The sequence below is a fragment of the Elgaria multicarinata genome, chromosome 6 (assembly GCF_023053635.1).
Source record: "Elgaria multicarinata webbii isolate HBS135686 ecotype San Diego chromosome 6, rElgMul1.1.pri, whole genome shotgun sequence".
Taxonomy (NCBI): domain Eukaryota; kingdom Metazoa; phylum Chordata; class Lepidosauria; order Squamata; family Anguidae; genus Elgaria; species Elgaria multicarinata.
Genome location: NC_086176.1, coordinates 52,061,930 through 52,203,773, shown reverse-complemented (window position 1 = coordinate 52,203,773; position 141,844 = coordinate 52,061,930). Strand labels below are relative to the sequence as shown.

At 39.9% G+C, this 141,844-nt stretch overlaps 1 protein-coding gene across 1 annotated transcript; it reads right to left on the bottom strand.

Moving 5' to 3' along the window:
* Window positions 1-28,836: 28,836 nt before the first annotated feature.
* On the bottom strand, window positions 28,837-122,050 carry DAPK1 (death associated protein kinase 1). The gene is made up of 25 exons (XM_063129412.1): window positions 121,860-122,050; window positions 89,190-89,411; window positions 79,965-80,103; window positions 79,345-79,474; window positions 75,070-75,118; window positions 74,940-74,966; window positions 73,885-74,037; window positions 71,817-71,862; window positions 71,228-71,317; window positions 69,439-69,531; window positions 66,911-67,030; window positions 64,522-64,620; window positions 64,066-64,164; window positions 60,529-60,627; window positions 59,400-59,597; window positions 58,620-58,817; window positions 53,407-53,505; window positions 48,034-48,111; window positions 45,873-46,095; window positions 42,894-43,082; window positions 40,507-40,704; window positions 38,143-38,281; window positions 34,070-34,190; window positions 32,134-32,322; window positions 28,837-30,987 (listed from the first exon to the last, which is right to left on the bottom strand). The coding sequence occupies exons 1-25, from the start codon at window positions 121,919-121,921 to the stop codon at window positions 29,755-29,757; spliced, it is 4,293 nt and encodes a 1,430-aa protein (XP_062985482.1). The 5' UTR covers window positions 121,922-122,050; the 3' UTR covers window positions 28,837-29,754.
* Between the last annotated feature and the right edge of the window lie 19,794 nt (window positions 122,051-141,844).

Genomic DNA, 141,844 nt, shown 5'->3' with positions numbered 1-141,844 from the left:
TAACTTTCATCTTCTCCATCCAACATGGTTCTTTAGACTATGGAAGAGGTTTCTTTTTGACTGGATGATTGACTTTTTTCTTTTCTTTTCTCATAGCTTGGGCACTCTATGGTTCTTTCTTCCAAGGATGGGGGAGCATGTGACTGCAACTCCCATGACCCCTCATTCATTATCCACCTACCTTAAGTTGTGCCAGTGCTAGACTAATGTTTAGCAAAAAACCAACATAAGTTTTGAGAAGTGATGTGAAGATTTTAGCTTATCTTTTAGATTATTGAATGTTCAGTTTGCCAACTAGGCTGGAGTGATTACTTGATAGGTAATCTGAATGCTTTAGGGGCTGATAATATTCAAACCTTAAAAGACTATAATGCATTCTGGGCTGATAACCAAAGATCTTCTACAAAGGATTTTTTTGGTGTAAGTTTCCACAGGAGTGTTTACATATATCACCTGGTAAGAAGCATTATTTTTTTGTTAGCTTGGCAAAATGACTGTCAGCTAGCCAAGCATATGGGCATAGTCTTGGACTCCACCAGCTAAAACTGAGTCCACTTTTTGGGTAGGAAATGGAAACTGCCTTGTTCGCCCTGTGGGAGTGCGACCCAGTTGGTTCTCCTGGACCTCTCAGCGGCCTTCGATACCATCGACCATGGTATCCTTCTGGATAGGTTGTCTGAGCTGGGAGTTGGAGTTACTGCGTTGCAGTGGTTCCGCTCCTACTTGGATGGCCGATTCCAGAAGGTGGTGCTGGGGGATTATTGCTGTGGCTCCTAAGCCATGGGGTTCCACAGGGCTCTATCTTATCCCCTATGCTGTTTAACATATACATGAAGCCGCTGAGGGAGGTTATCCGGAGATGTGGACTGAGGTGTCATCAATATGCGGATGATACCCAGCTCTACCTTTCCTTTTCATCCAACCCAGGTGAGGCAGTGGCTGTTCTGAACCAGTGCCTGGGCACGGTAATGGACTGGATGAGGGCTAACAAACTGAGACTCAATCCAGACAAGACGGAAGTACTGTTAGCGGGTGGTTCATCTGTCCAGCGAGGTGATGTTTGCCCTGTCCTGGACGAGATTGCACTCTCCCTAAATGACCGGGTCTGTAGTTTGGGGGTGTTCTTGGATCCAGAACTGTCACTTGAGGCACAGGTGAACTCAGTGGCAAAGTGCACCTTTTATCAGTTTAGGTTGATATACCAACTACGCCCTTATCTGGACAGAGATAGCCTAGCTACAGTTACCCATGCTCTGATAACCTCTCGTTTGGATTACTGCAATGCATTATACGTGGGGCTGCCTTTGAAAACAGTCCGGAGGCTTCAGCTGGTACAAAACAGGGCAGCCCATTTACTAACAGGGGCTGGCCGGCGAGATCACGTTATGCCAGTCCTTTTACAACTTCATTGGCTGCCAGTCCAGGTCTGGGCCCGATTCAAAGTGCTGGTATTGACATTTAAAGCCCTAAACGGTTTGGGGCCATGTTATTTGAAGGAACGCCTCCCCCCATATGTACCTGCCCGGACCTTATGTTCATCTACAGGGCCCTTCTCCGTGAGCCCCTGCCAAAGGAAGTGAGGCAGGCGGCTACTAGAAGGAGGGCTTTCTCCACTGTGGCACCCCGGTTGTGGAATGAGCTCCCCAGAGAGGTCCGCCTGGCGCCTACATTGTACTCCTTTCATTGCCAGCTGAAGACCTTTTTATTCTGTCAGTATTTTAACATTTAATTTTAACTTAAATTTAAATTTTACTGTTCTAACTCTGTATTTTAATCTTATATCAATTTTGCTGCGTGGTTTTATCCTGGTTGTGCTTTTTATAGTGTATTTTGTAATTGTGCTTTTAACATGTTGGTTGTTTTATTATGGTTTTAATCTTTGTGAACCGTCCAGAGAGCTTCGGCTATTGGGCGTTATAAAAATGTAATAAATAAATAAATAAATAGTTAGCAGCACAGAATGAAATTAGAATTTGCTTCCAAATAAGCATGCATAGAATTGGGCTACGTGGCTGTAAGTTCTATCAAACTAAGTAGGACGTACTTACAAATAAATTTGCACAGGATCCAACTGTGACTTATTTCTGGGTAAACTTGCATCAAGCAGTTAAAGTGATGGTGACTGTTCTACAGAACCATATGCATCTTGACACATGTTAAGGGAGCATTAACATGGCAGAAAAGCAGGTCCAAAGCTCACTGTTTTGCAACTACCAGAGCATGATGGATTCATGTGAGCAAGCTCCCGTGCCACCAACATAAGGCCACACACATAAGGCTAAGCTGGATATGATGCTGCAGTATCTCCCTCTTTTTTAAAAACCAATGTCTGAATCCACAACCTTGAGCTTAACCTTACAGGTCTCCCCTCCACCAGAACTGTCGCTCCAATCCAAATTCTACCCCGGGTTATTCTTTTTAATTTAAAAGCAACCAAATCCACAGGAGATTTGCTCCTGATCTCCCACGTTATGTCTAGTTTGGCTCTCTCTTGTCCACGACAGGCCCGCTAAAGAGGAATGGCACGTAGACCAACATATGAGGGAAAGGAAGAGACACCTATTATTGGCTGGAACCTGCTGTGTCCCCTCCCATTCATCTAGTTTTGCACTAAATAGCCTAAACGAAGGAGCTGCCAAGCAGCCATTTGCTAAGAAAAAGACAATGCCTTTGGAGGATCTATAACAGTGCCATAGAGGACTTGGATGAACAAGACTCCTGACCAGATAAATTTGTGTTCAGATTTTGGCTAACCCACTCTAGTGACAAGTCACCATATTTTAGCCTCATTTCCATAGATGTCAGAGGGCAACTCTGTAAATGAGAAAAAAGATGGTTATGTACTCTGAACATTAAAACAGATGATGGTTATGCAGACACACACAAAATAAATAAAGTGGCAGCCAGGACTGGCAGTGCAACTTTTAACAAAAGAACAGTATGCAGATACAAATCTGCCCTTTTAACGTCCTTGTCAATTAAAGTGTTTTGCCTTCTAATGTTGCAGAATTTAGCAGAATAAACTGCGGAAGATCACAGAGCCTGCTGTTTTCTCACTTCCCCGGTGCTAGAGCTGTGGTTTGGGGGAATAGGTTTGAAACCTATCGTACAACCTCCAACTGCATGTTCCACCTACAACCTCCAATTGTATGGCTGTTTCAAACGGATAACTTTACTATGCACTTTCCCCTCTTACAGGTTCTCTCTAGATCTGTAGAGAAGCAGAAAGGGAGGGCAAGGAACCTAATTGAGGAGGGTCTTTGAGGGGTTTATGTGTTTTAAGTAAAACTTCCCCAAGATATTGTTCTTCATGTGATTTTCCCCTCGGGTACAAGAGCAAAGAGGACATATCTTCATTGCACTAAAAACAATAGCCTGGTTCAGACAACACGCTATACCATGCGGCTTAACCACAAAATGGTTAAGGAACCATTAACCATTTTGTGGTTAAGCAGCATGGTTTAGAGTGTTGCCTGAACCAGGCCACTGTGGGTTAGCTTCCCCCCCCAATGTGGTATTGGGGGGGGGGAAATATGTAAAATTTCATTTTTCTGTCTCAAAGGAATTTATAGGGTGACTGCTTCATTCTGCCTAATGGTAGAATTGGCACTATGAAACTCTCTGTGTTCTGGAACCCTCCATCTGGAAGCAGTCCATTTAGACTAGTATTGTCTACTCTCCAGGGTCTCAGACAGAGATTCCTTTTAACTGGAGATGCCATGGACTGGACCAGGGACTTTAAACAGAATGAAGAATGTTGTGGAGCCATAACACTCTCCCCACCCACCCCACAAACAGCATGACAACCAACTCCATTCTGACGTTCTCCAGATATATTGGACTACAACTTTGATCATTTATACAGTGCTTCGTCATAGTGCATAGTTTCATAAACTGGATGACTACAGTAGACCTCAACATAAAATTTACTTCATATAAGAATTTACAAGAAATATCTTAATGGTAGAATTGGCCCTATGAAACTCTGTGTTCTGGAACCAGTCCTTGGAAAATAATTATCCCCAGTTTTGCCTCTTGGAAATCCCTTGTTTGGTTAATAAAGTCCCAAGATTCTAGCACGATGGCCAGAGGCGAAAGAAGACTCCTGAACTTTTAATAGCTGTGTAGATAGAAGAGGGAATTTCAACAGATATAATTATGTCATGCTAGTTACATGGGCTGAAATCACCTGTTTTAAACAACTGTTAAAAGTGCAGGAGCCCTGTCCTTTTTTGCATCTGATCTATTTTGGTTGTCATTCTTCACTGCACTAGACTGAGGGATTTAATCTCCATTAAATTGTCATGTTTACTAAATGCAACAAAAGGATTAGGGAAGTTTTAGAGGACAGTGATGCCGGGTGTATTTATATAAACTATTTTGTACTTGTATACCTTTCTGCCTCGCTTTATATTGTAATGCTGGTTCTCTATGTTAACTGTGATTTTTGGCTAAAACCTACTTTAGGTTGCCTTAACAATAAACAAACAAAAGGTTGCAATCCTGTACCCACTTTTCTGGTTAGTAAGCCCCACGGTAATCAATGGGGTTTATTTCTGAGTAGGCATGTATAGGATTGCTCTATAAGTTCCTTTGTGTGAAACATTTTCCGGACCTGCCAAACTGCTGAAACTATGATACTCTTTGCACAGGATTAATTATTTTAGTTTCATTTTGATGAAGTTTTGGAGGTAAAGGTAGGCCTCAAAAAATAGGTGAATTTTAAGTGACACCAGAAGTGCTTTCTAGTTTGGAATTTATCACTTGTGAATGGGATTAATGGGATAGAAAGTAGAAAACAAAATCACATGTGAATGTAGCTTTTACAATTGAATGATCAAGGAACAGAAAAACTGGTTTCTGTTCAGGTGCCCTAGAGAAAAGCTATTTAGCAATTCAATTATTTGTAAAAGATACCTTATCTTGGAAAAGCTGTCCTTGGAATGAGAGGAAACATTCCTTCTTTTGCATATCAATAACACTTCTGGTCACAAGTTTGGACAACCAAGCAAAACAGCAGAATGATGTAATGAAGCGCTTATTTAGGGTGGCCACTTATGGATCCCCCAAAAAGGAGGACAAAAGAGGGCAGCGATTTGCACTATGTTTGCATATTCTAATGTTTGCATATTCTACAGATGAAAATTTAGAAATTGTTATTAGAATTTAAATAAAAATGCAGTACATCTCATGGGTGAACTCCCCTGAATCTGTTCAAGCTCTGCTCGCTAGACTCCTGCCAGTTTCAAGGTGAGCCGCCAGATGGTCCGTGAGCACCCGTTGAGAGCTTGTGTTTTTTTTGTTTTGTCCTCAAGTTGCGATTTGTGCAAATTCGCAGCTGGGAATATTTCCAGAAATCATGATTTGTGCAAAATCACAGCCACAATTAGTGCAATTTGCATAAAAATGCAGCCGTAAAGGAAACTGCAAACTGGCCAAAACCTGCTGAGCTCTACCCCCAAAATGGATTCACCCAGCATTCCTAACTGTGGCAGCCTGTGACCAGGTGACCGGTGTGCCTGCCTGCTCAGTCTGCTGGGGACGGGCAACAGTTCTTATGGTTCTTTATCTTTAAATTGGACTTGGACTAGGCAGCCCTTTCAATAGACGATGGTTTCAAAATAGTTTCAAAATGTCCTCTTTATAAAAGAGGACATATGGCCAGAAAGAGAGGTCACAGGGCTAGTCTATTGGGCTCTGGTGTGTAATAGATTTTAACCTCAGCTTGTTTGAATCTGTGAGGTTGTTTATTCCAGAGGGCAGCCCAGTGTACACACTTCTGTTCACAATGGGTATTTATTTATTTTATTTATTTAATTACATTTATATACCACCCCACAGCCGAAGCTCTCTGGGCGGTTCACAAAAGCTAAAAACAGTAAACATTAAAAATATACAAAATTTTAAAAACCTGCATTCATATAAACAACCTCTTCCCCTCTGACCCCCCCCGCCAAACAATTGCATCAATCCTCTCCCCCAAATTTGATCATAGAATCATAGAATCATAGAATAGCAGAGTTGGAAGGGGCCTACAAGGCCATCGAGTCCAACCCCCTGCTCAATGCAGGAATCCACCCTAAAGCATCCCTGACAGATGGTTGTCCAGCTGCCTATTGAAGGCCTCTAGTGTGGGAGAGCCCACAACCTCCCTAGGTAACTGATTCCACCATCGCACTGCTCTAACAGTTAGGAAGTTTTTCCTGATGTCCAGCCGGAATCTGGCTTCCTTTAACTTGAGCCCGTTATTCCGTGTCCTGCAATCTGGGAGGATAGAGAAGAGATCCTGGCCCTCCTCTGTGTGACAACCTTTTAAGTATTTGAAGAGTGCTATCATGTCTCCGCTCAATCTTCTCTTCTCCAGGCTAAACATGCCCAGTTCTTTCAGTCTCTCTTCATAGGGCTTTGTTTCTAGACCTCTGATCATCCTGGTTGCCCTCTTCTGAACACGCTCCAGCTTGTCTGCGTCCTTCTTGAATTGTGGAGCCCAGAACTGGACACAATACTCTAGATACTCTCTGACCATGTCACCTTTTGCTTGCTTGCTTTCTCTGGATCCAACCCAGTCTATGGAAACTGCTGCTAACTATTAATGAATATAATGCAGAAACATTTAGCATTTCATAAAATTCTGTTTAAGGGGCCAGTCCTGTAGGCAAAGCCTTTATTTATTATGTTTATATCCAGCCTTTGATCCAAGGCATTCACGTTGGCATTCAAGGTATTCTTTTTAACTGGAGATAGCCAGGGACTGGCCAAGGGTTAATTAAACATATGAAGAATGCTCTCTGTTATGGAGATATGACCTTTCTTGCCCCTCACAAACAGCATATCTCCAATCCAATGCCCTCCAGATATGTTAGACTACATAACTTTCATCTTCTCCATCCATCATGGTTCTTTAGACTATGCAAGAGGTTTGTTTTTGACTTGATGATTGACTTCTTTCTTTTCTTTTCTCATAGCTTGGGCACTCTATGGTTCTTTCTCGACCAAGGATGGGGGAACATGTGATTGCAACTCCCATGACCCCTCATTCATTATCCACCTACCTTAAGTTGTGCCAGTGCAGGACCAATGTTTTGCAAAAGATCACAAGTTTTGAGAAGTGATGTGAAGATTTTAGCTTATCTTTTAGATTATTGAATGTTCAGTTTGCCAACTACGCTGGAGTGATTAAAAGCACATTTTTCTAAAATACAAGTTAAAGAATACCATGATTACTTGATAGGTAATCCGAATGCTTTAGGGATTGATAATATTCAAACCTTGAAAGACTATAATGCATTCTGGGCTGATAACCAAAGATCTTTTGGAAAGGATTTTATTTGGTGTAAGTTTCCACAGGAGTGTTTACATATATCACCTGGTAAGAAGGATATACATGGCTGTAAGTTCTATCAAACTAAGCAGCACATACTTCCAAATAAATATGCACAGGATCCAACTGTGACTTATTTCTGAGTAAACTTGCATCAAGCAGTTAAAGTGATGGTGACTGTTCTACAGAACCATGTTGCTAGGTATGCATCTTGCCACATGTTAAGGGAGCATTAACATGGCAGAAAAGCAGGTCCAAAGCTCACTGTTTTGCAACTACCAGAGCACGGTGGATTCATGTGAGCAGGTCAATGTAAGGCCACGTCGTTAGGCTAAGCTAGATATGATGCTGGAGATTTATAAATAGTATCTCCCTCTTTTTTAAAAAAAAACAATGCCTGAATCCACAACTTCGAGCTTAACCTTACAGGTCCCCCTTCCACCAGAACTTTCGCTCCAATTCAAGTTCTACTAATCTCCCATGTTATGTAAATATGATTATGTACTCTGCACATTAAAACAGATGATGGTTACACAGATGCTAAAAAAATAAATAGAGGTGGCAACCAGGCCTGGCAGTGCAACTTTTAACAAAAGAATGATATGTAGATAAAAATCTGATCTCTTTCCTCCCCTGCTGCTGCTATTAGTCAATATAATTGATATCATGTAGGAAAATTAAGCATTTCATGTAATTCTGTTTAAGGGGCCAGTCCTGTAGGAAAAGCCTTTATTTATTATGTTTATATCCAGGCTTTGCACCAAGGCAGTCACGTTGGCATTCAAGGATCTCCCCTACTCTTTTTATTATCACAATAATCCTGTGAGGTAGGCTAGGCTAAGAGACAGGTACTGGTCCAAGGCCACCCCATGCGCTTCATGGATGAGTGGCAATTTGAACCATGGACTCCTGATCCTAATCTTACATTTAATCCGGCTTCCCCATCCTGGTGCCCTCCAGATGTGGGGGAAGGTTTAACTCTGCCCATTTAGAGTGCTGTGTTCATGATCCAAATTGGATCCAGGTGTGCTTACACAGAGGTAAATAAAACTTTTAGGGTGACCATATGAAAAGGAGGACAGGGCTCTTGTATCTTTAACAGTTGCATAGAAAAGGGAATTTCAGCATATATACAAATGACATATATATGTCATTTGTATATATGGAGAACCTGGTGAAATTCTCTCTTCATCACAACAGTTAAAGCTGCAGGAGCTATGCTAGAGTGACCAGATTTAAAAGAGGGCAGGGCAGAGCACCTGCAGCTTTAGGTGTTGTGATGAATAGGAAATTTCACCAAGTTCCCCATATACAAATGACACCTGCTGAAATTTCCTTTTTAATGCAACTGTTAAAGATACAGGAGCCCTGTCCTCCTTTTCATATGGTCACCCTAAATAAAACTATCACACATTGCTCCGCTATGCATGACAGATCATAGAATCATAGAATAGCAGAGTTGGAAGGGGCCTACAAGGCCATCGAGTCCAACCCCCGGCTCAGTGCAGGAATCCACCCTAAAGCATCCCTGACAGATACTTGTCCAGCTGCCTCTTGAAGGCCTCTAGTGTGGGAGAGCCCACAACCTCACCAGGCAACTGATTCCATTGTCGTACTGCTCTAACAGTCAGGAAGTTTTTCCTGATGTCCAGCTGGAATCTGGTTTCCTTTAACTTGAGCCCGTTATTCCGTGTCCTGCACTCTGGGAGGATCAAGAAGAGATCCTGGCCCTCTTGAGACATGAGTGCTATCATGTCTCCCCTCCATCTTCTCTTCTCCAGGCTAAACATGCCCAGTTCTTTCAGTCTCTCTTCATAGAGCTTTGTTTCCAGACCCCTGATCATCCTGGTTGCCCTCCTCTAAACACGCTCCAGCTTGTCTGCGTCCTTCTTGAATTGTGGAGCCCAGAACTGGACGCAATACTCTAGATGAGGCCGAACCAGTGCCGAATAGAGAGGAACCAGTACCTCACGTGATTTGGAAGCTATACTTCTATTAATGCAGCCCAAAATAGCATTTGCCTTTCTTGCAGCCATATCGCACTATTGGCTCATATTCAGCTTGCGATCTGCAACAATTCCAAGATCCTTCTTGTTTGTAGTATTGCTGAGCCAAATATCCCCCATCTTGTAACTGTGCCTTTGGTTTCTATTTCCTAAATGTAGGACTTGGCATTTATCCCTATTAAATTTCATTCTGTTGTTTTCAGCCCAGCACTCCAGCCTATCAAGATCACTTTGAAGTTTGTTTCTGTCTTCCAGGGTATTAGCTATCCCACCCAATTTTGTGTCATCTGCAAATTTGATAAGCGTTCCCTGCACCTCCTCATCGAAATCATTAATAAAAATGTTGAAGAGCACTGGGCCCAGGACTGAGCCCTGCGGTACCCCACTCGTTGCCTCTCCCCAGTTTGAGAAGGTTCCATTGATAAGTACTCTTTGAGTCCGATTCTGTAGCCAACTGTGAATCCACCTAATAGTTGTTCCATCTAGCCCACTTTTAGCTAGTTTGTTAATCAGAATGTCATGTGGTACTTTGTCAAAAGCTTTGCTGAAGTCAAGAAGATATATGACGTCCACAGCATTCCCACGGTCCACAAGGGAGGTTACCTTATCAAAAAATGAGATCAAATTTGTCTGACAGGACTTGTTCTTGTCAAATCCATGTTGGCTTCTAGTGATCACCGCATTGATTTCAAGGTGTTTACAGATTGACTTCTTTATAATCTGCTCCAGAATTTTCCCAGGGATGGATGTCAGACTGACTGGTCTGTAGTTCCCAGGTTCCTCCTTTTTGCCCTTTTTGAAGATAGGGACAACATTAGCCCTCCTCCAGTCGTCCGGCACCTCACCCGTCTTCCATGATTTTGCAAAGATAATAGACAAAGGTTCTGAGAGTTCTTCCACTTGCTCCTTCATTACTCTAGGATGCAGTTCATCAGGCCATGGAGATTTGAACTCATTCAAGGAAATTAGGTGTTCTTTGACCATTTGTTTATCAATCTCAAACTGCAATCCTGCACCCTCAACTTCTGCTTCACTTTTTCCAGGGGGGTCATAGACCCGTTTTTGGGAGAAGACCGAGGCAAAGTAGGAATTGAGCACTTCAGCCTTTTCTTTGTCATCTGTTCTCAATTTTCCATCCTCAATTAAGCAGTTGAACCACCATTTCTTTCCTCTGTCTTTTACTACTCACATATCTGATGAAAGCCTTTTTATTGCTTTTAGCATCCCTCGCTAATCTCAGCTCATTCTGAGCTTTAGCCTTCCTGACGCCATTTCAGCACTTCTGCGGCACTTGTCTGTACTCTTCTTTTGTAGCCTGGCCTTCCTTCCACTTCCTATATGTATCCCTTTTTGTTTTCAGGTCATCTCTAAGCTTTTTGTGGAGCCACATTGGTTTCCTCTGTTGTCTTCTATCTTTTCTCCTTGTTGGAATTATTTGTAACTGTGCCTTTAAAATTTCCTTTTACTATTTAGTAAAAGGAAATTTAAATTTTAAGATAACTATTTAGTTTGGCCCTAACATAGAGTACTAACAAGATGCTTGCGTGTTAAATAATAAAACTGTCATTGACTGCGTGGTCATTTTCTCAACTGTATGCATCTCTTAACTGCAGTGAAAGTACATTCTGTGTTTCCATGGCTTTTTATTCTCTGAAGCTGCAACTATGACTAATAAGCGCTTGATTATGGTAGGCAGCTGTTTGTTAGGCTGGTAATTGTGACCATGAGCGGGAAAGTATTATGTCCTTTGTGTTAAACCAAGCTACGTGTAGAGATTTCTTTCTTTATTTTAACATGAAGAGCGTTTGAGGAGAGGCAATGTAGACAGATCTTCTGGGGAGGAAATTATTAAAGGTAAAATAACATTGCAAGCTTCTTCTTTTTTAAAAAAAGCATTGTTTTGAAAGATTTTAAGGGGGCTCTTTTAAAAGAGTACCTTTAGATATGAAAAATGTCTTATCTTGGGCCTCCTGCACTTACTCTATAATAAAAATGAGTTGGGGATAAACGTAGCTGCCATGTCTTTCAAGTCATGTCTGATCTGGCTTTAATTATGTTTTGCTCAGTTGTTAGGGTTCCGAGCATGGTGTTTCTTAGCACTCACTATATTTGGGCCTTGTTTCATCTGTAAGAGAAATAATAAGTTATTTATAGGTCAATTTGTACAATACAATGCTCACTATGTCCAGGTTCTCCTTTGGAACCAAGTATTCCAATTCTCCCATTTGGGCTTGGAGTCTACTAGTATTTGCATAGAAACACCTATACATGGTGTCCCTCCCCAGATGTCTCTGCTGGATCCCAAGGATGGAATGGCTTCTGTCATCAGAGTAGATGGGGGGAGAGTTCCCTTCCCGCTGAAGCCTCCCATGAACCATTGAAATATCCTCTGGAAGATTGGGGAGACCGTCAGGGGCAGATCGGGGGGGGGGAGGTCATGGGGAGGCTGCAGGGGGGAGGAGAGGAAGGGGCATCCACTTGGACAACATTGGATTTCACTCACCCTCTCCAGCTCCACCCTTCAGAAGGCTATGGGAGAAATACCCTCTTCTCATGGTGTCTCTCTCTGAACACAGGCACACATGTTTTTTGAGGGCCTGTGGGCAAGACACCCTCAATACCGCCACCTCCTCCGGCAGTGTGCCTGGCCATTGTCACCAGCTGCTAGTGCTCCTCCTCCACTTTCTTACCATTTCAATGACGTGCTTGTTTGACAGGTGAGCAAGCAGGCAGTGGCGTCATCTGCTCCTCTGCCCCGCCCCCTCCACTGTTGCCTGGGCCAGAGCAAAAAGCAGGTGAACAAGGCAGGAAAAGAGAAGAAACAACCCTGGGGGTCTCTTGTCAGTGGGCCCCTGCTGAGGCGTGGTCTTTTAGCTGCTGGACTCTGCCTACCCGTGATGCTGGTCGGCCCTGCATACAATATTAAACCCAGCTCCGGTCTTTTCCCTTTCCCCCCACCACAGATCATAGCCTTGCCTTTCCCTCCTGCCATCCTTTCTCCCCGCAAGGCCTACATTATTGATGTCAAGGCTTCACCATCACAAGTGCAATGCAGTCTAAGATTTGGTCAGAAAGAAATCCTTGAAGGGGAAAAAAAAAAGCTTGCCATATCATCTCTTGGCTTGGCTTTGTAGAACATCACCATCATTCTGCCAAATAAAACATTGAGCCTCCTCAGCAGACTTGCCCATTGTTTAAAAACCCTTTAGTGCTGAAATTAAGTGGATAGCAACTTCGGCATATATGTTTTTAAGAAAACATACAGTCCTGCCAAGAATGTCATGAAGGTAGCGTACATGAGTATATCCGCACAAGACAACCCATTTTTGTTCTGTGATGGAAGAGTAAACTTCCCACTGCCTTATTGATCTACACCAGATAGCAACTACCAACACATATGGCAGGTTGCAATCTTTCTCAGTCAAGTGATTAGGTTAGTCAAGTGATTGGTCAGGATGGTCAGCAAGTCCACATTCCAGTGTGTTTGCCAGACCATCGGCATTCAGATCTTTGCTCTTCCTAAGCCTTTCCTTTTAGTCCTTCCCCAACCCCCACCACCGTGCCCCAGTTAAGTATGTCACATGCTGTCCTCTGTCCCCTGTAGCATCTGCCCTTTGTTTCACTTACTATGCCAGCCAGCATGAGATAGATCTGTGATTTTCCTGCTAATAAAGAATATATCATAATTGTTTTTAAGTTAATTCCTCTCCCTTCCACTAAAAATACCCACCCCACTAAAATATATATATTTTTAAAAAAATCCCCCTACTTCTCTTTGACAATTTTCTCACTCTCCTCTATTTTAGAATAGTTAAGATATTTTTTTGAGTGGGGCACAAAGTGTCAAAGCATTGGTAACATACATAGTAGCCATTCCTTAGTTTTAGAGCCTAAAAAAAATTGGTCAGACCAACAACTTCTGGGGGAAAAAGAAACAGAAAAGCTATTTTCCTTTTTCCAGGAGGCCTTAAGGACATTTCTTATGGATTGTTTAGCCCATGATTAAACCACAATGGCCAGGTTTGCATGACATGCGACAACCCCTAATTGCCCTGATTGGAGGTCACATCTTCAAAATGGTGTCCACACGAGCTCTGCATGTGCTGGGACTAATCATGGGCTAATTAACCCATGATCAGTTGCTGTGTCATGCAAAGTGGCCTACTGTCTTCTAGGGATTGTAGTTTTACCTGCACAACTAGCTTGGTGCTAAAGGGGCAAACTCATTTCTGATAAATATTATACATTGCCACTTCCTCAGCGATTTAACTTTACATAGCAAGCTCAAATAAAATGCCGGGTAACTATTATGCAATTTTTTGCTGCAGAATTTGAACAATTCAGAAATAACACTAGAAAAATGCTGTTTATTTTGTCCTATGATCTGTTACTTCTTCAAAATTAACCAGATGGAACAGTTGTCAAGCCCTGAATGCATAAACACAAAATACCTATTATGAAAACAAATAAAATGAGATACAAGAGAACATTCCAGATATGCTTGGAAGTAGCTTAGCAAACAGAAGGGCTAGGTAGGGTGGTGCAGCCTGCTAGAATCTTAGCAGATCAAGCCAGAAATAGTCGTCTAAAGGTCATCTTCACAGAAACGCATTGAGAATCACTTCCAGCTTTTCTCCGCTTTTTCCTGACATTGGCATTGGTCTGTCATCAGCACAGTAAGTTGCAGAAAGTGGACCATACCTCTCTGAAACCAACAGCTTTCACAGGTCACACTGCACTCTAATCTGCCTTACTTTGGATTGGGTGGAGCCTTGCCAGTCGAAATGAATGCCATCAACTTAAAATGCAATCCCATGCATGTTGAAATGGGGGTGGGGTGGGGAGGGGAGGCCTACAACACTCAACATGCCTCAGCCAGGATTGTGTCCTTAATCTGCAGCTAGGTAATTTTAGATCATAGAATCATAGAATAGTAGAGTTGGAAGGGGCCTATAAGGCCATCGAGTCCAACCCCCCTGCTCAGTGCAGGAATCCACCCAATCCAGATGCTGGACTTAATGATCTTCTAGGCCCCCCTCCCTTTAGATGGCCATGTGTATTATTTCAGTTGTGAAGCACACAACTCCCATTTCTCTTCCCCCTGCCCCAGCCTCCATTCCATGTTTGACAACTGCTTCTACATTCCTGATAAGTTATAATAACCTCAACAAAACTGATTGCCTTTCTCCAGTGCTATATACTTCACCAGTTCGACCATTATCACGTAGTTCCATTTTTAAACAATCAGTTCTTTTAAATTAGGGTCTTTTTTGGCTTCCGATACTTTGCATATAACCATTGAGCAGCAGTCACCATAGAGCTCACCAGTTCTGAATGTTCTTTATCGTGGCATGTTTTGTACACACCAATACAAGTAATAGTGGTCTAAATTTACAGCCGAAGCTCTCTGGGCGGTTCACAAAAATTAAAACCATAATAAAACAACCAACAGGTTAAAAACACAAATACAAAATACAGTATAAAAAGCATACTATGTATGACAGTATAGCCAACACAGACTTCTACTGTTACTTTCTACTGTTAGTTTTACCCTACCCTGTGCCTGCTTACCCTACCCTGTACCTGTTTGCATTCTCTTCCCCTCCTTATTGTTTTACTATGATTTTATTAGATTGTAAGCCTATGCGGCAGGGTCTTGCTATTTACTGTTTTACTCTGTACAGCACCATGTACATTGATGGTGCTATATAAATAAATAATAATAATAATAATAATAATAATAATAATAATAATAATAATACATTGTTTATTTATTTAGATTGAATTACCAGGGCATAAATTACTGAAAGTCATTCTTGTAAAAGACTTCTTTATTGCAACTGGATGCAAATACCCAAAATAAGGCTTGGCACATAAACATTTCAAACTTCACCAGCTAATCCCAATGACAACCAAGTGCCTTTGGTAAATGATGAAATGTCATCTTCATTTCTATTTATTCCACTGGTGGGAGCATTCTCTAAATGGAGTCCTGCTAAGAACCCTCCTACCAGAGAAAAGAGGGAGAGGAAACCATTGCAGATTCCTCTTTCCCTCTGCAGCCTCCCAATGTCACCTGTCCTACAGGGCCCCGAATCCTCCAGATGGGGTGGGGGACTGTGGGGTGAGGGGAGAATTAAGATTGCTGCCTCTTCCTTTGCAGCAGTGGGACTCCTCTGGATTCCTTCTACCGATAGAAGGAATTCTTCATCTGCAGGAGGCTTATGCTGAATCCAACACATTAAATACAAAATGCCTTCAGTAAAGTACCCAGTGTCATCTTCCGGCAGGCCTACCCAGATGAATTTTAAACCTAAGAATTTTAAGATGCTGTGATTGTTATTTTAATATTGTATTGGTTTTATATGCTCTTTTAACTAATTTTATGTATTATATTGTGTTTGGTGTTGTTCCCCGCCTTGATCCAGAGGGAGAGGCAGGTAATAAATACATTTATTATTATTATATCTTTAATATATTATTATTATTATTATTATTATTATTATTATTATTATTATTATTTTGTCTGCATTGATATGTAACGAAAGGGAAAGTGATATGATGACCTATAATTAACAACTTTTGTGCTGAGGAGCATTCAATCATGCGAACTCTTACCTACAGTATAAAGTGGTACCTTCTTAGAAGCTGCTGATACCACCATAGCGAGAACAGAGCCATGCTGGATTAGACCAAGGATCTATCTAGTCCAGCATTCTGTTCACACAGTGGCCAACCAGCTGCCCATGGGAAACCCACAAGCAGGACATGAGTGCAACAGCATCCTCCTACCCATGTTCCGCAGCAACTGGTGTACATAGGCATACTGTCTCTGATACTGGAGGTAGCATATAGCCATCAGGACTAGTAGCCATTGATAGCCTTATCCGCCATGGAACTCGGCCATAGTAGTCTCTAAGGTGTCATTGCATTCTTGTTTATTTATTTTTTCATTTATTTATTTACAAAATTCCATACCACTCCGTTTCTGAAACAGTTTCTGGAGCGGTGAACATAAGGATTAAAACAGAAAAAGATACAAAAAATTAAACACCATTACTATACTAAAAAAATCACAGAATGCCAACAAAAGTCTTGGCTATCAGTCAAGGAATGCTTCTTGGAATAACACTGTTTTCAGGAGGCAATGAAAACAACAGCATTGGAAGGAGCCTGCCTGACCTCCAGGGGCAGGTAGTTCCACAGAAGGGACAGCCTGAGCTGCTGCATTCTGCACTTGTTGCAGGTTCCAAAGCAGCCTTAAGGGCAGCCCCACATAGAGTGCATTGCAGTAATCCAATACAACAAGTTCTAGTACAACTTTCTTCAATTGTGGCTTTCAAAAGTCCCCCCCCTCTCTCAATTATGGATAGCTTGTATTTCTATAACTATTAATTGCCACTCCATGACAAAGCACCATAGGCCCTTTAAGGAAGATTGTGTTCATATCATGGGACAGCAAAACAGAGAGATTGCAATTCAACAGGAGGCAACTGTTCATGACAGCACAGTTTCCAGGAGGGAATGGATAAAAGTGTGCTGCCTCAGGGAAAGTGTTTTTGTATACAGGAAGGCCGGTTCATCATTTGCATCAGACTGCTGTAAGAAACACAGGCTTGCGCAGCTGACTGGGGGTGTGGTACCTACTGAGTCACTGAAGAGCTTGAGTAATAATATGCTGTAGTCCAACCAGTATTCATGACAGCATTACTCACTAAACTGTCTGCTACCCAAGAAGCTCAAACAACTTGGCAAACAATCTGATCTCATGCATTCTTTTGAGACAGTAGGTAAAGCAGTTGTTCAATCCATCAGCAAGAAAACAACCAAGGATGGTTTAATGGCTACTAGCCACCGTGGCTATATACTATCCTCAGAGATCAGAGGCCTTTGAATACCAGCTGCTGGTGAACTTGTGTTTGTGTGTACTATTGTTTCCATGTCCTGTTGGCAGTCTTCCCATTGGTGAATCTGGTTGGCTACTGTTGAGAACAGAATCCTGGACTCTGTAAGCTTTTGGCCTAATCCAGCAGGGCTCTTCTTACGTTCTTAAGAACTTATACCGTGCACTTCTTTTCAAAAATAAATTCAAATGTGGCTTTGGGTAAGCTCCTGCAAATCCATGGCATGTATCATATGGATCAGGTAATCTTTTCCACTTTGCCACAAGGAGTCAATAAAAAAGGGTTTGCAGTGGAATGGTGGGGATAGGGGCGGAAGTCACCTGATCTGAATTATGTGGTTCAAGCGAAGACAGGGAGTGATTTGTTGTGTTACATGGTAGATGGAGTATGAAAATCAACTCCAAGTCGCTTGAGATGGTGAACAAACTTATTCAACGAGATTATTCAATGAGATTTTGAAGGTCCAAATGGAAAATGAAGAAACTCGATCTGGGCCACAACATATCCCATATATCCTGCAAACAAAAATCGGTGATATCAGTGCCTGCTCCAGGTTTTTGAGGGCCCTTGGAAAGACACCCTCAATGGGCCCTTTCCCATGGCAAGGCTGCTTCACAACAGCATTGTCACCAGCACTTCTTGGTCTTCATCCTCTCTCTCATCATTGCTACTCTTTGCTTGCTTGACAGGCAGAGAACCAAGCGAATGAGGAGTTGGTGGCATCTACTCTTCCTCACGAGCAGTGCTGTTGGGGCCAGAGAAAGAGGCCGGTGAACATGTAGCTTGCAGTGGTAAAGTGGAGGAACAAGTCCAGTGGGCTCTTGTCAGTTGGGTCCTACAGGGGTGTGGGGCCTTAGCAGGTGCCTGATCTGCCTATACACGACACGGTCCTGGGTGGGTTTATAGCTCAGTGGTAGGACAGATATTTTTGAATGTATGAAACTTTGAGGATGCAATCTTATGCATTGCTGATGGCACACTCGGAGTTATAGGCCTTTTTTTTTTTGGTCCTAAACATGCATAGGATGCGCCTAAAGCCTCAATACTTGCCATTTTAATTTTAGGAGGGGTTGGTGATAGGAGTGGGAATTGTCCCGAAGAGAAAAGTTCATTGCCACTGAGAGGCAAATAACTTCAATCCAGTTTCACTTTGGAAGATAACTAGAGGAAATGCTTCCTCAAACATGAATCAAAGAAATCTAATCAGATGCAACAGCTTGCTAATAATTAACAACCACACCTAAATAATAGGCTATCAGAGTTTATTGATTAACAACATTTCTATACCATTTCTCATTTGCACAAGCCCAGAAGTGATTTAAACAAAAGAATACAGTAAATGCGCACTAGAGTTATTGTTGTGGAATTCAAATACACAATTGAATTATTAGAGATTAACGCAAAGACAGCTCATGGCAGGGGGAAAGCCGAAGTGAAGGTACATAAATGACTAAAAGACAATGGCATTGAGGCCTGATGTACCTCAGAGAGAACATTCCACAAGGCAGCTGCACTGCAGAGAAAACCCGCATCCGTGTCACTGGCGCTGCCAAACAGAGACCCGTAGGCTGTGGCACTAACAACAGGGCCTCTCCTGGAGACCTGGGAGGTTAGTATCAGAGGAGAAGTTCCTTGACCTGGTCCTGAGTTGTATAGGGCTTTGCATAGAAATACCGACACTGTAAACCTAGCTGGCAGCTGATGCAGATCCTTTAGCACATAGAATCATAGAACAGTAGAGTTGGAAGGGGTGCGCCAATCAGTGACCCAGCCGCTGCACTCCGTACTACTTGCAGATTCATAACCAGCCTTTAGAGCAGCCCCACACAGAGTACATTACAATAATACAATCTCAAGGTTACCAGTGTGTGGATCACAGCGGCCAAGCTATCTATCCAGGAACCATTCGCATACCAATTTCAGTGCTTCTAGCCATGGCGGACACTTGAGTGTCCAATGATGGATCCATAAGCATCCCCAAATGGTGACCCTGTTCCTTCAGGAGGAAGTTAAACCTTATATAAAATGGGCAGTTCTCTGTATTCTTGGTTGTGGGATGCATTCATGATCATGGACTATTAACTGCAGAGTGTATAGAAACTGCAGCTCAGTGGAAAAATGCTAATAAACCTTTCTGTACAAAGATGGATGTTAAGAGTGTGGGAAATTGCCTTGTCAGAGAAATTAATGTAGCATAGTAAAGTTGTGCAGAGTTAGTCTAGTATAGAAAAATTTAATGGGATATGGTTCCCTTTCATCAAACATATTAACCAATCCTTACCTCTTTTCTCCTCCAATCCAATGTTTCGTTGTGGCTGGGCTCAATAAAACTATTAGATATGGCTGGTTGAAAGATTGTATTTGTATTACTAATTCAATGGACTGGACCTATTCAGCATTTTAGACAACATATTTTATGGGGGGATTTGTGCGTGTGTGTGTTGTTGCCACACTGAGACTGTTTAATGTTGTACTTCAATTTTGGTTGTAATTTTGGTTATAATTTTTTTCCTGACTGTTAATAAAAAAAAAATCAACTAAAAGAGAAAAAAACATTCATCCACAGTGCCTCTGTCCTATTGGGTTTTGGCTTATTGGCCTTTATTCAGCCCACCACTGCATTTAAGCACCAATCTAAATTGTGTACTGCCTCTCCTGTTTCAGATGTAATGGAGCAATAGAGCTGGGTGTCAACTAGGGATGTCCGGATTTTCTGAAATCCGTCCCATGTGTGTTTTGTGGATTGTGTGGTATTGTTTGTTCTGGCATCTGTTCACAGATGGATTCGATTCCCCCTCCCACATTATGTGGAAAAGTAAATTCGTAAGAAAGTTCATAACAATATACATAATTTATGTGAGAAAGTAACATTTAGCATAGTGTCGCCCATTCCATTCAACTTTTCTCTGCGTATATTTTCCAGCATGGCATATGTCCCAGCAGAAAAGTGCATATCTTCCTGTGAATGAATATGTGTAAATTTCAGGAATATATATATATATATATATATATATATATATATATATATATATATATGTCTGTGGACTCCACACAGCCTGGCGAGATTCCTACGGTCAGATTCTTAGAAATCCGAACTAATTTTAGTCTGTCTCGGTTTTCTCCAGCATTCCTAGTGTCAACAAACAGGACATTAAGAGCCAAGTAAAACCTGTTACTCTTATTAATAACCATATCAGCATGAAACATGTTGCTATATTGATGCAGTCATTATATTGATGCAAACCTGTAATACAGATATGCATTACCTGATAAACAACATGTTGCACTTCAGCCATGTGTAATGAAATTCCTGTTTAATTGCAGAATGCCTGTTTAATGCCTTTGGATGGGTCCTTCGATATAGAAGACAGCCATAATAAACAGAGAAACATTTTAAAGATTCAATCAAAAGAAGATGTTTTAGAACAAATATCTGTATTTGTTGCATAAAAAAGAATGCTATCCCATGGTACTGTGGCCTAATTTTGAAAAGGTTTAACCACCATTTCCACGTACCACAGATGTGTTTGTCCCATTGCTATTTTTTTTTAAAAAAAAAGAAAACACAATGCACATGGAATGGTAAATTCTCCCAATGGAGGGAAGTAAATTGTGGGGTCCCACAGGGATCTGTATTGGGACCAATTCTTTTCAACTTATTCATAAATGATCTGGAATTAGGCGTAAGCAGTGAAGTGTCCAAGTTTGCTGATGAAACCAAATTATTTAAGGTAGTTAAAACAAAAAGGGATTGTGAGGAACTCCCAAAGGATCTCTCTCAGCTGGGAGAGTGGGCATCCTAATGGCAGATAGGGTTCAACGTAAGCAAGTGTAAAGTGATGCACACTGGAACAAAAAAAACAAAAAAACAAAAAACAAAAAATCCCTACTTCAAGTATCACCTGTTGGGATTTGAGCTGGTGGTGACTGAACAAGAAAGAGATCTTGGGATTGTGGTGGACAGCTCAATAAAAATGTCCGCCCAGTGTGTGACTGCTGTAAAGAAGGCAAACTCCATTTAGACATTATTAGAAAAGGAATTGAGAATAAAACTGCTGGTATCATACTGCCTTTATACAATCTATGGTGCGACCACACCTAGAATACCGTGGACAGTTTTGGTTACCAGACTTTAAAAAAAGATATTGTAGGGGGACGCAAGTTGAGGTAATATCCGCCAGATGTATTGGTGTGCAAAACCATCTGTGCAATACTTTCAAAGACGCTTCTTGGATAGAGGCTGATATTGATCTAAATTGTCTATTGCCCCGTAGTTTGTTCCAACTGGCATCTTCTATTTTCCTTCCAAAATCACCTTCCCACACTTTCTTCAAGCCCACCATCGAACCTATCTTGGCAACTATTAAGGTAGCATAAAGTAAAGATACAATTCCCTCCCTACCATGAGCATAGCTTGTTCTAATCCTGTTACCGTTCGAAGTGCATGTGTCTTTATGTTGGGATCTTTAAGGTGGTGGGATAATTGTAATTCTTGTAGCCAGCCTAGGTCTCCTAGGTCAGTTCTGAGTTGTTCTATTGTTTTTGGTTTGTCCTGAGCGTTGTTCCTATACAGGATTTTTGTAAAGACTGGAAAACATTGCTATTGGCTTTTATCTGTGTTGGGGCAAGATGACACACCCTGTCTGAAAGATGTTGATTTGGCAACAACGTGCCACATTGTACAATTAGTAATGTTCAGAGAACAGACAAACTGGTGGAGGGAGAGGGTAAACGCTACAATGGTTCAGAAACATGCAAGTGTTGAATTGCAAACACTCCGTAGTTTGTATGCTGAATTCACGTTCTTCTAATTTTGCCATCCAAGGCTTTGTTTGCTTGGCTGGGCAAAATTGGTATATTGAGAGATATCTTTAAAACTCACTTATCTCAAAGACTTCATGGGTATATTCACAATAGGGCGAAAATTCCCAATATCCAACAAGTCTTACATTTTATTAATGGACTCTGCCCTTCTTCATCCATCTCCACCCATTTCTGATCTTTACTTTGCTTCAGTCTGATGGTAGCTTGTCCATGGAATAGGTGTGAATTTATTAATACATTTGTATCTTACCTTTCTTCCATGGGGGAATTCCAGGGCACACAGATTCCTATCAGGCTCTCAGCCTTAGACCTGCTCAGCTTCAGCTGATCACTGTGTGCCTTCAGACCAGGCTTTGGAATTATACAGTGCCATCTCTAACCACTACCCATTGCGTTCATACATTGTGAAAATGAAGGAGTTTCTCCTTTTGTGGAACAATCCAGCCGGGTGGATTTGATGCTTCAGATGGTGCAGATAGCAACTGGGATTGAGACTGAACTGACAAATAATGTTTAAGAAGGTATGTAACATTTGTAATAACTGTGCAATGTTGAAAGAAAAAAAATACTGAGACCAGAGACTAGAACTGGTCACATACTTTAAAATTCAAAGTCCGGTTTTCTTGCACCTTCATAACAAAATTACGTTGCCTTAAACTAGGGTGCATCCTGTTAAATTCAGTGTTTGGCTAAGCAGATGAGTGCATGCAGACTAAAGGCTCAGATCAGCTCTACTAACTCTGTATGATGTAAACAAGAATTAAGCCAGGTAAAAGCACACCCATTCTGCCAAGAGCCCCGCATGAGACAAATCAAACACCAAATGCATGAAGCAATCAAGAACAAAATACAACTGCATAATGTGCAGTTTCAGTTAATTTCTCAGTTACTTTCTAGCCACAGATTTTCAAATCTGAATTTGCTAGAAACTTGAAGCCTGGACATGATTGACATGGTGAATTGATGGAGAATATGGAACTTTCAATTATGTATGTTGCTATGCTGGCAGTTGTATGGTCAATGCTTAGCTGGGTGTGGGTGGCGGAGGGAAGAGAGCAATTTAGACACAGAGACGTAGCTGGGATAATAAATTGGCCACAACATTGACTTTCACTAGAATAGGCTTGATGGCAGTATAGGGTGTGGATTCTGACATCCGCTAGCTCACCTGTTGTCAAATTCCCTCTTCCTGGCCCGCGTGCCAGGAGCACTAATAGTGGACAGCAGGGACAGGAGCATGCCATGGCGTAAACTGCTAATGTGAACCTCTTTCCACTACCCCAGATGTAGCCAGCTTGCAGCCCCCCTGGTGCCACATCCCCAAAACCCTTCATGGAAATATCCACCATGGTGGAGCCCTACCTGTTGACCTCACCAATGGAGCCAGTCCAATGCTTATCACACCTACATCATTGTGACACATGTTATAAATTGAAGCATCCACAAAGAATTTACTGATAGTCAGATCAACTTATTTAAAATGGAATTAATCTTGCAATGGGAAGGCCAAAACCTGTTACAGTCTTTGCCAATTGATATGCAGGTAAAAATACTTCCCAGCCCCATTAACTGGCGATTTCTTCTGCTACTGCAAGACATCTTATGACTACACTGCTGCAGCTGCATTGGAGACCTGCTTTAAGGGGCCACAGGCTAACCTGGAGTGAGAATGAAGGTGCTCTCACTCCGGTGGGCCTGCCCCTTTGGCCCCAGCCCAGCCCAGAGGAGCACTGATTGGCTCAGCAGGCCTCTCCCTGAGAAGGCACCAGTCCTCGCCAGCCTTTCCTCCCTTCACTGCCAGCCTCCTTAGTACTTGCATAAATCACAGCTCCCCTGTAAGCGGGGAACCTGACTTGCCAATATAGCATTGTGGTAAATTGTGGTATTGCAGAACTCTGTATGGAGATGATAGGGACATGACAGTTCAAGTTGTCAAGTTTTATTTAAAACAGACCTAATTGACTTAGAACCTTATGGACCAGCTTCTTCCCTATTATGTTGCACTAGCTGATATACCCGGCACTGCTTGGGACCCCTAAAATATACGTCTGCAAGGTAATCATCTTAAAGTAGTAGGCCGGTGCTAGGCCTGTGAGTTAACGTTTAAACAAATTAAATTTTTATTTTTACCTCTCTCACCCTCACAACAACCCTGCAAGGTAGGCCGGTGCTAGATCTGTTATGTAACTTTAAAACAAATTAAATTCATTTTTTTCTTTCCCCGACACATGAAGGTGCCGCCATGATTTTACTTGCCCCCACAGAAAACAAAAATGACAACTCCCAGCATGCCGTTTGCTGTGGTGCCGATTTGCCCAATGGGAGTCTTGCCACTGAGGATCACGGGAAGTACAGTCTGCCTGAGCCAGTCCATGCTGCACTGTGCAATTGGTGTCCATAGGTAGGCCTTGAAGGAGCCTGCCGGCTGACTGACTGTTGACTTGGTTGTTGCCATTGGCGACAGCCCCAAAGTGTGCCCTCTTCTCCTAGTGCTCCCGATGGTGCCTAGCAACATGTGACCAAGGATGGAGAGCCACCTCCAGATGATGCCCGTGTCCTCTGAGACATTCTCTTGTTGCCAATGCTCCTTCTCGATAAGAGCATCGAGGAATAGCATCGCCAAGGAGGGGGAGATAAGCGGCTGTCAGTGGACATGCCCACTCTGGCCAATCCTGCTGGGACTGCCTTGACCTGCGCTTCTCACCCACCAAGTGCTCCATCAGGAGCCTGTACTGAAGGGCCAGGGCTGGGCACTTCCCCCTTTGTCAGGTCTGTTTCTGGGCATGTGCAGAGTCCCTACCCTCCCTCCCTCTTAAGGGCGAAGACTGCAGACTTGCTTCCCTCCAGATTCTGAGAAAACAGTGATATCGGGACGGAACATGTTCGGCCCATCAAAGTCAAACTGTTGTATCGTTATGATTTTAAAACTATGCAGAGGATGGGAGGAGGCACCGCAAATGGACACAGCCCATTTATGTGGGTTGTTTCCTTTTATGTGGAATTGGGTTGACTGCTCTAGACCAATCTTAGAAGTCCGGATTGTGAAAGACATGCAGCAGCAACCCGCCCATGTACTCACAATGGCCACCAAATGCCAGTAAGTCTGGCCTCTTGCCCAAGGAATGCTGGGAGTTGTAGGCGTAAGCCTTGGTTTTTATTAAATTCTTTAAAAATACTTAAACCCCAAAATTCTCTCATTTTTAGATTTTTCTGGTACATTGTACAGCCAGGCCTATCAGCGTGCCAAATTTCAAGATTCTAACTCATCTGGAAGTGGATGAACATTTCCGGACATACATCGCACACACATATTTTCTGCTTTATTGGTATTCAACCTTCCTCTAAAGAGTTCAGGACAGCCTTTTAGATTCAAATACACTGTGAGATGGCTTATGATAAGAAATGGTGACATTACCCAACTCAATCCAGTGAATTTAACATGGGAACCTGTTTCATTGTTAAGAAACTGCAATGGCCATAGTGGTGAAATGAATACAATGTTGGGCCATCTCACCCCACCACCCCCTGCGAAACTGGATATTCCAACAATGACATATTACATTTCATCTAGACAATATGTCTGTGTTTCACTGGGCTTTTCTTAAGGATTAAACAGTAAATTTGGATTTAACATGTAGTCCATTGTGGAACTTATCCACACTTCTACTTCTTGGTGGTTACATGCAGTGGATCTTAGAAATTATTATTACGGAGTATTCAATATTATAATAATGGGTTTGTGTTTTAATTCTGTAAATTGGTTTCACAAAATTAATTATTTTAATTAATGCTCTATGTAACTGCACTACTCTGGACATTACAATTCCTGTGATTCATCAAGAGTCCTGTCTTTAAGAAAATATTCTAGCATTTGGGTCCAATGGTCACACCCACCCACCCCTAACCATGAGTTAAAATTATAACTGCAAATCAGAAATTGGTTAGTGTGTTTTTTACAATAACATTGATTCAAATGCATATAAGCAATAGTGTTTGCTGTGAACTGAGTATGAACAGTAAAGGCACACAAGTGCATATTGGTGTATGAATCCCAGCTTCCTTTGCACATCCCACCATTTCCATAGTCTGACAATTTGGGAGGTGGGGAGCAATGGACACCATTTATATAAACAGGTCAGAGTGGGGGAGATGAAGTTTGCAAAGCACATCTATATAATTTTCAAAAATGTAAGCCACTCAGGGCCTAGGGAATAAAGGTAGTAAGAAAACACACACCATACAATAAGGGATGTAGTAATTCCTTCCTGTCATGTGATCACTTACTTAGGAAATTTTGAAATGCAGCAAGCAGCAGAAACAAGACATTAGACCGTGATAAGCCTCTGGTTTGAGTCAGAAAGTACTATGCAAACTGCAAACTCAACAAGATCAGCTTGATCTATGTCACTTGCTTGCTCTTTTTTGCCATTACTCAATGGAACAAAGACAAAACCTTAAACACCTCGTGCATTCCAGTCACATGCTTGTCTCATGAGTCTTATTTGCTCTTCTTCTTAACATTCCTGAAAAAGTAGTTCTCACTAATGAATATGAAGCTATGAGAATGGTTGATACCACATAATAATGTTGTCAGGCATGAAGAGACAATCATGATGAGATCTGTGGTATCTTCATTGGCACAGTCCTTTGTTGTGGAGTTTGGTTTGCTTGAAAAATATATAGATATAACTTTATGCATCGAGAGATAAAGAAGGCACATACTTTTTTGAATGGAAAGGCTAGAAGACAATAGCTAGTATTTTCAAAAAACTTTGCTAACAGAAATACCTCCATTGTAGAGTTACTGCTAGAGTACGTATAGCCTCAGACTAATTGGAATATTGGCCTGACTCAATATAAAGGTAGCTTCTTATATACTTAGGCTATAGTAGATAACTTAACCTAGAGACAGGAGAAGGAAGAATCAGTATTTCCTCCTGCGTATATAAACTGGTCCTAAAAAAGAGAAGACTGAAGACCTTCTAAAATCTACCTTCCTGGCTTGTCAAACTCCCTTAACTCAGATCTGTAAAGGAACCAGATGACTTGCCTGTGAAGCCTTTCAGACTTCTGAAGCACTGTTATTGGAATGAAGCCCCTTTTTATTGTTTTAAATCTGTGAGTGCAGCTTTTGATTTTTATACTGCTGCTGGTTTTTACTCTGGTTTTATACTGCAAATTAAAACTTTTAAAAGTTTTATATTATGTTTATCATGTTGATATATTTTATGGTTTAGCTTCTCTGAACTGCCTAGAGAATTTTAGCTATCGGGTGGTGTAGAAATGTATTTAATAAGCAAACTGATATATAAGCCCAATAGAAGCACATACAGTTGAAAGTCTATTACACAGAATCCCACTTGTTTCATGTATCAGTATAAAATTCTTTATAAACAAAATTTTGATTATATATACCAAATATATCTTGTTCCTGAGCCAACTGTTCAGTAACTCTGAAGTCTTAGCTTGTTAATTTCTAGCAGTGGTTTCTGTAGTAATCAACTGAGTTGGAATGGTCTTTAGCAGCAAGATATATGTCCCTCTGCGCTTGATATCATAGATCATTTTGTCAAAGGAAGCTTATTCTGGCAGAGGGAGATTTGTTTCAACCTTATAATTAGAGATGCAATTAAATCCATACTTTCATTATATACAGTATAAGAAATGATTTTAAAAATCAGAGTTATAAACACCCTACTTCTGGGAAAAAAGTAATAGATTAACATTTTAAATAAAAGCAGCCACAACTTGAAAAAACAAAGAAAGCTACCTGCAATGAAAATGAAGTGAAAATTGAAACTTTGAGAACCTATCCAAAGTAATCCTATTAATAGGGAACTACTCTTTTTTAAAAAAGGAAGCTACAGCACAACTACGTTTTAAATTCAAATCATTTACAGAAAGTAACCTTGAATACTGTTGTCTGATGACAGTGATTCATATCTTCCTGCATTTTAACATCACTTGTTTAGAAACAGGCAAGAAATAATAAATTGTAATGTAAGCATGCGACACCCTTCACTGTCACTGCTGTTTTAAATTCTGCAGCAGCAGCATTGTCAGAAAGGAAATTAACACAGACTTTTGCCAGAAATTATGTTTACACTAAAAGTCATTTCCTCTTCACACTCTAAAAGAGATTATTCAGCAAGGCAAACTCTTCAAAAACATGTTTGCACACATTTTCACCTTTGTACTTCTCTGAGCCCATGCCTCCTACATTCCAGCACATCTAAGCTATTTTTGTTCCATTTCCTGCAATATCCAATTTCCATGAAGTATAGTACAGCTTTAATTCTCAGTGTTTCAGGGCCAGTTAATACATTACAGGACTGGCAGCTGCATAGTTAGTTATGTTTCTGGTGTAAAAGACATGCTCTGCTTCATATATCGATTCTATCCAGTGACAACCAATCCTTGTACAGAAAAACTGCAATGTGTGAAATGTTCCCTCAGGGTGAGAGTTCTTAGCTGCTGCCCAAATATTTTTTGGTTTAGTTTGTGGATTAATGATATGAATGCAGTAGGGAAATGAGGAATGATGAAAAAGTTGCAACAGGCAACGATTTATTTGTAAAAAATCCTTTAAAATTTTACTACAACAAAGATTAAGGGAAAACAGTATTAATATATATACATACATACATTATATATGTATATACATATATCTTGTACCATTAAAATTACATGCTTTTCAGAACAGAAGAAATACTCTTGTTCCCTCATACCATTTTTAAATTCTCTCACTATAAGAAATTTTTGCTTTCCTTTAAAAAAACACAAAAAAGGTCAAACCTTCAAGTATAAGAAATAAGCACACTAGTATCTGAAAGTGAAAAACCATTTGCTTCACACAAATGATCACTGTTAAATACAGAATAAGTCCATTTAGCTAACACTTGTGTATGTGCCTTGATGAATTTTACAAATGTGTAAAATCTTTACCTGAGATATGTGGAAATAATGGAAGGTGCAAGTTCATGGGGTTTTAACATTTCCATTCCACTTCAACGGAAATAAAAACAGATGTCTTATATGTTCCTACCCTCATGGTATCCAACATGAGAGCTCTTCAGTAGAACAAATTTCATGTTACTGAATATCTTAAACTTTAGGAAAACACAAAGGCAAGCACCACTTGGAACAACCAGCATGCAGACAGTGAAATAGAGGTAGCATTGTCTTACAGCTTCAACAGGATCACTTGATTTTAACCATATTATTCTTCTGCAAAAGGCACTCGCTTTTTCATTTCCAAGCATGGTGTTAAAATCCAAATAGACTAGCATTGTTTTGCTATACGTATTTTAAAAAACGAAACAAGCATGATGAAAAAAAAAACAGGACATAAGAAATGAGTGGTAATAATCATTATGGAGTCTTCTTCTATTAGGAAAGATTATTTTTTAAAACTGTTGGTTACTGAAAAGCTGGAGACCTCCCAGTTAAATTGACCATATTTAGAGTAGCATAATGTATAATCAAGAACAGACTGTAAACTACCAGAAATATACTAGCCTTTTATAACTAAAATAAGAGCAACAGGACACAGTTAAAAAGTAGGAAGATTGGTCACTTAAAAAGTAATGCTGGGGAACTGTTGCAACCCATTAATGTAGAAACTTATAAATACATACAAAACTGCCAGACTGAATCCTTCGTTATTTGCGATTAGAAAAGTGTGCGCTGACATTTGCTTTCACCGAGAAACGACTGAGCTAATTGAATTATAAGATGTCCCACTGTTACAGCTTGAAGCATAAGCTTCTTGGCCATTTGCATCTAAACTGACTCTGAACACAGAAGATGCTTTCAGTAAAAAGTCAGCTGCATCTCTGCGGCCCAGTTCTCTCAGTTTAGACATTAGGATACCCACAGTACTTTCAGGGGCATTTCCCCATTCCTGCAGGAGGGCATAGGATGGGCTTGGGACAAAGTCATTTTGACTACCATTGTTTGTATTATATTTTGCAACAAGATCAGGGAGGCCCAAGTTCATAGCAAGAAGGCACCAATCCTTGCCCATGGGATCAGGTGGATCTAGAAGTCGACCCAGTTTCCTCCTCGTAAGCAGATTCAGGTCTGATACATGGATATCCATCCCCAAGCTTCCCTGTGAGTAGACATCAAGACACCCAAAGCACAATATACTGCTAAAGCTTTCTTTATAGCCACCCATGGTATTAGTCAATGAGGTCTCCTTTTGACTTTGTGCCCGAAAAAAGTCTCTCGGCTGGTAGATCATTACTGGTTCATGGTGTTCCCTCAGCTGCTGTGGACTGAGATAATGTTTGACTGTTAAGAGTCCTGGCAATGTTGTGGCCATTAAATTATCAATGGTACTGCACACAGAATCCAGGAATAAGCAGCATTTGATCTTCTCTGTTTCCAGGCCTCTCACTTGAACTTCAATACCCTGACCATTGTTGACAAGAAGCACAAGAAGCTCAGCTCCACGGTTCACAATCTTTGATCCATTAACCCACAGACGAATATCAGCATCTCCTTCTGTGCTCTGTTGATGAATCCATCTACACAGATTCACCTGAACTTTATGGAAGATTCCACAGGGAAGAGGGGTTAGGTGTTCCACAGGAACAATTCTAACACCACCGTAAATCATAACTTCATCCTCTTCATCAGCCCAAGATCTATGGAGGCTATCAGTCTTGATCAAGGCAGGAACATCAATCATTGTTCCACTGCTGAGATCCCTGGCACAGATGTCCATGGCATCCAGGATTTGTATAAGTTCTTCTATATCGCTGTCTGGTATCAGGCGTTGGATGTCCTCTATTGTATATCGACCTCTGTAGTGGTGGAGAGCTTTGGGGTTCTCTACAGACAGAAGTTTTCCAAGGACATTTGAACATAGCCAGCGGGGATCCAGAAGAACAACATCTTGGACGGTCTCACTCTGCATGATATTGATCTGTTTAATAAAAAGAAAGCTACAAGTCAAATCCAAATACAAGAGAAAAGAACAGATCTGCCAGTCATCGTGGTTTGTTGACTAGCCACTCATAAGCAAGCAATTGATTGTAAAAGAATACATAGTCTTGGATCCAGAGATCCAATAGTGGAAGGGAAATAGTATGCTATTTCAGCTTGGCAACTGCTTGAACAAGAACTTGCAGAAAAGTCCATGCATTGTGAATAAGAGTTTATAAGAGTTCTAAATCAGTGCTCATGTTTACACAAAACATTCATGCACAAGTGGAAGACTATTGTTGGATTCAGTCTGCAATCTTATACACCAGGGGTGTTGAACCTTTTTCAGTTTGAGGGCCAAATTCTATTTCAGAGTTGCTCTCAGATTCTACATTCCAGTGGTGGGTGTGGCCAAAAGCAAAAGGGGGCAGGGCCAAGACAAAGGGAGCAGAGCCAAAGGCAAAGAGAGTTGGGTCAAAATACTACAACACCACCACCACCATATTTTAGCTTAAAGCTCTTACTGCAATAAATGCAGGTTGGCTACCTATAACTGTAGTTCTTTGTGTGGTCATCTGTGCATTCACACAACCCACCCACGTTCGTCTCCCACTGACGGAAGGAGCCCTTCCATCTGTGGGAGGCTTAAACCCAATGCAAACAAGAACAGAAAACAAGAATGACGATGCCCTTAAAAACTGCTGAAACTGAAAGATTTGGGGATGGTTTCCCAGTTTCAAGGAAAGACTGAGGGCTCAAAGGTAGTAACCTCTCTCAGTGCAACATGAACTTCACCAGTTGATTTAAAGACAAAGGTAACGTTTCTCATGTTGCACTGAGCTTTCGAGAAGGTAGAAGTAGCTGGTGTTGCTTTTACTGCTCCAAAAAGTCAGCGTGACATGAAATTCCTATTCCCAGAGAGGGTGCTTCCTCCTTGTCCTGAGTTTTGGAACAGCTTGTGTTCTGTTTCTCCTACTGTGTTCTTTGGCATGCACATAGGGCTTTGGGTGAAGAACAGTAAATCAGAACTGCAAGTTATGGTCAGCTACCAAGATAAGACAAAATGTGTTGACCTTTTTAATGGTCAAACTTCAAAATACATCGAGTTGTCTAAATAATTCATATTGTATTAATGCAGATTACTTACTTCTCCTATACTGTGCAGCTGGAGGGCAATATGCCTTAGGTCATTTTCACTTGCCAATGGATTAAGCTGATCTTGCACATCATATACAAACTGCTGCAATGACATGAGCTGGTTGGGCCCATTAATTTTTCTCCATGATGGTAGGGTCGAAATGATTTTTTCACACAAGTGAGTCATAGGTGGACATGTCTATAAGAAACACCGTACTGGACATTAGTTCTAATTCTAGAATGGAAATTATTAACTTTATTAAATATTAAGAGTTTTATCAACAAAACACTTCCTAGATGGAATAGAGCATTAATTGTATTTGGTTATATATACATAATTTTACCACTATTGATACTAATACTGAAATGTTCTGAAGATACTGCCACAAATCATGCAGAACTCGTGGTATCAACCTATGCCCTAAGGTACACACTCTGTTATCCTGTCATTCCCAGTTCAAGGTGATTATTATGGAAAGGAATATTGAAACTGAATGAACGAATTACACATAGTACTGTAGTAATTACTGCCCCAGGCATCATGCATAAAGAAAAGCCCAAACTGTGATAGCCCAACAGTGACACCCACTCTTTCAGCAAGTTCAATTATAGCATGGTATGTTATTGTCAGTTTTGACTAGACAACAAGTTTTTCCCTTCATATTAAAAGTATTTCATAGACAGAAAGACATGTTTGTATAGCTTGTGTTAAATCTATACAGGCTCTTACACTTTTTTTTAAAATGAAAAAGTGTATAGCACCATGAACAAAATAGTAATAGTTTCTCGGCACTATTTCAGCAAGTTAACTGCATAAACTTAAAATGCATGCTTATGCTGCAGAACGTGTCACTGAACATGTCAGAAAATTATCACTTGATTTAGCTGAATCGCTCCCAACACTGACAGGATTCCTAGTGGATTATAACTTTGGCAAGATGGATCATAATATTACAATCTAATAAACAAGCTGAAAGTAGAAATCAACAACACATCAGTTAAAAAGATCTCTATTCTTCAGAGTTTCTTTATTTTATTATTGGTTTAAAATATTTTTAGGGCACCCGTCAGCGCAGGAGCCCTTTCAAGTTCTGACAAAAGCTCCTGCTGGAATGGAGAAAGGTACAAGAAATATGCAGTACATAAGACATAGTTGGTTATCACAAAAAGGTATGCTTCTGTATACATACATTTCCCTCCTACATTTAAAAATAAATAAAAGTATGGACACCAAACTAAATCCTCCTTTGCATTTGTTGCAAGTGAGAATGACAGTCATCCCAGTAAATATAAATGCCATGAGAAAACCATTATGGTATGCTGCATAGCTTGTTGGATCAGGGAGACTTGTGTTTCAAAGCATACTCAATCACGAAGCTCATTGGGTGGCTTTGGGCAACTCACATACTCTCAGACTAACTTTATCCCAGGGTTATTATGAGGACAAAGTAGAATAGCTCACTTTATGCCACCTTGTGTTTCCTGGAGGTAGGGCAGGATACACAAAAAAGTTAAAAGGATACTGAGTCTTAGGTGCAGAATGCTCTGGCCTCATGCTGTATAAGAGGGTCAGAGCATTTCAGAAGAATTAATCAACATTCACCATTGCAGAGGTATGCAGAGTCAAACGAGTAGAGACATATTATATTAGAATAAAGTAACTATTTATTAGGCTCAGGTTTGGTAAAATCAGAAAAATAATCTGTAAAATTAGAAAACTACATTTTCAGCCTAATTTTACTTATCCCTTTTTTTAAAACCTCAAATATTTTGGCTCATGATCAATTAAAGTGCCAGGGAGCACTCAGACAGAGATGAAAGGAATTTATTGTATCCCATAACAGACACTCAGCTCATATTTTTAATTCGCTCCCTGCCTCCAAGACCAGTAATTTATAAACCAATTCATAAGTTGGAAGAGGCTTGGCGACGGAGGCATGACTTACAGAGATAATTTGACTGCGTAATTCTTGAAGATGGTTTCGGAGAATCTTCATATCTTTTGAGCCAGATGCCCCAGCATCCAAAATAAATAATCTATCTAAAATGTGAAGGTCATTCCCAAACCTAAAAGGAAAACAATTAAAATCTGTTTGTCATTTATAGCTCTAGAGCCCACATTTACCCTCTTCATTCTTACTCAGTTTTTTAACTAAAGAAATTCAGCAAATCAAGTTATCTCTTCGTATCACATATTAATAGACTTGCAGTTTGAACCTATGCTTGGTTATTTGGAAGTAAGTCTCTCCACATTCAAGGGGACTTTCCCTAATGTAAATATACATGCAATTTCAGCCAGAAGCACACTGTTGCTTGTTTCAGTTTACCGGCATTGGTCGCCCTCCCTTCTCCATGCATGATGAGAGGAGATGGAAGATTTTACTCACAGTTTTGAATGAACTGCTTTTTTCTTGGGAAGCTGTGGTTTATTCTAACTGTGCTGAGTTCAAGCAAGCCAAGATCTGAAAACCACGTACTGATTTTGCTTTGTTTGAACTAATATTAGAATAAACCACCTCTTTCCATGTTCAGACATAATGGGCAACTAAGGTTCATTCAAAACTAAAAGTGGAAGCTTTCGGGTTCCTCTGCTTGTGCATGAAGGAAGGAGAGTATGTGAACCCCAGGATGGCTGCAACATCTTCTCCTGCTCTATCTTAATGAGGTCAGTGAAAGTATACAGCAGTGCACATAAGTGTGGGTTTTCTTTACTTGTGCATAAATAAGTACAACCTTTAAAAATAAATAATTAAATTTAGCACAAGGTCTTGGCATACACACAAATATTTTAAATTACGTTACATGGATGGCCATAGACTCCCAAACTCAGAGACTTATGGTCACCCAATGTAAAACAGGAATGGTGGCGCAATCTTCACTTCTGCTCTCCTCCCGCTCTGTATTTTAGCTAGATGGGCTTTTTCACCCATCAAGCCGGGACTCTGCGGAGTGGGAGGGAAGGAGCCTAGGGAGGCATGGGGACCTTTCGTCAAGCTGGCCTCCCCAGTTCCCTCCCACAGAACTTCTCTCTTTCTCTCCTCTCTGCTTGTGTGAGCTTGGAGAGGCAGCTGGACAGTTCTCTCTGTACAAAAAAGAACCCTAAAGGCAACCACCATAGAAACAAATTCAGCACATTGAATTAAATCGTCATTCAAACAATTATTCTACTCCAAGTAATTTTTTACTAAAGTAACCACTTTACAATACAATGCTACTACCACATGTGTAATATTTCATTGCATATCCATGATATTCAACACCTGTGTAGCATTTCCTCATATAACATTTGCATTTAGTATTCAATCATAAACAATTATACAAAAAATCAGACCCATCAACATTCAAACACATTTAACACTTGAATCTAAATCATTCATTATAACAAGACCAAAATTATTTGTTAACAAGGTTCATGCTATTCCTTGTTTTGAAATATCTTCTTCCAAAACGCTGGTCTTTGTACTCTGTAAGACATAATAATACCAAATAACCATATTTGTTTAAAGTTACTCCACGGTAACAGTTCTTATTTACAGTCCTTTTTCTTCTTACCGGTTCACAAGATAAGGACATCACAAATTACTTTTTATTCAAATAAACTTACCGCCAACAGGCAGTGGAAAGCTGACGAAATTTTTCTTTATAAAGTTTTTCAACATGAGAACATCTTCCGGAATTTTATCTATACAGTATACAAAAGGCTAAATTAGCTATACTTCAACTAAATCCACATCGGACAATGCCACATTATTTAACAATACAAGAAGATAACACAAAAATAAGACCTTGCATACATACCAACAACAGTCAACCGTCTTTCGCTTAATCACACTGACTATCTGTTCCTCAGCTGGCATAGAACAGCGTTTGCTCAGTTAATTAAATAATGAATCACAGACTACATCTCACAACAGAGGCTTCAGATCTTAAAGTGAAATCCACCACTCAAACCTAAGTTACCAAGAAAGAAGAAAAATCCAAACTGGAATTTAGACCCTGTGGGGCCACTGTATTCAACCTAAATATCCATTGAGCCTCTTTTCTAAGTAAGATATCATCATAACATTGCCAATTACACTTGTGTGCATAAACTCTATTACCAGAAACCTAAAATCATTACATCCGTGTCCTTTGTCCATAAAATGTTGCACAAGGGGTGCCTCCACAATTTGATGTTTAATCTTGGATCTATGTTCCAATATGCTTGTCCTCACTGCACGTGTTGTTTTACCAATGCAAATAAGGCCACATGGACACATGATCAAATAAATTACCCTTTTTGTGGCACAGTTCGAAAAATGATCCAAATCAAAACGGCAATTATCCATAGGATGTATGAAAGTTTTCGTTTCCAAAGCCAATGCACACTCAGAACATCCTCCACATTTAAAATGTCCAAAAATAGAATCCACTCTCCTTGTGGGCTGGTCAACATCAGTATGTATCAATAAATCCTTTAGATTCCTGGAACGTTTTAAACCAAAATACGGAAAATCACTGCAACCTGGAAGATCCTTGACAATATGCCAATGTTTCTTAATTATGTTAATAATGGGATACACCAAATGTGAATAAGTAAATGAACATGTTAATCTATTTGCAGATGGAATAATCCTATGTGATATTAAAGATGATCGTGGTACCAATGCTGCAGTGAGGACAAGAATATTGGAACATAGATCCAAGATTAAACATCAAATTGTGGAGGCACCCCTTGTGCAACATTTTATGGAGAAAGGACATGGATGTAATGATTTTAGGTTTCTGGTAATAGAGAGAGTTTATGCACACAAGTGTAATTGGCAATGTTATGATGATATCTTACTTAGAAAAGAGGCTCAATGGATATTTAGGTTGAATACAGTGGCCCCACAGGGTCTAAATTCCAGTTCGGATTTTTCTTCTTTCTTGGTAACTTAGGTTCGAGTGGTGGATTTCACTTTAAGATTTGAAGCCTCTGCTGAGAGATCTAGTCTGTGATTCATTATTTAATTAACTGAGCAAACGCTGTTCTATGCCAGCTGAGGAACAGATAGTCAGTGTGATTAAGTGAAAGACGGTTGACTGTTGTTGGTATGTATGCAAGGTCTTATTTTTGTGTTATCTTCCTGTATTGTTAAATAATGTGGCATTGTCCAATGTGGATTTAGTTGAAGTATAGCTAATTTAGCCTTTTGTATACTGTATAGATAAAATTCCAGAAGATGTTCTCATGTTGAAAAACTTTATAAAGAAAAATTTCGTCAGCTTTCCACTGCCTGTTGGCGGTAAGTTTATTTGAATAAAAAGTAATTTGTGATGTCCTTATCTTGTGAACCGGTAAGAAGAAAAAGGACTGTAAATAAGAACTGTTACCGTGGAGTAACTTTAAACAAATATGGTTATTTGGTATTATTATATCTTACAGAGTACAAAGACCAGTGTTTTGGAAGAAGATATTTCGAAACAAGGAATAGCTTGAACCTTGTTAACAAATAATTTTGGTCTTGTTATAATGAATGATTTAGATTCAAGTGTTAAATGTGTTTGAATGTTGATGGGTCTGATTTTTTGTATAATTGTTTATGATTGAATACTAAATGCAAATGTTATATGAGGAAATGCTACACAGGTGTTGAATATCATGGATATGCAATGAAATATTACACATGTGGTAGTAGCATTGTATTGTAAAGTGGTTACTTTAGTAAAAAATTACTTGGAGTAGAATAATTGTTTGAATGACGATTTAATTCAATGTGCTGAATTTGTTTCTATGGTGGTTGCCTTTAGGGTTCTTTTTTGTACATATTTTCACCACCATTGCCTTTTCTATTATACAGTTCTCTCTGTGCCAGCTTCAAGGGGAATTGAAACCCGGGTTCCTGGCTCCAAGATCAGAGTGCTGGTTCCTATCATGGATCCAGGAAACTGAACTATCCTATGGTCCCCCAGACTCTGCCCAGGGGCACGGGATTGCTCTCTTAATTTCTTAACATGGCACTCATTCCTACGCTTTATACTGTGTTTCTCCACTTACCTATTCCTAGATTCTTTCAGAAGTGATGTATCTTTGTCGTATTGGAACTCTCCTCCAGCAGAGCGTGGAAGGTTGACAATGTCAGCATGAGTAGCCACCAATGCGACATGCAGTGGGGTTTTCAACCTTCCTCCAAATGCTTCAGGAAAAAAAAAAGATTTCTCATTCTGTTATTGAGCCAGGGATTGATTATATCCTTCTGCAGAGACTGACTCTGTCTAGCATGATAATTTTTCATTTTTTCAAACAATATTGCTGCTTCATTTCATAAGACAGGGAAACGATATTAGAAATTGCAATAACTCTTTACAAGCCATCTATTTCACTATGAACTAAATATATATTTGGGAGAGGGCAATGCTTTTTTCAGCCTCTTTTTAAAAAGATTCTCCATTGACCCCACTGGTCTACAGTACTACAGATAAGAGTTATGGTTGACAATAGTATAGGCAGCAAATGAATAATCTGGAAAAAAAAACATTCATACAGTGGTATGAATGCAACTTTACAGTACTTACACAAACAAAGAATTCTCACTTAAGTGAGAGTTAAGTAGGAAAGCCTGGGAGATACCATGAAAAAGAATGAGAGAAAGAGAGAGAGAGAGAGATACAAATGGACATGAATGAGGTAACAGCACTGAACACATGTTTGTATAGTTGTTTGCTTATACATGATCCGGGAAAGGAAAAAAAACCCTCCAAGTTTTTCAAGTTTTAGAAAATACTGACTTTAACTTGGTAGCATTTACCTGTACTGTGGCAAATGCTCAACAATAATGCAAATATAAATCCTTCAAATGCAATAAAGCACACAGATATAAGAACATAAGAAGGGCCATGCTGGATCAGACCGAGGGTCCATCTAGACAGCACTCTGTTCACACAGTGGCCAACCACCTGTCGACCAGGGACTCACAGGCAGGACAGAGATGCAGCAGCACCCTCCCACCCATTTTCCCCAGGAATTGGTGTATACAGGCTTACTGCCTCTGATATTGGACAACCCTACTTGATTTCTCAGGAACATAAGAATGCTCATTATAGCTCTGGAATTTTGTTTTATGCCCTTTCTATGTCTTAAATGTATCAAATGAATATATTGGTTCCAATACATACCTGATCTGTGTGAATCATACAGCACACACTACACACACACACTTTCTGCCAGAGCAAACACTATTAACTTTTAACACTGGGATGGTGTTGCATGCAATAAGATGCCCCCCAGTGCTGTGTCTGATTTTGGAGGCAAGGGGGAAACCCAAGAGCTCCACACTCATAAGGAGGCTGGATCAGATTGTCTTGCTGGCAATGCATAAAAATCCTTTGGCTGTCAAAGAGATATATCTAAAAATGTTATCAGTAATTGTTAAAGAGGGATGTTTGCAGAGTGACCAGCAGGATGACTAGCAGGATGACAATTGTTAGTTGTTCTAATAAAAATGAATTCAAAATTTTGATATTTTTTTCAAAAGACATGAAAACTGAAGTTGTACATCAGTGATTGCAGAAAGTATGAAAATAGCTTTCTATTTTAGTATTTATTTTCTGAAAGTTGTTGATGCATTTAATCTTCTCATATAAAATAGATTTAACATGAATGCATTAAGCAGCTTTGAATTCCTTATGCAATGTTGCAATGAAAAGGAATGTATTTGACTGATCTGGAGAAAGGCCAATTAAATTGTGGATTTAAGTCAGATAACCATTTGATAAATAGCTTTACCATTAGTTAGAATATTAATAGGACATATCTGACACTGACCGTGTGCAATAGAAAATGTTATAGTCCCAGGATAATTTCATCATTTAATTAATGCCTTTGTTGCTTTAGCAACACTGCTGCTTTGGACAGAATTTTAGTTTATGGAGCCAAACCAGACTTCTTGACTTTATTCTTCTAATGAACTGTCACAGTAGGTGAAGAGTGCTTCATTGCAATAAAGCTAAAAGAGATGAATTAAATCCTTTCCAAAACAAGTTCATTGGTATGGTTTATAAGCAACTTAAAAGTAACATGGCCAACTAAAGTATTTGACCAGTGATCTCATTTAAGAAGTAAATTTAAAAGGCAAAAAAACTCAACTCAGTGTAAAGGGCCTCCAGATGTTTTGACCTACAATTTCCATCAGACCTAGCCAGCATAGTCAGGGTGGAAGATGATGGGAATTGTAGGCCAAAACATCTGGAGGGCCACAAATTGTTTACCCAGGTATAAAGCATGGTACCAGAGTACTAGGATGCATGGCATGGCTCAGAACCTGGCATGGCTCAGAACAGATGACCTGCAAAACTTTGAAGAAACTATGCTTTCTCTCTCATGTGTTGTAAGGATGGTGGAGATGAAGTACTTATAGCATACCTATAGATTCTTCAACTGGAACAAGTGATTTTAAGAAACTAAGCCAAAATGTCACTTGGTTCAACTGTATTTCATAAGGCTCTTCAAGACTGAAAAGCACAATGTGAACGGAGGTGGGATCATTTGCAGCAAAATAATCGTAGCAGCAGAAATACACAGGATTCCCAGAGAATTCCCACACACTGAAATCACCAATTCCTGCAATAAACAAATATATGTCATCAAGCCAATAAATGAAACATGTTCTACAAGCAATAATAAAACGCACACGTGTTAAAAAACAGAAGCCATACTCCCATTCCCAGCTATATTTGATAAGTTCCATCGATGTGCAATTGGGTTTAAAGACTGACACAGGCTCATCCATAGGAGTAGCTCAAAGCCACAATACATGTTATACAAGTCAAGAAGTTTCCGCCCTGCTCAGAGCATTCTGTTGAAAACTGTAGAAAGCATGCCACAATAACCCCATCCAAAACAAACAAAACAGTAGCTTTTGCAGAAACATCGCATGTTAGGACTTTAATAGAACAAGGAATAGTACTAAAATTAATATTAGATTAGTAGCTTGGGGCACAATCCTATGCATATTTAGAAAGAAAAAAGTCAGACAACTCACAGAATTCCACAGTGTATGCTGGGCGTTGTAGGACTTCCCCCCCCCCCCTGTCTAAACATGCATAGGATTGCACCCTTAACTCATTTTCTCTTGCTTGACAGATCAAATATATTATTACACGAATGTCTCCTTATGGCGGTATATCAGGTGTCAAAACAGAATGAAGGTGGTTTTGTTGTTGTTTTAAATCAGACCATAGTGCTTCACAGGACTGAAAATGACTAATAGGTTTAATTTAAGAAATCATAGGGAGAGTGTAATAGTCACAGCTGATATTGTGACTTTATATACGACGAGGGCAACATTAGTTTATTCCTTCTCCCTCAAAGAGCAATAGGCATTTGTACCATTCTTCACTTAAGTAATTAGTCTTCAGCTATTAACAGAAATAAGATCTTCACAGATCTGGGGGATTTTAGCTACTATCTATCTATCTTTCATTATATATTTTTATCTGTTTGTATGCCATTTTAGTCTTTTAACTGTTTGGAATCCACCCAGAGAACTACACAAAATAAAAATAAAAAATCTATGGAAGATGTCAGGCTACAGCTGGCAGCAATAGCGCACTCATTCTCAAGGTGGAATTGTAAGGCCCAGTATGAATTTTCAAGATATACCCTCTCAAAAATTGTGAAATTTCCCTAAGCTCATAGTTTCAATGTCAATCCAATCCCACTAAAGTGATAGCATCTAGAACAAATTTTATGTCCTGAGAAGGGTTTCTTAAGCAGCAGGCTAGAGTCCTCAGTCCACAGGTCTACTCTGACTTCAGGGTACTTGTTCATTACTAGATCCATTGGCAGAGACTGGACAACAGATCTAATGCTTCTATGATGTCTGTTCAGAAGTTGTATGGAGTATCTTGGGGTAGAGAGTACCTAAGCTATGGGATCCTTTGCATGCTTTAAAGGGGCTTACATCTCATCAGGCAGGGAAGGCCATTTTTAACCTTTATTCTACTTAGAGTTCCATATACAAAGCCAATAGGAATTTAAATCACACCACTGGCATTACATTAATAAAGCTCCTGTTGAAAATTTAGCACCACGATGGGATGTGCTCAACCAGGAGACCACTTGGCATGGTGAAATCCTGGCTCCTGACATTAGTGCTACATTGGAATACTGTGTTAGCATTGCAGGAACCTGAGCAGAGTGGAAAGAGAAAGGGGGAGAGGGGACAGCTCGACGGTAAATAAATATGCTTCTTCCAGGGCTTTCCTACCCATGTTCCAGGGGCATGTCTGGGGGAATGGAGGACTTTGGATGTGGTGGATTCATTTCAAAGACTGTCCTGAAATGCCCCCTTTTTGTCAGTACCGCCATCAGAGTTTGAATGGCGAAGTGGCAAAGGCAGTAGAAGTTTCCATGCCCACATTGGGGGGTGGGGGTGGGGAGAGGCTGTGAGGGCAGACTTCTTTCAATGCCCATGGATTCCCTCCCCTCTGTGGGAATCGAAAGAGATTCACTAAATCATATGGCCCCTTAGACACTCTCCCATGGCCCATAGGATTGCAATCTATAGTAGCAATACCTTTTTTAGATATTGTGTTGAAGTAGTAAATGCTACATCTTCCCCTTAGGATTTATTGTGCTGCTATTGTGAGTCTAAAACTGAATATAAAGCACTTTGGATTGTGCATACTCCTGGCTATAAATAAATAAAGTTATACTGAGGTACTGAAAACATTCTGTGTAAATCTTGCACTAAGGATCCTGCCAGATAGTTAAAAGAATAAAAATATGTTTCAAAGTTCATGCTTTACCATTTAAATAAGCATTCTGGACGTCAATGGCCTTGGTAGACTGGTCATCTGTCGAGCAATGGGAATGGTGAGAGGGTGAGACAAATACTTCCAACATCCCTTTGGTCAGGCCTGGCTCAAACATCATGCTCCGGCTTCTCACGCTAACATTCTCACAGCCGGGATACAGATTTGTAATACTTAGTGAAACTGAATCACAAAAAGAATAAAATAAAAGATTAGGAAACCTTGGAAAAAAATTACAACTAGATTATTCCAAAATAATGTGGAATTAAAGGCTAAGACAGACCCGATTCAAAAAGGAGGAAAATGCCAAGGGGGTGGGGGGAAGCCACAAGTACTATTCACAACTGCCAGGAATATTCTCTTTTAGGATTTGAAAGTGTACAGTAATCAGTCACAATAAAAGACCTCCTTCTTCCTTTGAGATGAAGCAGTTGTTTGGAACAGCCCCTTGGTGACAAAGGAGGTCTTTTCTATCTTAATTAATTAGGCAGAAAAGAACAGAACCCCAAAAGGCAGAGTTCCCATCTCTCTCTCTCTCTCTCTCTCTTCAGTACATCAGCCTTTCCCAACTTGATGCCCTCAACATGTTTTGGACTAGAACTCCTATTAGCTACACTCTGCATTTTCAATGGTAAGGGAAGATGGTAGTACAGATATCTGGAGGGAACCAGGTTGAGGAAGGCTTATGGTAACGTTTTAAATGTCCTTGGGGTTTTTCCAATAGTTACATGAGCAGAAATGAGCTTGAACCCCCTCCCCTCAGAAAGTCGTTCCAGGGATGGGAGGGCTCCTGAACAATCTGGGCTGCATATTGTATGGGGCTGCAGTGGGAAGGCAAAATCATCTGAAATTAGACGGACTGACTTTGTACCAGTATGCTAATAGACAGTGCTTTGTACCAGTATGCTATTATCTAACATTAAGGAGACTGCCTATAGTACAATGAATTTGTAAAAATACATAGCTCAGTTATATATTTTCCAAGCGGAAGAACATTAAGACTTTTTAGACACTCAAAGAAAGCACACAAATATAATGATATATATAACCATCTTTGTATTTACCTAGCCTCCTCTAGTGGTGAAACTAATAAATGCACCACTGACTGTTTTGAAGGCATAAACAAACACATATTTTAATACTTTTTATGTTATTATTGTCAGGATACTCATTCATCTGAACTGGGGTAAAGTCACATTTTCAGAATACATGAACAATTTAACCTCTTGTTCTTTAAGGAACGTGAAGGCCAAGGGAGGATAGGTACTTACCAAGGAGTCCATTTTCTTCTTCCTTAGGAGGCAAACAGTCTTCTCCAATGGAATGTGCTCCCTTCCTTGGAATTAAGGGAGATGAAATCTGATTTGAGATACTTTATGGCCAAGAGCCAGAAAGGACTTCCTAGAAATTCGTGTTTGTTCACATGTCTTGAAAAAGATGGCAGGTGAATAAACTGGAATGTTTGGGATGTCCCTTGCCTCCTGGACATAAGGGGTCCCCAATCAGATTTAATCTAACTTGATTTTCTTCATTTTAAGTGAAGGAATATATCCATTAGTTAAGACTGCCCATCAAGGAAGAAAGGCAAAAAAAATCCTCCGGCATAATGTCAGTCATTAAGCTATTCACCCAACGATTATTGAAGAACTCAAATGTGAAATTTAATTTTAATATTTTCTATGTGTGTGTTATGTAATTTCTTTTTTTCTCACTGAAATGTTTTTTCTATCCTAAATATATGTATTACAATGTATGTATATCTTATATTCATTATATGTATGTATATATTAAATTATTAATTATGCAGCAAATACACTTATTCCTAACAACAATCTCAATTAATAATTAATATAATAATAAAATATAAATAATATAAATAAAAAATACTCTTTTAAGGCATGTCCTGCCTTCCCCAAACTGGTGCCCTCCAGCTGTTTTAGACTATAACTTCCAGCATTCCTGAACATTGGCCATGCTATGTGGGGTTTGAACTGGGTTTTTGATAGGAGTTTGAATTCCAAAATAGGCGTCTGAAGTCCAAAATATCAGGAGAACACGAAGCCAGGGGAGGTTGTTAAGAGTCATAAAACTATTATTTCCAGTCTTTCACTTTCCCCATGAGAATGGTGTGCTATCTGGATCTTTACAAGGGCATAGTGCTCAGGACAGCTGCCAAAGTGAACAATGGTCCTGGTCACAAATAGGATTTTTTGTTTTGTTTAAAAAATAAAAATGCAAAGAATCCAGTAAATTACATGCCTTACAGGACCACACTTTGAGGACTACTGCTATGAAAGGCCTGTCCAGGCCATCATTTTAAATACACTGTTTTTCTTAATTTGCTGCAGGCATCCAGATGTGTTTACTGAAGGTTGGAGATCTTTTCTAGGGATATTGCATTTTCCTAGCACCTAGTAAGCTGGCACTAGGAAAATGCACCTCCTCCTATAGTCAACTGTAGTGAAGAGCAGTGACACCTTTAGTGATGAGTGACATAACCATACCTTTCCATACCTGCCACATTTTGGAAGCCTTAAAAAATTTCTAGAGGCTGAGTGCTACTTCACTGTACCACTGAAATATAAGAAAACCTGAACAGCAAAAATGAATGAGGAACACCACTGCCCCTGCCCCTCTCTCTAATACTTTGCCATTTTGTAGATCTTTCCTTTTTAAAGTGTTGTACTCTTGCCATACATAATGCTGGTGCAAATTTCTCCCATAGCTTCTTTTTTTAATGCGGCAAACACTATCTTCCTGTACAAAAACACACACCCCCAACACACACACCCCCTCAGTTTATGGAATATTGCATTATTGAAACTGAATCAGGCCTTTCATGAATTGAACAAAGTAAAAAGGTTCTTCTATCAGCACTGGAAAGGCACTATGATAAACTTGTTCATCTTGGATACAAAGATTAAAAGCAGTAACTATTTTCGTTAAGGAATATAAAAATCCTTAAAATGTTACCTGATGGCTTATTAGATAAAGGTGAAGGAGGAAACCTGACTGAATTTGTTGAGGAAAGCCTTGGTCTGCGCCTTCTGAAAAAGCTTCTCAAGAGCCCACACTTCAGAGACTCCACAAGAGTAGTTTTCCCAGATGCAGAGTGGCCAAAGAGCTTAAGTTTTATTCTTGGTTGTAAATTATGAGTAGGTCTAAGATGCTGGATAAACAGTGCTCTGTGTGTATCCTAAAGGTAAAAGCAAAGAACAAAACACACATAATTACAAAAAGTCAGCTTAAATATGCTTCTGCCTCTTAGGACATCCCATAACATATTTTCCAGAATGAAACATCTATGCAAGTCTTAGCATTCTGCTTAAAGTAGCAGAGATATGATATATTATGTTGTACACGTATGTGGATATTTTTCTTACATTGGTATTTGTGAATGGAAAGGTCAGCAGGACAAACGTCCCATTTGCTTTCTTCAATACACTGGCTAATTCAGTGACACTGTCTACGTGTTCAACATTCTTAACATGGATTCAGAACCTCTGGGAGGGTAGGTTCCTCTCTCCAGACACTTTATTATTTATAGTATATGAATTGGACATCTTTCAGAAGACACATAAAATAATTCCACAATAAAAATATATATTAGGAGATATCCTAGAAGAGCCTCCTTACTGCCACCTCCCACTGAGCACAGGTTCCCTTCTTAGAATCTGTAAGGTTTTTAGGGGCTTTAGTGGATTCTCCCTTTGAATGCCTACATACTGCATCTCTGAAACTTCTTTCCTAGAATGTCTTATTTTCAGTTGCCACCACATCAGCATGTTGGGTGTCAGAGCTTGGCGTATTCTTGACTAGAAAATAACTTTGCATTGTTCCTTAAGACTATGTAGTTCTACCCACAGATCCTACCTTTGTACCCAAAGCGTACAGCTGGGCATGTTTAGCCTGGAGAAGAGAAGACTGAGGGAAGACATGATAGCACTCGTCGAGTACTTGAAAGGCTGTCACACAGAGGAGGGCCAGGATCTCTTCTTGATCATCCCAGAGTGCAGGACACAGAATAACGGGCTCAAGTTACGGGAAGCCAGATTCCAGCTGGACATCAGGAAAAACTTCCTGACTGTTAGAGCAGTGCGATGGTGGAATCAGTTACCTAGGGAGGTTGTGGGCTCTCACACACTAGAGGCCTTCAAGAGGCAGCTGGACAACCATCTGTCAGCTATGCTTTAGGGTGGATTCCTGCATTGAGCATGGGGTTGGACTCAATGGCCTTATAGGCCCCTTCCAACTCTACTATTCTATGATTCTATGATCAATCTCAAGAACTAATCTGACTTTTTGTCCCAACCATCAAGTACCAAAAGAAAAGGAATGCCAAAAATTGGATCTACGTAGGGCGACCAAACTATATTTGGCCCGTTCAAAAGTCTTTAGATTGTCTGATTTTTTGTTCATTTCTTCCCACTCAGCCACTATGGTAAGAAAGATTTCAGTGGCAACACTTTCAATATGGATCAAAGCCTGCATCTCCTTGTGCTTTGGGGATGCCTCTAATGCTGTCCTTGAGAGTTTTACAGTTCACTCCATGAGGAGCACAGTCACCATGGCTGCATTCAGCACTAATGCTCCCTTGATCAACATTTGTCAAATGACAACTTGGTCTTCAATTTCCTAATTTGTGCACCGTTATAAGCTGAATATTATAAGCTTCTGCCACAGTGTCTTTGCAAGGTGGGTTCTGCTTTGGGTGGTCCCTACTTTAACTGAATAGCAGCAAGAGGCCCATCCTAAGAAAGTACCATTCAGGAATGTCTCAGACTAGGATACCCTCCTGTACCACAGGAAAATGGAACATTGGGAAATGGAACATCCCACACAGGGAACAAGATTTCAACTTTATGAAAATTTGACCCTGCCTTCTGGAGCGAGTGGGAGGAGCAACTCAGACCAGAATCCACCGTAGAAAAGGAACCTTCACTGTAGAAAAGGAACCATTTATACTCAGGATATTTTTTTAATATAAATTCAAGTAAGTACTACCAATAAATTAGTAGAGAATTATTTTTAGCTTAGTTTTTGAAGTGTTAATTTTTATAATATAATTTAATGTAGTGTTTTGTGCTCAAGTGCTAAAGTGAAAGAAAGCTTGATTCTTCATTCATTTCCTCACCTTTTTTAGCCTTGTAAGCAGACTGGCTACATGTTCATGCTGCTCTGCTCTAGCCAGATCTTCTGCTGTTTTTCCATCCTGTTAGAAAACAAGCTGTTAGTTACAATGACTTCTTGACCACAATAGAAAATAAAAAGTACATTTCATAATTCCATTTTTCTCAGGGTGAAAATAAAATAAATGCTGTCTGATGCAAATTATTTAGGAAAATAGCAGCAACATCTTAGATGAATTTTTAATCTGTTTAGCATTAAAAGAAAAAGAAAAACCCTAGAAGAGCTCCTTTCACAGTAATTCACATCTTGATCTTACAGAACGGCAAGCTTTAAAATTTTAAACCTTAAAGCAATACTATATTACTTTCAGCATGGTTATCTCTATATTTGCAAGAAAATACACAAAATACTTTTTTGAAGCGATGCATATCTGATACGGTATATGAACTATATGAATCTTTATAAGCCCATGAAGATGGTATATTTATGCATTTTTAAAATCAAGCAAGTAGTAGTGAATTGTATTTACATTAGATAGGAGAAAGAGACAGGGAAAATGAATGCCCTAGTTAATGTATCTATCATTTTCAGATGGGGGCGGAAATGACAGCACAGCTTTAAACAGATTAAGCAAATTCAGGAGAAGAGCAAATCTGTTTTCAGCATTCTGCTCTTGACTTATAATTACCTGCATTTCATAGGTCAGCAGTTTGCGATGAAATGAACTATAAGAAAAAATGCTTACTGCAACAGTCTCTTAGGACTGTATTAACACAACTGTTTTGTGCAGTGTTATACCTTGATGACCTATCAGTCATTTATTCAGGCAAAGAGTCAGTCTAATTAGGTTTTATAATATACCCCACTACACACACACACACACACACACACACACACACACTTCTGTTTACAGTTCTTTGTGAAACATCACTACGTTTTGGATTTAGCAAGGCAGTCTAGTATGGTCCAGCTGATAGTATAGAAGAGGACTTAAATTAAAGAGATGAAGAGAAATAAATAAATAAACACCAGGACACAAATCTCCCTTTCCTTAGGATTTGGAAGGACTATTCCATCTGTCTGGAACGATGCTTCCATAATGCCACTTACACATCCCTTAAGCTACTTATATTAATGCACTTTCTACCCTTCTCTTACTGTAAACACAAAAGAGAGCTTAAATGGTAAAAAGCAGACCTTTGCCACCTTTTCAAATGTAGGTTTATGAAGCTAACTGGTAACATGTTAATCCATGTTACCATGCATGAGTAAGTGTGAATAGATGGTAGTTATTCTGGATTATTAAAATCAAGTAAAAGGTTATGATCTTGAACACAGTTCTTTTCTTACCCATGTATGTTACAATAACGTTTCAAAATCATACACATTTCCTCCATAATCATGGAATATAGTGCTATACTGCAATACTTACCTACCTTAATCAAGCTACAATAGTAATTACATCAGCTTTCATTTTTTAAAAAACTTGGCAGCAAGCATGTGTGTATTTCTGCTGTTTTACCAGTCAGAGAGTGGCCAGCTCACAGCAAATTTGATGCATACCCAGTTCTGGCTTGGCCAAGCCCTGCTTTATACAAACACTCTAGTTCCCTCTTCCCAACTCTACCACTATGTGCACTCCCCAAGTAAGCCTTTAAGAGACTGAGCCTACAGGTGCATCTTTGTTGCAGTGGCAACAAAATCACTGTCAGGATAAAGTCCCACACTGTTCCACTGCAGACAACCGACGGTGAAAGAGGGCACAAAGAGAGAGAGAGAATGAGAATGAGAGAGTTTTTTATGTCAAAGAATTCAAACATGCAATTCTGCACTTGTCCAGTTCCTGGACGCTGTATCATATTATTCTCTAAATTACTTTGAAAAGGACCACACAAACAAATTAAGTGGGTACATACAGGCAATATTATCTATACAGGCAATATTATCTATAGTTAATAGTAAATTAAAGTTGTATTTCTCTTTAGAGTAATATCGTAGCCTCCAAACATAGCTATATGGCTTTTAAGTTTTAGAATCCAGACAGTATTAGATGGGCCAGATAAAAGCACACATAGTTTTGGTACACAAGAGTGTAAGTTTTATGCAGGAAAACCATATATATTACTTAAAGTGCAGGCAACGATGTGTGAGACAGGTAGATGTTTTTCATCCATTCTTCAAGAAGGCCAATTTTAGGAACATCACTTAACCTTTGTGAGAGGGAAAAGACAGCAGGTGGTGCTGATTGGAAGCAGTGAAGCAGATCGGTCTGACAAGTAGTAATTGCTTTAAAAGCTTACCTGCAAGCTTTCTTATCCATTCACTCTTCCTCCCACACATACATTGTACACTGTGAATTATTTTACTTTTAGCTTTACTTTATTTTACTTTTAGCTTTTAAAAAATTTAGCTCTGAATGCCAGGTCAGTCCAGAATAAAATCTCTCTCATCCATGATCTGATTGTAGATGAGGGGGCTGACCTGGTATGCATCATTGAGACCTGGGTGGGTGAACTGGGAGGGGTTACTCTCACCCAGCTCTGCCCTCCTGGGTACTCGGTGCAGCACCAGCACAGACTCGAGGGCCGGGGAGGGGGGGTTGCCGTGGTCTATAGGAATACAATCTCCCTCTCTAGGCTTCCTGTTCAGTCGAGTGCTGGTCTGGAGTGTTTGTACTGTGTGTTGGGTACTCGAGACAGATTAGGGATTCTGCTGGTGTACCGTCCACCCCGCTGCCCCACAGTCTCCCTGCCTGAGCTGACGGAGGTTGTCTCGGACCTGGTGTTGAGGACCCCCAGGATGGTGGTTCTGGGGGATCTCAACTTCCATGCCGAGGCTGCTGTATCCGGAGCGGCTCAGGACTTCATGGCTGCCATGACAACCATGGGGCTGTCTCAACATGTCATCGGCCCAACACATGCAAAGGGACACACGCTTGATCTGGTTTTCTCGACTGGGCAGGAGGATGGTGATCTGGAAGTGGGGGAACTAACATCTACCCCCTTGTCATGGTCGGATCAGTTCCTACTGAGGTTTAGACTCTCGGCGGCCTTTCCCCTCTGCAAGGGTGGGGGGCCTATTAAAATGGTCCGCCCCCGGAGGCTAATGGACTCCGATGGATTCCAGAGGGCTCTGGGGGATTTTCCTGCTGATATGGTCGGTGCTCCTGTCGAAACCCAGGTCGCTCTGTGGAATGCAGAGATGACTCGGGCGGTTGACACGATCGCGCCCAAGCGTCCTCTCCCTCTGAGCAGAGCCCGGTCAGCTCCTTGGTATACACCTGAGCTGAGGGCGATGAAGCAAGAGGGGAGATGGCTAGAACGCAGGTGGAGGAAAACTCGTGCTGGGTCTGATCGAACACGGGTTAGAGCTCACTATCGAGCCTACTCTGTGGCGGTGAGGGTGGCAAAGAGGCAGTTCTTTTCCACCAGCATTGCGTCTTCTCAGTGTCGTCCGGCGGAGCTTTTCCGAGTGGTTCGTGGCCTGTTACACTCTGGGCCAGGGCGTGAGATAGTTGAACCCTCGGTAGCACGCTGTGACGAGTTTGCACGGCACTTTGAAGATAAAGTCGCTCAGATTCGTCATGAATTGGACACCACACTTAATGCAGCACCACTAGTAGAGGCGTTCAGAGCGCCGTCCGGCTCAGTTTTATTGGATGAGTTTCAGTTATTGAGGCCCGAGGATGTGGACAAGGTGCTTGGCCAAGTCCGGTTGACCACCTGTGTGCCTGACCCTTGCCCCTCGTGGCTCATTACATCAAATAAGGAGGGGATCGCCGGCTGGGTCCAGGAGGTTGTAAATGCCTCCTTGAGAGAGGGAGTGGTGCCGGCCCCTTTAAAAGAGGCGGTAATTAGACCACTCCTGAAGAAGCCTAATCTGGACCCGGAAGATGTTAACAACTACAGGCCGGTGGCTAATATCCCTTTCCTGGGCAAGGTGCTTGAGCGGGTGGTTGCAGGACAACTCCAGGCACTCTTGAATGAAACGGATTATCTAGATCCATTTCAATCAGGTTTCAGGCCTGGTTTTGGAACGGAAACTGCCTTGGTCGCCCTGTGGGATGACCTCTGCCGGGAGAGAGACAGGGGGAGTGCAACCCTGTTGGTTCTCCTGGACCTCTCAGCGGCCTTCGATACCATCGACCATGCTATCCTTCTGGATAGGTTGTCTGAGCTGGGAGTTGGAGGTACTGCGTTGCAGTGGTTCCGCTCCTACTTGGATGGCCGATTCCAGAAGGTGGTGCTGGGGGATTATTGCTCTGTGCTGTGGCTCCTAAGCCATGGTGTTCCGCAGGGCTCTATTTTATCCCCTATGCTGTTTAACATATACATGAAGCCGCTGAGGGAGGTTATCCAGAGATGTGGACTGAGGTGTCATCAATATGCGGATGATACCCAGCTCTACCTTTCCTTTTCATCAAACCCAGGTGAGGCAGTGACTGTTCTGAACCAGTGCCTGGGCACGGTAATGGACTGGATGAGGGCTAACAAACTGAGACTCAATCCAGACAAGATGGAGGTACTGTTAGCGGGTGGTTCATTTGTCCGGCGAGGTGATGTTTGCCCTGTCCTGGACGGGGTTGCACTCTCCCTAAAGGATCGGGTCCGTAGTTTGGGGGTGCTCTTCGATCCAGAACTGTCACTTGAGGCACAGGTGAACTCAGTGGCAAAGAGCACCTTTTATCATCTTAGGCTGATATACCAACTACGCCCTTATCTGGACAGAGATAGCTGAGCTCTGATAACCTCTCGTTTGGATTACTGCAATGCGTTATACGTGGGGCTGCCTTTGAAAACGATCCGGAAGCTTCAGCTGGTACAAAACAGGGCAGCCCGCTTACTAATAGGGACTGCCTGGCGAGATCACATTATGCCAGTCCTTTTACAACTTCGTTGGCTGCCGGTCCGGGCCCGATTCAAAGTGCTGGTATTGACATTTAAAGCCCTAAACGGTTTGGGGCCAGGTTATTTGAAGGAACGCCTCCTCCCATATGTACCTACCCGGACCTTAAGATCATCTACAGGGGCCCTTCTCCGTGAGCCAGGTGTCATTTGTATATTTGGGGAACCTGGAGAAATTCCCACTTCATCACACCAGTTAAAGCTGCAGGTGGCCTGCCCTGTTTTAAATCTGGTCACTCTAGTATAGCTCCTGCACCTTTAAATGTGGTGATGAAGTGGGAATTTCTCCAGGTTCTCCATATATACAAATGACACCTGCTGAAATTCCCTTTTCTATGCAACTGTTAAAAGATACAGGAGCCCTGTCCTCCTTTTCATATGGTCACCCTAGTGTTAATAATTCAAGAACATTTTTTAAAATTACTTAAGAAAACTGCTAAAAAGCACCAAACATAATACCACGTCATACTTACAGACGTTAAGGCTTCCACATTAGCTCCACTGAGGCAGAGGTACCGGACAACATCAAGAATTCCATTATTTGATGCCAGATGTAAAGGTGTTCGCCCATACTATAAAAGGAAAGCAACAATAATTTTTAAAAAGTTGTTCTCCATCTGTATCTCCATTTTGAAAAGAGCATTTCCTTACCATTTAAATTGTACAGAAACTGAAAGAAATACAGAAAATTTATTGAGCCAATATTAAATGTTTCAAGGCATTTCTACTGTGAACTATAGAGAGTTTTTCATCATTCTCCTTCATAGTGAACGTGGGTGTCTGCATGTCTATCTGTCTGGAAGCGTACAAAAGGTATTGATTTCTATACACTTGGAGGACTCTTTAAGTATACAAGAGAACATTAGTTTGTAAATTACAAGAAAATAATTACAAAACCAACCCACCCACCCCCAAAGCCTTGATAAACAGGATCCTTGCAGTGCTTTCCACATTGTTAAGCTGTCCTTAATTTTCCTCATCCCTTGAACAGAAGCACGTCTCTTATGGGCTGGAGATCCCCTATAACATTTTGTTGCAGATCTCTCAAGAATAAAAATAAATCCTTTTATAATACGTCTTTAAAATATTTTTGATATTGTTATTCTTTAGTGATTTCTATGGGAATATAGAAACAAACTATTTGTATATTATTATTATTATTAATATTATTTACATTTATATACCACCCCATAGCTGAAGCTCTCTGGGCGGTTTACAGAAGTTAAAAACAGTGTTATATCTATATAACATTTGTATATAAAATACAAATATTTGTTTATTTCTACGTATGTAACACAGAAATGTTCTCAAAGTTGTTTGTACTTTTAAAAATACTTTTAGAAGGTATGTTTGTTGTAATTATATATAAAACTAAGTATGCACTTTTTAATATGGTAATAATTTGAAATGTATATTTTTTAGCTTTAATACTGTTAGTATTTTGAGATCCTTTTTCTGAATAAGGGCTTTATGCTAGAAAATCAGTGAATACTTACTTGGACATCACATCTTCTGTGCACCTTCTAGTGTTCTCTTTGGCAACATGGGAAAACTTTTTATTAAATTTATTTAAAGAAGAGGAAAGGACAATAACCTGTGGGTTGACCTCTGAGCTAGAAAATAAGTCTATTCCTTTATGGCGCCTTGTATCTATATCAGAGCCCTTATACAAAGCCCTTATACAAACACTGAAAAATAATAAGGCACCAGGAGAAGACTTTTTGCCACCTGAACTATTTAAGAGCAAACTAGACTGGTGGGCTTCACTGTTAGCAAGTCTATTCACCCATAACAACACTGGACAGATACCGAAAGGCTGGAATCTCAGCATAATTGTGCTGATATTTAAGAAAGGCAATCATCAGAATCCAAGAAATTACAGACTAATTAAGTTGATTGATATTCCAGGCAAAACTAGAGGACTGGTTTTAGAAAAGGAAGATCTACCATGGATAATTGTTACATCTTACATCACCTGATAATTAAATACTCAGCAAAAAGTGGACAACTCTTTGCAGCTTTTATTGATTTCAGCACAGCCTTTAATTCAATAAATAGACAACATCTTTGGGCCAAAATGTTAAATACAAATATAGATTTGAGGCTCTTGTTTTAATGAAAACTCCTTATACAGAAACATCTATGAAGGTCAGAACAGGGTCAAGTCTAGCTCTTACAGACCCAATCCTGACACACAAGGTTATGAGGCAAGGTTGTGTTTTAACTTCTTCTTAATTTTTATATAAATGGCATCATTGTATTTCTGCATAATCAGAATTATCACATGCTTAAAATTCTTTACAGAAGAGTACACATTTTACTTTACACGGACAATATGATTTTACTTTCAACATCTCTAGTTGGTTTGAGAAGGTTGTTAAAACAGTTCAGCTCTTAGAAAATGATTTAGCTAAATCTAAAGTAATAGTTCTTGGTAAATATATATATATGCATAGATGGCTTAATTCTAGAAAGCTAGAACAGGTAAACTCATACTGCCATCTTGGCATAACTTTTTCAACTACAGGAACTCGGGAGTTATAAATAAACAAACTGAAATCAGTTGCTTGTGTGCAATTTCTAATCTGATTGCTGAATTTCAGATACCCTGGATCAATATGCTCAATTTTGAATATTTTTAAAGCAAAGATGATCCCAATGCTAACATTTGGTGCAGGAATTTGGGGCTATGCCGATCTCACCAAATTTCAAAGAGTTCAAAATCACTTTCTTTGTTTGGTCCTAGGGGGGTTCAAAACCAATTCCAGTGTATTTAGTCAGAGATGAACTAGGGATGGGAATGATTACTGGTTTAATTTATGTTAGGATGGCAAATTATTGGGGAAGAATAAACCAATTGTTGGAAACAAGATATCCAGGTTGTGTTCAGAGGATCAGAGAATAAGCGATCTGGGTACTTCATGGTTGCAGAAATTCTCCAAATTAATTTTAAATTTTGGTTTTTCCTTACAGTCTTCAAACCCATGGGGAAATGTTATTAGAAAGAGCTTTAAACGAAGAGTCTTGGATAGAGACAGTCTGATAAGAGATTCCCTTACATCCTCTAGAATAGCTAGATGTTTGGCAGGAAACAAATGTCAGCATCAGCATGAAGGGTACCTCTTATCCCCCATGACAATGGAATATGGAAGGGCTTTCACTTGATTGTGTTTCGAACAAATGTTGAACTCTGGTAGATTTCATTCCAGGAGAGATTGTGTATTTGTGGCAAACCAGTTTTGGAAGATCTGACACTTTATATCCTTGAAGGCCAACTATACACTGACATTAAAGACCATTATTTAGATCTCTCTTTAAAGAAAATGAAATTTTGGATGTAAAGAAGAAATTGGGATTTCTGCTGCAAGGAACTAACCAATATGTGGCTTGGAGGGTTGCTTCTTTTGCATTAAAGGCTGCTAAACATAGGGAGAAGCATATAAACTCCATTGCTGTAAATTGTCAGGGAGACTCGGAAATATGAGAAATGCATTCTGATACGAGTTTATAATGTTATGTATTTTATAAGTAAAGCTTCTTATTTTAGGAATATGTTTTAATCTCAATAATTTTAATGACAAATTTTAACAATTTAATCTTAATTAACCTTGTTTTAACCTTAATAATTTTAATGACCAATTCTAATTGATGATCACTGTATTATAAACTTTATTTCTGGGTTGTGGCTGCTATGGTCCAAGGACTAATGCAATAAATGCTATTGATTGAATCTTGAATAAAATGTATAGAAACTAATGCCAAGAGAAACAAAATAACTTAACTTGCAAGCCAACATAAATGTTGAAGGTGGCTATAGAAGCTGACTTTTTTTAGATGTCAGGTAACTTTTAAATGTAGGGTTGTTTTTTTCATACTTGTGCCAAGTCACTGAGACCAGCCAACAATCTTTAACCACAAAATCAAAACTTTAGCTGAAGTCACTCTGCCTCCCTGAAAGCATAGTTTCTATCATGGCTTTGCATTTAATTGCTCAATCAGTCAGGATTAAGCTAACACAAGGGGGCAGAAGGCTCATGATCATAAGCTTTTCACTTGGCAGCTGATGAGACTTAAATTTAAAAATAATCCAAATTAATGATTGCACAGGGTCAGCCAAAAATCCACAACTTTACATGGCTAGTTGTAGTACAGAAGGTCACTGAGCGTTTTTAGGTGTCAAGACTGTACTGCAATACTACTTAATGCTCTTAAGAAACAACAATGTTCCTTAAAAAGAATGCAAGGACTTTTGAATTGAACTGTTTTAAAGTGGCACATAAAAGCTCTATTATTCAGAATATCCCTTCACTCTGAAGCATTAGGCCATCTAAAATCTATCAAGCTGTCTATATACATATGCAGAGAGCCTAAAGCCATTTAAAGTAAATTAACATCATGAAAAGTATTCTGAAGTCATTCAAGCTCTTAAGAGGTATAAAGTATAAAGTTAAACCAATTAAGAATTGTATTTAGATTTCACACACTTTATTGAGCTGTTTTCACAAAGCAGTAATAATAAAAACATCTAATATACAGGTTATTAAAGGTGCATATTTGCCAGATGTTTGTGACTAGCTGCATGAATGCAAAATAAAGTAAGGGATCTACTCCTTAGCCTTTCTACTCTAGAAAACATGCAAAGGAATTCTTATACCCAGACAATACACTTTTTTTGCAGTTAAATATTTGTTTATTTAATGCAGCAATTTTCTTGTTGCCTCTGCTGCTGCAGAAGCAAGTCAGTATTGGTGGAGGGTGAGTGGTCAACCTGGCAATTTTAATTTATTTATTTATTTATTACATTTCTATACCGCCCAATAGCCAGAGCTCTCTGGGCGGTTCACAAAAATTAAAAACATTCAAAGTATAAAACAACAGTATAAAACCATAATATAAAATACAATATAAAAGCTCAACCAGATAAAAACAGCAGCAATGCAAAATTACAAATTTAAAACACCAAGTTAAAATGGTGTTTTAAATTTGTTACCTGATGGTGTTTGGCAATGGTGCCAAGAGAAGGCTTGAAGTGGACTATCTGCCTATGGCTGTATCATGTCAGAAATGATCACTGCTAGTCACCCAGACCTTTCTGTCTACATGGACGTCTTTTTAGTACTCTTATGCAAACTAGTCTCAAATCCTCATCTATTAAAGGAAGTGATATAAAATACAATTAAAAATGAAAATTTAAGTACATATATTCAACTGATCCTGCAATCCACACAGTTTAGTGTATGGAGGGGGGAATTTCTTTAGATAGAGATGTAGGGAAAGGCATGTCTATGGGAGAGCATACAACCTTGACAGAAATCCAAGGAACATAAGATACAGCTAAACCAATTCCCCAAAAAAGGATAGGGAGAAGGAGAAAGAACTTGCCTTTTTTTCATGAGAACTGCCCAATAGATGATGATAACACTAGCCTGATACTAGTACTGATGCAATGCTCACTCTTGCAATGGTACTACTAATGGCAGAGAATATCTCTTATTTTAGGTGCTAGGAAAAAGGAATTCCTCTGCAATAGCAGCACTTGCTTGAAATAAAATTCTTGAATACCCGTCAAGTGCAAACCTTTTTCACATTCAGTGATATGTAGTATGTATATATAAAATCTTGTTAAGTCCTTAATGCAAGCACAAGCACTGTGGGGCTAGTATATTTTTTTTTAAAGTATTATTACCTTGTTTGTGATATCAATGTTACAGTTTGCTTCACAGAGTGCCATCACAATGGGGGCATTTCCATCTTTGCAGGCCACATGAAGAGGAGTGTTGCCATGTCTATCTTGGAAATCTATAGAACACCCATGACTGATGAGCATTTTAACCACTTCGATTTGACATCTTCGGACTGCAAGGTGAAGGGCTATGTGTCCATCCTAAATACACACAATAAAATGGATGAATAGCAAATTTCTATCTAGAGAAACAAACAAAAAACAATATAAATCAGGTAACTGTTAAGCATTTAAATAAAGTATAAAACAGGTAAAGATTAATGCAATATTCATGCAGAACTCTTCAGGCAGAAAAGATAGCTATTTTATATGCTCTCCCCGCCCCACCCTGAAACAGATCTCTGTGATATCTGAAAGTTTCCTTGTTGAATACAACATAATTGATCAGTCGCTGCAGTCAGATATAACACTAAACAATGGTTTAGCATTATGAGAACAATAAAAATGCAAGAACTGAACATCAAGCTAAATGGATAATTAAAGCAGATTTAACAGAGGCAAACTCTACGCAATGTTTATTTCACATAAAAATAAATGCATTTAAAACATTAATTTTTAGTAGTACTGTATTCTATTTCTTAAATGAATATTTATCTGACAATGAAAAATGATTTTCAATATCCAAACAAGCTATGAAAGGAATTTAATATAAATAGTTCTGTACAATTCAAAACCTTTATGGGCAACTTGTAGCTAAATGTGACTTATTCAACCATAACTAACCTTGTCAGTTGCATCAAGGTCAGCGCTATGCTCGGCCAAACACTCCACAATATCATGGTATCCTCTAGCCGAGGCTGTCAAGAGTGGAGTTTCCCCTTCTTTATTTTTAATGTTCACATTACAGCCTGCCTTACACAGCGCTTTGGTAACAAAGTAGTAACCATGCCAAGCAGCACAGTGCAAAGGAGTTTCTTCTTCCTATAAAATAATAACACTGATATTAATAAAGCTGACGTATCACACATCTATAATGCTTTAACATCACTTCCAATTTTGACTTGATAAATCAATCTCCTATGCAAATGTCATCACTTATTCACATATGATGCTTTATCTTGTGAAATCTAACCGTAGTCTCAATTTCATATTTTATAGTAGCCCCCTTGATGCATTAATTATATGAAGGAGGTTCTGTATGATGATGGGGAAACAGAGTCATACCATTGGCTTTGCCTCTGGTTCTCAGGCACCTCACTGGCTCTCCCCACACATTGATGTGGATACACGCAGGGATGAACCATATAGGTCAGCAGCTGCTTATGCATAGACTTCTTCCCTGCAGATGCCTGCGTCAATTTACACTGCACCAGTAATCCAGCCCCATGCCCTTGTCATCATATGAAGCCCCCTTTATGCAATTTATGTGTGAAGAGCCTTGTGAAATTCCAGATTTTATTAATTTAGTATCTATAGATCACAGACTTATAAAGTTTAAGCCATTAATCTTATTACTAATGCCACAACACAGTGAAAAGACCAGGATGTTTTTCTTCACAAAGATAACATACAAATAAACCCAAAAACAATATGATTAATGCTACCACGATTAAATGGTTGGTATCACTGGAACAGCATGCATATGTTTTGCATTGAGAAGGTTCTAGCTTCAATCTTTGGCAACTCCAAGTAGGACTTGGCTAAACCCTGGTTCTAAAACCCCGAAGAGCTGCTGCCAGTCAGTACAGACAACACTGAACTATATGGACCAAAGTATAAGGCAGCTTCTTATATTCCTAGGTTTATTAAGAGGTTGAACCCAGCCCCCGCCTGCCGCATCAATGTCAAGTACCTAGTCAGAAGGACTTTTCTTATTTAGCAGAGGAATAAAAGTTTATCTCTCACTACTTACCTTATCTTGAAAATTTGGATTTGACCCAATACTACACAGGTACTGAACCACATCAACATGACCATACCGAGATGCCACATGAAGTGCAGTTTCTCCGGACTGTGATTGGAAAACAGCCAAATGTAAGTATAACTTCTCATGCCACTACACTATGACTTAAATTTGTATCTATAAATACTGGATGGGATTTATATAAATTGAGAGGCTCAGTCTATTGTTCCATTCAAAGGAAAAAGTCAATAGACAATGTTCAAATTTTTTATTAAGACTAGGAAAGTACATAAGGTATTTACTAAGGTAGATTTGTTTGCCACTTTTTTACTCCCTAGTCTTGCCTGATCTTGTCTCATGATTGTGGAACTCTCTTCCTCTATACTTTCAAATGGAACCACAGTTGGACAAATTTAGATGAGGCCTGAAAAACTATTTGTTTGAGTTGGAGCCATGTATGGCCTGAGGAACAATCAATTTGTTTAAAATTTAAAATGGTTTGGTTGTTTTAATTGATTAGTTGTGAATCAGTTAATTTTTTGGTTAGTAGTTTATCTAATGTGTATTTATTAATTTTTGTTTATATTGTTGTGTTTTGTATATTTTGGTTAATTGGAATGCGTTCTGGTATAAAGCACTATATAAATCTGTATTATTATTATTATTATTATTATTATTATTATTATTATTATTTCAGCTTTACTGTACAATCCATATTCTCAAAGCAATTAATTGGGTTTTCAAGGTTGTTAAGAGTTCTAAAATATTTTTTGATTTTGTTAACAAATCATACTTTCTTTTTTTAACACCATCAAAATGCTGGCATATTGGGCACATTGAAACAAATCTAAATGCTATGTGAGACTATTAAAGAGACTATCATAGCCACCTCAAGTACAACAAGGGTATTCAGGGGGGAAAAGAATGACAGTAAACTTGAAATAGTATCAGATAGCCAGGGATGACAATACACCATACATCACAATACATTACTGTACTATATTCAAAACACCACTATATGGGCTCAATTCTCTCCATTCCTATTATTATGGAAGGTGTAAAATAGCTCTGACAGGTTTTGGTTGATCCTCTCTTCTCTCTCAGCCCTCACACTATAGCCTACCCCATTTAGCAGTTTTCCTTGATCCCCTGTGTAGCATTTTCAGGGAGCTGGAGGGACTGTTGTGGGGTGGACAGGGTAGAGAAATTTGTTTCTACAAGCTCTTTTGCACACATGTACATTTGGATCCAACCCAATGGGACTGGTCAGACAACACAACAGCTCACAATGGGTAATGCCTCACCATGGTGAGGCTGCAGTAGGTGCAGCCACCATTTAGAATATGCCACCCCCAGTGAAGGGTTGTCATACCATACGAACCCAGTGAGAGGGAGTTATGTGTGTGGGTGAAAAGCATAACCCATGGTCTGTTTTAGTTTAATAACTCACAATGAGATGCAACATGTTGTCTAAACCCTGGTCAAGGTCTAATAGAAAATACATTATAGTGTACTATGTATAACTTTATTTCAGTTTTTAGTTTTCATTGTTAACAAGTAACACTTTCAGAAAGAAGGTAAAGAATATCTGGTTGGTTAGGTTCATGGATAATTAACTTATGTATACTATATATTATTTAAATTACTCTCTACAAACTTCTGCTGACTTGCTTTTCTCAGGTCAATTGTGAATATCATCTCTGTCAACAATATCCAAAGATGCCATTTTTGTGACTACTGTACAATGTGATTTTTTTCCTTAGAGGTGCTCAAAAGAACAAAATGTCTATTATTTATTGGAGGTATATATATATTTATTAGGGACATGCTTCAGATTCAATTAAATCCTGAACTGAATTGTGCTGATTCAGACAGATTCAGGAGATGTCTGAATTGAAGCTGTCCTCCTTTGAAGTGGACAAAATTGAAACCTTGAATACTCCTGAAGATTCAAGGCACAGACAGTACACCACCAAATATGGATACATTTATGGATATATAAGAAAAACACCAGGACAGGATCTACACTACTGCTTATAACGGTTTATAATGGTTATGACAACTGTTCAGGCCCAGGACACATTACTTACACCGTTTTCATAATGTTTTTAAAGTGTTATATCCTGCTTGGTGTAGATTGGGCCCAGGATGGGAAGAGGGAAAGGAAAGGGTGTAAATTTGTGACTGGCTGCTTTAGCCTCTAAATAACAGTGAATTGTTTTATTAGGGTTCTCCAATCGCAATGCTTTGAGAAAATGGCGCTGAAGTAAAATATCACAGGGCTGATCCAGCGTTTAGGGCTCTTTCCTAATTCTCTCTGCCAGGAGCAAGAACATTAAAAGAGAATTGCTAGTGGTGTGTGAGACCTGGGTGGGTTTAATATTGGGTAATATTTGGAAAATGCTAGATGTTCGAGTCATCCTGCCTTTCCCATTGCATGCTCCATAGTCATTATCCATTCCCTGTCCTATTGCACTTTCTGTGACTTTGGTGCCAATTGAGCCGTAAACAAAAAAGCCTAAAATATTTTTCATTCATCTAAACTCTCTCCTGCATCTATTGTTCTGAAATTCTGGATGTTTCTTAGTTGGGAAAACCTTTATGCCATTTCACACAAATTGTCAAACAAAACATTATGGAGGGGCAGGGGAAGGAAGTGGATCCATCTCCCCCACCTCACTGCAAATCTGTACTCTTCTCTTCCACACACACAAAAATGCTACATCTGTCCTTCTAAAATTTTGCTGGTTCTTCAATCAGGGCAACCTCTATGCTATATGTCATTTTCATAACAACTGGCCACAAAAAAACATAGTGGGATAAGCACATCCTTTTTCAGAAACCCTCCAAACTGTAAGGCTGCTCTTGCACAAACAACCATAAATCTGTTCATCTGAAATCTGGTGGGCAAATATTGTCCAATTCTACCAAGTAATAAAAATGTTATTGGCAATTCCTTTCTAAAATAAATAAATAAACAACCACCTCCACCTATTTAACTGAAATTTTGCCGATCTAATCCTCTCACAAGCCTAGTCTGTCCGGAAATGTCATCCACTTCTATAAAACAGAAAATAAATTATACCACTTTGATTTTCAATCATTGTTAGTAGGAGACATGAATCAAGATTCAGACCCAAGTCAAATTGGGTCCGAATCCAAATTAGCCTGAACGGAGTCAGGCTGTTTTCTGAATCACGGTCCAAACCAAATCTTGTAGTCAGTGCACACATCTAATTCTTGTACCATGGCAATTTACAAGGAAAACACACACACAATTAAAATGGCAGAAAATAGCATATGAGTAGTTTTTTCTTGATTTATTCAAAACTTCATCAATGTTTGTTTCTTAAAATATTTACATATCCTACTTTTCAGGTCACAGGCCCTTCAAGGTAACTAACAAAACCAACATTAAAAATAAAACACAACTACTTAATTTCTTTAAAAAATACTATAGCCTACTCTAAACCTTAGCATTGGATAATGCTAACACACATAAAACAGTTTAAAAATGCTTAAAGAGATTAAATATCTTGCTCTTACCTTGTCTCTAACATCCAATGGACAATTATTTACATGGAGAAATTTCAGAGTTTCTACATGACCGTGTCGAGATGCCCAGTAGATTGCATTAGATCCTGCCTGTCCAAAATAATAATCAATAAAACCAATTAAAATTGCAGTAATTTGTTATAAAGCATCCTTCCAACACATATAGGATGAATAGCAAGATCTAACAAAGGGACTTTTTCAAAGCAGAAATATTTTCAACTTGGTATTAACTTGCTGGTGTTAATAAAAATGCTGAATATAAAAGGATGAAAATGTAGTTGGTTTTGGACATATTTAGAAAATGAATTGTTGAGTTACAGGAATATTCACAATCTCTAGAGTGTTCATCTACAAGAAGGTATATCTATAACTTTATCTTTATTCAAGATAACTGTTTCTTTCTAATAAAGCATTGAATTTCCGGTAGTTATCAAACAATATCCTCACCTTATCTTGAACACTGATGTGAGCACCTCGCTTTAGGAATAGCTGAAGCATTTGAATATTACCACATCCAGCGGCAATCAGAAATGGAGGTGTACCATGCTGTAAAGAACAAACTGTTAAAATGGGACATTCAGAGTTTATAGGGGAGAAAGATGAACAGGAAATTTCTGCACACATACTTTCAGTCTGAATTTCAATGAAAGACAGTCCAGACAAAATGAGCAAAGATCCACAATAAAACCCATGTAAAAGTTTAGAAAAATTATATATAATTTACATATAAAACTAACAAAAACATACCCCCTCCAAAAAATATAATGGAATAACAACAGCTCACAGGAATAAAGTGAAATTAAAGTATGGCACATATGGAATACTACATATGGAAAAGTAGAGATTTCTGAGAAAGACTTAGAGTGGATCTGGTACACCATGGAGTCTAGAAATACATGAGCTGATGTTGTGATAAACATAAACCCCAACAAGCAATTCTATTTTTTCCATCCTAGAAATATTGTTTCCACAATGTAATAAGCAATAATTCTGTTCTATTTAGCCTTGTGAGGATTTACCTAGAGCACTCTATTAAGTCCTTGGTCTTATAGTTCAAAAAGGATTTTAACAAATTAGGAAAAATGTGTTCATTGGAGAGATGCAAGACAATGAAGTCAAACTCAGATTATTATTTTTTGAAGGAGCTGATTTCTATATGAACTTCGTATGATGGTTAATTCTATGGAGATTTGTTTTAATTAAATGACAACGTTCAGTTTTGGTTATAGTATGTGTATTGCATTTTCTAGTCTATGGATTTATGTTTTCATTTTGTTATCTGCATTATTTCTTTGAAAACATACAGTATGAATAAAATAAATAAATAACCTTAAAAGAAAGAAAAACGGGGGGGAAAAAACAGATTTTGACCAGTGATAAATAAATGTAAAATTAGTTGTAAAAAGCAAACAGCAATGAAAACAATAGCTTGAAGCTTGGACATTTTAGGTATAGCAATCATATGGGAGAGATGGGTAAACCCCCTCCTCCTATCATGTCCCCCGCTGGAGGAATCCTCATCCTCCGAGGAGCCAGAGCTCCCAGACACAGACAACGTGAGGTGACTTGTGGAGGCTGGGCCCTCAGGGGAGATGACCATGGTTCCATCCCCACAGGAGGAATCCTCGTCCTCCGAGGAGCCAGAGCTCCCAGACACAGACAACGTGAGGTGACTTGTGGAGGCCGGGCCCTCAGGGGAGATGACCATGGTTCCATCCCCACAGGAGGAATCCTCGTCCTCCGAGGAGCCAGAGCTCCCAGACAACGTGAGGTGACTTGTGGAGGCCGGGCCCTCAGGGGAGATGACCATGGTTCCATCCCCACAGGAGGAATCCTCGTCCTCCGAGGAGCCAGAGCTCCCAGACACAGACAACGTGAGGTGACTTGTGGAGGCCGGGCCCTCAGGGGAGATGACCATGGTTCCATCCCCACAGGAGGAATCCTCGTCCTCCGAGGAGCCAGAGCTCCCAGACACAGACAACGTGAGGTGACTTGTGGAGGCCGGGCCCTCAGGGGAGATGACCATGGTTCCATCCCCACAGGAGGAAGAGAATTCAACCTCTGAGGAGGCGGCTGAGCAACCACCTAGCTGCCAGGAGCGTCATAGCTCAAGAGGCAGGCCACTCCTTTGACAAGCTCAATCACAAAGGACAACTCCTCAGGAGGAAGACCCTCCTTCCAAGTAGGACTTTTGCCAGGGGGTCTGTAACACATTGCAGCTGAGCCTTGGGTGCAGCTCCGGAAGCTTTGGCTATATAAGTCTTCCGTTTCAGGCTAGCCATTGCTGGAACAACATTGTTCTACCAGCTCTAGTGCCTTGTATCTTGTTTTCTATGCCTTGTGACTGATCCTCCGTGCTATTGACTCCTGCTTGACTCTGCTTCTTTGTCTGTGTATTGTATCTGCCTTATTTGTGTTTGACCTTGGCTGCGCCTCAGACGACTGTTCTGGAAACCACCTCTTTGCGTGGTAATGCTGTGCTTTGACCATTCCTAACTTAATCTGTCCCATACTAGACTGAAACCTTTGTGCATGACCATTTGCCTGCTTTCTTGCCTTGCCTTTTGGACTGCCCCATAATTTGCCCTATCACTGAATCTGACGGAGCCATAGCAGGTCACCTCCGTACATATAATATTCAAGTCAAAAACAAGCATCTAACCCCAAAAGCTTAAATTGTGTACTCTACTTTATAAGTTTCACAGAAACTGATGCTGGGAAGCTCAAGAGTCTTTGGATGATTTGTTTGCTGGCAAAACTGGTAATTATGTTTTCTTTTAATTGCTCACTGAATCTACTGAGCAAGTACAGCATAATCACGATAATCACAACATACCTTGTTTGGTTGATTGACATCGTAATTGGTCAAGGACCCCAGAAGATGCTGGAGACCAGGAACATTGTCATCATTGATGGCATGAATGATGGCTTTCATTACAAATGAATCTTCCTCATCCTCATGAATTAACCAGAAAGAAGTATAAAGTGTTGATGGGAGGGGGAATATGACAGAAAAGAAGTCATTAGCTTGGGATGGCGCAAAACCCTGCTTATAAAGATATGGAAACGAAATAAAATTGTCACAGCAACTGCTAAAATATCCACATGTATTCTGGAGAGAATTTAAATTCTCTAGTAAGACTTCTCCTTTTGCTGCATCTGCACAGATTATTCGCCACATTATTTATGTAAGAGATCAGTTCCCAAAAACAATTCCTATTTGCATTTCCTAATTTAAGAACAAGATTGTTAGCATTTTAATGCCCTATCAACATAAAAATAGCAGTAAGCAGCTATTATTTCCCAGGAGTGACCAATCCATAACATCACACAGAACAGAGCTGCAATACTCTTATCTTGAGTTTATTTACATTTTAAACCACAGTGGCACAAGGCTCTCTACCAAAGAAGCGGTTTATAAAAGTTAAGATAACTGATTCAGCATTAAAAAAGAACAGCACATTAATAAGAGGAGATGTATTTACAAAAATGTGGAAATTAGCAGAGCGAAAAGAGACTAAGGCAGATTAAGGCGGCACTCTCTAAATTTTTTGATGCCTAAGCCTTTCAATTCTCAGGAAAAAAAAGTTTGCTCAGTACTTATAACTACTGTTTAAGAGCTGCTGAACAGAGAAGGGCATTTCATAAAGTGTACAATAAAACCTCAAAAGATTTATACACCTTCAAGTATAAATCTCAAGGGCTCGATATAAAAACACACAACACATCCTGCTTTCAAGTGGAAAGCATAGAAGAGTAATATTTTCCCAAACCTCTCCCATTATCAAGGGCAGTGAAAGGACTAGTGCACAGATATGGGGTCCCTGTTCCAAAAGAGGTTGTTTTTGTCTTTACACAACTTTGCTAAGAGTTGTCAGTTTTCTATTCAAAACTTTATTTTCCTCCTGACAAGCAACTTTTATCCAAAGAGAGGCTTGTCATTTCTGAATCTGTGTTACATTCAATTAATTTCAGAAATCAATACTCACTTGGGCACTAATTATGTGCTTGGTCTTCTCAAGAACAATTGCTCCAAACTGACATTTTTACAGAATAAAAAATAAATAGACAAGGCCTAACAATGGATATAATGACTTGGATGTTGCACTAACCATAGTCTGGCATTATGGGAACAAGTCTTCTTGAGTCTCAGGCTTGAGCACATTACCCTCTCCTCTGCTCCTTGGGTGCAGTCAAGAGGAGGTGATTGGTAGCATCTGCTTCCTAGTTTAAACTAAATGCAGTTTATTATGTCTGAACCAGAAACTGTGGTTAGTTTAAATTAAGGTCTATTGAAACAAGCCAGGATCAGAAACCACAGTTTGATCTTGGCTTGTTTCAATAAAACTTTGGCCACAGTTTGTTGTTCAGACACCAACTAACTATGATAAATTTGAACCAGAAAATTGATGCTTCCAATTTTTATCTTTGTGGCCACTAAACAAACTATAATTTATGATAAAACTATGGTTTAGCACTACATCCAAACTAGCTCACTGTTTAACATAAAGATTTGGGAAATCTGTCTTTCCAAAAGAGGCCCACTTGTGACCCTACTTCTCCATCGTAAAGAGTTGTGGAAAAAGGAGATAAGGGTGAGAGAGTGCATCGTACATCATGAAGTTGGTAGTGTGGATGAAAGGATGCAGGGAAAATGGAAGCAGGACTTCCCTCATCCCCTTTTATCCAAGCCTCTGGCTCCATGATGCAAGTGCGGATGGGCCAAATCAACCGATTCACAATGGTGTGACTTCAGCAGCTGGTCTTGGGTGAGATGTACATGAGACTCCCTCCTTCCCTGTTCAAGACTGCCTCAAAAAATCCCTCTGTGCTGCCAGGCAGTGGCTTACTGAGACTGCCAGAGAGTTATCTCTTTCATCCCTTTCACAAAACATTTTGGTCTACTGCTGCACAAAATCAAACAGGGTGACCACATCCTGAGATGTATCACGCAGATGGCAGCATGGGTAAGGACTGCAAGGAGAAGGGGAAAGAGCTCTCCATACCTCAGTGTCACAATGTCTATCAGGAAAATCAGTGCTGAAATTAAAATGTCTGCAAAGAACAAGGGAGCCAGGCTTCTGGTTAGTTTCTGAATAATAATAATCCCAGTTCATGATACTCAAACTTTCACTGGTAAGGCTGGGATAAATTAGCATTGACTAGAAATATTGAGAGTAGAAGCAACTGTGTAAAATTTCACCAACCATCTTAAATTAGATTATAGGTATTGTCTCCTGTCTACATTTATCACTCATTTCTTTAGCATCAGTATGAACCATCTACAGGATACTGATTGCACACAGTTCAGTTCAGAAGATGTTACATTTTAAGGAAATCATCATAACGCATGCATTTACTTACCAGGGTGTCATCACTCCTAGCCACACTCATGTTACTTCTGGACAAAAATGATCTTGATAATCTTTGGCATAATGATATTAAGCGCACAGATTGCTTTTATAAGAGAAAAGACAAATGTTTATGTGAAAACATAACAACTTATGATAGGACTTTCACATAATATTTAAGTTCTGCAGGCTATGTTGCTGAACTAGCAAGTCCAGCTAAGTCTCAAGACAAACATAAATCTAAGGCATAATAACTATATCTTTATATGGTCAATTCATCAGAAGGCGATAACATTTTTCCTTGCTTCCCTGAACAGTGAGAAATCCATGGGGTAATGCTACAAGGTATAGTTTCTTTTGGATGACAGAGGCTAGTGAGTTACGATGTGTGTGTATTTTGTAATATCTATTCAGTCGGAAGCTCAGCATAGAGGAAGCAAGTATGTTTATGTTGCAGGCAGAAAAACAGTTAATTCTAAATCAGATTCCTGGAGAGCAAATGAAGCCCCACAGCTGCTTCCAGTCCAGCTAACTGTAGCTAAAAAATATTCTCTCTGTCCCTGTTGTCCAAATTCAAAACACTGATTGCCTCCTTTTCTTTCCCCTTTACCCCACAGAGCTCTGGACTTAGAATTCACTCCTGCAACCACCAAAATAAATAACTGTCTCTTAACTTTTAGTCCCCTTTGAGGAAATATGCACTGATCATATCTGACTGGTAATAATCAGTTTATCAAAAGATGGTCACCTGTGAGCAACATTAGCATCAATATTACCATGTTAATACTATGTGGCATATAATCAATGTGCCCTTGTGGGATATGGCATTTACCAGGTTAGAAATGTATTTGTTATATGTATGAGTCACACTGGGGCCTGTTCAGATGACACTTCAGGTTCTGTGGTTAGCGAAACTGTGTTTTTCTGGGGTTAGCATTAACCACAAGCCGTGCTGTTGCACACAGCACTTTAAGCCATGGTTAGAGCCACTAACCCTGCTGCAGACAGCCCGGCTGTGGTCAGTGAGTGAGCAGGTTTTAGTAAAACACATCATACAAGGGTCCTTAAACCCTGCTGCTTAAGCAAAAGATTTAACCAGCAAGGTTTAAGGTGTCTTCTGAACAGGCCCTTTATAAAACACACCACTCTAAGTTATATGATGCATCTAATTTTCAAGAGGTTCTTGTCACACAAGAAGTCTCACAAGGCGTACTTGAAATTAATGTGATAAAAACACTTTGTAGTGCCTTATCACATTAGAAAGTCATATGAGAGTAAGATATAAGACAGGCTTGGAAAAAATGTAGAGTGCTAAAGTCATCAGCACCTATCCATGTTATATTTGTTGATCTGTTTCAAGAAAGATTTCTCTTTTCTACTTTTGGGCTTCACTGTTAGGCCCCCCTCTCTCTCTCCACTCACAGTTACTATACCTCGATGATATTTATGTACTCTCTACTACATGTCTTCCTTCCAAGTTGCCATGTATGTCTCTCATTCTCACAGTTTGCGGGAAACTCCTTGCTGATCTTACTTCCTGCTGATCCTTTTTCCTTCCTCACTACAATGGAAATGCTATACATTGCTCAGCTGTAATGAACAGGTGCTCTTGCCCCATTACCAATTTCATTCTAAAAGTTAAAAAAACAGGCAAGAGGATTAAGTTTGAATTCTTAGAACAAATAATTTAAGGCAAGGCTCAAGCTCTCAATAGCTTTAAACATCAAAATACATATCATTACATATACTTTTTCTAGCAACAAAGCCATATCAGAATATCATAAAGATTTATTAGACCTTACTTTCCATTTCCTTCGAGCTGCAAACTTTTTGAATTTCTCCATATTTACTGCAGATGCTTTTCTACTAAGTGCTTGTAAGGTATCTTTAGGCTGTGAGGAAATGAAAAGAAATTTTAAATGCTATATTCTAAAAAGGAAGATAATGATGGCAGAAGGGTTGCAGCTGACAAACCCTGGTGTAAGTGTGGAAGGACTACACAGTTATGACTCCTTTCCTCTTATAAAGGTGTGGATCTTTTAGATACATTTTATTTTCATTTGCTTACCTACTAATCCTTCCATCCTCTGATATTTTAGTATTGCTTGGTGCTTAAGATAAATCAGTTTAGTCTAAAATATAAGGATCAGCTATTGAAAATGCGGCCATTTGTAAAGGAAGGAAGATTGGGTCACATCCCTCAAGTCTTTCTAACCAGTGAGTGCCCTGTTCTATTTTGGATGGTGGGGAGGGGGCAGGAAGAATCAGCGAGAATAGGAAAAGAAGGCAGCACAAGGAGAAGCTTATGCTCATGAGCCTGTCAAAAGGCTGACAAAAGCAAACGTGACTAATAAGAGAGTAAAGAGAGTAATCTTTGCATTGCACACTCACCTTGATCCAAGGGTGCTGCAAGCTGTCTTGAATTGTCATTCTTTTCCTTTTAAAGGAGAAACAAATATGTTTTATTATTTTTTTAAGCATGCTTTTCTTCAGGAAGCTCAAGACAATATACATGTTTTCATCCATTTTATCCTCTCAACAAACCTGCAAGGTAGATTAGGCTGAGAGATAGATTGGGTTCGTATGTCAAGATAAACCATGATGGTTTATTTTTCTGAATAAGCCATGATGGTCCATTGTGTCATCTGTGAGCGGTTTCCCCCAACCACGGTGGCTTATTTATCCAAAATAAGCTACCCTGATAAGCCATAGTCTGGCAGTGAGGTTTATTTAAACCATCATAGCTTAGCGAGTCATCTGGTGCTCCATGATGGTTTAAAGAGTTGTTCAAAGATCGCCTACAGAGTTGCTTGACAAGAGCAGCCAAAACCACTGCCACTGTCACTGCTTTGCTTTAGCTGGCAGATATCGGATTCTGAGATCTGCCAAGCAACAGATTGTGTTCTCCGTCCGTCTCCACCCTCATCCCTCCCCTCTGTGCTCTGCAAACTTCCAATAGTGTCAACCCCCCTCCCCATTTCCCACAAAGAGGCATGGCTACATAGGGTTTTAGTTCAGGTCTTGGGTGCCTCCCCACAATGGGAACCTGTGTGTGAAATTTTGTCCTGTTCCTGCAAACTTCCTGCTACCCCCTTTTTGAGGCAAATCACCCAGGGTTTTAGTGGTGTATTGGTTGCCTCCCGACTAGGGGAAGCTGTGTATGAAGTTTTGTCCCGGTCCTGAAAACTTCCAAGGGTTTAAGGTCACCACACCCTTTTGGGGCTGGGCTGGGGTAGGGGGGAAGCATGGTTTGCTAAGTGCAAAGACAGGTGGATACAGGCAGGCAAGTGAAAAGCATGGAAAGGCAGAGACAGAAGAAGGGGACAAGGCAAAGGTGCCCCTTAGCACACAGCTGGCCAACCAGAGAGGAACGGCATCTTCTTCTGTCTCTGCCTTGTTGCCACCAATTTCACCCATTCCCCCAGCAGTGCATGCAGCAGGAGCCGTGCAGTGTTTTTGCCATGCAATGGGTGCATTCTCATGAGGGACATCTGTCTGTGAGTTTTCGCTCTAGTCCTGCAAAGTGCCACGGAGTTACACTCCACCACTTCTTTTTCCTGATTACTTTTCCATAAAAAATGAAAGACGTGCAGTTAACCAGTGCAGCATTATGATGCTCCCTGTGAGGGTATCCCACATATAAAATTTCACCCCATTCCAGCAAACTGTCAAGGAGTTAGACCCCCCAATCCCCTTTTGGTGCACACCGGCAGGAATAAAGGTGGGCTTTGAAAACTTGCTGGGAAGCGGGCAGCAGTGGTGGTGAAAGGGGGTGGGAGCAGGAAGGAATGCCTTGAGAATGGGGTGCCATTGACTGGGAGGGGTGAGACGAGCAGAAAAGTGGCTAACCATCGGCAATGCACCGATAATGGCAGAGATCCGACAGAGAGACGAGACAGAAGAATAAACCCCTAGTGTGAGACAGGCCAATCAGAGAGATGCAGGTGACGTAGTGGCAGTGCAGGGTTTCCACTGCAGGGGAAGCCACCATCCCAGCCGAGACGGAAGACTGCAGAGGGAGGAGAGCGGAAAGACTGCAAAGGGAGGAGAGATAAGAGTGGGGAAAATAAGCTACTCATAGTAACTTATTTGTTCAATCGTGTGGGTGGAAACTAGGAGTAGCTTATAAACCATCACGGCTTAAAATGATGTACGAACCAGGCAATAGTGAATTCCCAGGGTACCCAGTGCATGGCTGACTGGGGATTTGAACTGGGGTCCTCCTGGTCCCAGTCCAACACAGCAATTGCTACACCACACTGGCTGTAACACAGGGGTTCCCAATCTTTTTGGATTAGGCACATTTGGAATATTGAGGAAGTGTAATGGGCTTTCATAAAATGGCTGCCATAGCCACAAAACACTCATTGAGATTTCCCTTATTCCAAAAGGGCCAACGGAAGCTACCGGTTATTTCCATGCACTTGATATCCCGAAATATATCCTGGAAGAAACTCACTTTGGATCTTTAATTAGAAGTCTTCTTATAAAATCTTTAGCTAGAGCACTGGTATTACTGAAGAATTCTTCCTCAAAGTCATAGTTTACTGCAGACACATTAGCTAATGTTTCTTGCTTCGTCTCCCCAAGAAATGGTGATGCACCACTTAGACTGTAAAAATAAAGTTTGATCACAATAGCTATTATGTTTTATGGAAGATTTTACTCCAAGAAAGAAAGCTTAATTCTAGCATGTATTTTTGTTTGTTTGTTTAAGTAAATCTGAAACAGTCTAATCTGAAACAAGGCTTTTGAACTATCTTCTCACAGTCACTGCAACTTACAAAATTTATGTCTGTTCTCTTTGATCATTAACAGAAGAACACAACTAATTCAAGGTATATGGAGTTATTATGTCAAAATAAACCACAGGGTTGTAGCCAATGTTAGTTTGTCACATACAGTTTAATGGATCATAGGACCTATGACATAGGACTACATAGGACCAACATTGGATACAGCCCATATTATAAATACTGACAGAAAGACATGCTTTGTAATAAATCTATACTGCAGTATACATTCTAATATTTGTACAACTATTTTTTAACAAATTCTGATTAAGAGCTCTTTGGACCTGGATAGTTGAGGGCCAAACGTTCTTCAAGTCATACATAGTAGAGCTATTCAGATTGGCACTATGGCATTTTGGGAAGGGGCAGATTAAAGCTTCCCTCCCATTTTCATGCTGAAATTACATTCCCTGCTGGGGGAAGGGGAGGTTTAGAAAAAATGTCTCCATTGGAACTAAGGGAAATGTTTTTTTGGTTTGTTAATTTTAGGACAAATTGGGGCAGCCAAAAAAGAAGTTTAAATCTTCCCCTCTCAAAGCTCCACAGTCCCAATCCGAATCAGGGCCATACATGATTACACTGAGGTAAGTAAGACAATCATGCATTGCTCTGCTTGATTTGAAGAATGTGTAGCTTGGCCCTGAGTGACTGAGTATGAGTTTTTTGGGCTGGATTAATACCCTGAAATGCAAACAAAATGATTTAAAGTTTTAATACTTACAGAATGTAAGTTATTACGCCAATGCTCCTGTAAAGGAAAGTAGGAGGAGAAAAAAAGTTTTTATTAGCGTTCAAACACAGATATAGCAAAATTACAAATAATTCAAGTGATAGAAAAATTGAGAACTTACCACATGTCTGCCTCAAGGCCAAGTGGTTCATAGTTAACTATTTCAGGAGCTAAAAGACAAAGGAGTTGCTTTAGTACATAGTCAAAACAGTAGGGCAGTGAGACAACAATATTTATTTCTGTATAGCATCCTACTACTTGCTAATTTATAAACAATACATTCTACAAAGAGAACGTCTACTTTCTAGACAACAGGACAAAGCCAATTATCAAATTGCATTTCTTCCAACAACTGGTGATATGTGAAAAAGTTTCAGTTGCTATATTTTGCACCTTTGTAAATTATAGACTTGTTACGTTATGATACACTGTTCCCTGTATTTTTAAAAAAACACATTCCATAGATTAACACTGCAATCCTATACACACATCAGAGCTTTCCAACCTTTTCATATTGGTGACACACTTTTTAGACATGCATCATTTCGCGACACAGTAATTCAGTTTTACTAGCAAACCGAAGGTTAAATTAACCCCTTATAAGAGATACGGACACATACATAAATTGTAATAACGAAATGTATGGGGACACAACATATCTCATGAAAACCTTTCATTTATATTTTTAAAAATATATGATTTGCAAGATAATATACATTTCCAAGACTTTTCACACTGAACCAATTTTGTCTAGCTGCGATCAAGTGGTGGTTGAGACGGTGTTCTATCAAAAAACTGGACCCATGGAATTTCTCAAATGCGTCACTTCAGGCGCAGCCGAATCAGCTGTTTTGACCCAATTATGCATACTGCGCATGCGCAGTACCTGTATGATCCCTCGACCGTGGTGTGCATACACGGATACGACAGAAGGGGAATATACTAGTGCATCATACTAATCGGCACCTTTGCTACGTAAAAATGCATGCAAGTTGGTATTGCTTATTTCACATAGATTCAAAGGTTTCTCGTTACATTCGCGTGACACATCTACACACTGCAGCTGACACACTAACGTGTCACGACACACAGTTTGGAAAGCTCTGACATACATACTAATCAGGAATTAGGTCTCATTGAATTCAGTGTGACTTATTTCCAAGTAGAACTGCACTGCAAGACAATGTTATTCTCCTGAGCTTTTAAAAGATGTCACTGGTCCTCTGTCATGTTTGCTTTTCTGATGCTATTTTTGGTTGTTATAAATTAGAGTTTAATTTACTGTTTTAACTTCCTATTTTATAAGCCTATTCATTTTACATATTGTGGAAGCTTTGTTTTAGAAAATGGAATATAAAATTTTCCAATGAAATAATAAATCCAGGCAGGATACAACAGATACAACAAAAAGTGTATTACATTGGCAAATATTATGTACAAAAAGCTATGAAAGAGGATGGTAAACAGTTATAAGAACAATTCACAGATCTCACACATCCTACTAAAGGAACAGTTATCTTTCCATGTAAAGACCACCTCTTCTCACACCTGAAATATATGCCTAATCTATATTGACATATACATATCGAATTGCCTATTGATGATGATATGTTTGGTACTCTGAAAAGGTTTTTTAAAGCCATAAAATGAATACTTTGTGCTCCAGCAACACACTCAAATTCTGTTTAACAGTTTTTTACTTTTTTATTTCTGCTTGATGAATATTTATGTGTTCAGCTTTATTTCTTTGTTATTCTCTTTTCTATGCAATTTCTTCCCTACTCTGTTAATATATGTAAACATACAGGTCCTGGAAGTCCTCTTTTCTTCCCTTCTGGCGTTTGCCCCAATTTTTAAAATAGTTTGGCTTTTGGGATATAAACCAGCTTAACTCCCCCAGTGCCTTGTGCAAAATTCCTGTATGGTTTATCATCTTCATGACAATTTCATTTTTCTTCATTCTATTGACAAAAAAATCTTCCTTTCTGTCCCATTGTTACCAGTTTTCATGTTTGCCATTTTTCATACCCCATTATTTCACTCTGCTTTGTTAATGCTTGGTTTCTTCTTTTATGTTAATCTAATGGTCCCTCCCCCTCCTTATCACCTTGTCTTTGTTCTATGTCCTCGTCCTGGTTTTTGTTCTTTGTTTTGGATATAGAAACAACTTTGCTCATGCTTTGCTGGGCTAATTATAGAGTTCTATCACCTTCCTGTTATGCTATGTTTATGCAATGCTTCCTTCTGCTTTCCTTCACTATATTGTATAAATCGTCTACACTGTTGTTGGTATTTTCACATTTTTCAAGTAATTTTTGAGTCTAATTTAGAAACATTCATTAATCTCCCCCATGCCTTTATTGGACTATTATTAGTGCCTTGTAACTGAATTTAATATTAAGTACTTCCCCCATTCTTCCTTCACATTGCCTTTGCTTTATCTGTTGCAGCATATAAAGAGGCATGTAAATAGTTTTTTACATTTTAATATACCTTTTTTTTCATTGAGAGCATTCTATTTACTTAGCCGTTCCTTTTCTTCAGTGTATGAAAGTGGATTCAGAGCTGCTGCAAATCACCTGAGGTGTGTTCAGAGTTCCTGATATTTATCTGCATCATGGTATGCTGGGTGAGAAGGTTTTAACTTCTCAGTCAAGTATACCACAATCAGCAGGAAAAGCTACCATTTTTGTTCACATGCTAATAAGAGATAAATGCTTTTACCTCCCTGAGAAGGGGCAGGGCCTGTAGAAGAAGGTGGTGGGGAGTCCCCATGGGCCAAAATCCCCCATACCTGTAACAGAGCTTTGAGGAAGACTATCACATTACAGTCTCTCAACACCATCTTCTCAAATTGACTCATTGGGGAAGAGAGAAACCGCTGGATAGCAGTGGTTATCCGAAAGAATGGCCAATCGTATCTAATGCCGTTAAGAGGTCCATGACAATAAGAGAACTAGGGCATGTCTACACCTTAAGGGTGTAGAGGGAGGGAGCGGGGAGGATCACAGACTTAACCTGTTTCCACGATCTTCCCCCAGCATCTTGACAGCTGCGGGATGTCCCAGAAGGAAAGAGGTTTGTTGTGGCTGCCATTTTTTCTGCAGCATGAGAAGGAGAGCAATTGTGCTCCTCCGCAAAAGGAAGGATAAACCCCCAGTTAACCCGCTCCTCACCCCAATGGGCATGGACAGCCCCCACGCAGCTCCGTGCCCATTTTAAGAGCCCTGCTACTCACGGGGAGGAAGGGACAACCCAGTAGCAGCGGCCACATGGCCTGCACTCCTTGGGATGGTCCTGGGACTGCAGAAAAATCAGGTTTTCTGCGGTCTCAGATATCGGGGGGAAGTCCCTGGTCATCCCGGGTTGCCCCCAGGACCCCTTTCTGTCATTTGGATGAACCGCCCAGAGAGCTTCAGCTATTCAGCGGTATAAAAATGGAATAAATAAATAAATAAATTTGGATGCAGAGACGATCCAGGGACTAGCCCAGGATATAGGGCTGGGTGTAGACATGCCCCTAGTCATTTTGCTCTCTCAGCATATACCACCCACTTGGGAGGGCAAAGCAGTTTCAATCCAGAACTAGGTTGAAAGCCAGATTGAAATGAGACCAGGAAAATCAGTATCATCCAGAAAATCTCTGGATAGGAGGAGTGATTTTGAAAGCGCAGTTCTTGGTGGGGACACTAAAAGAAAAAGCTGAGGGCTGAAGAAGGATTTTATCCAAAACGCGTCAAGCTCATTAAAGAAGAATTTATTACATAAAAGCTTTTACTAGCAGCAGAGCTTGTCTCTCTGCCCACGGCTGGATAGCAACAACCTACTTGCCCCCCCCAAAAGGAGATTTGCCGGAGATTGATGATTAGTTAGATCATCAGTGTCCAGGGAAATCTTCAGGAGGGGTCTTATGACTGCTTTATTAGCAAACCCTCTAAAGCAGGGCTGTAAATAGCCACTATTTGGCATGACACAATGTGACTAGGCAGGGAAGCTTTTACAAACTGGGAGGAGTTGGTTCTTAGTTTTGGTTTTTGAAGTCAGGTCATTCATCTGCCACAAATACCTAGCATGGGTATATGTGAGCCAGATGGCAAGGAAAATGTGCATGGCCTTACAATTTCTGTACATTTATTTTCCATGGCTACCTTAAAGAAAGTGGGGCAAAGAAAGTACTTCGAAAAATATGTACTGCTATATCATGCCCAAAGTATTGTTCTGCTGTTCATAATCTTGTCCATAAACTAACTCCATTCTGAGCACAGAACACAGAGGACAGGCAAGATAGTACACGTATGCACTGTGGAGATCAGTTTTGCAGGGGCAGCAACCAACCCATTTTGGAACAGTCATGCAAACATGTCGTAAAGGCAATTTAATCAAGCAAAATACTCACCAACAAATTCGGGTGTCCCAAAAATGTTCTTAAACTCATTGCTAAAGTCTATTTTGTGCGCTAAGCCGAAGTCAATGATCTTGATTCGAGGCTTTGGTACATTTCTATCCAGCAACATTATGTTCTCAGGCTTTGAAAGAAAATATTGGTTGTGTGTGAACAGTTGCAAAGCATTGCCATACTCTATATTTCAGTTTTCTTAATCATAATCTCTAGACACCCCACCTACCTCCCCAGAAATGTCTCCGAGTCTCAAAATAAATTGAAGACTAACAAAGGTAAGTATTCAATATATTATACACACACACGATATTTAGATCCCTAATATGAACACAATGTATATTTGCAAAATAAAAGGACATGTCTACACATTAAAATTGCTATGGGAAAACAGTGATTTTATACCTTGAATCTTGACGGATACCAGGATTGTGCATACTTGCCGCATTACTTTCAGACTTTATAGCTGTATTGTGCAACACAGAGCAGCTGCAAGATTCCCAATTCTTTCCAAAGAATTTACATTAAGATTAGGGAGATTTGCTTTAGATAGCCGAGTTTTAATGCCTGCTTTTATACAGACTTAAAAAAAAAACTTTTAAAAAAGCTATCCAATGTACCTTGAGATCAAAGTGTGCAATTTGCAGAGAGTGCAGATAGTTAACACCATTAAGGATTTGCTTGAGAAATTCTGTGGCCTCCTCTTCAGTCAGGGATTCCTTTTCAGCTAAAAAATCAAAGAGTTCCCCTCCTGCAACGCTGTGAGAATAGAAACAGCAGTTATTGACTTGAACACTTTACCCTATTGATTTTTTAAAAAATTTAAGGACTTTATACAGCCATATTAAGAAATACCATCAGTTCTTAAAACCTTGCTGCAAGGTATCTGAATACCTTTTTCAAAAACAATATTTAATTCAATCTGTCAAGCTCAAATGCAGGCCTGTAAAGATTCCAAGCACCTAGAAATTTGATGATGGCTTCTAAAAAAATATTCCAGCACTTGCAAGTTTGTTTTTCTAGCTGTATAGCACAAACTATTATATATATATATACAATTTAACCAATCAAATGTCAATTTTAATTTGGGAAAATGAGTTTTAAAATAGGTTTTGGATGACAGGAAAGTAAAATATTAGTAAACCTCCTTCGGCAAGAGGAGTGTTGATCCTTAAGATCAAAAGAGAGCAGTGATTTAAAAACAGAACATAGAAGACTTACTCATTGTTATCCCACAATTGTATTAAAGTTTGACCCTTGCCATCCATTCAAGGGGCTCCCAATCACTTCCACAATTTGCAAAAATCAAGGTCCGTATTTCTAAAAATTTGTACCAGACTTCTATATATTCCAAATATTATTGTGTAGTTTTTGCTTGAAAGATCATATTAAACAGCTCTCAAGTATTTTAGTTTTAGAATCTAATAAGAATCCTTAAAATTAATGAAATACACACACCTTTTTCCATCCATTGCTTTCCTGTAGTGATCAATACAAACTGGCAATAATAGCATAGTGGCTCCCTACAACTTTTCTTCTACTAACCTGAGTTCCAACACAAATCTAAAAAAAGAAAAAAGAAAATAGGATACCCTCCCACAAGTGTTGCTCCTCTGAGTATTAGCAATACTCTTTTAATACTCTTTGTAAACTGCCCAGAGAGCTTCGGCTATTGGGCTGTATAGAAATACAATAAATAAATAAATAAATAAATAATACTATTCTGAGTATTAGCAATACAAATATCAAAAGACCGAGACAGATTCCCAAATGAAGCATTAAAAAAACTATCCTTGCTTATTAGTATATTCTTTATCTTATTTATTACTTATTTATATACCTCCTTTCCACCCACCAAGTGCCCTCAAGGCAGCAATTAAACCATTATTACCTTGAAACATAAAAAGCTACATAGAACCTAAACTCAACAATGGTAGATTTCCTATGGGAAAAAATGTCTTAACCAATGTCTAGAAGATCAGAAGGAAGCCAGCCAGATGATCTCCTTTGGGTAGAGTCCCACAACAGTGTGAACAGGTGAAGCCTCGTTTCCCTTGTAGCCTCCAGTCTAGCCTAAGAAAGCTGAAGCACTGAGTGAAATCTTGTCAGATGATTTCATCAAATGGCTGTGTTTGCATTGAAGTAAGTGTTCCTTAAACAAATCTGGTCCCAGGCCATTTAGGCTTTAGATTAACACCAGTACTTTGAATTGTGCCTGCAAAGTAACTTTTAGGCAGTTTAGCTCATGCAAAATAGGCACAGTATGTGCTCAGTGATCAGACCCAGTTACTAAACAGCCTGGCTGTCTCATTCTGAACAAGCTGAACTTTCCAGTCTCCAACAGAAGACTCACACAGAACATATTAAACAATCCAATCTGGAATAAAACAAAGTATTATGACAGGGGCCAAGTCCCTATTTCTATTGAATTAATCATTAAAGCTAGTTTAGGGTTTAATTGCTCACACTGATAGGAGCAATCACGTGTACAAGCTATGAGTACCTTTGTCTCATCCTTGAGGCAGTGTGAGCAAGAGATAAAAAAGAGCAGTTATTTTGGATTGCACAAGCACTCCATCATTCTGCTACTGACCATGGGTGGTCAGATGCTTCTAGGAAACTAATAGAGGTCCTCTGCTGTTTGCTGTTTCCAACTAGCTAATATTTATGGCATAGATACACCCATTGCCTTTCCTTTCCTTATCTTATAGTAATGAATATATATTGATTTTCTGATCATACAAAGACATGAGGTGCCAGCCAGCCATACATGCAAATACCCTATATGGGCAATCAGTACTTCATTATAGTGTAGCTGTGATCATACATTTTCATGCACGGTGATTCCATTTAAGGCACTATAAGAACTTAATGTGAAAGGCAGGGATATGGGTATCCCAACAAGGGTATGAACCCTGTACACATGGTTAACACTACCGATATGAATTGGACCTGAGTGATCTCCACCTCTTCCTAAAACATCTGGCCATTAGTGATCTCCACCTCTTTCTCCACTTCCACCTGAGTAATTTCCACCTTTCTAAAACATCTGGCTATTCTGTGGCCATTATTAATTCTTATTATTTATGTAGCTCCATCAATGTGTATGGCATTTTTGCAGAGCTAGAGAGACATTGTCTTATACAATTGGAATGAGAAAAAAGAGTAAATGGTTACTTATCAAGACAATAAACATCAGGCCAAAATGAGACAGGGAGTAGGAGGGAGCATAATTCTGAAGTCTCCATCTGATTACTGAACAGTGCTTAAGCAATGTGGCTGCATTACCTTTGCACCAGACTACTGTATAGTGTTTGTAATAACACACTGTTCAAGATAGGGAGGGTATGCATTTTTAGGTTGTAATATCTAATATTTTGTCCTCAACCTTCAATGAAAACTTACTTACTGAAGGATTATAAGCATTGTTAACTATTATATCAACAGTGGCTGCATGGCTAACCATGTTTCCACTGAAACTATCTGAAACCAGTTTCAAATCATGGTGTCAGATTCTTGGCTAACAACTCTTTGGCCCTGAGAATGGAATGTGTACTCTGAAAGACAAATAGGAGTGAAGGGAACATGCAATGTCATGGTCCCTTCCATATTGCTATGGCTGCATCAGTTCAGGATATTTACTCTCACCCCTTCTGTAGTGTTGGAAGGGATTGCCCATCCAATACTACACAGTTAATTTTATAGGGTACAATTCCATTTTCCAAGTTTGTTAGTATGGGAATCTCCAATCCCACTTTCTTTCCTCCTGGAGAAGTCAGCAGTACTGGCTTACTGAATATATCCAAGGGATGGTATAGCCAATTATGAACGAGAGTCAATGCACTATACAAGCTATATAGAAGAGAAAAAAATTACTTAAGAGGAATCTCAAATAAAGCTGGTAGTAATGTGCATAACTGAAAGCTGGATTAAAGAAGTTAAAAGAACTAGGAAAAATGGTTAGTATTAAAGAAATGCAAAATATAAAGGAAGAGAATAAAGTAGTAGTTGTGGGCAGGAAATAACATTGGTTTCTCAGCATGAAATGCAGGGAAGGCGAAAGCATTGTAAACAGTCAGTCATTTCATCATACAGAAAAGAAGCATGAGGAAAAGACCCACATCTAAAGAGGTTACTATGGCAGGGTTAATTGCAAATACATCCTACACTTTCCTACATGCTGCTTTGTGATTGCTTAGAATGTCCCAGCATGTGTAATGTTAATCTTGAGCACTTTATTCACTGGGAGAAAATAAAAGCCAAATTATGAAATTAAAATGTGCAAAATATCTCTTGTTCCACTGGGATAAGCAGGTGGAATGCTGAATTTTTTTTACCTTGAGAAGTTCACTTTATTAGCATATGCTATAAATAATAGTAAAAAAACATGCACAGCAAAATGACACTATCCAATTAACGGATGAATAACTTATTCTTAAAGAACATGTTACTTATACAATCTCATATTAACATACATTAAAAAACTTATTTCCTGTATGAGGCACCACAGTGTTTTTTCCCCCTTACAGCATCATGGGAGATTTTATTTCAGTACACTTATGACAACAGCTGAAAGCAACCTTAATTGATTATCTTTCTTCTGGTTCTCTAATAGGGATTATTGAATAAATTCAGTCCTGCATCACTCCTTAAAGAACTGCTTGCTTGCTCTTGAACTCTGATTAGCAGGACGCCAGAGTGATTGCCACCCACAGCCTCTAAACACTTCAAAGAAACATAGCATATAATTACATTGAATTCAGACCATATTGCAGCTTTCTTATTCGTATCAGAAAATTAACTTATTTCAAGGACTTTCTCACATTCCTTCTCCAATATTTATATGACTTTATCTTCTTCAAATATAAGAACACAGAGAGCATACCCAGAGTATAACCAATGTGACTAACCACTGGCACATTGTGAAGTGGCAGACTGTGGAATCTTTATAGGAACCATCAACTTCTATCTATGAATTTCAACACTCTAACACTTCATTTTAATTTTTATACATGCTTCTTCCCTACATAAAGGGAGAGGGAAACTGGACAAATCCTATCATATCAACAGTTCTAGAGACAATTCTCACACATCTAGCTACAATCCAGTTTCATTGTTGACACAAAAGATCTGGCAAAAACTCACAGTCATGTTAAAAATTGCTTTTTCTTACATGTTGATTAATCTGTGTAAAAAAAACCCAACTAGCAAATACTAATTATTGTTCCAGAGGTAAAAGCAGCAAAGAGACAATGCATATTTGACTGTTCTGATATATGTATTCAGAGAAAAACACCGCCCAAAAAACCTCTCTACTTTTAATACACGAAGTCCAGAGAAGACTTTTAAAACACTGTTTAAATATCTGTATCTCATCTCAATTGTTTATAACAAATTTTGAAATATACATAAAAACATACAAAATCAACAGAAGTTACAGGAATTGGTATAAATTCCACTGTAAACTTGTTATAACGTAGAGCAATGGTTTTAAGTGTCAATTCAAAGACAGAGATGCTTGCAGTTAACACATAATTCCTTTGGGAGGAAAAATGCATCACACAGCATTAGAAAATAATTATTTTTTGAACAAGCAAACCCTTTTACCAAGCTTTGGGATTAAATATCACATCCCATAAGGTATCATTATAGATCTTAAACAGCAACCTTGTAACAGATTAGCTTCAAAAAACAGCATCATCATTCCTTAATGAACTAGTGCCATTGTATATACATGCCTTTATTAATGAACTGATTAAATAATTAAGCATCATCTGAAGATTTATTGCCCAATGGACAATTTTAAGCCCAGTACATTTAACAGAATTTAAAAGGCTAACATTGGAAGTGATGTGCAAATCAGGAAAAAGTCTTGATATTAAATTGATAGGCTTTGCAGTAGCAAAATGAATATGTTGCTTATGGCAAAAAATGCAGTCTCAACTTTTGTTGCTAGTTTTTTTCTTGCTTGAGAAGGTATGAAAGCAATGAAATGTTTCAATATGTAATATAATAACCCCATAGATACATTCAGTAATTGCATCGTAACATAATTTAATTAAGTTGTTTTTTAACAGCACTTTAAAAATAACAATTTTTAGGAAGCAAAATTATGCTCCCTCTGAAGGGCCTGTTGGATGTGACAAATCTTGAAAGTTCTCTGTAGGGATATCTCTATGGATACTGGTAGAAAGCTCTGCCACTATGGCTGACCTGTCAGCAGTATTTCACCAATAGCGGGGCAAAAAATAGGTGTGCTTGGGCTGGCCAACGATCCACATGATCCTTGTTTCCCCAACATATTCCCAAAATGGGTCGACAACCATGCCAGCCCTAGAGCTAGCACAGGTAATTCCACTGTCAGTTCTGTCAATGGGTGAGATATATTTTAATCAACTAGTTATATAAAGCATTTCAGAGAAATATTCATTTTAAATTGATTTTTAAAGGGTGGGAAGAAAGCGGAAAGAGGGAATAAGAATAGATTGATTCAATGGGTGAAATTATTTGGTTGATTAAATTGCTTTTGTTTGTATGGGGTGCAGGGAAAGGAGGGGATATTGAACTCCAAGCAGACTTGGACACTGTGATCCAATCAGACACATCTCCCCAATGGCTATTGACACCACCGCTACCAGGTGCTTATTCCAAATGATGGTGTCCTGTATACACCAGCAGCCCAGAAGCGAAGTTGTCTAATTGTGCCACCGCTCATTTTGGAATTGTCAGCAATGGGGGTTATGAAACAAAACAAAATGGGAAAATGCATTAGTGATGGAGTAGGAATGAACACATCATTGAGGCCTGAGCATGCATGGGCTTGAAAAAGCAACGGTATCCAGCACAGAGGGTCCCAGAAGCTGTGAACAAAAGTAATTGAGAGAACTGCTAATCATTTTACTAAAAGAATTAGTGAGCAGCTTACAAGTGCTGGTTTCAAGTGTCCTACTGCTGATCTAAGGGTGTAAGGCTAGCCACTAGAAATGGCTATTTGAACACTACTATTGGTATTGAACCTTGAAGAAGAAAAGGAGGGAATTGACAGCAAAATCAGCCTGGCTTTAATTAACAGGCTGTTCCAGGTATTTTCCTTGATGACTGACCCAAGAACATTCCTTCAAATACTGACAGCCCTACTGAAATCAATGGGACTCTAGAAAGAGAATCACAGCCAAGATTTGTAATGGCTAACCATTAATATACAAAGAACAAACGGGTTAATATTAAAAATGTCTCAAGAATCTGGAAAGCAGTATCAACAGAATTCCATATAACTACTTCATGTTGTGTGCACAAATACTTGACATGAGTAGTCAGACTATAAACCTGAAATGCACTGCAACTTTTATTAGATTCGTACATGTTAGTTCCACAAGTGATTATACTGAGTTCAGGAACAGAAAGGTTATGGTGAAATGAGAATATATATTCAAAATGGTTAAAAGTGCCTCATATGCAAGAAAGCAGCTTTTACAGAATATTGTAATCACACGCAGAGAACAGGATTTTGAAATAAAGTACTAATTAATAACAAAGAATCTATATTAATTAATAACAAAGTTATAGTGAAATATTTAGTTTATGGCATCACTGGAGAGAGAGAGAGAGAGAGAGAGAGAGAGAGAGAGGGGAAAGACCAGTTGACTAATGGTTAACTTTTATTACAAACAGTAATTATCTTGGCATGCTTACTAAATTAAATTAAATTAGCTGCAAATTAATGTGAGGACCTCCAACCACCACCATCTTCATTCCCCCATGAAATGAATATCTTCTGGGACTCATGTGGGACCCAGAGATATTCTTAAGAAATAAAGATAGTGGGCAGCTGTAGGCCAAGCTTTTGCTTAGCAGTGACCCCAGCCACCAAGAAAAAATAACCCCCATAATGCCTGTCTACTAAGTGGGGGGGAGGTGCTTGATGAACAGTGGAGGGGCTCGGCAGGGTAGCCATGTGTGTGTATCTTGTGCATGGTTTTTTTGTGGAGTATGTTTTCTGCGTAGCACGGGTATTCAAGTTACTTTAGCCTAATTTAGCTCTACCAGTTTGCATATCTGTGAAATGGATGTTTTGTTGGAACAGAAAACTTTGATTCCAAAGGAGTGGTTTGTGTTCTATGACCTCCTCTTTACCTTGTACTCAGTTTCTTGGATTGGCTGCTTGTCTAACAAATGGATGTTTTGTGATAAGCCACACATACCATGGGAGTTAAATTGGCATCCCTTATCCACGGCAACTCTTTTGTGATAGTGTCTATGGCTTTCTCAATATTCCAAATGCGCCCACCAGCCCCCAAAAGCTAGGGACCTTGGACTTTATGAAATGTATGTATGTATTTAATTACATTTTTTTACCATCCAATTGCCAAAGCTCTCTGGATGGTTCACAAAAATTAAAACTCTAAAGCACAACATAAAACATTATATATAAAATTTAAAAGTTTAAAACAGAATAAAAGCAGAGTAAAAACCAATAGCAGGGAAGGAACTAAAAATAACAACAGTACACATTTAAAAACAAAACTGGAGAACTAAAAAGCCTGGGAAAATAAAAAAAGGTCTTTAAAAGGAGTTTTAAAAGTAAAGTAGCTTCAAAATTCAACAGATGCCAGGGGCTGCCAAAGTGGGAATGGAAAAAGGTTTTATTCTTTGTTAGGCATAAATAAGAATAAAAATAGTAACTTAATATATCCATATTCATTACAAAAGTTTAATAGAATCTCACACGGCATTATAATTAAATCCATTTGATTTAGATTTTTCAAAGTTGATTTTTTAAAAAGATGCATCTCTTTCAACATAAAAGAAAAAAAATCAAATCTTTTCTGTTATATTGTTATCAAGTTGTTCCTCACTTTTAGAAGAAACTGATATGTTAATAAAAGCTGGGAGTTAAGCAACAATTACAAAAACATACCTAAGCGGAACAAAGCATCAAGTTAGAAGCACTCTATTCTATTCATTGATATCATAGCACAGTCATTTAATAGGGCTGTTCAGCTGATATACCAAAAGCTGCTTCAGAATATGAGGAATGAGATCAGTCATGGGTAACTTGAGGCCCATTGGTCTCATGCTGTTCTCTTACTCGGCCACTGAACTACTGTTATAATTCTGAGAATTACAGCTTTATGTTTCTAGCTTGGAATTAAGTGTGGGGATAAAAGGAATGATGGTGCAAGCTTCCAATATGGTCTTCAGTTCTGAGCAAGTTGCTTCCAAATGCTTTGAGATTTTTATTTAAGCGTATTTGGCTGTCTATGTTTTGCTTAACCAGGCCTTTATAGCTCCAAGACCAAGCAAAAAAAGCAAGAAACTGACAGCTAGAGGGAGGAAAAAAATGGTTTGTCACATGCCTGTGAAAGTTATAGAGATTTCCATTACTCTGCTTACTTTGGATTCTCTTGCTTTTCACTGTTCATCAAGATCAGCATTGTCTCAAATCATTGATCTGCGATAGATTAGATCAACCTTCCCAACTTGGTATCCCCCAGGTGTGTAGCGCTATAACTCCCACTATTCGCCAGTCAGCATGGCTGGTTAGGAATGATGGAAGTTGAAGTCCAAAACAACTGGAGGGGAAAGCCTGATTAGATTATCTTTTCCAACCCTGTACCACATCTCTGCATGCAGAATACAATTAATTCCTACTTCAGCTGTGTGGTCAGGTCTGCAGTGTTGTAATAACTACTTCAATATTGTCCCCTCCCCCTCTATCTAGTAGGTTCTCTCAACAAGCTCCACAAGAAACAGTTTTTCCAATAATAATAGAAAGTCATGTTCCCAAAAATAGACACTTCTGATTTTCAGAACCTGGCCTTCCAAAGTAATATCAAACTACTTACAGTTCCAGAATAAGGATTACATCCATTTTACTCTCATAAACATCATGCAGCGTGATCACGTTGGGGTGCTGGATTTCTTTTAGTATGTTTACTTCTCGTTCAATATCTTCTCGACTCACTCCCCGACGACTGGATTTTGTTCTTCGTTTCTTGATGAATTTGGCAGCATACTGTGCACCAGTGCTTTTCTCACGGCATTTCCTTACTACTGCGAACTGCCCACTAAAAAACAAAAGCCAGTGGGATTTTTTTAAAAAAAAAATACAATTTTTTTTTACTGCTTCAGTTAACTGGAACAGAAATGGTTAAATACAATAGGAAGCTGCCTTATGCTAAGTCAGGCCATTGGTCTAGCTAGCACAGTTATCAAAGATTCCAGTGATTGAAGTTGGGAACTTCTGTATGTAAAACATGTGCTCTATCACTGCTCCCCCCCACCCGAATACATTCACAGTTTTAAAAAAAACCTTAACAGTAATGTGGAGGAAAACACAGCTTCAGACATTGAGATATAAAATATGAAGTGCATGGCTACTTAATATGTTTATTTCTTATTAAACTCACTCTTTAGTCAGAAAAAAATGGTAAACATAGCAGGAATCAAGAAATGGGGAAATATGAAAAATGTAATGCTAATTTTTATTCTGTTGTGTTTTGGAGCTCTTCTCAATTGATTTTTAAAAAAGGCGTCAAGACCATCAATAACCTGTAAAATTTCTGATGAAGGCAGTATAGTGAATATGACTGGCATAAACTATTTTTTTTATTATAGAAGGCCACTCAATTACTTTGAAAGAATACAGAGACTGGGTCAGACAGATCCGCAAAGTATTTAAGTAAAGTTTGGATGGGCACTTACCACGTTGACAGACGTGTATTTGGATGTGTATTTTAAGTGCTGTGGGAGCACCGCATTTTGTAAAAGGCCAAATATTTTGATGTGGTAGGTGCAAATCTGAAGCCATCCTTAGGTATACTGTAACCTCAATACCTAACAAAAAGGTGTGGCCACTTTACATGATGAAAGTATGACTGACCTAATAATATAAAAGTAAAATAACCACCTAAATTGTAAAACTATACAACTAGAAATATGTTTACACAAGTTTTGTCACCACTCCTCTGTACTTCAACTTCCTTTGCCTCCCCAAAATGTCTGTCCTGGGGGTTAGGAGACCCTCAGGAAAGGCCTGGAATGTGATGTACAAAGCTACAGTGGAAAGGGGGAATTGCTGAAAATCAAGACAGGCAGCTTGCAGGAAGATGCCTTGTCAGCTTTGGAAAAAAGTAGAATGAATAAATGAATGTATTTTTCCCTATTCCCTCATTCCATTGCAGCCCCTGTACCACATCCTTGGCCTCTCCTTAGGCTCCAGTGACCCTCTGGAGAGGTTTCTTTTTGGGGGTGGGGGTGAAGTGTGGAATTCCCGTTGTATGAGAGTTGCATTCCATGCAAGAAGGATCGTAATGTTGCTTGTTTCAAACTGCTTTTTATTTCTGCTTAAGATTTAGCCAGTTGCTGTATCTATTTCCACATATATACAGCTTCTTTCCATCTAAGCTTTTCCATCAATCCTACACCACTCGCCATTTCGCAGACATGTTGAAAATTTGGTTGTATTAATTTATGATTAAAAATTCTATATTGCTTAGATAGATCTTACTTACTTCCTGAAATGTTATCCTATTATTTATCGCATACCTATATTAGTATGGTTCGTAAATACATGGTTGCGTATGGTTGTTAACTGTATGCTTGAAGTTGCATTTTCAGTGTTAATTTGTAATATAGGTTGTGAAGAAATATTAACGAAGTGTTTTACTAACCCATACAACTCAGGACTTGTTTTTAACTACTGCACATGCAGATCACTTTTAAACTAAAGTGAGAGCTTTTTCATGGATGAGATCTCAAGTGTGGGAAGATGCCCAGAAAGCAATTTTGCTAAAAATTAACCACTACAGTAAAGGCATGTTAACTGTGTTCTCATTTCATTACTATGCAGCTGCCTATACTGCAAACCAAGAAGCAGTTCACATGAGAACAACTTGGGAAAATATAGTTTTTTCCTTAAGTGGCACAGGTTTATCTTAGAATTGAAAAGATGACTTTAAAAAATGGCCAGCATTCTTCTTAAATAACATTAACTAGCACATATAATTCCTCCCATGGGGCAAGATCAGTTTAAGACTGAGAGAAACACAATGACAACACTTTGCAAGAACAAGTACCCCTTTTTAATAACAGTAATTTGTTTGTGATCCTGTAATTCTCTTTGAACCAGTGGATAATTGGTACTCTTGGAATCAATCTACGAAAGTGTTTAATGTTTAATGATTTTTCAACCATCTTTCTGACCAGTTATCCTATTATCAGAAATTTAGCTGTCAGTTTTAGTATTCAGCCCAGGAAATCACAAACTACGATGAAGAATGGGATAGGGAGAAGGCGAGGAAACAATTCAAAAACTATTATTGTGCATCCTACCCATACAAACCCCTGTATGGATAGGACATACATATAACTACCTCTAATTAGCAAGAACATGGGCAATAATAATTCTAGTGACAGCATGACTTCCTTCTTTTTACCAAAAGGATAACCTGAATTACAGTGATAACTTTACATGTCTGGTTTTTCTATGTAAACTAAGAACCAATGTTATCATTTTTTAAATATGAATATTCACCATTCTACCCAACCATACAAAGCTATTTCATTTTCATGAAGGAAAATAAACTGCTCTTGTTTGCCCAGTAACTATCAGACTTTATTTCTACCTATACATTATGGGCTTTTCATTTTAGTTTTCTACTTTGTTTTTGCAAGGGTGGGCTGGGCAAAAACAGAGTGAAGCAGTAAGAAGCAATGGAACCAGTTACAACAATGGAACCAGTTACACCTAGGGAGGTTGTGGGCTCTCCCACACTAGAGGCATTCAAGAGGCAGCTGGACAACCTTCTGTCAGGTATGCTTTAGGGTGGATTCCTGCATTGAGCAGGGGGTTGGACTCGATGGCCTTATAGGCCCCTTCCAACTCTACTATTCTATGATTCAATTCTGGAGATGAAACAGAAGACAAGATTGTCTAGCATACAGGTTCCTAAGTTCGCATACTTAACTTCACAAACTATCATGGTATTCAGCCATAGGAAGGACAATATATGGAAATATTTTAAAGCCGTTATCTCTATAGGTAAAGAAGAAAAGTGTGCAATGTATACAGTGTGATACTCTGGTTGTAAAAACAGTGTAAAATATTATTATATTAATTGTTAAATGAACATAACTTAGTGATTGGATTTTTTATGAATTAGCACCATTGGGAAACTTGATTTTATCAATGACTTTAAAAAAATCATGTCTCAACCCATGAAATACCTTCAACACACTCGGCATTCGGTGTCCAGGAATATGATTCGACTGGGAATATACTAGGGCAACAAAAGAAGTTTTCCTGTTGGTGCAAACATGGTTCTTATAATTCCTTATATAACCCTAATTCTTCAACTTACCAATACTACCCTTTAATAAGAATAAAATTACTTTTAAGGCTTTACAATAGGGTTCTATGTCGGTGAGAAAACTTTTACAGAATAAAGAGTACAACATACAACTAAGAATGCTTAAATCCAGAGATTTAAGCATTCGGCCCTGGTTAGGCCTCATTTAGAGTATTGCGTCCAGTTCTGGGCTCCACAATTCAAGAAGGATGCAGACAAGCTGGAGCGTGTTCAGAAGAGGGCAACGAGGATGATCAGAGGTCTAGAAACAAAGCCCTATGAAGAGAGACTGAAAGAACTGGGCATGTTTAGCCTGGAGAAGAGAAGATTGAGGGGAGACATGATAGCACTCTTCAAATACTTAAAAGGTTGTCACACAGAGGAGGGCCAGGATCTCTTCTCGATTCTCCCAGAGTGCAGGACACGGAATAACGGGCTCAAGTTAAAGGAAGCCAGATTCCAGCTGGACATCAGGAAAAACTTCCTGACTGTTAGAGCAGTGCGACAGTGGAATCAGCTACCTAGGGAGGTTGTGGGCTCTCCCACACTAGAGGCATTCAAGAGGCAGCTGGACAACCATCTGTCAGGGATGCTTTAGGGTGGATTCCTGCATTGAGCAGGGGGTTGGACTCGATGGCCTTGTAGGCCCCTTCCAACTCTGCTATTCTATGATTCTATGATTCTATGATTTAAAAGGATTTAAGTGCACTTTAGTTGGATTGTGGCTTTCATGGGCTGGACTGTATTGTACATTATTAATTAATTATTTGTACTTTGGGAAATAATTATGTCCAATATTTTAGGAGAGAAAAAAAAAGATGAAAACATGCAATTGCATATCAGTCTTGATCAAAATGGGGATCAGTCTTTTAATCCACAAGGGGTAAGCTTATTGTTCTGGATAGAACTTTAGCTATAAAAGTTTTAAGTGAGTTTATAACAGCCTCCTACTATTTAAAGATGTCATGCGTGCATGCACACAGATGGCTTTTATACAGAGAAACATTTGTGGAAAGGTTGGATGGAAAATTTCACACTCTTCTCCCCCTGGCAACTCCCAAGCCTCTCCAAAAGTCTCTCCTAGATGATGGCAAAAATCAGGGGGAACTTTCTGTAAGTCTCCTCCTGATTTTAAGTGATCCCCCCTTTCCCCTCACCTACCCATATCACAGGAATCCCTCAACACTTGGATGAGGCATTTCAGGGGACTTGGGAAAGCGGAGACAGGAAACAGGTCTGATTTTTCTTTTTTAATTGAGGAAACTAGAACTTGGAAAAACTGAAAAGAAGAAAATGCTAAAAAATATCAATTACCAATCTACTGATTTAATGTATCATATACTTTTTGGTGCAGCTGAGTAGAAAAGATTTTCCCCACCCTTTAAAAGTGCTGACAAAAATGAATTTATTAAGAAGTATCACTTCATACAATTTAAGCCTAAAACAAGGAAGAAACACAGAATTTGGGGATTTTTTTTGCAGGCTAATGATATGGTGGTGTGGTTCTGATATAATGTTGCCTGTTGGAATGGAAACAAACACAACACCCTTCTCTCTCACACCCACCCACCTACCAATTCTCTCTTCTCCTAGTTTGAGGAGATGACTTCTTGGTTTGTTAAATCCGTCTTTCCTGTAACATCCAAAATTGTATTTTGGATTTTAGAAATATTGTTTAGGTTTATAGAAAGGGATCTGCTTGGAAAGGTCCAACCTCTTTTCTCAATACTAAATGAATCCTAGAGAGCTGTCTCTTTTTGTGGGTGTACACTTCCTTTCTCCCTCCCTCTCTGCTTCCTGTATATGCATGTGTGTGAGTGTGTTCCTTCTCTCTCTCTCTCTCTGAGTGTCTTGCTTTGAAGTGATTCCATCCACTGGGGTGGGGTGGGGGCGGAATAATAATATAAAAATTGGGCAGATTGTGTCAACATACTCATGCCTGCAGGTTCTGTGTTGACAACACCAGGTCTAGTGTTACATCTAACATGGAACTAAGAGGGCTAACATTAACTAGAATTTAAAAATCAGATTTAAAACATGGTTTCAAATTCTCATTAAAGGTTCTGGCTAGTATTAAGCTTGGTGCAGAATAAGGGATGCACTGATGCTAAGCAAGGCTAACATAACAGATACTTAATAGAAGGGAGGGGTGTATGCAAGCCTGAAGTCACTTAATTCATCATGGGAACAGCACGGTTAAGAGATAATCAAATTTTATTTATTTATTACATTTCTATACCACCCAATAGCTGAAGTTCTCTGGGTGGCTCACAAAGATTAAAACCACAAAGTACATTAGATTTGTATTGGCCCAGCTACACTCTGACAATGTCAAATCACTGTTTGGTATTAAGCTTGAACCTCTACTGGCATGCAGCCCAGTTTGTGAGGTGCTGTCAAACCAGGATATCAAACTAGTTTGAAGTTGTTTTGTGCTAACTGTGATTTGCTGATGTCCAAATTCACAAATCACAGACAAAACAATAGTTAGGGCCATCTGAACAGGCTGCTGTACCATGCAGACATGAGTGAACTTAAGAAGCTAAGTGCTGAGTAGATGGAAAATAAAAGTAGATAAGCAGCTCAATCAGTGTTTGCTTGCTGTACACCTAGAAGCTCAAACCATGATAGCGTAGGTTCTTTACTATGGATTGTAACTATGGTTAGCACAAGCCATGGTTTGGTGCCGTATACGAATTCAAATGAAGTGCCAAAAGTATGCTAGTGTCATGAAGTAGTGAAAGATTAAATGACATGCCTCCACTAAGAACATCCTGTTTGGCTTATGTTATATATACTGCAGGAATGTTTGGCACAACGAAGTAATTAAGTATGATAATTGTTAGATAATGCTCAGTCTGAGTAGGGTGTATGGAAGGTGAAGCTTTATGGGATGTGTCATAATCTCAGAATTAATTTACTGGAATTTCAATGTCTCCCAATTACCAAGGCTATGAATTACAACACACTTAAAAGCTAATACGAAAACATACAAAACATTATCTTAAGAAAATAAAAAAATATTTCCAAGTTAAATGTTTCATAATTCACCATACTGCATTTGTGCATATACAACAGAAACTGGCAGTATCTAATTTCTTGATTTTGAAATAATTCCTAGTAATAATCTGGTAAATCAGTTCCATGTTATAGATTAGACTAGTGCATATCTTGAATGATTGATTTTGTGCCACAGCTAAAGTAGAGAAAAGTGATTACATTATTTGATAATCTTGAATACTATGTAAGCAAGTAATATCTGATGACAACACTGAAGACCAATTCAAATCTTGTAATTTTCAAATTGGGGGGGGGGGTCACTCCTGAAACCAGATTCTCATGAAAATATATGAAACTATACATTCATAGGATATGGTTCCCTGCTTACCATACATCTTTCCAAACTGTGTCTACATTGTAAGGGACTTGCTATTATTCTAAAGCAGTTTATCAGGAAGACCACTGTGACATTTTGTTATGTACTTTGCTGATTAAAAATCACCAACGTTCAGTCCATCTTAGGCCAATTTTGCATAGGCCTGTTCACTTGTGCAATTTGTTTGTTCGGTTTTATAGTTGTTGCTTTTTATATTGTTCTCATTGGAAGCCACCATAAGCTTAAGGCAAGTAGGAAATCCAAAGCAAACAAGTCCCTGGATAAACAAACGAACACACTCATTTGTTTACTTTTACTTTCTCTGACATGTACAGAACTCAAAGAAGGGTAAATCTCACTTTGCAACAGCTTTAGAAGTCTCCCAAAAGCAATAAGAATTTCCCTTGCTGTCTATAAGTGGCTCTAAAACTTAAAACAAAAAATAAAATCTGCCCCAGGCTCTCTCACAAATCCTTTGCACATACCAGAGGGGGCTCAGGGTAAGCCACAATTAATGGCTGGCTAGTAAAGCCAACCAAATTTTACAGGCTCCTGTTTAACTCCAATTTGCATTCAATCCCCATCAGCCTGACAGCTGCCAAGCTTAAATGACTGGATAACCTGCATGACTTTACAAGAGGTGTCTAATTATACTCAAATTATTACTATCAGATTTGCAAATATCAAAATATACAGCCTTTAAATCATGGAAGCCCAGAAAAAACAAATTTGGCTGACCTTTTTGCTCTCTCCTTATTTCAGATGGCAGGCCACCATTAAAAAAATCTACAACACATGAAAGCTAGAGGCTTACTTAAAAATGAAATGGAGCTTTCCAGAGTAATAACAAAAGACCACGACAAATTCCCACCAACAAAAGCTAGCACCAGAAAAAATACAGTTATGAGGAGTTTCAAACAGCGCTCCAAACATGCGGAGTTGGGAGCAGTCCATGTTTACTGATCTCAGCCCTGATGACTATGCATTAATTAATTAAATAATTAATTTTACTGCATTTTTATACTGTCCAATAGCCAAAGCTCTCTGGGCGGTTTAAAAAAATTAAAACCATGGAAACCATTCAAAATATAAAACAGTATAAAAGCATAATAAAAAATACAATATAAAAACACAGCCAGGATAAAATCAAGCAGAAATTTATTATGATTATTATTATGATTATTATTTATTACATTTATATACCGCCCCACAGCTGAAGCTCTCTGGGCGGTTTATGCAGAAATTAATACAGATTTAAAATGCAAATTTAAAACAGCAAAGTTAACATTAATTTGATAGACTGTTAAAATGCTGAGAAAATAAAAAGGTCTTCACCTGCCGTTTAAAAGAATATAGTGTAGATGCCAGGCGAACCTCTTTAGGGAGCTCATTCCACAGTCCGGGTGTCACAGCAGAGAAGGCCCTCCTCCTGGTAGCCACTTGCCTCACTTTCTTTGGCAGTGGCTCACGGAGAAGGACCCCTGAGGATGACGTTAGGGTCTGGGCAGGTACATATGGGAGGCGTTCCTTCAGGTAGGCTGGCCCCAAGCTGTTTAGGGCTTTGAATGTTAATACCAGCACTTTGAATCGGGCCCGGAGCTGGACTGGCAGCCAATGAAGCTGGAAAAAGACTGACATGATGTGGTCTCGTTGGCCACATCATGTTTTGTACCAGCTGAAGTTTCCGGGCCATTTTCAAAGACAGCGCCACGTGTAATGCATTGCAGTAATCCAGACGAGAGGTTATGAGAGCATGGATAACTGTAGCTAGGCTATCTCTGTCCAGATAAGTGCAAAGTTGGTATATCAGCCTAAGCTGATAAAAGGTGCTCTTTGCCACTTAGTTTCCCTGTGCCTCAAGTGACAGTTCTGGATCTAAGAGCACCCCCAAACTACAAACCCGATCCTTTAGGGGGGGTGCAACCCCCTCCAGAACAGGGTGAACAGGCAAACCACCCACTAACAATACCTCTGTCTTGTCTGGATTGAGTCTCAGTTTGTTGGCCCTCATCTAGTACATTACCCTGCTCAGGCACTGCTTCACCTGGGTTTGATGAAAAGGAGAAGTAGAGCTGGGTGTCATCCAAAGGGGGAATCTATGTATTTACACCTGTATGGGCAAAGGCTGTCCAAATGATCGAGAACAGTGCATGATTGGGGTTCCCAAATTCATGAAGTGCCTATGCACTTAATAATGTTGCAGGTCTGTAGGATTTCCTTACGAATGCCATGCTGAACACATAGGACTTGGGGAAGGAGCCATTGGGCACAAACCCAATTACCCCTCCGTGCACTGGATATACATATGGAGGGGAATGCTTTTACACGACTATAGTGCATTAATAACAAACCAAATTTGTTTAACATTTCAATTGAAAATGGATTGATTAATAACAGTCTACCTTCCCTTTAGGTCTTTTAAACCAACAGAGCTATGGTACACTCCCAAACACATACACACACTATGCATTAAATAATAATAAAGAAATCAAGTTAAACAATTATTAGACCTCATCCATAGTTTAGCTCATAACTCTGTACAGGAATAGGCCATTTGCCTAATGTCATTATATGTTGCTTGGCTCTATTGCACTGAAACAACAGATGATGATAGCACAACTGGTCTCATCTTACTCTTCACTACATTTATTTAAGTATTTATTTAGGGAGTATTAAGACTCCTACCTTGAAGTCATGGTGACATACATAACTATCATGTTATAATACCGACACCTACCACACAATACAGATGAACTTTGAGACAACTGAATGCACAAAATAACAAAAATGACATTATTATTTTTAAAGACTAAGCCAGAGCTGAATCCATGTACTAGAATGACTAGTACAATGTTGTTGTTTTTACCATGCTGTTCCAAACTGACAGATTATGGAGTCTAAACAGTGTTCATATTAAATAGTGAATGTCATTTAAAAATCACCCAATGGGGAAAAATTAAAATGAACCCTTAAAAATTAAGCACCTGGAATTCTAGAATTCACCAACACAAGAGATAGACTACTTCTTCCTCTCAACCTTCCATCTACTCATAGTGGCAGTGGTATATCATCCTAAATAACTGAATGGACTTCCCTTTTCTGAACAAAATTTGTAACTTGACAGGTAAGCCTATCCAAAAAACTGAAGAGGAAAAAACCAATTTTTTTGCATGCTGATCCTCCAGATGGATGAATTTGTAGAAATTGTCAGAGAATATGTTAGTGTGCAAATCTCCTTACACAGATAGTTTTTCTAAATGGATTTTGAACTTTTTTGCAGCTGTCTTGGTTGGACTGTTATGGCCAAATTGTTTTGAATAGGCCATTATTACAACACGTCAACAAGCTCTGTAACAAAGGGGTTGTCCTAAGTCCAATGATGCTCAATAAGATCATTAATGGCTTTGATAAAGTAGAAGGTATGCCTATAAAAATCTGCAAACGACACAAAAGTCTTCAAACACTGGGAACTACTTGGCCATAAACACTGCCTTATATATGCCATGTAATGGCTGAATTTTCATGATATGACAACCCACACTACAGAGCAAGCCACACAGCGTGGGTTATCATCGGAACAACCCACGGTGAACCCAACAGACAACTGGGCTCACCGTGGATTGTTCCCAGTCTCCTTTGCCCTCAGTCCTCCAGCTGGTTCCACCCAGTATCCCAGAGGACATGGCAGCGGAACCAGACTTATGCCTCCAAGTCTTTCATCTTCACTCCAATTGCACCCCCAGTTAAGGTCAGGGCCTCTTTTTAAAAAACCACACAGAATTATTTGCGCAAAATGGAGCTGATTTTTCCAGCCTTGAGGAATGTGTGCAAATACCTCCTTTTTAAAAGCAGGTTTTTGGAGTTCCACAAGTGCGCAATTCCGATTGTCAAAAATATACAGGCCTGCCTTGTCTGTACGTCTGAGTTGTCAAAACTTACAAGGTAACAGGCAAACCTAGACTGTATATAAGCTGGTTTGACAGCCTTTCATAGTTGACAGTTGGGGAAAAAATAGGTGTAGATAACCCCTTAGCAAGGTTATCCCCAGGGTTCAAAGGGTTGCCCAGATTCAAATCCCCAATTACCCAAGGCCTCAGCAACTTTTTTTTATAGGAAAGTGCAAGCCATCCCCTTTTTGTTCCCAATCACAATAACCACGTCTGTAGTTTTGTGGGAGCACAAAAGTGGGTGGCGTACACTTTTCTATGATAAATAGATACTGCTGACTTTGGGAGAGGTGGACTGTGAGGAGGGCACCCCAAGGGTTGGGGTAACCCTTTAAATCTTGGGGATCTCCATGCTAAGTGGGTAATGTTGAGCACTTTCCCTACCTGTCAAGTGTGACTGGAGTCGCAATCAAAGTGGTGAGTGGGACAGGTTCTGTTGCCAAGCCCCCTGGGATACATACTAGAGGTGGCTGGAGGACTGTTAAGCACAAGCACAACACATGGCACACTTGTTTTAATCATTGGGAGATGTCATTCTGAAACTTGGTTCAATCTATCTCTCGGCTTGTGGCACACAAACACGATCAGTATTAAATAGATTAAGATGAGAAATTGGTATGTAGAGGACCTTGCTTGGCACAAGCATTTGGTGAGCTTATGTGCAAAATACTGTATCTCTCACGCACATTTGTTAGTTAACAACATGAAGTCATAGCTGACTAAGACCAAAGCACAGAACAGGGATGTGGGAGGAAAGAGACCATTTGTGGAGTGCCTGAAAGCTTGAAATGAAGATAAAACCCCTCTATCTACTGAGATTTCAATTTAAGATTAAAGAAACAAATACTGATAATCCAGCTTTATTGTATTCTGCATTTTAAGCTTTGCTATAACAGTGTGCTAGGTATACAAAATATATAGCCATTCTAAGCTTGGAAGACAACGAATTATAGCAGAGTTCTATTCTGGCCATAGCCAGAATGGGCGAAATCCCAGGGCGATCCCTGGGATCATCCCTGTGCGTTCACACGACGCACAGGAGATCCCGGGATCAGGGAGGGATGATCCCTCCCTTGCCCCGGGATCTCGCCCTCCCCTTTAGGACCATTTTTTCTGCAGTCTCGGGCTGAGCATGGGACACAGAGCTCCTCAGGAGCACTGTGCCCATCGGGGGTGAGGTGAGCAGGGAAAGTTTTTTTTTTAAAAAAAAAAAACCCCACCCTACCTTTTTCGCATGAGCATTCGTGCACTGTTGTCCCTTTAATTTTTTTTTTTTAAATGGTGGGCGCGATGCCTCTACTTCTGACGTTGTCACGCACCACGTGTAAACAGAGGGGGGATCTCACAATAAAACCATCGTGAGATCTTCACCCCTCCATCATGGACTAACAGGTAGGTCTAGCTAAGGCCATAGTTTAAGGACTAGAATGGTCACCTTAGCACCAAGAACATTAAGTACAGTATTTTAAGAGAGAGAATGTAGGGATACCCTCCTGTTCCATTATATAGCAAAACACCATAAATGAATGATTTGTTGAGCTAAGGGATACAGATGAGAAGGTCAACACAGCACAAGGTACCTTAATTTATCCTGATGAGGAAGGAGACAATAGTACTTTTAGCTCGCCCCACCAAAATTAACAGGACAATCCTATACATGTATTTATTTATTTATAGTATTTTTATCCCACACTTCAGCCCAAAAGGCTCCTGGGGCGGCTTACAATCAATAAGTAAAGAAGACAGTCCCTGCCCTCAGGCTTACATTCTAAAAAAAGAACTGAAACACGAGGAAAGGGGGATGGGGAGGGAAGAGAAGGAAAAGAAATAGAAATGAAGGAGTCTTTTCAGCAGAACTAGTGGGAAGGCCCTACTCCACCCCCTCATCTCCCAAAGGAAGGGCAGACCAACAGCTCCTTCTTCTTCCCCACCGGGTCAAGATGTCCATTAGCCCGGAGGGGGGAGTCTAACTGGAGCAGTCCTTGATGGTCTCTCGGCCTGCTCCTGTCTCCCTTGCTTCTTCTTCTCCACAGGGACAAGATATCCGTTAGCCCTGGGGTGGGCAAGTCCAATTGGAGCAGGCCCTGGTGGACTCTCAGAATTTAAAAGTTACATGTCTACTCAGAATTTAAAATTTAAGTCCCATTAAGTTCAATGGAGCTAATTCCTACGTAAGGAAGCAAAGGATTGTAGCCTTAGTACAGAATATCCAGTAATCCTAATGTTTGTGGAAAGGGTTTTTGGAACAGGCAGTTTCTGCTGGAAAGATAAATTCACTCTTTGAAGAAAAAAAGAAAAAAAACAGAAGCAAAGATCAGGTTGATATTTTAAACATAATGAATTTATCTTAAGTTGATTATGAATTTTGTACTATAAAACAAAAGTGAGGAACTTATGAACTTCCAGATGTTGTTGGACTCCAGTTCCCACCAGCCCCAGCAAGCATGAACAATAATCAGAGATGATGAGAAATGTAGTCCAACGCCATCTGGGAGACCATAGTTTCCCCTCTCAGGCTATAAAGGCAATAAACTGGATGGCCTATCAAAATACATGGTATAGTAGTCTCTAAGGTCCAATTCAGACATGTCCCTGTTTTTTCAAACCATGGGTTGGCGGATTAGTGATGTTTCTCCTACTCGCATGGCAGTTTCCCTCCTCTCTTTTCTGGTTTGCAGACACATAGCTTGCCATTAAGTCTGCATTAGGGCAGGAAATATTTAGCAAATTGGTTTTTTAACCTTTAATTCACTACTGCCCACTAAATATGCAGTATCATCATTGAATGCCCTGCAAGCCACAAGTAAAAACCTAGAAAATAAAAACAGCATTCTAGACAAGACAACTTTATTCTGATATATAGGAAAATTTATGGTATATGCATATGATACATAGATCTCACATACACATTCAATGAGAGCATTGTGCTGATGGCCATCAACCAACTTCTAAATGTTACATTTATTTAAGCCTGATTAGCACTTCCTTGAGAACTTGTTTCTCCCTCGCTATTACACGCCCCCTGTGTTTTTCTTTCTTTCTGGAAGCCCATCACATATACTTAAGTCTCATTGTAAATGGATAGAGAAGTATTTTTGGTTATTGACCTTTGCCCCAGGCAGGGAGGAGACATTCATGTTTGATTCCTCTTTGCTGTGTGTCACTTTTTTAAGGATCTGGAGGACAAATATCTGAGATTTCATCTTCAAGGCAGGGTGAACAGCATACAACAACACTCCTATGCTAGCTGACAGAAGTTAATGAAAAGGAAAGAAGGAGCTGCAAAAAAAATCACTCCCAAGAGTTCTGAATGCCTCTCAAGATTTATAGACTTCCTCTGGCGGGCCATATGGCCCTGGATAAGCATCATTCACTAAGGCCCTTTCTACACCTAAGGATTATTCCAGGAAAATGGAGGGATCGTCCCTGCCTGCACCTGGGATCCCCTGTGTGTCATTTGGATGCACAGGGATGATCCTGGGGGGAAAAGTCAGGTGTAGAAACGGCCTAAGACTAACCAGCACTGGCTTAGAAAACAAGGCTGAGTCAAGCCTTCAAACCATTATTTGGTGCTTTGTTTGAATTGAGCCTTAGGGCAGGTTCAGTTATACTGGGAAATCCATGTTCTTTTGCCACTTGAACAAGCTGTGGTGAGCCTTGGGCTCATATGCTCCCCCATCTCCCTCTTTTGCATGATAAAGGAAGATTAGAACTTTCTCTTTTGTATTTTAAACAAACCAGTGTTGCCCATTCTGTTTGCACTCAGGAACTGTTTTATGTTTAAACATTAGTTAGGGTGCAATCCTATGCATGTTTAGACAGGAAAAAAGTCCTACAATTCCCAGCATGCCCCAACCATCATGGCTGCCTGGAGGAATACTGGGAGTTAGGGGACTTTTTTCTGACTAAACATGCATAGGACTGCGCTCTTAGTGAGAACAAACCACGATTAGAAATTACAGCTCAATTTTTGTGGTAGAAATCCTCCTATGGAGAGTGGCTCTCCATAGGAGGATGTGTATGTTGAAGAAAGCCAGGAATCAAACCTATTATTTTAGAAGATATTGAAAAATCATACATATATTTAAAGAATTACATCTTCATGATATCTACATATTCTGCGAACATGATGAATGGTAAAAATAATGCATTTGTTTTCAACATTACAAAGAGTTTTAGGATGCATATAACTTCAAATTTCACTTTAGAGAATACCCCAGCTAGATTTATGTTGTGTTCTTCCAATCTGTGACAACTTTTTATTGAATCTGCAGTACTGTGCACCATCCAACTACATTCCACTGTGGGACAACAGCAATTAGTGAGAAAAATAATTTTCAACCACACTCCTAACAAGCTTTAAGAACTGTAAAATACTGTATTGTCCAATAGTTGTCCCTTAGAAATGCTAAAGAGAAAGCAATCCTGCTAGGCAATTTAGCCCAGGCATAGACTCAATTGCTTCAAGGCCACTGAAAACACTGAAGTTATTTTCAGATTATAAAAAATGTATCTGTTCTTGGGATAAGAATGCAGTTTGAAGAACGCACAGCAATGTTAAAGAAATTCAATTCAAGGAGCATATTTTTTCTTCTGGAGACTGACAATGTGAATATCTGGAATTAGGTGTATGGGGATGCTATGTACCCTGATGATATGCTAAGACACATCGCGTTAATCTTTTCATGGCGTTGGATATCTCTTCATGCAAAAAATCTCTAAGTAGGTCAGGTATGAGTTTTGCAAACTCGACAGGGAGGAGAGGAAGTAGCTAAAGTCCATACTTTGTGATGTATACTTTTAATTGTGTTCAAGTGACCAATGAAGGGATACTGTAGGACAAGCCAATATTAAGAATCAAAAATTTGATTGAGAGATACAATTCCTCTTGCACACTACTTAAACATCCCCCAACACCAGGAATCAGTGTATCCAATGTGACTTTAAATCAAAGTCACATGGGATGGTGCTGCCAGTTACACTGGTTTGAACATACAATGCAACGGGAAGAAGCTGTGCAGGATAGGGAGTTATCTTCTCTGCATCCGATTCTTTGCTTCTATTTCATTTACAGATGCACAACAGGCAGCAATGAAAACAATTAGGCTTGGAGCATATTTTTCACAAAGAGGTGGAAGCATATTGAGAAGAAGTTGAAGGATTTTGGAAAACAGACTGTTAAAAAAATGGGGGGAGGGGGTTGTCCCAGAAAATACTGTTACAAAATACAGTAGACTTTCTATACCTGAGTTGATATATCACAGGCGTGTGAGGGATTATATGTAGGTCAATTATGGCTAACAGAGAACATATTATGGCTAACACAGCAGACATACATTTTTTGAAAGAGCTACATTGGTTGCATACCTGCCAGTGACAACTATGAAAAGATGCAGTAGCTTGGGATAGAAAAAGGTGTGTGCGCGTGCACACATAAGAGAGGGGAGAGTGCAGAGGATCAAATTATGCTTTATGCTACTATTTGAGTGACAGTTGTAAGCAACAGTGAAAGAGGTAGGGGTACACTTTGGAGATTAGTGCTGGAAAAGACAGGAACATAAAATCTGCAAAGCTGAGAGCAGCTATCTCACTCCTTAGGAATAACCAGCAAGTGATAACGTGGCACCACATATAGAGTCTTTTTGCCAGCAGTCAGACAGGGCAGAACAATTTGGGATAGTATCCAGAAACTCTAGGAATTGGAAAATGAGCTGAAAGGCAACACAGTGAAAGGGTCGAGCCTCTGTACAGCAAGCTAAATCACAGTTTTTCCTGTACATTACTGTTCTCAAACCATGGCTTGGCTTCACTGTAGTTAGCACAAACTAGTTTGGTGTGATACCAGAACAAAACCTGTGCCTGCTGATAAAAGGTTTCGGGACTGAAATGAGAAAGACTTGCTAGCCATACCTGCTGATATGCTTGAAGAGGGAAGCAAGACTTTGGAACAGAAATGTATACCATGTCGCCTATTAACCCCCCCCCCCCGCCCCAAACTAGCTTGCTGCATTCAGGTACAGTAGAGGATGCTGTCCTAACATTGGTGTTGAAGAAAGATTAAACTGTTAGTCCGCTCAGCTTCTATATATGAAATGGGAGGGGGCGCCATATTGTTCTTCACCACAGGCAGTGAAAAGTCTTGGGCTGGTCCAGTTCCCAATAATATTATTCTAAACTAAGTCTCACAAATTAAATTGCATCTGCTAGTATATGCCATTCATGAAAAGTATCTGTACAACAGATACGTTTTGAATACTATCAACTTGTTTCTTTTTGTGTCCCACCCCTCCTGTACAACATGGCTGATACCAGTATTTCGGGGGGGGGGGAAGGGGAGGTGGATTGTGATCTTCTTTGAAACACATTTATTTAGCCATCATTGTTTGCAATCACTTAAAGACCTGTTTCATCTGACCAATTTCACTCTACAATTATCAACTCATCTGCTCAATAAATCTTTTCAAGAAATTTCTACTATCCTTACGAAAGGAAAACATATCATGCACACACTGAATCTGAGGACACTGTGGAGTTCAAAAACGGTACGGCAACCATGACAGCCAACATTACAGAAAGCTGTGGGTAGTCTTATAGCTGCTGGCATCTGCAACTCAGATCTACTGATATAGTTAATTCACTCACCAGAAAACATGACTTTTAAAGAACTTATGGCTAGAGGCTTAGCTGATTAAATGTAGGGAAAGACCGTGATCACATTCAGCTAAGCAATTAGGTCAAGCTTTGCTCTTTAAATTATTTTGAGATAGCTGAAGGTTAAGGAACGCATGAGTAGACAAAAGAAGATTTATTCTTGTGCTCAGAACTTTTACAAGACTTCCAGCAAGGGAATTCGAACTTATATGTTTATGACATGCAAAAAGAAAAAGAAAAAAGGCTTCTGCTTTAAAGGAACACTTTCTGAAAACACAATGTTTAATTCCTAAGCAAATGTTATTCATAGTTAAAAGGAATTTGTTTGGCTGCACAATTGGTTTTCAAGAACATGTCATATTTAGGGTTCCTTTACACACACTTGTTGCAGTGTGGGAGCAATGATCATTTCGAAAAGGTCAAGAGGACATTCCAAACATTCACATATATGCTGCTGTCTCAAGTACATGTAAACTGACAGGGCTTAGCCACCATAGACTTTTAATGTGATGAGACCCATTTTTTGAGGTTCAGGTCAGTATAGACATGAGTTGGGCAAATAATGGTATTAATATCCTAGTAACATCAGACAGCAATTTGGTGTTTAGAATTGGGAAAGGAAGACAAAGCTCATTTTCAGGCACATTTCTTGTTTATTAATTTAACAAACTGCAGTTAATTGGTTGTTTACATAGTCAACTGTTGGTAATTTAACCCACCATGGGTTATCGTGTTGTATGGAAGGAGTTTGTATGGAGCAGAGTTGGCTGTTTGAAGCACCATTGGTTATCATGTTGTGTGGAAGGCACCGTTGGTTATTTCCTCAGCCACAGAGTCACAAGGCAAGAGTGGTCAAAGTGGTGGCTGCTGCTCTGGTCTAGTGGGATACTAGCAAAAAGACTGGGGGCAAGTGATGAGTGAGTCAACTCAGTGTGGACTAATAGGATCAACGTTGATCCTAATCAACATCATGATTGTTTATTATCATGTTGCATGAAGAGTACCCCCTAGATAAACAACTGTCGAGTTGACTATTACTCCAACACAGACTATAGTGTTGTCTGAACACAGCCACTGTCTTCCCTTTTAAAGGGTCCAAAATTTAAGGCATAGGGGAACAAGCATCAAACAGGTCTGTGTATATTAATGAGGCTGCTTTTATTTCAGTGGTTGAATTCTTTCTATTGTATCAGCTTTGTGGTTTTATTATGAATCGCCTTTGGGGCCCTAATGGGGGCTGGCTGAAATGCAGTATATAATAAATGTTTTGACAAATACATAAAGGTGAGGTGCCGGACGACTGGAGGAGGGCTAACGTTGTCCCTATCTTCAAAAAGGGCAAAAAGGAGGAACCTGGGAACTACAGACCAGTCAGTCTGACATCCATCCCTGGGAAAATTCTGGAGCAGATTATAAAGAAGTCAATCTGTAAACACCTTGAAATCAATGCAGTGATTACTAGAAGCCAACATGGATTTGTCAGGAACAAATCCTGTCAGACTAATTTGATCTCATTTTTTGATAGGATAACCTCCCTTGTGGACTGTGGGAATGCTGTGGACGTCATATATCTTGACTTCAGCAAAGCTTTTGACAAAGTACCACATGACATTCTGATTAACAAACTAGCTAAAAGTGGGCTAGATGGAACAACTATTAGGTGGATTCACAGTTGGCTACAGAATCGGACTCAAAGAGTACTTATCAATGGAACCTTCTCAAACTGGGGAGAGGCAACAAGTGGGGTGCTGCAGGGCTCAGTCCTGGGCCCAGTGCTCTTCAACATTTTTATTAATGATTTGGACGAGGAGGTGCAGGGAACGCTGATCAAATTTGCAGATGACACAAAATTGGGTGGGATAGCTAATACCCTGGAAGACAGAAACAAACTTCAAAGTGATCTTGATAGGCTGGAGTGCTGGGCTGAAAACAACAGGATGAAATTTAATAGGGATAAATGCCAAGTTCTACATTTAGGGAATAGAAACCAAATGCACAGTTACAAGATGGGGGACATTTGGCTCAGCAATACTACAAACGAGAAAGATCTTGGAATTGTTGTAGATCGCAAGCTGAATATGAGCCAACAGTGCGATATGGCTGCAAGAAAGGCAAATGTTATTTTGGGGTTCATTAATAGAAGTATAGCTTCCAAATCACGTGAGGTACTGGTTCCTCTCTATTCGGCCCTGGTTAGGCCTCATCTAGAGTATTGTGTCCAGTTCTGGGCTCCACATTTCAAGAAGGATGCAGACAAGCTGGAGCGTGTTCAGAAGAGGGCAACCAGGATGATCAGGGGTCTGGAAACAAAGCCCTATGAAGAGAGACTGAAAGAACTGGGCATGTTTAGCCTGGAGAAGAGAAGATTGAGGGGAGACATGATAGCACTCTTCAAATACTTAAAAGGTTGTCACACAGAGGAGGGCCAGGATCTCTTCTTGATCCTCCCAGAGTGCAGGACACGGAATAACGGGCTCAAGTTAAAGGAAGCCAGATTCCAGCTGGACATCAGGAAAAACTTCCTGACTGTTAGAGCAGTGCGACGGTGGAATCAGTTACCTAGGGAGGTTGTGGGCTCTCCCACACTAGAGGCATTCAAGAGGCAGCTGGACAACCATCTGTCAGGGATGCTTTAGGGTGGATTCCTGCATTGAGCAGGGGGTTGGACTCGATGGCCTTGTAGGCCCCTTCCAACTCTGCTATTCTATGATTCTATGATAAATGTAATTCAGCTTCTACATAATTCTTTCCATGTATTGGGAAAATGTAGTTTCTGGGGCCACATTTAAACTTTTGTTAAGTCTCCAACAAGCAGGAAACATACAACTGCAATGCTTAGGCGCAGCAGCAGCATATAGAACGCTTTGTTACAAAGCGCTGTACATGAAGAGTACAACTCCCATATTTATTTATTTATTGCATTTTATACCACCCAATAGCCGAAGGTTAATTATCTAGCATGATAAGTGGATCTTATACATGTTTACTCAGAACGAAGCTTCAGGATGTTTGGTGGAGTTTACTCCAGATAAGCATGCCTGGGATTGCAGCCTTAATTTTAGTATTCAGTGTGTTTTACAGCCTGTGACAGATTAGAGGGTGAGCGAGGGATAAAGACTGGCTCCCCTTCTTCATAAGCATTCCCTCCTAATAAAGAATTACGAAAGGAAGTTTAACCTCAGTGGTGGTAGCCTGACATACCCTCATCTGACCCCCTCTCTTCAGCCCATCCCACCTCTAGGAAAATAATTAAAAAGGAAGGTGCTTTGGATTTACTTGTCCAAAGCCCAGAAGACACAGACTTCAACACAGCATTGTGAAATATCCCAAGAACATAAGGGGTAGCTTAGCAACCAGGCAGTCTCACACACGGAGAAGGTTTCATGTGAAATTCCCTTTTAAAACAGTGCAGCCAAATGTCAAGGTATAAAAATAAGTTTATTTAGGCAAAAAGAAGAAAAATGAAAAATAAAGGCACCAAATCACACAGATCTGTAAATAAAATTAAGTCTAACGCTGAACAACCTTGGGTTTCAGAGCATGTGCAGACTTTACTGCAGAGAGGAGCATCTGAGAGATAGCATCTCCTGGATTCCTGATTTGGATGGTTCCAGGAAAACCAAATATTAAGGTGATTCTATACCTAGTTATGGGAATTTGAGACCAGTAAAAACTTCTGTGGAGACGAATTGTTGTTTTGACCCATTGAAAAAGAAGCTCTATTTCTGATGTAAGTTGCCTAGCTTGCTAATCAGAAAATTATTTAGAGGTTGCTTCCACTTCCTCAACAACCCTTGACTTACACTTTATAAAAGAACCAGCCAGTTCACACAAGATGCCCAGTGTGAAAAAGGGATTGACCCAAAGATGTATTTTGAGACCAATAGACAGGATATTTGTCTGTTGTGAGTTTCTAGTGAAATGTTCTGATGATAGGCACTCTAGGAGACACTGGCCCAGTTTGCATGACACAAGGGTGTTTAAGAAGCCATAGTTGCTTGTTAGCCACACCCATGTGTGCAGGCTCATTTCCCTATTTACCCTCACCAGTCATGGCTTCTTGTGTCATCCGAACCTGGTGAGAGTGGCTTGGTGGAGTGGGTAACAAACCACCCAGAACCCATGGCCTTTTGTAGGGTTGTGAGGTGGTTTGTTAATCATCCTCACTGGGTTCAGGTGACATAACAATTGGCAACGTGGCACCCATGTGCGTGGCAATCCACAGTGGCTTAAGTAAGCCACTGTGATAATTATGCAAAGCTGGTCACAATTGCTCTGTCCTGAATATCATGTTGTCACATAGCTTTACTGTGAGAACCCCCAGGAAAAACTTTGTAAGGCGGTTCGCTATTCATCTTTTATAGAAGACGGCAGGATAGTGAGAATGGAGGTAAAAATAAAATAAAAGTATTTAAAGATGCCAATCCAATGGAAAATCAGACATTCCTTAGTGATTTAAATCACTGTTTTAAATATCAATTCACCTGCCCCCAGCTTGTTTTTAAATCATTCCCTCCCCCACCAGCCAAGCTCTGAAACTGCAAGTGAGCCCAACTCTGGGGCAGGGGATTAGTAGGGGGAGAACTTCCAGGCATGAGAGAGAACAGCTTTCCCTCCTGCCCACTGATTCTTTCCTACAAATGTTGTCTGCCTGCCATATGTCTTAGCAAGTAAGTTGGGAACACACATTACTATGAAAAAGTAAGAGTTATAATAAGTAGGATGGAACTGAGATGAAGAGAGACTGAATGGGGCCCCATTTGCTCCGTCCTGTTCCGCCACAATCTGAGGATTATTTTTGTGTGTCCCTAGAAATTTATCTATGATCCTTATTAATTTGTGAGCCACCTATTATTTTTGAGTCAGATTCAGGATAAGTTTATAGGGCCTTCAAATCTGAGATTCTAAATAATATGGGCAGAGCAAATGCTACCGTAATAGAAGGGCCAGCTAAATGGCAACTGAGTAAGAGCCCAACAGGCATCGCAGAAATTTGAGCTGACTATTACTGGGATAGCCCCAACCAGTGAAGGGAGTTTTATGGAAACTTTTTCACTGCTTTAGGTCAATTAAGATGTGATTTAGTATCTTTGACTTACTTACATTTAGTAAAAACAAACCATTTAAAAGTATGCCATATTAATTTTATTCAGAGGCTTATGAGTATCCAGGGCAGATCTGATAGGATTGCACCCTTATAGTGTTATGTTTGAACCCTAAACTGTGATTAACGGTTTATTGAACAAACCGGATTTATTTACCATAGTTAAAGTTTGCTTGTTTCACTAACCATGGTTTGTCCAGGACTAGATGTAATACTAAGCACTATTAGTGGAAAAACAGAAGAAAAAGCTTCTAATCTTCTCACAGCTATGCTTCAGTAAGGGAGGACAAGGGGGAACACATGAGTCTATGGCGGCTTATGTAGGCCTATTTCACTAATGATAAACCACAGTTTATCCGTTGCATCCAAATGCAACTATTACCAAGGCATCAGGAACGGCACAATCACATTGAATACCATATCTAAAAGTTGATAGCACATGATATCAATGGGAATATGTCATTGCACAATTCAGTCACTTGGCTAAACTGCATGACATATTCCTTTTTGCAGGTGTCCCTAAGCATTCTAAGGCGGATCTGCATGCATCAGGCTGTGAGTCTGCAATTTTCCCAGGCATTTAGCTTAAAATAAACACCTATTTCTAACATGATCTTATTTGATAATCCTCTTATTTGCCACAGACTGTATTACAATATGCAGGGTAACAGAAAGGTGCACCACTACAAGTATTTATTTCAATGAAGTTGAAAATGCCACCAGCACTTACTATATAAAACACACCAAAGTAGGATTCAAATAATTTTGTAGTTAGAACAATGTAATGTATGTAAATCTAAATTAAAGTGAACATTTTAAAATGTGAATTAATCTTTAGTCTGGGCAGAGTTAAGAAATTTAAGTCCCTTTGATTTCATTGAAATGTCTAGTTGAAATTGATAGTATGTAAAGATTGTTGACTTTGACAGAATTGTTCTCCCATACAGCTCTCAGTGTCTAGATGCAGGAGTTTGATGTTATCTTACAGAGAGAAACTGCACATGGTTTAAAGGAATCATAGGGCACTACAAGGTTTTAGAAAGATTATTAAACCCAGTCTACAAATGCAGCAGAATGAACTGGACTGTAGGACTTTAAACTACAGAGGAGGGGCCACTTTTTAGAATGTTTTCTTACGCTAAAAAAAATCTGTTCAAGTAGAAAACTAGAACACTTGTGAGGGGACTGGCCTAGAAACTCTCTCCTTTCTGTCTTATGTTTCTTATGTGAAGAATTCAGAAAGAAATCTTGTGACACAGTCCATTCTACCATCTCAGAACTCAATCATGTTGTCTTTCTGCTGTGTGTGCATACTGGGCCCAAGTGACTTGTAGAGTATCAGCACATCAGCATGTCAGAAAAACTTAGGCTGCCAGTTGTCATGACTAAAGGCCTAACTTGCTATTTGGTAAGGCTTAATTTATTAAGCAAAAATACCACTTCATCATATTCCCAACAGGATACCACAGACACAGTTGGAAACATTCTGCTTTGCTATTTTCAATAGAACTTCACTGTATTAAAGTGAAAGCTGTAGAAAATTAGTTTTCATAATAGATCAAGAAAATGTATTAGTATCATCTCACTACACACATAAAAGTTAAGAGCTTTGTAGGATGTTAGCACATCAGAGAGAACAGATAGCTATTTATTCTTTTTTTATAATACAGACTTCAGATTCAAGATAAAAACAGAGTCACAAGAAGCTCTGGTGAATACCTCCAAAACCAAGCATTAGCACTACTGTAAATAACGATGATTTGTCAGTGGCATTTCCTTAACATACGAACATAAGAAGCTGCCTTATTCCATTGATCCATTCAGCCCAATATTGTCAACACTGACTGGCAGAGCTCTCCAAGGTTTATGGAAGCCCTACCTGGAGGTACTGAGGATCAAACTCAGGACCACCGAGCTACAGCCCCTTCTGGATAACAAAACTCAACATGATCTTGAACAAATGTCAAGGGGCATTTGCACTTCTGACAGTATTGTAAACCTTGTTAAGAACTGTTGCTGCTCCCACCCAACATTATAATAGCAATGCTCCAAAATCAGCATTAGTTGTGGCAGAAGATCAACTCTTCACATGCCCACCTCAAAACAAAAGACTGTCAGTAGAACACATCTAAACACAACTAGAAACCTGTCACTGCTAAATGTCAGATTGCAATCTGTGTTCATTTGACACAGGGCTATCACTGGAAGGAGTGCGGAAGACATTTGAAATAAAACCAATGTGTGCAAGAAGTATGTTGATCGTCTATGAAGCTCACTGGAGGACTTTGGACCAGTCACTGACTCTCACCTACATCACAAAGTTGTAAGGATAAAATAGAGAGGAGGAGGATCACGTATGCCATCCTTGCCTTGTTGGAGGAAAAGATGGAATATAAATGTAACTAATAACTAAATAAATATTTAGTTCTTGATTATTCAGTCTGCTGTATACTGCTCTAAGTTTCAAACTTTCATTTTTAAGATGATTTCTTACCCGCCTCTCCCTCTGGATCGAGGCAGGGAACAACATTAAATACAATATAATACATAAAACTGGTTAAAAATGCATATAAAACAATACAATATTAAAATAACAATCACAATATCTTAAAATTCTTAGGTTTAAAATTCATCTGCATAGGCTTGGTGGAATAATGGGATGTCTCTTCTGAGAATAAATTCCCACATATCTTCTAAACTGTTTGCCTTCCACATTAAATTTCAAAATATTCCTATACTGTTTACAAGCCACTCTTCTTACTCAATGCAAGGAAATTGGGAAGCTTAGCATGGGGCAAAGCAGAGGAATTACAACATATACAGCAGTAAAAATAAACTAACACCTATAGTTCCTTGTTCAGTTTGCACAGTACAATGCACTGCCATTTTTAGGATGAAAACGAAAAGTATAAATAATAATAATAATAATAATTCTTGCTTGCCTCTCCATTTTGATCGAGGCAGGGAACAACAATAAAATACATAATAATTAAAACATAATATACATTGTTAAAAAACTTCCTAAAAAACACCCTAAAAACATTTTAAAAACATTTTAAAATTCCACTGGATAGGCCTGCTGGAAGAGATTAGTCTTTATAGCTTTCTTGAATGCTAGTGGACTGTTAAGTTGATGAGTCTCCTCTGGCAGGCCATTCCACAGTCTGTGAGCAGCAGAAGAGAAGGTCCTCTGGGTAACAGTTGTTAATCTAGTTTTTGCTAGCTGAAGTAGATTTTTCCCAGAGGACGTGAGTGTGCGGGGCGGAATGTATGGGAGAAAGCGATCCCGCAGGTAGCCTGGACCCAAACCATGTAGGGCTTTAAAGGTGATAACCAACACTTTATACTTTGCTTGGAAACTAATTGGCAGCCAGTGAAGAGATTTTAAAAATGGTGTAATGTAGTCACCCCTAGGTGTACCGGTGACCAGCCTGGCTGCCATATTTTGAACTAGTTGAAGTTTCCAGACTAGGCACAAAGATAGCCCTCTGTAGCCACTGACAGCCTCAATACAAGGCTTATGAAACTCCAATGTGGGCACCAGATCTGTGCTTTACAACCTACATTGTAGGTTGTCCTGTAAATTGCTTGCACTTTACAATCTGGAGGCTCCAGAGGGAGTAAATGGGGGTGGATGGCACACCATCACCTGGGGTGGCAGTCTTGGCGGACTGGCCATCTATCCTTCTCCAAATTGTAGCTTCAATGAGTTCCCATTTCTAGTATCTCCTACTCACCCAGAAATATTAGTCTAAATAAGAAAATGAAAGGGGTCAGGGGGAGAGAGCGAGAGTGAGCTGGCCTGGTTGCAACATTAACCTGAATAAGAGTAATGGGATTTTTCTTTTGGGGGAGTAAGTTGAGGAGGACAATGGACTGAAGGAATTTGCAAGGAAAAGGTAATTTGTGATGTTTGTGTTATTTGGGGCAGGTTCTTGAAGGAAGTTAACCAGTTTACTTTCTTTAAAATGGGTATTATTTTGCAGCAACAAATAAGAGTCCAAAGGTCTTTTTGGAACTTAAGGCTCATTTCTGCTTTTTATTCAGTTTGCAGACTTGGGTAAGTCACTTGTGTCCATGTAGTCCAGCACTGTGTTTGCAGCCGTGGCCAGTGAATGTCTCTGAGAAACTCTTTGTCCACAACAACTTGTATTCAGAGAGAAACAGAAGGGCTACATGTATGTTACGTTCAGTGTATGAGCCTTTTCTGCATGTATGAGAGAGAGTATGCTGCATGAGTTGTCATCTCTCAGGCTTTCACATGTTCCCATCTCTCAAACAGGTACTTTGTTCTAGAGAAAGACTTTTACGTGTTTAATTCTGTGATCATAGCATGCATATAGTGTGTGACTTGATCTGTACTCTTGTGGCGTGGCTTGGCTCAAGAAAGGGTACTTCCTTTAAGTATCTGCTTTTCATAAAATTATTTTCTAAACTCACATCAGGGTTCAAGGTTCAAGGTCACTATAATACAGGACATCTCTAAACTTAAGCAACACTACCTTTGATGGTTTTTTTTGTAAAACTAAATCACCTTCATGGGGATTAAGTGTTTTGACTGTTTTGATCAAGAGCAATAAAAAAAGTCTCAGAAGAATGCAGCACTGTGGCAACCACATACACAAAGTCCTTAAAACAATGAAGTATAATAAAGGAACTGCAGAATGATGTGTTTAAAATGCACAGTCACACTGCTTGTAAGTATAAGAGGACAGAATAGGGGGGAAGCTTATGTCTGTTTGTTTCATAATCATTTCCAGCCCAAATAGAACATAAATCTGCTTTGGCCTTATGAAATTGCATGGTGAACTGATTGCTTATGACATCTGTTTAAGATAAGCACAGGGGTACTAATCTTACTTTAAGTTTGGTATTTTAATGTAGATAATGTGACAAGTAAATGTTTTACACATCTCAGAAAAATTATCTGGAAGTCTCATTGGTTACAATTCTAAGGCCAGATTCATAGTTACAGCCACCCGTATGAGTAGCCATTTGAAACTAAATTATGTGAGCGTAGTTCCACATCACAAGCCATTTGAGTGCAGTGGCTTCCAGTGCCACATAGGCAATTAGTTTAATCTGAGTAAATATGCTTGGTCTATGTTCATAAAGTTCAAATCTCCTAGTCACTTTACTCATTGACTGAGTTCACACAATACACTAACCTTCACTCAGTAGTTGAATGTAGGTTGTTGTTGACTGAACACAGGACATTTTCTGCAGGGTGGCTCGTTAATCATGCAGTGTGGCTTTTTAACAACGCTGAACAACCCAAAAACAAACCATGGGTTCTCCAGGTAGCTTGTTCGGGAAAAATAACCCACTCTGCATGGTTAACAAGATACCCTGAAGAAAATGTTTTGGATTCAGACAACACACTAACCAACAGTTCAACAAAAACTGAGTGGTTGAGAAAGCATGTTGTGTGAACAGCTCCATTGACTAGGTTTGCACAACACAACAAGTCACTGTGGGCAGCCAGCCATGTCTGGTTGTCATTTTGTCTGAACCTGAATCATTTTCACATAGAGTGGCTTATTTTTTGTGAACAAGCCATGACAAGAACCCACCATGGCTTGTTGTAGGGTTGTTCGTACCACGGTGGGTTGTCATCTCATCCAAACTTGGGAGAGTGATATTATTGTATGTTGTTGTGACTGGCTATATCAGCGCTTGGCAAAAGCGGCAAAAAAGTACATGCTACTCGCTCTTTGTGATCTCACCTGCGACTGCCCTTCCACTGATGCCGAAATGACACTTTGGAAGGACCGTTACTTGATCCCCGGCTTTTTAGAAATTATTTTTTGGTTCCTCAAAAATGTGCAATGGGGTCGTAATTTGTTTTTATTTATTTATTTTGTTGATCTTTCACAAGTGTGCACTTACAGCTTTCAGATATGTGTAGTCTTGCCTGGTCAATTTCCTTGTTTGTTTCAACTGACAAAGGAAGCAGCAAAGTGGAGTAGGTAACATACAAGGGCATTGACTAGTTAAAAGTTGCATATAGGCTAATTTGTTCACAGCTGCGAAGGACCAGGTGAAAAAGTAATAATCAGAGATAGGGAAGACCCAAAATGGAGGTGGGGAGAAGCCAAAGGAGTAAGTGCACAAAAAAGGTAGAGGACAATATCTCTCCTTGGCAATGTGATCCTCTCACTTTTAAGAGTTGAACCGACACTTCCCAGTGCCCTCTACCTTGCCCGACTCTTCAGCTATTCCAGAAATGGGAGATATTAATTCCCACCTTTTCAGAGCAGTTGCTGCTGAGGTTATTGCAGTTTCCGAACAGCTGCATAGGGTGGAGTGAATGGGTCTCATGGAGGTAGGGTGTAAGTACTGCTGATGCCTCATTTGCTCTGTCCCATTCTGCCACCCTCTAAAGTTTTCATTTTTTAATTGTTTGGTATATTTGCACAATTTTTCAGACTGGGAAGTAGATGAAAGGGAAATGTGCACAAATTTAAGGGCTAGAAAGTTAATGGAGGTGAAATTTGCAAAGTGGCATTAACACTCCATTACTACTCCAGCAATCGAGATATTAACTCCCTTCCCCCATGTTTTCAGAGAATTACTGCTGCAATTATTGTGGTTCCCTGACAGTTTGGGCTGGAAATGATTATGAAACAGAAACAAACATAAGCCTCCCTACTATTTTGTCCTCTTGTACTTACAAGCAGTGTGACTGTGCATTTTAAATACACCATTCTGCAGTTCCTTTATTATACTCCTATGGCTCCCCAGTCAGAGTAAACTACATTGGTTTAGATGGACCAGTAATCAGTCACAGTATAATGCAGAGCAAGTCCATAATTAAGATAATCTTCAGATAGCTTTCTCAATTGGCAAATATTATGACCCATAGAAATTGCAACCTAATTAATAAGACTTTCAGTTCTAACTTATTTGCTGTAGCACATACTTTCCCTTAAATATAAGATTTTGTTTTGCACTATAAGCACCACCAAACAAAAGCACTGGGGATTTTGCGGAAGAAAAAGCTGCAATCACTGCAAGCTTTTGAGAGGGTAGGAAAAATAATTCCAAAATTTGGCAACATAACCAATTCTGTTATGAACTTCAGTGTTCAAAAACTCAAATTTAGGTGACCTGTACTGGAAGGGGTTGCAATCCCAGAAAGGATACATTCGTCAGGGGTAGGGAATCTCTTTCAGACCAAGGGCAGAATTCAATTTCAGTGAAGCACTCCACTCAGGGATCATATTCCAGTGGTGGGCGGGCCAAAGGCAAGGGGGAAGGTCAAAGGCAAAAGGGGTGGGGCCAAAAATAGTAAAAACCACCAGCATATTTAAGCTTAAAGCTCTTACTGCCAGAAACTACGCCTTAGGAGAGGCATTTCAATCCTTTAGAATGAGAGAAAACTGCACAAAAGTCAGGAAACCAGCAAATAATTGATGGTTACGGGGAAGTGGGTTAGGACGAGGGGGAGCTATGGGGAGAGGCAGAGCCATCTAGGGAACCCTGGAAGGCCAGATTTGGTCCCTGAGCTTGAGGTTCTCCATCACTGTTGTAGATCCATTTTGCATGAAGTTCCTTTACCAGCTTAGACTGGTACACCAGCTATGACCCTCACCTGGATAGAGACAGTGGGCCTATGGTTTGCAGCAAATTGTTAGTGAGCATGCTTAAACTGTGGTTATGTGGCCAACAGGGTTAGTAATATTTCATACAACATGCTAAGTCATGTCTCACACGACACGCTAAGTCATAACATTTAGCTCAAAATGCTTAACCACTGTGGCTTAGTGTACAGTCCTAACAGGGTTAGAGTGGCTTCAGTGATCCATGCCCTGATAAGTTCCCATCTAGATTATTGCAATGCAGTGTATGCGGTGCTGCCCTTGAAGATGGTCCAAAACCTTCAGTTACTACAAAATATGGTGGTTAGGGCACTGTCAGGAATCAGGCGCTATGATTATATTATGCAGTATTGTATCATCTTCACTGGCTTCAAGTTCATTTCTGGGCCTAATTTAGCAATCAGGTGTTAACCTATAACTTAGGGCTACCATATCTGAAGGATCACTTCTTTATATATATATTCCTACCCAAGCCTTGAGATCATTGGAAGCCCTGCTCCAATTGCTAAGGTATAGTGGGGTAATTACTCTGAAGAGGGCCTTTCCAGTAGTAGCTCCCCAGTTCTGGGCTCTTCAACTATTCAGAATTAGGATTTAAGATTATTTTCTCTACATGTTTAACAAGACATGCTACATACATCCAAACTCATTCCGAACAGTATTCTAAACCTCTAGATTACTGGTGACAATTTAAAATTCTTTAATTGGTACTCAGGAATCAGCATTGATGGCACAAAAACCAGCTAGACACTGTCTATAATAACATGACAGAACATTACCATGTTTACATTTAAAATGAAAAATGATTACTCTATTTTAGTTTAGTTTTCGCATTACATTATATAAATTGCTCCACCAGAAATAAATGCAAATCCTGGCTGAATTCAAGCCTATCGTTCAGTTACTATTTTCCTGTTCATTTTCATGAGACATGGATTCTCCTATAGCCTACACACACACACATTCAATTCACAATAACTGCAGTGAAACTCTTCTTCAGACTGATTTGACAGCACTGAATTTAAAAGTTCAACTCAGATTTATATTTTAGTATACCCATTTTACATGATACATCAGTAGCAATAACAAATTCAAGAGGGATTTCATTTAAATAAGCACAAGAGATGGAAACAATCACTAATTTAACAATGAGGAGTTGATTCAAATCGCTAGGTTCAAATTCCTTTTCATCCATGTAGCTCACTAGACAGGCGCTGATCAAGCCACTAGGAACAACTCTATAGGTCAGCATGTTCTATTTCCTACTCATGTGTAAATGTCCTTGTCCAGTTACTACTTTTTGCTACAATTTGCCATGATATCCAAATTGGCAAACTATTGTTAATACTAAACTCCAAACCATGATTTGTAGGCTCATTTCAAATCATGATTTGGAAATCAGATTTGTTGTGAAGATACATAAGAATGGCAAAAAGTACACTTGAAAGCAGCATAGCTATAAGCACCAACAGTTTACCTATATTTTTAAATCTGAAAGTTAACAATACATTAAGGATTAAAAGTAAGAGACACAACACACACTAAAAGCACACACTTTGCACAACACATACCAAAAGCACACACTTCATTTAGCAATTGAACTGAGAGATTTAAAACCAAAAGCAAACTATAATCGCTAGTCAATGGTCTGGGTTTTCCATCACAAAGCTGTGGCACAGACACAGCATTCTGTAGTATTCAACTAACAAGCTTTATGAAGGCTGTGTTAAACCTACACTGCTTAATGACTATAAATCTCTTGATCCGACATTTGGCTGGAACAGAATAATTGAACTCTGATACCTTGAAAGTGATCGATCTTCATTAGAATGAAAACAAATACTAGAAATTATTTCGATTCAAATACACCTTATAAAACATAGCTATATAGATTATTAATTTTACGTACCAATTTCCATTCTTCTACATACACTAATAATTTGCTATTCCTATCATCAGAACTTAGCACTTAAACAAAAACCAATCATCCATGCAAACGGCTATTATCAGTTACTCACAGCATGAAACAGTCATGCAAGTGTCAATTATAATGTTCCTCAACCCACCAGCCTTATGGTTATTTAAAGCAGCAAATTACATTAGCTTAGAGCCACCTTTCTAAGGCAATATCATCTGAATATGCATTTCTGTGAGGAGAGACCTACCTATAAGGCCACTACTGACACCAGTATAGCACACTTTACTTCAGGCCTAGAGATTAACTCTTACAAGGCATGTAGGCTCTAAAAGACACCAAAGTAGATTCCTTTGCACATAAGAAGATCATTGGAATGCGCTAACAGTAAATGCATTTACACTTAAAATCCAATGCAGTCTCATGTTCCCTTTTCTCTCCAGTGGAGTGAAAAGGGAAGGGCACCACTGGATTCTCCATCTCCCTCATGTTATATGGTTCTTATTGTCCCCAGGAGCTTTTATTTATAAAGACACACACTGCTAGAGCTTTCCTTCTAACAAGTACTGTACCTTCCAAGTTCCTCTCCGATCTCATAGTGATCATCCAGATTCTCTTGCCTGAAGACAGTCATAACTGCCACTCCTCAGAAAGAAAAACCAGTTGACTGTCCTTGTCTTTCAACTCATCACCACATCCCTGGAAGGATCCTTCAATACTTTATGCATGGCTGCCAACCCTGAAGAGAGAAGGAACGAGAAGCAGTGGGTTAATTAAAATGCCTATGTTTGCAAGAGGGGTGTGGTTATGTCACTATGTGCACACCGCAACACACACACCAAGCCTATGGCGCCAAATGTCATAAGCAGCTACGGTTTCAGAAGCGTTGTAAGAGAAGAAAAGAGAACGAGCCACAAATCCTGGGTGGCCACTGGCTGGTTAACTTTGCTCTCGAAGAACCTCTGGGGCTGGGCTGCTAATTTGGCTCTCAACAAATGGAAGGCGCCGTTCTTTCCCTTGCCTCACGTACATAAGCGAGAGCCTCTCTTCGTCTCCCCTTTCTCAAAAGCTACAAATTGGAAACACACCCGCTGGAGAGAACGAAAGCTCTTTCCTAGAACAACGCCTCCGTAGGGGGGAGAGGAGGAGGGAGAAAGAAAATGCATCTCCCGAACTCCAAGCGCAGCTTGCTAATACACGCCTCACCTTTCCCCCCCCGCTTTATCCGCAGCAAAATCAGGAACACCATAAGCCACCATTTCTCCTCAGGAAGGCGCCTCCGAGCCGCACGGACGCCACATTCCTCAGCGACTCCCCCTCCGTTACCCGGTCAACTAGGACGTGCTACCAGGAGGAGCCGCCGCCGCCACCACTACTACTACTGTTGCTGCTACATAGAGTAAGGCAGCCTAAAACCTGCCCGCTTGCCCGGACACGAGATTCACCTCACGAGGCAGCAAGCGCGGGCATCCACCGCTGTCCCCTCACCCACCCAAGCTTGGGTACACCCTTCCTCCTCCGCCCTTTCCCCTCTGCTCTCGTACAAGGCCTTTTCCACACACCTCCCCTAGCGGCACTGAGGAAGGAAGGAGAGAACGAGGGAAGCAGCCAGCCAGTCAGCAGCCCAACTAAACAAGCCGAGGGAGGGAGAGAAAGGGAAGGACCCCCCACTCCTCCGCCTCCTCTGGTGGTGCTGCAGGGGGAGGGGAGGGGAGGACGCGCGCCCAGGAGTTCTCCTTTGCGCAGCGAAGCCCTCCTCAGTTCAGGCAACAGGGGAAGCGCGGGGGGGGGGGAACCCGCCCTTCCACCATCACCGCCTCCTCCTCCTCCGCTCCAGACGGCACCGCGCGCACTCACCCTCTCTCGCTCGCGGCTCACCGGCCGCACTCGGAGGCGGCGGCGGCAATCTCCCCTCCAGGCGTTCTCGCCCTCCGGAGCCCGGTAAGCGGCCAATGGGGAAGCAGCCGCATTCACACCCCTCCTTCCCCTCTCCTGACCTGGCCACGACAGCGGTAAGGGGGCCGCCGCCGCTTCTGGCGCGAGCGGGCGCGTGCACGCACACACAGGCGTACAGGTGCAAAGGAGCTACAGGGCACGCAGGTCTGTCTGTGCAGGTGCCCCCTGGCTCTCCAGAGGGGCGTCCATCTGCCTGCAGTGCAGGTTAGGGTCAGAGTAAAAGGAGGTTATAGAATATACCGGTCTGTTTTTACAGACCAGCCAGCTGGGTAGTGTAGAAGTACTGGGGTTAGTAAGAGCTAGCGTAGTCTTCCCCAACCTGGCGCCCTCCAGGTGTGTGGTTTACAATTCGCAGCATGCTGGGGGATTCTTAGAATTGTAAGGTTGGGCAAGGCAGAGCCAACCTGTTAGGCTTTAAATGCTAGGAGATGTGCCAAACATGGTTGTGGTTAACTAACAATGAGCGAAAGGTACTCTCACATGTCCAGTGTTTACACAAACAAAGGCTGAGCTGTGGTACTTCGTATGCACAAAGGCTGAGCCCTAGAATTTGAAAATAGGCTCTGAATACTGGGGAGCACTCTTATCTCCCCATCATTTCAGCATGTTATCCACCAAGTTTGTTCTGGCTTTCTGACTAACAAGCAAGGTGCTCCACATCAAAGTAGATTGTTCTATTCAAAAGCAGGTTTAGGTAATGTAGCATAATTAATGTGAGTTAATCACAGTAAACAACCTCTCAAACTTACTGTAACGTACAAGGATAAGCAGTAACAAAAACATTAGCCTACATTTTAACCTTAAAATATTGCTTTATGGAATGTCACTTAAATTTTTTTTTAATCATGTTTGTATAGAATACCTAGCATAGATTTGTGGTTTACTTTTATTAAGGGGGTGAGCCTTTTGGGGAGGGAAATATCTTAGCTTTTCAAATCCATATCGCAGGTAAGGCTTTCTGAAAGTGCTAATGAGGTATTTATTTATTTATTTGACTTGTACCTTGCCTTTCTACTAAAAATGGAACTCATGGTTGCTTACAATCACTAATAAAACTTGATAAAAACAGTAAAACAAATGCATTAAACACCTTTAAAAGCATTGCAATGACAGAGTAAAAACAGCCTCTAACCAAACAGAACTGCCTTTACACCAAAAGGCTGCTTGAATGAAGTGATCTTTGCCTGCTGGCAGGAAAACAGCAGAGAGGGAATGAACCTAGCCTCTCTCAGCAGGGAGCATCCATTGAGAAGACCCTCTTTACATCGGAGAAGGTGGTCTTTCAGCTAGCCTGGTACCAAGCCATATAAGGTTGTTTAGGTCATAATGAGGACTTTTAATTCTGCCCCAAAACACACTGGTACGCACTGAACCTGTTGTAACAAGGGAGTTGCATGTTTTCTGTAACTAATAGTCTTGCCGCAGCATTCTAGACCAACTGAACCTTCTGAACAATTTTTAATGCAGCAGTAGTCCAAACAGGATGTAATTAAGGCATGTGTGACTGCAGGTAGATCTGGGCCAGATCTACACTACTGCTTTAAAGCGCTTTATAACAGTTATAAACTGCTTTAACTGTTTTAAAGCGCTATAAAACTGTTATAAAGCGCTTTAAAGCAGTAGTGTAGATCCGGCCCAAATGTCATTAGGAATGAGGTTTATTGGGGCACTAGCTTCAGCTGTGCAAATGCACTCCTGTACACTGCTGATATCCCAAAGGGGATATCAGCCCATCCAGCACAGGTTAAATCCCTTTTCCCTGACCTGCCTTTGGACTAACGAGGAGTACCTCTGTCTTGTCTGGATTAAGCGTCAATTTGTCCTCATCCAGCCCATTACAGACATCAGATAGTGATTTAGAACTAGAACAGCTTCCTTGGATTTGGATGGAATGGAGAGATATAACTGAGTGTCATCAGCATCCTCGTAGCACTGAAACCCAAGATTCTGGGCAATCTCTCCAATGGTTTCATGTATACGTTAAATAACATGGTGGATAAGTTAGAGCCCTGAGGAACATCACAAGGCAATGGTCAAGGCATTAAACAGGAATCCCCTAGCACCAGCTTCTGTGTGCTCAATCTTCTGAGATTGCCTCTTGATGGTTCAAAAGGCCAGGGTTCTAAAAAGACTCACCAAGGCAAAACTTGGAATAATGTGGGTTAGGGATGATGGCAGAAGGTGCAAATACTACAGTGCAAGGGACTAATATAGCCACACCCAATCTAAAGTGCTGGACATAAAAGTTTTTAAAGCATAAAAATCCCATTAAAACAAACTAAAATACCATAACCCACAGTTGAACCAAACCGTTATTAGGGCCAATCAAAATTCCACTAAAATGAGCACATTTACAAGTTCTCCAGGACTCTTCATCAGGTTAGGTGGGCTATAACATCTTACCTTCATCATTTGATCTATTGTTGCAAAGTCAAACACAGTTTCCCATATGTGAGAAGACATATGGGAAAGACACAGTTTTCCCATATGTGAGAAGACATAAAGTAAGAGTTGAGTAGTCTGCCTTCTCTCTATTGCCTGCTGACATTTCCCTATCTGCTCACTGTGGACCTATCACTTCCTTGTTCCTCCCCTTGCTCTTAACTCCCTCCTTTTTATTCTTTTTAACATCCCTTGAAAGCTTCTACGCTCCTTTAACTCTCCTAACACACAGTCTATCAGCTTTGGCTACTTATTGGCACATTCCTAAGCTCATCCAAAAGCTCCTTATGTAGCCATCCCAGGTCTTTAGATGCTTCCCATTTTTTCTTGGTTTGCAGCTGAGATGTTTTGTAAATTTGCCTTCAAGGTCTCACTTTAAAGAACGCCCACCCATCTTGAGCTTCCTTATTTTCATGTATTAATCATGGGGTTGCATCCAGTAGATCTTTAAACTTGTTGAAGTCAGCTTTCCTAAAGTGCAGGGTGCACATCTGACTACACTCAGTTTTCCCTCTCTTCACTATCATGGGTCCATGTTGCAGCAAAAGTAACAGAGACCAGATCTACAGCATGTGTCAAATCATTATGAATATGGAATTAAAAGCAGAACATAACATTATGAAAGTGGTATATTGAATGTGGATTGCACCCAAACGGTTGTCAGTGCACAGCTGTAAAGCAGTAGTGTAGATCTAGCCAGAGTTTTGTAGCACATTAAAGATTAATAAATTTTCTGTGAGGCATAGGTTTTTAAGGTTAATAACAAAAGAAAACTACATGGTTATTTGAGTGAAAACTAAAGTAAAGTACGTTTAATTCAAGGAAAACCAATTCAGCATGCTGAGCCTGTTTCATATTGACAGTACTGAAATTTAATTGCCAAAACAAAACCAAGAAAACTGCTTAGAATTTGATATAGCTTGCTGCATGAGCTGGCTTATATAATATGCTGACACTCTTGGTATGACTCTGTACTTAGGAAGGGGAACTAAACTGAAGTAACTTGGGAAACAAAGTATTTCCCCAATTATACAGAAATTTAAAAAAATCGATGTGATCTTTTCTTTCTCAACATTTTATACACAGAAAACCTTAGATAAACATTCTGCAATCTGCAGTGCTACTTAAATGCTTTCCCACCCATTATATTCAGTTCTAAGTTAGCTGCTCCCTTTCACATTTAAGATGGTATTGCAGACTGTATACAGTCCCAAAGGAACCCAAAATATTTTTATATTTTTTTATTACATTTCTATACCGCCCAATAGCCGAAGCTCTCTGGACGGTTCACAATAGATGAGGAGCTTTTAACATTTGCATCAATTCTGCTATCTCATTGAAAGAACTGATCATTAAAGTGAAGGAAAGTTCAGCAATCACAATTTCTTGGTTTTGCAATTATCTATTTATGCATACATTCTATATAGTATTCTGAACAGTACTCCAGTGAACTGCTAATTTGGGCAAGGGAATTATTGACATTGTTTGCAGCATGGTTGGTAGAGGAGAGATGTTTAAGAACTTTCTCCAAATCTAGACTTCGTTGCATTACAAGGAATGTTGGCTCCAATTCTTTCACACAAACTTGATGGTTAACACCAGGTTGCGAATACTGAGACATAGCTTCTCCATTATCTAATAGAAGAAGAGAGATCTGATTTGGTGTCTATTACTGAGAAGTGGCTGAATGATGAGGTGAGTGGGCACAGTTCATTCCAGCCAGGCACTTGCTCAGTCATTACCTTTGGAGTTCTCACTAAAACTGCTAGCTGTGTCTTCAATCATACATGCATGTAAAAACACATTTTATGCATGTGTATTTGAATGACACAAAAGTACTAATAACTTTGTGGATACGCTGGTCCAAGTATGGAATAGGAGGTTGGTTAGAGCAATCAACAAAATTGTCCCTTCCCCAGTATCCTCTGCCCGCATAGAACTTTGGTTTATTGAGAAGTGGGGGCACATAAAGTGTATATAAGGAGCTGACTGGAGTAACATTGGCCATCTACTTGGATTGAATCTTGCTGAGCATGCTGTAGAACCCATTTCCAGGTCTAGGAGTTGATAGCAATGTTGGTAAAGGATCAGTGCATCTAGAATTGCACCTAGCTAAGGTCTTGCAAGTAGTAAACAGGCTGTTGCTCCATGGGTCTGATTCTCCAGAATAGTTTACGAATTGTTAGTGATTTCTGTTCCTTAAAAATAGGGAAGTAGCATATTGTTACAAAAAACTCCACAACATTTTGACCCTAAGTTATGAGTGCCTGCATTGATCCAATGCGTTGTGGGATCATCACAGCCTGTTTGCCCATTTTTTAATTTATTTTTTTAAAACAGTTGGTAGGGAGGAAGCTGAATGGATCTGCCTTTGTAGAGAGTTTCATTACAATGGGATTGCTACAGCAAATGCTTACCTCCTAATGGAGGCTGCTGTAGCCTTGTCATAAGAATGGAATTCAGAGCAAGGCATTACCAGAGGATTCTGGGGAAGAGGCCTCAAGAAGTTCATTGAGATAATCTGGTCCCATGCCATTTAAGGCTGTAAAGGTAAGAACCAGAAATTTGAATTGGGTCCAGAAACTAACTGATAGCCAATGTAGATACTTCAGTGCAAATACAGTACCTTGCAGAAGTATTCACACACACCCCTTTGATTTGTCCACATTTTGTTGCATTACAACCTGAAATTAAAATTGAGTTAATTGGCATCTTTACCATTTGATTTACACAACATACTTAACACTTTTATTGTGACACAAAAGTTAATTGTGACACAAAAACAAACTGGTATGTGTTGGTTGCATAAGTATCCACCCCCCTGAGACAATACTTGGTAGAAGCACCTTTGGCAGCAATTACAGCTGTGAGTCTTTGGGTAAGCCTCTACCATCTTTGCACATCTGAATCCTGCAATATTTGCCCATTCTTCTTGGCAAAATTGCACAAGCTCTGTCAGGTTGGATGGGGACCATTGGTGAACAGTAATTTTAAGATGTTTTTAGAATGTTTTTAGGATGTTTTTAACAATGTATATTACGTTTTAATTCAGTTTTATGTATTTTATCATTTATTGTTGTTCCCCGCCTCGATCAAGATGGAGAGGCGGGTAAGAAATAAATGTATTATTATTATTTATTACAATAGGTTCTCAATTGGGTTGAAGTCTGGATTTTGACTGGGCCATTTCAAGACATTCAGATTCTTGTTTTTAAACCACTCCAATGTAACTTTGGCTGCGTGTTTGTCCTGCTGGAAGGTGAACATCCGCTGCAGTCCCAGGTTCCTTGCAGACTGAAACAGGGTTTCCTCTACAATTGGCCTGTATTTGGCTCCATCCATCTTGCCCTCCATCCTGACCAACTTCCCAGTCCCTGCCAATGAAAAGCATCACCACGACATGATGCTGCCACCACTATGCTTCACCATGGGAATGGTGTTCTCAGGGCTTTGCGCCACCCATAGCATTTTGCGCTAAGGCCAAAGAGTTCAATTTTGGTCTCATCAGACCAGAGAACCTTTCCCCACACGTTTGCTGTGTCTCCCACATGCCTTTTGGCAAAATCCAAATGGGATTTTATCTGGGTTTTTATTTTGTTTTGGCACTTCTTAGGTTCTTATGATTAGTTAGCTAGATCATCAGTTGACAACCGTGTTTAATTTAGTAGGGAATCATCTTATTTGTCTCAAATTTTCTAATTATTTATTGGGCAAAGATGGTCAAGCCCTCTGAATTATTGGGCAAGTTTTATTTTCCGAATAAAAATAAATGATGTTATTGTACCACCATTTGCCAAGGTCAGATTAATTTTTTTACTATATCGAGATCTAGAAAAGTACATGGAAATAAATATTTGGTAGTATTACTTATTTTGTTTGTTACATTTATATCCCTAATTTTTCTCCTAGGAGCCCAAGGCAGAGTACAGGATCCTCCTTCTCTTGGTCTTATCCTCGCAACAATTCTGTGAAGCAGGTTAAGCTGAAAATCAGTGACTGGCCCAGAGTCACCCAGAAAGCTTCCATGGCCGAGTGGGGACTAGAAACTGGGTCACTCCAGTAATGCCTTGGCAATTAAATGGGTCTCTTTTAGCTGAAGGATACGGAGACATAAGCAGGTAGTATAGAAATAGTAAAAACTTTGCAACAGCATGCAGTAACACTGTGCAATAGCAACCAATAATTATTCCAACTCAAGTGCTGCATACTGAGAACACTCACATTGAATTTCACAGTGATACTGTTCACATGGGAAACTTTTATATTTTGGACCTTAATTCATCTAACACTTAGGTCTGATCCAAGAAATGCTTTTTCACTTCCTTAAATGCTCCTAGCCTTTCACTCACACAGATATTACATGTAAGCTATGAGGTCTTGTTTACTGTCAGCAGCAATTTCTGTGGTCTTGGAGGCTGGGAAGTGTGGAAAATCATTGTATTAACTGTCTTTAAAGCTGTGCCCATATTGGTACAAAAATAGATGAGTTTAACATTAACTGCATGCTGATGTGCAACAGTGTTTAATCTGTTTCACAGCCGCATACAGTGCACATCCGATCTATAAAATGCAGAGAGGAATTGGGTATAATCATTGTTGCTGTTGCTGTTCTGGGGGCTGCATGGCTTCAGGAGTTGCATCAATACTGGTTTGTCTCATTTCACAGTTGTTCTTCCTGTGGACTGACTGGGCCACAAAAATAACATAAGGATATAGTTTTGCAACCTGATATATTAAGTTGGACTGTAAAAAGTTGCAATAAAAAAGCAACACATTAGAGAGGCGTGCCCCAGGCCTTCTCATGCTTGAACCTGGACAACTTGAGTGATCTGGATTATGAGGTATGAAATTAACCAGGAGGAAGGCTGGATTGGGAATTCCTGACCCCACCCCTCGAAATTACCATTTCTTTACTAGTAATTTCCCCAATACCCAGTCTTACCAATTTCCTATCATTATTTTTTCAATGTGTGAATTGAATATTTATTATTTGTTAGAATTCTATCCTACCTATCAACCAAATAGTACTCAAGGCAGCTAACAGCAATAATGCAGATTCACTAAAAGAAAACAAATAAAATGCAATGTAAAAACATAAACAAAGCATCAGTAAAATCAGTCATGAGCCCTGAAGTGACAGGGATCCATCTTGTCTCGCTCTGCTTACTATAGCCTTGGCACACAACAGACTATAAGCCAAAACTATCTAACAGCCAGTTTCCCTGCACTCCCCCCCCCTCTCTCTCTCACTCTCTCTCTCTCTCTCTCTCTCTCTCTCTCCTAACGTTCCATTACAGTCTAGTATGATTAAGCAGAGTGACCTACGGCAGAACTCTGCAGATATTGGCTGGCTCAATTCTCTGTAGCTTTCATTGAGTTCTATGGAAGAAAGTCAACAGGTTTCTAACTGTTTCTGATTCCACCACTCTGGGATCACAGAAGAGAGAGCGAGAGCAGGGGGCTGTCTTCATGGCACCAGGTTGGTGCAGTCTCCCTCTGCCCCCCTGTTTTTTCTCTCCTGGTGTGGCATCAGGTAATCCCATTGCTGAAGAAGGAGCATGGGGGTTCTGGGCGGCCGTCCAGGTACCAAAGCCATCCCCGCCCTCTTCCTGGTCGCCTTCCATCAGGTACGACCCCTGGATTGGCCCCAAAGCGATGTCAGATGGCGGAAGAGCCATACTGATGTCGCTCTGACTGAAAAAGTTGGGGTAAGTCCCTGACTTCTTCAATGCACAGGAAAGCCCTGTGGTGGCTGTGAAGCTGTGCCTATGTCATCTAACTGATGCAGTGCACATCTGCAGCCACTGTGGGGCTTTCCCTGCATATAGATAGCCCCCAGGTTAGCCTCTACCCTACTGATGTCCATGAATACAATGTTTTATTTTCTATCATATGAATGAACAGCTGCATTTCATGCAAGCGGGGAAAAGTAAATCCTGTACTAATCACTGCTCAGCTGTTAAACTTTGGACAAGCAGAGCTGCAAAGTCCCTTTTTGGAAATATTTATTTATTTATTTATTTTATTTATTACATTTTTATACCGCCCAATAGCCGAAGCTCTCTGGGCGGTTCACAAAAATTAAAAACACAGTAAAACACCCAACAGGTTAAAACACAATTACGAAGTACAGTATAAAAAGCGCAACCAGGATAAAACCACACAGCAAAGTTGATATAAGATTAAAATACAGAGTTAAAACAGTAAAATTTAAATTAAAATTAAAATTAAGTGTTAAAATACTGAGTGAATAAAAAGGTCTTCAGCTGGCGACGAAAGCAGTACAGTGTAGGCGCCAGGCGGACCTCTCTGGGGAGCTCGTTCCACAACCGGGGTGCCACAGCGGAGAAAGCCCTCCTCCTAGTAGCCACCTGCCTCACTTCCTTTGGCAGGGGCTCACGGAGAAGGGCCCCTGTAGATGATCTTAAGGTCCGGGAAATGTTTATCTGTCACTTTTCCAGAGATGTGTGGCAGCAAAAGAGGGGTATCTTCTGCTCCAACCATCTCCTTGACTCTTCTTTCTTGCTCATTCTTGTTGCATTTAAAGCTCCATCACATCGGGGGTTAACACGCTTCCTACCTTGCTTCTCCGCCTGTGTTTTCCTTCCTCAGTTCCTTCCTCTTTTCAAAAGAGAAAGTACCCAATGAGCACAAGGCCCATTGAGTCCGCTGTTCTAATGGCTCTGCTTCTCCTGCACACAGCAGCAGAGAACAGCAATTCTGAGCTTATAATACATTGGACTTAATGAGGGGGGTGGTTTGTCATGCAAGGAAGGGCAGAAGGGGCACGGGAGGCAGACAATATCATGTGAGGGACCTGAGCAAACTCCGTGAGTGCCCAGTAACAAGTGTGCAATAAAACACTCGTGGGATGGAGCTTTTACTGCAGGTAGAGAAAACAGGTGGGCACTTTGAGTACTAGAGGAGCATGGCAGGACACTCTGCTGCATGGATTGTGGCTCCTTTCAAGATCTTACACTGAGAGACTAGCTTGAGATCTGCAATACCCTCTATTGGAGATCAAATTCAGCTCCTCCATGTCCTGTGAGCAAGGGGCAGGGGCAGGGGGTGGGGGATAGGTAGGGATGAGATGAGTCTCTGGCAAAATGCATTGCAGTAGTCTAATCTGGAAGTTACTGAAGCAGGGAACACTGTGCCTAGCCATCTCCATCCAAGCTATGCCATCAACAGATGAACAGAAGATTGGTGCCATTTTTGCCACCACTGCAGCACTACTCCTTGGTAAAACCTTGTTATGTATTGGAACTTGGTTGTATTTAAATTTAAGTATGCATAGGATTGCACTGCCCCTTGCCTAAGAGGAGATACATTCCCAAGTGCACCTACAATGTTAATGTTTTTAACCATCTTCTATTCCCGACTGTTCCAGAATTGTTTGATTCATTACAACGGCTTTTATTAATTACAGGGAATTCAATCTGGCTGAAAGCCTTTCTATTTCTTGGCATGGTCCACTGAAATAAAGGACCCATTATCACAACTAGGCAAATGATTTACAGCCCTCTTCCGTATCACTTACACACAATTTACACAGTCAACTTTTACATATAAATAATAGACAAACAGGCAGATGTATTCCAGCTTTGCACTACAACAGCTGCTTTTGTCATTTTGTTGTTAGCCAGTAAAGACAACACAGTTCTAACCTCTTTGGCTTCTTTATTCTCAAGGAGTGGGACAATATTGGTTCCTTACATTTTTTGTGAGGAAGAGAAGAATAAATTTCTGGTTACTCTCCAATGATGTAAGACCTGGCAAATACCATGGGACTGTTTCCCAAAACAGCAAGTCCATGTTGAGTCCCTCATAACATCTAGTACAATTTATCCAATAGTTTAAGGTCCTGTGTGTGTTCCCACTCCACATCATTGGCTGCCACTGTTGGTGGCATGGGGGAAAGGCGCACCATAATGATGTTAGGACACAGGGTAAATTGATATTACACAGAGGGACAGAAGAATTCCACATGAGGCTGCCATGAATTTCCCTCCACTGCGAACTGTACTGTGAAAATAATTTTTGTGTGTTTTCCATTGGTTGGTATTTATAACCAACAAGGACTTTTGTTTCCTTCCTTTTGTTTACAGTGCCTCTTTAGATTTATATATGGCAGGATCTCTTTCCAGTTATGCAAGCAGAACTTTGGTTTCATTCTCCCCTTGCACACACAGTTCGAAACTTGGGGTGCCTTTAGACAGGGAAATCGTGTTTCCTTACTATTGCATACCGTTGCTCTTGCTTCCTGTTTTCTTCCATGTTGGGAACGAGCTTAAATTACATGGGGAAAGAGAGCAGAGATCACGTGGTCCATACAGATCAATGGGAACAGCGCCCTCTAGTGCGCATTCTATAGCGCAACTTTCCTGCACACGGCAGGAAATAGTCTTTTTTTAAATGACTTTTCTGTGGATTAATTTACAACGCTAAAACCAAGAAATAGAGCAGGAGACACTGCAATGTCCAAATGACCCACGAAGATCTATGAGTGGCCAGTCGCGAGCGTGCGATAAACACTCATCTGTAGAAGCTCTTGGTTTCCACTAGTGCAACATCATTTGTGCTAGCAGAATGATGTAATTGGATACAACTCCTAGTTTAGAAATTAAATCTTTCTGGGTGGGCAGTAAAGGAACACACATCATACCCTGATGAATGAACGCAAATGTATATACATTGTCACAAAATGCCTGTGCAATTCTTTCTTTTCAGCCACAAACCAACAATTACCTATCCAGATAGTAAATATTGTTGAGTCTGGATGAGTTGCAGCAATTCTTAAAAATCAAACTAGATTAAACATTCCTATATTTTCCTAGAAAAGGAAACTGCTGTGGGATCAGCGGGTGGAGAAGGGCCTTCAGAAATGGGGTTTGGGAAGGATGCTGTGGCAGTGTTAAGGATAGGCGAGTCAGTGGATAAATTTGGAATTCTGAGAGGATGCCATGGGTGTTCTCACAAAATGGCTGCCATGGTGGGTACGGCTAGTCACAAACACTAATTTCCCAGCAGGCAAATGGTGGGATTAAAAGAAAAGTAGTTTCCCCAAGAACAGAAGTACACAGTAGAGGTGGGGTCTGAGCTCCAAAACTCAATATCATTCATTTGAACCCAAGTATACATGGTGCTAGAAGGTAGCACATTGCTTTGCTGCATGCTAGGAATTTTTTTAAAAAAACAATTTAAGAAATCAAATAAAAGTCAGGAGGGGCACGGAGCCTAGAAGACTGCAGGCGCATTGGTAACCATGGGAACCATGTTGTAGACCCCAGGGAGAGGAGGTCTTTACAAACCCACAAGAGGCTGTTTTGTCTGTAAAATGTTGGAAGGCATGGAAAAGTCAGGTCAGCAATTGGGAAGTTATTAATTTTTCACATCCGTTTAGTCAATGCCAAGTGAAACCTCTGAAATCTGGCACATAAGGAAGATTGCATATAGTTTCACATCAATATAAATAAGTTTGTTTTCCATCATGGTACCAAAGAGCCACAAAATGTTTTAGAAGACACTGTCCTGGCTCTTTTTTCTCTTCTACATTATCCAGTCAGACAAACCACGTAGCATTTGTTGCTATGGGTGCGAAACAGATTAATGGGCTACTTTGAAGATGTAATACAAACACATGCTGCAATCCTGCCCATGATGAAGTCTGTGGGATTTAGAGAGCCTAACAGTGCAGGATGCAGAGCTAGCCTTATCATTAGGCAGAGTGAGGTAGCCATGTCAGGCTGCTGAGTTTGGGGCCAGATCTACACCAAGCAGGATATGACATTTTGAAAACGGTTTGAAAACTGTGTGTCCTGGGCCTAAACAGTTGTCACTACTGTTATAAACCATTATAAAGCAGTAGTGTAGATCCTGCCTGGGTGTCATGAAAGGGCAGCAAACTGTTAGTTTTTGAATGAATCATTACCATATTTTTACACTAAAGGACTGGGGAGATGTGCTTGAGTGATTTTCTGCCTCCAGTGCCAAGTTAACTTGCCTGGCTTTGGGTACTAAGCACCTTGACTATGTGTGAGATAGGGGTTGAGGGAAAGCTATTTGCTGCTGTCTCTCAGGCAGAAAACTGTTGGGCTGGTCCTGGTGGAGAAGTAGCATCCAAAAGCTTCACAAAATTCTAAACTACAGAATGATATCTTTAATCCGCAGGCACACACACACACCTTCATGTGTAAAAGGGCCAAAGGGGCTGCACAGGTCTATGTGGGGCAGAGGGAGAGTGTTGAATCCACCCCTCCTACCCCATGGTTCTGAAATCCATTGTGCTCTGCACAATCCAGGTGCTTTGCTTCCAGCCAGGCTCTTTTAAAATCATACTCTCTGCTTTGTATGTAGATGCCAGGCTTATGTTTATATAGACATGGGCCTGGCACTGTCATGGGTTGTTTGGATTCAATGAAAGTCACATAGCTCCACATTTACCCCTGCTACGCAGTTTTTGGAGGGAAAAAAAGTTCCCAGAAGCTGCTATTTGCATTAAGAGGAAAACTGTCATTAGTACCAATGGTGTGCTCCCCATGCCAAGAGCAGTTTTGACAGTGAGGAGCAATTGTAACCACAGCACGGGGGGAAATGGTTTTAAAAACCTTGGTCCCAATCATGATCACATCCCCAAGCTATTATACACACACACACTCACACACTCACTGAGAGTGAGAGAGCATATGTGTTTAATGAGGCATGTAGTTTGGCCTAACTGCCCAAGCCTGTGCATGTTTACTCCAAAGTCTTTAATGGGTCTGTCTCCAAAATATGTAAAGCATTCTAATCCTAGATACAGTGTAAGCCATCAAGCTCTTGCTGAATGTTAGGACTGTAATGTTTAGTTGATTAATTGGTGAGAAGAATTGATTAAAGGCTTGTTGATCCATAATACTGTTTTGCCTGCTACTTTGACATGAGGATTTCCTCACATTTTAAGCGGAACAAACTTCACTGCATATTGGATGGATATATTTTGTTGTATTTTATGTATATAAACTTAAAGATAAATTGTTAATTTCATTGGGTTTTTTTATATAACCACGGAAACTTTAAAATCAGGAAGCAGTTGTTTAAAAATGTTTATTTTTTAATACAAGTTCTTTCAAACAGGCAGCAGATTAGAAGATGGGCATTTTTATTTCTTTTGCATAAGGAGCAATGCCTCTTCTAACTTTCATTTATTTGACTTCTTTATTAGTTGCTTTATAAAATGCAGTGTTTGCTACAATAGATGCATGCATCTAAAATTAAAGAATGCCTTCTTTGGAAACTGTCATTTGTCCACTTGCAGATTTATGTAGATATCATTGATATATCAATTAAATCTCAACTGATACTACATTTTCTTTAATGAGAGGTTAGCCCTGCTGCATATTCTCCATTTCAGTGGAAGTTGTTGGGAACCTCTGAGAAAGTTCCATAGACATAAATAGAAGCCACAGAGCAATAATGTTTGCTGCACTGCACTTTAGCTAACTAACTCAGCAGATTATTAACCCAGTTGTTCTAAGTATCATTACAATACCCCAGACTCCGTCTGAGCTTTCTTCCTTGGGAGGAGTCCAAAAGCAAGTTCAGCAGAAACAATGCACTGATAGTATTCATGCGTTTAACACAGAGACAAGAATGGAAAAAGAAAGATGTTTGCAAACAAAGGGGAACATGTGCCCCTAGGAAGAACTTGAAAATGTGTTACTTCATTTGGTCTTGCATAAGTGGTGCAAAGTTATTTGACACGATGGACCAGAGGATCTGGTCTCCAGTTTGTTCTTAGCAAAGGTCAAAATACCAAGTTATACAAAAATGTTCAGGGCTTCTTTTGCAGCCAGCTGCAGCTGGGTCAGTGGGGAGAGAAAGAATGTAAAAATAAAATGCAGTTTGGGAATGCATGCAGAATGTCTGACAGAGGAAGGTGACAAATAGATGTGGAGTAAAGGAAGTGAAGTGGCTACCAGGAGGAGGGCTGGAATGAGCTCCCTAGAGAGGTTCGCCTGGCACCTACTGTACGTTATACTCTTTTCGATGCCAGGCGAAGACCTTCTCCCAGTATTTTAACAGTTTATCATCTTAGTCTTGTAACCTTGCTGTTTTAAATCAGTGTTTTAAATCTGTATAAATCTCGCTATTGCTGCTTGATTTTACCCTAGTTGTGCTTTTATATAGTATTTTTATTGTGCTTTTATGCTGTTTTTTTATACTTTGATTCGTGTCTGATGGTTTTAACTTTTGTGAACCACCCATAGAGCTTCAGCTATTGGGCGGTACAGAAATGCAACAAATAAATAAATAAATAATTCTCGTTAGTGGCAGATGAGTGTCCCAAGACCCACACACAATTTCCATTCATTTCATGTAAATAGCAAACTCAAAGTACACCTGATTTTTAAAATTAATCACAGCCGTTTCTTACATTGAAGTATATCATCTCCTTTTAGCTACCAACTTGCATTACTGTCTCCATCAGAGAAAGCAGCAGCACTTCCATTGTGCCTACATCTATCTCCGTGACCTGCTCTATCCGTGACCTGCTTAGTAGTGCATGTTCACCTTTTTTTCCCCCCACTCTCCCCATCCCTCCCCCCCCCCTTTTGGTCATAGCTCTTAGATGGTAAGCGTATGGGCAGAGACTGTTTTATTTTTGTAAGCTGCTCTGAGTGTCTTTGGGTCTGAAGAGCAGGGTAAAAATGCTTTAAATAACTAAACAAATAACCTACATTCCCCATATAGGGAATGATGGGATCAGAGGGCTTCCAGACAGGATTTACAGCAGTGCGCCTCTCTTTTTAGACTGCAAAAAGGTCAACATCCAAGGACAACATCTCAGCATCTATCTTTGCTATTCTCTACAGTACTGTTCTCTACAGATCCTGATTCAGCCAGTTACATAAGGCTCTATATCTCTATTCAGTCAAGGGGATATGATTAAAGTGAGGCACAAGAAGTACCTTGCTCAAAATTAATGTATCGACAACATCAAGCAATGGACAAGAACATCCCTGCAGACTTTCTAATAACCTAGGCTCTGTTATGCAAAAGTGGCAAAATTCCACTTCTATCATCTTGGTGTAGCTTTATTTATGTTCGTCTTACATTATGTAATTTATTTTTCTAACCTTATAAGCAGAAAATGTTGCCTGTGTGATTCTGGCAAGAGGGTCTGAGAGAGCTCAGTGAGTGCACTTGCAACTTCAGAGCCCATCTGACAGCTTCGTCCCAAGTTGTCCCTGAACTTCAGAACTCAGACTCAAAAGAAATATAAGAATCAAAGTTTTCTGCATTTCCCCAGCTATTTGGCCAAAGGCTCACAGGCCCTTAGTGACATCAGACCGCTTGAGGCATCGACATGAAAGCAGCTGAACCACAGGGTCCCTGACATTTGGGACTTGCATCAGTTTGGTCTTGGATGCCTAAAGGCAGGATGCTGTAAAAGGGACTCACCATGACATCAGGGCAGATCATCCATTTCATGGCTTACAGTAATGCAGCAAATTGGTGGAGGAAAATGGAATGATTGTTTCATCTTTTAACAGCACAATATTACTTATTAACTCAGAAGTACATAAGTACCGTTGCTTCCAGGCAAGTGTGTATTGCAGCCTAAACCTTATTGTAGCCACTGCATGATGCTGTACCACAAATAGTAAAGTATTTTTTAAAAGTCAGTGTTTTGTTGTTTTAGAAGTTCGAAACAATAACGTTTTGCAAGTTTTTTTTTAAAAAAAGTTGCTCTTTTATATTGTTTTAAACAGCCAAATATTTCCCACACTGGTTCTCCACCTTTCAGAGACAGTGGAAAGGGGTTTTTTTGGAGGGGGGAAGGGGGAGAAAGGGTGCCACTGCTTTTAAGGAAACCTCGTGCTTTTTCTGCTACATGGTGGTGGCTAATCCTGACGCAGAGAGAGGAGGCAGGCTTTCTGGAGGCCATTTGGTTCGCCAAGCCCTGCCCATTGCCCAGATAGATGGAGACCAATCAGGGTCACCACCCACCCAGGAATGCGTCCACCACCATGCCAGAGCAAGGTTAGAAGGTGGATGTTCCATACTTGCCTTGCTCCAGCGAAAAAGCTGGGGTAAGTCCCTGACTTCTAATCCACAGCTTTGAAGGAAAGCCCCACGATGGCTGTGAGGTGGCTGCTGCATTGTATAACTGACACAGCGCCACTGCGGAGCCACCACAGGTCTTTCAAAGCGTATAGACACCTCCCGTGATTGTAGTCCACTCTTATGCAATTTCACATAAGTCTTATCCAGAGCTTCTAAATAGATGTGTCCAGTCTTATTTTCCTTTTGGCCTTTCCCACTGTTTGAGCTTTTCTTCCCAGAGGTATGGATAAGATCATACCTGCTGCTCCAGGTCTCTGGAATCTCTGCTGTTCTGATGTGATGGCACATTTTCTTCTCTGCAAAATGATATACATTCATGACATAACACACCAGTTCCATAGATGGTCCTATAATTCATAAGTGAATAACTTGGTCATACACATATTAACTAGGATTCCACTATGGTTTCTATATGTGTATCTCACAGTAGTCATGGCAGATTAACTCACACATCAAATCAGGACCCGGCTGGAATTAAATGGAGTTTTTCAATGACACAATGATATTAAGGGGGGGGGGATTTGCAAGCATGTTTTGCCTTGTTCCAATGGAAGCATCTAGAAGGTTGCTTTATTTTCAGAAATGGGAGCAGCTGAAAATAGCATTTTGGAAACCAAAATGCGTGATAACTGCCTTTCCCTTCACTGTCCACCCTGATATTTTTTCCGGCGCTATGCAGCTGTTAGCTATATGCTTCTTGTATGTCTTTGATTAGCACATCAATACATTCCTTTCTGAGATTATTTACCCATAGTACTTGGGCATTTCCTAAGGTAAACGCTCATACACACAAAGTGACAAGAATCGCATCTATGCAAACAGTGTCGCTGAGATGTTTCAGAGAGGCTATAATTATGCATGGCATGTTTCATGGACATATATTCCACCTGTCTATCTTGCAGACAAAGACACAGATCAGATTAAAATATCTAGAGCATGATATTTACATACAGAGCTGTTGTGCTCCACTCCACTTAGCACAACAGAACCCTGAAATGAAAACATACTACTTATGTGAACACAATTTTGGTGCAGTCATTGTACAAACTGATAATGGGCTGCATTGGTCCCGACACATACTTGGACAAGGAACCGCTGGGCAAGGTTTAGAACGGGACAAGTGATTCCAACTCCTGATCATCCAGGGTTTCAAGCCGTTTAGCAATCCTAGCTTCTTCTGAAATGAGGCTTCAATAATGTCACAGCCCAGCCTTGTCCACCAAACCTTGTGAAGGTCTTTTGTCTTTAAATGCCTTGGGCCCTGTCACCTGCATTTACCACATGTGTGGCAAGTGGCCTTCCTACTGTCAGGTAGCATCACAGGAAATAGCTTTGAATATTTGCCCAATGGAGTAGAAAATAACTGTCCTCCTTTCTCTGCTTCCAAAACCCGCTTTCTTCCTTTCATTTATACATCCTTAGGCCCCAGTCACCAATGAACTGCTTTTCAAGAAGCATACAGCAGTTCCCTTGGACTAATAGGTGTAAAAAAAGTGTAAAGAGAGAGGTGGGGGGGCGGGCTGTTCAGCCAACACTAGGGTGACCATATGGAAAGGAAGACAGGGCTCCTGTATCCTTAACAGTTGTATAGAATTTCAGCAGGTGTCATTTGTATGCATGCAGCACCTGGTGAAATTCCCTCTTCATCATAATGTTTAAAGCTGCAGGAGCCTTGGCCTCTTTTGTATTTGGTCAAGATAGGCAGGGCTCCTGCATCTTTAACTATTGTGACGAAGAGGGAATTTCACCAGGTGCTGCATACATACAAATGACACCTGCTGAAATTCTATACAATTGTTAAAGATACAGGAGCCCTGTCCTCCTTTCCATATGGTCACCCTAGCTCTGATAGCCAGTTTTATGAAATTGAAATTCCCTCTTCATCACAACTGTTTAAAGATACATGAGCCCTGTCCTCTTTCCATATGGTCACTCTACCCACTTGTTTCCTAGAATGTCTTGTGTTAGAATCCCATGCAAAGCTCTGGAGTTCCATTCTTCATCAGAAAAATGGTGTAGTAAGGTTTCTTTGGAAAAGAGATGGCTTTAA

What these genes read in the sequence shown, in the direction of transcription:
- DAPK1 (XM_063129412.1), bottom strand. Translation starts at nt 121,921, where the DNA reads ATGACTGTCTTCAGGCAAGAGAATCTGGATGATCACTATGAGATCGGA. An exon ending in TGGGACACCCGAATTTGTTG is followed by an intron (nt 75,119 to 79,344) that starts GTGAGTATTTTG and finishes TTTGTCTTTTAG; the next exon opens with CTCCTGAAATAGTTAACTAT. An exon ending in CCAGAATGCTTATTTAAATG is followed by an intron (nt 40,705 to 42,893) that starts GTAAAGCATGAA and finishes TGTTTATTGCAG; the next exon opens with GAATTGGTGATTTCAGTGTG.